This window comes from Hermetia illucens, chromosome 3, assembly GCF_905115235.1.
Source record: "Hermetia illucens chromosome 3, iHerIll2.2.curated.20191125, whole genome shotgun sequence".
NCBI lineage: Eukaryota > Metazoa > Arthropoda > Insecta > Diptera > Stratiomyidae > Hermetia > Hermetia illucens.
This window is the reverse complement of record NC_051851.1, coordinates 107,909,988-108,054,166: the sequence shown is the minus strand read 5'-3', so window position 1 is coordinate 108,054,166 and position 144,179 is coordinate 107,909,988. Positions and strand designations below refer to the sequence as shown.

At 44.1% G+C, this 144,179-nt stretch overlaps 1 protein-coding gene across 4 annotated transcripts; it reads right to left on the bottom strand.

Annotated features, from left to right (window-relative positions):
• Positions 1 to 28,478: 28,478 nt before the first annotated feature.
• LOC119651388 (aminopeptidase N-like) lies at positions 28,479 to 129,422 on the bottom strand. Of its 4 annotated transcripts, none has more exons than XM_038054970.1 (7): positions 129,382 to 129,422; positions 128,772 to 128,845; positions 39,592 to 40,051; positions 31,104 to 31,259; positions 29,566 to 30,976; positions 28,881 to 29,401; positions 28,479 to 28,822 (listed from the first exon to the last, which is right to left on the bottom strand). In XM_038054970.1, the coding sequence occupies exons 3-7, from the start codon at positions 40,047 to 40,049 to the stop codon at positions 28,594 to 28,596; spliced, it is 2,775 nt and encodes a 924-aa protein (XP_037910898.1). In that variant the 5' UTR covers positions 40,050 to 40,051; positions 128,772 to 128,845; positions 129,382 to 129,422; the 3' UTR covers positions 28,479 to 28,593. The 4 variants fall into 4 exon arrangements, with proteins under 4 accessions (XP_037910898.1, XP_037910897.1, XP_037910894.1 ...); XM_038054969.1 differs by having other exon boundaries at positions 129,280 to 129,402; XM_038054966.1 differs by lacking the exon at positions 129,382 to 129,422 and adding an exon at positions 129,194 to 129,304.
• Positions 129,423 to 144,179: the final 14,757 nt, after the last annotated feature.

The following is a 144,179-nucleotide window of genomic DNA, read 5'->3' as shown; positions in this document are numbered from 1 at the left end:
GAACTATTGACTAGATAAGAAAAATGAAACGCTTATTAGAGTTATCTGAAATACATTATCGCGTCGACACATTAAAATGCATCTTTCTGCTCATACGCATTTTAAACCTAATCAGAAAATTGATTCTCGCGTCTCAAATTTATCTCTATTTGTCGTTGTCGTTTCATTTTTCTTATCTGAAGTGGTCTGGTTTATGACTTTAGGGAGTAGCAATGATTGCGAGCAACTGGATTTAAACCCAAATGATGATTTTTATGTCCAGTTTGAAAGCCATTAATTGACTACTTATTTTAAATTCCAACGAAAAAGGCGCAAGTTTAATGTGAGAGATTTAGATAGTCTAAGCTAATCTTATGTAAATCTTACCAACAAGGATCCTTGTTTGGCATTAGTTTATTGGAACTGATATCTTACATTATTTGTGCATTCCAACATTTTATTTACTCTCCTAAATCTTATTAAGTGTTTGTGTTGGATTGCATAGTCCGATGTAACACGTGATAACACGCGTCGTGAGCATGTAAATGCATGTTTTTCAAATATACTTAAGATTATATATTTTCTATTTGGAAGTTACTTACCAATTAATTACAAATTTCACTTTTCAATATCTTGCGTTAGGCTACACTTTCACAAATTACCGCACTTAATTCATTTTCTAGCTTAAGTGCATGCGTCGCCTACTTGCTATTAAACAACGTAATAAAAGGATTAAGGTAGATCAGAGGGATCAAGGTTCTTTCAAGTAAAATTCCTTGATAATTAAGGAAGCATTAACGTAAACGCTAAACCCGGCTAGTTCAGTCATGTCCTCCGGCCTACTATACCCAGTCCACATAGTAATGTAGATTTGGTTAATGCACTCCAGGGAAGAAAATATCTTGAGAAACTGCCCATGCCCTGGCTCTGGAATCCTATCATCCCAATTAAGTCCCTCCTGCTCCGTACAGCAAATCGTCCATATAAAATGCGTTCTTAATCACCCACTTAGTCTCGTCGTTGGGCCCATTATCCTCGACAACTTGATGAAGGACACTTCCAGGGTGCACAATCCATTCCGTAAGTGACGGTTTTTAGAAAGTATTCTGTAGTGCGTTGCGTGGGAGCACTCCTCCACAGAATCCTTAATTTAATTTGGTCCTCGGCCCTAAGCCGAATTTGGCGATACATTTTAGTGATATCGCTAAAAAAACATACTGAAACTTGCGCCTGCGTGTGGTAGTGTCAAAAATCTGATTCTGAAGCCTTGGACCTGGAAGAATCTTCTGATTCAGGCTGACTCCGTTAGACGTAGGACTTGAAGCATTAAATACGTTTCTGAGTTTAGTGGTTATTGTATCCTTACGAAGATAGGGCGTGTAATATACTTCCCCACTGGTATAATCCCGGAGCTCCTGAGGAGTTTCTCATCCACCTCTTCTTCTGCCCGAGGAAAAGCTGGACTGTTTTACTAAAGGAATCTCCTAGCTTAATATCTTCAGGTCGCCAAGGGATGGGTACCACATATCTCCCATCGGCCTCCCGGTAGTGCTCAGTTTTCCTTCGCCAGGTTGTTCTCTTCACCCTTATCTAAGGGCATGTCCCAAAAATTTCTTAGACTTTGCTCAAACTCCTCTATAGACACATGAGTAGTGGTGACCTTCGAACCACAAATCTCTTCCCAACCGGAAATCACCCAACCGAGACGCGTGTTTTGAGCTAGAAACCAGTTAGCGACTTCCATTCCCTTCAAGAACAACTGTGGGAGGATGTTTGGTCCCAGAAGCACCGGAACATGCGCGGCATGATCCGTTCGCCCGTCAGACAACCTCTTACCGGCGAACAAACTATTAATTTTTCGAGGAGGAGACCCCCTTTGGTCACTCGTCTCACAACCAGTGCCTTTGTTTCTACTTTCGACCCGTACTCCAAATGCAGAGTCAGAATTACAACGGAAGAAACTGACCAGCAGAAATTCCCCCTACGCCTGGAACTTCAACACTCATTTTCTTTTTGGGTAACCTTAATTTCTGAACTAAATCCTCAGTTATATAACTGCTCTGGCTTCCCTGGTCTACCAAGCGGCGAACTGAGGTTGACCGTCCATCTTTTCCTCCTAACCTGATCACCGCTGTAGGCAGGATGGTACTGGAATGAGTCGCTAGTGCGGAATTTTCGATGAGACGAACTACCTGGCTGAGTAGCACAGCGCGTTTGAGGATTGCAGGGGTGCAGAATCGTAATGTGTTGCCCATGGCAAATATTACTTTTCATCGTTTTGCGCTTATGGCACTCTACCTCTTGCCCATATTTATGGGACGCACAGTACATACACAGCTTGTAATGCCGCAATAGTTCTACTTTATTATCGCCGTTCTACTTTGTTATCACCGTAAATCCTTGTGATCCTCCATGCATATGTAGCAAGGAAAACGTTTTTTATTGTCTCCGTCAGTCTTTGCGGCGAGAGCCACTTCCCTATATGGCTTTTTTCCCCTGGGTTATCTTTCCTCCGATTAGCGCTCCTCTCTGAAGTAGTGAGCATCGGAGACCCACCCGTCCCCTCCCAGACCGGGACCACTATGATGTAGTGATTCTCCAAAAACTGGTCTACATCGTCCATAGTCACGGGTGGCTTGGGGTTCTTTAAGGATGAATCGAATTCTCTGCGAGTAGGGGTGTCCATCTTCCGGGAGACAATAAATGGTATGTACAGGACTCCTTCCTCGCACTTAAACCCAGCTTTCCTTAGGTTCTGGGTCACCGATCTCATGGTGACGGCTGCCTTTCCGGTGGTACTTGGATCTTTTTGGGTGACCATAGGAAGCTCAAAGAGGGCCTGAATCTCCTTTTCTATCAGCGCCCGGCGGTTGCTGTAGCGCCGATTGAGGAGTTCCCAAGCCTTCTCGTAATTTTCCCCATACACCCCCAAGTGCTTCACATCGCCCTTTACTTTACTCTGGAGCATCATCAGCCTTTCTGCCCGGCCGATATCCGAGCCGTCGTAGACAGAATTAAAAATGCTTCGGAAAGATTCGAATCGACCGGGATCTCCAGAGAATGAAGGGATCTCAGGAACCGACGGACACGGGCTGGGGCGGTAGCCTCGATTCCAGGAGGGTTACCTATCGGCAACATTCTTCCCTATGCCATAGTCAGCACCAATTGGAAGGAAATTACTAAACGGAGCACTAGGTCCACTTTGGGACCACCTGGACCAATCCCGAACTCTTTCGCTTTTGCGTTGGCTTCGATCATCACCGATGACTTATGTTGCTGTAAGTAAACCAAGACTTGAGATGGGTTTAGGTGCAGGAGACGATGGTGATCCGCGAAGAGTTCCTTATAAAGCTCATGGATTTCGTGCCACACTAATTCGAAACGTTCCCTCGTTCGCTTTTCCTGCCTTAGTTTAACTAGAGCCGCTCTCAGATTCTCAACCTGGTGGAGCCTTTCTTGTTGGGTATCGATAATTTTTTGCACCGGCATGATACTTGATAAAAACTGGATAGGGGTCTCTACCCTTATTGGCTCTACCGAACTCATTTCGGATTTCGGGTTATGGAAAGCTTAAAGCGTTGGAATATTGGAGCCTTCTTATTTGAGCCCCTACCTACGAGCGCAATCACAAACAAACCGAAAATTGAGCAGACCACGAGCCCGATAAAGCCAAGTACTATATCATAGTAAGTTAAGGGTTTGCATTTTGGCACTCAAACGCAATGGCTTGCACGATCTCGCACCTAACAATATGATAAACCTAGTTTAGCTATAGTGTGACCTCGGCACTATCCGCGGCAGATTATAAAAGTAGTGCAAACTTTCGTACCCAAAACCACCAATAGCGTGTGCTCTTGTTTGAACACAGGAGTTAAGATGCACGAATAAGTATCCTCGTACTAATCGAACTTAACCGCCTATGCAACGCAAACTACAGTTTTCCCCTCGGACAGAAAACTGCAGCACTATTAAAGCACGACACGCACTATTCGCACTATTCGACTTAGTTCTGCTAAGTGCAAACTTTTGCACCCAAAAATACCAATAGTTTTCCCTTCGGATGGAAAACTGGAACACCATTAGAGTACGACACGCACTAGTCCTTTAACAAATGCAAAATGTTTGCACTTTGCAGCGGATTCCACTTTTTACGAAATCTCACATAAATTATTTCTGTGCGGCACACGAACACCAAGAAGAACTGGAAGCCAACGATGACGCTAATAAAACCCATTAACTTTTGCAATTTATCTTAATGGATTGCACACCACACAATTAATTTCACTTAATTTGATATCACGGCACAAATATTTTATAATTTTGTCACTAACACAAAATATATTCCTAGTTAGCTTTGTTCAACTAGACCCACCCGTTTATCCATAGGACGCAATCCGGCCCGAAGGACCAAATGTTTGTGAGAAGTAGTGAATGCTGATCGGGCCCGTGAAACTCCTGATTTGCGTCAGCAAATTTCGCTTAGCTTCACGCCCTGAAATTGTGGATCCGCGTTCGATTGTTTTCCTGAGCTTCTCTTATGAAGCTCTTGAACCTCCCTGGACGCCGCTGCTGAAAGGGAATACGTTAGAATAAGTTCCTTACCAATTGTAACCAACTTCCCTAGCTGCACTTTCCAAAAAACAACTCAGTAGATTAACACTTCACACTACTTTATTTACCAAAATGCTAACTTAATTTACTCGGTTGTTGGTACTCGCTGTATAGATGTCTGACTCGTTCCCGGTTTAAGCGGCGACGACCGAGTTCATTATGCAGTATGAACTCTTATAACTTCTGCTGGTATAAAAATGTCAGGCGGCTTTACGGTTTTTTACCAGGGTAGAGGCAAATCGTCAGACGATGCCTCACCTCTGCCCTGGGAGCAGCGTGGCCGAAGCGGCTCGCAGATGTTGAGTGCTCCTTTATATAATTCGCTGAACACGACATGACTACGAATTGTATTGAGCACGAATCCGCCTTATTGACTGAAAATATTTTTTTTTGTGAATTGTGAGGTCCTAAGTCCACATCAACTCAATGATGGACCGGACCAAATGGGGAGCAACTTACTCCCTCTTTTTTTGGTCCAGCTACTAAACGAGGGGCCCGTGGAACTCCAAGATATAAATATGTGCAAACATAGATATTAAAGATATAAATATTGGACTCATCCTAAACAAAAAACGTTGTCTATTATCATCTACTGATACATACATATATATGTACGCATCTGTATTAATCTAATGTTTCTCCACATATTTCCAATTTACCCCCTGCTTAAAAGCACATGTTGCACATATGCATGTATATTAAATACCGCTGGTATTTATGCTACGTACACACATGTCCAACTTTTGTACACTATCCGCAAACTCAAGGGAGAGGAGCCAAGGGAGGTGGTTGCTCGCGAAGAACGGCAACGCGTGGCTGAATTGGAAGCATGGGGAGACTGATTATTTCCTTACCGAAGTTTTAAGTGGACATGAAAGTTTTCAGTCTTACCTGCACAAGATTCGAAAGGCGCGATCTCCGGATTGTGTGTTTTGCAATGGAGTTGTGGACGACGCCACCCCATTTTTTTTTTGTGGACGGTGGGATGGGGATCATTAGCAGCTCTATTTAAATACAGGGGATCTCTCTCCAGACAACATTGTCGAAGAGATGCTGAGGAGTGCTGACAGGTGGAACTGTGTTGCCCTTTACGTTTGGGTCCTTCTCGTTGCTAAGAAGATAGAGCTCGACCGGTGGAGGAGCCGGATGGCAAGGGGTTCCTTGAACTGACATTTCCTTTCCTCCTCTCCTCCTTGATTTGAAGGCTCCGCAAGGCGGGAGAGTTCAGGGACTAGCCCGAAGTAATGTGACAAACAGTTCCAGGCTAGCTCTCTGACGATGGGGCGGTGTTTAGCTGGTAGTCCGACGACGTACCGAACCGGGACTCCAACACTGTATGCGTAAATGCATTCACCTACTACTCGACCGGTAGAGGAGCGGGATGGCAAGGGGTTCCTTGAACTGACATTTCCCTTCCTCCTCTCCTCTCCCGTTGATGAAAGGAATTCCTTTATTTGAAGGCTCCGCAAGGCGGGAGAGTTCATGGACTAGCCCGAAGTAATGTGACAAACGGTTCCAGCCTAGCTCTCTGACGATGGGGCGGTATTTAGCTGGTAGTCCGACGAGGTACCGAACCGGGAGTCCAACACTGTATGCGTAAATGCATTCACCAACCATACCCTCCCCCCCCCCAAAAAAAAAAAAATATGGTGAAATTTAGAATTTAGAAAGCAATAAATTTACATGAAACGCAAAAGGGTCACCTTCTTTAACTTTGTTGGCGTTTAAACTTATTAATTATGTCGTATATTATCGCCTATACCGCTACCTGCTGCTGCTAGAGGACGAACTTAAGGTGTGTTTCCGAGTAATAATAATAATAATCGTTGGCGCAGCAAACTAATTGGATCAGGGCCTTGAAGTGTGTTAGAGCACTTCATTGAAGACCGTAACGGTACACTACAGGATATTACAGTACCCCTGTAGGAGACAATGTGGTCAGCATTGCGCTCGCCCGAGATTATTACCCTGATTTGACTCAGGTACTCCTTCACAGCTGAGTCGATTGGTAGCCGACGTCAAATCACGATACAAACTCCACTACCACCAATGAGATTTGAACCGCGACCTTCCGTACGATAGCCTTGTTTCCGAGTAAATTCTTAAAATGTGGTGAGGTACTATTATTAACTTTATTTGTACAGATATCGTAATGGGAAGTATTTTGAGGCCTAGATTTCACATAAATGCATCACTGTGATATTTTTCAGATTTTTCGGTTGGATAAGTTCTGAAAGCAAGACCTGTTTCACCTTTTTGGGCATACATTTTGAGTCGATCATTTGATACTTCACATGACCATATTATGTAAAAAAAAAAATATACACCATCCTTTCGCATGTATGCGGAGCCCCGTCAACTCAACCCAAAGCAATGCAAATAAACAGCCAGACGGACAGAAAACATTGAAACGATTTTAATAAGATTTTGCTTCATACAAAACCAGGAAACAAACATTATGCGTCAAAATCCATCTGAGTCACAAGGAGAAGATAATGACAACAGGAGTGCCAAGTTTTTCTGCAATTAGCCTGAGTGAATGAAATTTCTATTTAAAAAACTAAATACAATGCTTTAATTGACACAGGTTCGTCGTTTAGCCTAACAGACGATAAAATCAATTGTTTCAAAAAAATAGAAATCAATGCTTTACACTTTTCGACTACTACTCGTTAAGATTTCATTAATTACAAAGTGCATACTCGACCAGAGGAAATAAATCAACCACCTGAAGCAATGGTGCGTTGGAGGGTTAAAAGTTTACCAAACGGAAAGTGTCAATTCCTCATTGATCTGATGAAAGATTTGGAATCAATAATTGATTTGAAATCTAAAACGATAACTTTTAATGGGAAAACTACTAAATTTTTAAACAATCCATGTACATTTAACGAAATTCAAAGATTGTAGATAGATAAACCCGATAACGACTGTCTTAAAAGGTTAAAATAAGATCATTTGAATCAGGAAGAACACGAAAAAGTGGTAAAAATTATAAAACGCTTTGACAAAATATTTTTCAAGGAAGGAGATAAACAAAGTAGTATTCTCAATATTTATCATGAGATAAAAACAATTACTGACGATCAAATTAATTCTATCTACCATCTCATATCCTCCCAAACAAGAGGAAAAAGTGCAAAAACAAACAGCAGAAATGGAGAGCCAAGGAATTACTCTCAAAAGTTGTTCTGAATACTCTAGTCCCTTGATTGTTGTCTCGAAAAAGTCGAAAAACTCATGTGAAAAAAAAAAACCGAAATGCTATAGATTACAGGAGATTAAATGAAGAACTCCGTCATGGTTTTAAGATAGTATACTGGTTCCAAGCCCAGGTAAAGGAGGAGGATTTGAGGCAAAGTACTTTGTACTATCTTCAGTAAAACAAAAATTAATTGCCGAGATCAGGGAAAGAGATAAATAAAATATAGTTGGAGTTATTCAAGCTCCCGCGACAGGCCGACCAAGAAAGTGCATTCAATGTCATTACAAACAAGATGATCGGATCGAATAACAAGCCTCGGAAAAATGCCGGGGCGTCAGTCGACGTGGCAGCACGGGCCTCAGTCCGAGAAATGGAGAAAAAGGGTTTGGAGCATGCAATGATGGTTGCGAGCGTATAATCGATTTTGCGGGTACTCATGACCTTGTACTTATGAATACATGGTTCATCAAACGATTGCCTCATCTTCCTACATTTTATAGTGGGAATAGTAAAACGCAAATTGACTATATTCTCAGAAGACGACATTTTACCACAGCCGCCCATTTCAAAGCCATTCCCAATGAGACCATTGCACCTCAACATCGGCCCTTGATTGCGACATTTAGAGCAGTTACACCTGAACAACTGAAATCGAGGAAGTAATAAAACGATCTAAACTCTGGAAAGCGAAGAGCTGGGACCCAACACTGTGGCTCAGTGAATTCTTCAATTGGGTTATTCAGGAAGGAAGAACACCATCTGACTGGCAAAAAAGTACCACTGTTCCAATATGGAAAAAGAAAGGTAGTCTAGCAGAATGTTCAAATTATCGTTCGATTCTACTTTCCCATACCATGAAGATTTCTGAAGGCATTCTTGACAACCGTTTCCGCGAAATCCGAAATCGGATTTTTCAAGAACTGTGGAAATACTGACGCAATACACGCTGTGCGGTTACTCATGGAGAAACACCGTGAGAAACATCACCCTCTTTACTCTGGATCTAGAGAAAGCGTTTGATCGTGTACCACACGAACTCATCTAGTAAGCTCTACGGCAATACTTAGTGCCAGAAGAACTCGTGCGCTGGGTTCAATGGCTCTAGCGTGGTCCGCAAAGTAAATTTCCAAGTGTGGCGGGTATATCAAAACCGCTTCGTGTCTCTGTTGGTTTTCATCAAGGAAGCGCCCTCTCACCACTCCTCTTTGTTCTTGTTATGGACACCATCCCACGGGACATATGACGGCCAGCGCCCTATACACTGCTTTATGCAGATGATATATTCCTAGTATCTAATAGTAAAAATGATCTCACGCAACTTGTCCAAAAATGGTCTCAGATTGAATCTGAATAAAATTGAATTTTGGACAACCGTTCCCCACGAAATAGGCGCAATCACTGTCAGCGGCAGTGATCTGCCCAGAATTGAGCGATTTAAATACTTCGGATCAACGCTATCAGCGAATGGAGAACAGCGTTATGAAATTGCTTCACGCATTAACGCAACCTGGATGAAGTAGCGTTCCGCAACTGGTGTTCTTTGTGATCGACTTATCAACGAACGTCTCAAATCTAAAATTACCGTAATGTTGTCCATCCTGTCGCTCTCTATGATTTCGAGTGTTGGCCGACTATGAAAAACAATGAACTTCGTCTTGCGTTAATGAAGACGAAGATGTTGCATTGGACTAGTGGCGTGACACGTTTCGATCACATCCGAATTGAGGATATCCGCGATCGGTATGGGGTTGCACCGATCGTGGACAAACTGCGAGAGAGGCGTCTTTGATGTATTATCTCGAGCAACTTGTCCAAAAATGGAATTATTGCCCCATGCAACACGATCTCAGATTGAATCTGAATAAAACTAAATTTTTGACGACCGATCCCCATGAAACAGGCGCAATCACTATCAATGGCAGTGACCTGCCCATATCTCGGGTCAACACTATCAGCCAATAGAGAACTGTGTTATGAAATTGCTTCAAGTATTTGCGCAACCTGGATGAAGTGGCGTTCAACAACTGGTGTTCTTTGTGATCCATGTATCAACGAACGTCTCAAATCTAAAATTTACCGCATTGTCACCCGCTTTGCCACCCTTTGTGGTTCTGAGTGTTGGCCGACTATAAAAGACAATGAACGGCGTCTTGCGGTAATAGAGACGTTCACATCCAAAATGAGATATCCGCGATCGATATGGGATTGCATCGATCATGGAAGAATTGCGAGAGAGGCGTCTTCCATGGTATGGTCACGCAATTCGTGCTAACGAGAGTTCACTTGCCAGATTGGTCTGAACATCGAAGTCGATGGTAAGCGACCAAACGGACGGCCGATTTGAGAGCCTCGTAATTGCCTTCAGATCAATCTTTTCATAGAATAAATGGTGAAACCTATCATGACGAGCCGGAATTTTCTGAGTTGGGAGGACTTCTAAGTATGGAAGAGGAAAACAGCAGCTGCAATTCGATCCACTGAGGAGGAGCTTCTAGATCACATCTCTATAAAAGAAGATATTGTGCGTGATATTATTATTGTGTGTTAATGAATATAGAACTCAAAAAATTTGCAGCATATCATTTATCAGACAGAAATCACTTTACAATTATAGAGATGAGTTCACGAAAATTGTTAAATTTAAAAAAATAGTTGTAGGGAATGAATTTGACGGCATACAATTGAAAGAATTTCTTTAAACGGAAAATGTTATATTGCATCTCACTAAACGTAACCGTCAAACAGGATTTGTGGATCTCGAAAGTTTGTATGAACAATAGCAGAAATATTTAGGAACCTCATTTACAAAAAATTCAAAATATCAATTAAAAGAATAATGCAAAAAGCAGTAAGAATTTATAATGAAAGATTCCATTCGACAATCAAAAGTGTACCAAAGGAAGTCCAAAACCGTATAATTCATCCAAAGAAGATTTTAAATAATTTAAAGGAAGCAAGAGAGAAATTATTACTTAGTCGTAATTAAGTAGGGGAAGATTACTCAGAGGCTCGAACAACTGGTTTTATAAAAATGTTCAAGCAGTCAGACGAAAACATTTTGCAAAGTACCGGAAATCAGAATTAATCAAGATCCATGCTATAAACATCAAAAGACCACTAAAATATAGATATAGATGGAATATAGATAAAAAAGACAAAGGGTAATAAATACAAGAGGAAGAAGAAAAATTGCTAGAATTGACTGAAAAACAAAAACCATTAGTAAATGAAGCAGTATATGGAGAGCAAAAGAGGGACGAAGACGGCTACGGTTTCGTACCAGGACAGAATGTCTAGCTCTGGCCAAGCTTCTGTCTGAACTGTGGGCGGATTTACGTTGAATATAATTCGTAACCTTATTGTGTTTTGCGAATTATAAAAGGGAGCGTATAATATCTTCGAGCCGCTTCGGTCACGCTACTCCCAGGGCAGAGGCGAGGCATCATCTGATGAGTTGCCTCTGTCCTACTACGAAACCGTAGTTGTCTTCATTCGTCTTTTGCTTTTCGAACTGTGGGTGTTAAACTCAAAAAGGGGAGTCCATTGACCATAAAGAGTGGGAGCAAGTTGCTCTCCATTTGGTCCGCTCCGGCATCAAGTAGATGCGGACTTAGGACTCACAAATTCCTAAAAAAAATATATGGAGAGTTTGAAGACAAAAATTTGGTAACCAAATTTAAAATGGGTATTAGTCGAAGAGATATTAAAACCTTAGACGGAGAGGTGTGGCTCAACGACAAAATAACATGTGGTGTTTTTAGTTACATGATTGCAAGATACTCGTCAGAATACAGAGAAATATCGTTTACACAGAAACATATTCCATATTTTAGAAAACGGATGAATTTAGAATTAATTTCAGGATCGTCAGTATAAAAAACAAGTCGGGAAACCGGAAGCTGGCGCTTCAGGTATGAAAGGTTTTGTTTGCTCCTTGTGTGTGTATATTTGAGTGTAGAACTATCCCATTTGAACGTTGCCCGTTAAGAATATGCATTTAGCATGTCAGATTTAGTACTTCGGGTTGTAAATTTACACGGTAAATTACCAACTTTATTATTAATAGTAATAGTAAAAGTTTGATCAAACTTGGAGGTAATATGCTTCATATTATATTCTATACTACTACCAACTTTCATAACTCTGGGATAAACTTAAGGGGGGTTTTACTCAATTTTCCCAATAATATGGTAATATACTATTGTTAACTTAATTTGAATAGATATCGATATGGAGAGTATTTTGAGACCTGGGCACCATAAAGAGGCAGCTTCATGAGTTTTTCAGAATTTTCGGTTGGGTAGTTTCTGAGAATGGGTCCGTTGAAAAAATCATCACTTTCCACCAATCCCACTCCCCGCTGTTTTAACAAATCTCAAAACTAAATCTCGGCTTCGAAAAGTACTAATCGAGACCTTTCATTTGATATCCCACATGACTATATTTGGTGGAAAAAATGTTTACACCCCCCTTTTACATGTACGGGGACTCCCCCAAAATCTCAACGTAGAAGGATATCTCTTATTGCATGTCTGGGGGTCCACAGGTCGCACCTTCTGACCAAATTTCGTGTCAATCGGTATAGCCGTTTCTGAGAAAAGTGCATGTGACAGACAGACAGACAGAAATAATTGAGCAGACAGGCTTTGTGGAAATTTATTGGAATAATGCAGAAATTGTTAGTAAAATGGATTTAATATTTCATATAATTGATATAACTGATGAGATAGATCTAATCAGGGGATTTTCAACAAATATAGCAACATTTGAAATAAAAAAAATATAAGTTCTTACTTAAAACGAAAATTTGGCATTTAACAAACCAAGCAGCCAATTTAATTCCTAAACAAGTCGGAATACCGGAAGCTCGTGCTTCGGGTATAAAGGTTTTGTGTTCACCTTATATAAGAAACTTCAAAGCCCATTTTTCTATCCGTATATAGCTACAAATCCAACATATTTCTTCATATTTTTCCAAACTACGAGACATACGTACATATTACAGCCATAGATATTACGCTCACCCTAAACAAACAAACTGCATATTTTCGAATACTGTACACATATATAAATCGATCGTATCCATATTTCCGATTTACTTCTTATATCTATCTGAATTAGGCACTACCCGCAAAGTTCATTAGCACGCATATACTATATACCTACATACACACATATCTGGTTGGAGTAATTGATATTCATATACAAATGACTAAAAAACTAAAACAAAATAGTTCTTTGCGACCCCATTCATACGAACTTCCTTCGGTATCGTATAGACGAATTGATATGTGATGATGACGTCATGCAAGTTTTAGGATGCACGAAATTCGCAAAAAATGGTAAAGTTCTACCCCCTATAACTTTGTTAATAACATTTGGATTTTCTTCAAACTTGACCAAATTGTGTACTATGTTCTTCATTACACGCATGCCAAATTTTGTACTTCTGGGATGAACATAAGGGGGGTGCCGGGTAAATTTCTAAGATGTGGAAATATACTATTATTAACTTTATTTGTGTATCGGGACCGGATATATTTTGAGGCCTAGATTTCGTAGAGATGCACCATTGTGATTTTTTTCAGATTTTTCGGTCGTATAGGCTCTGAGAACGAGACCTGTTACATGCTCACCAATTTTCATGACAATCGGTTTAGCCGTTTCCGAATAAATCGGGTGTGACAGACAGACAGACACCGTCCCGATTCTAATCACACAAAACCTTAACAAAACCAATCAATCGTAGAAAAATCAGCTTAAAAAAACTGGCACAAACAATCATAATGTGACTTCTGGTTATTGATTAATTTAACAAAACACTACAAATGCAAACGCATGTAAAAGAAATTTATTTCTATCTCTGGGAATGTGAGAAAATCTATATTTTGACCAACTGTTCAAAATTCAAATTTTAGAAAACCGAATATAGCATATTGAAGTAAATATTGTATCAGCTAAATATGAAATGTTATACACAAATATTTTGATAGATTAAGAAATCCAAAAGTACAATATCGATTTAAACAAATTAGAAAAAATAAAACTTGGAATTACAATATTTAAAGAAAATTTATTAATATTTGTAATCAAAATTTATCAAAATTTAATTAAGAATAATTGTACCAGCTCCATAATGAAAACAAGTCGGGAAACCGGAAGCTTGACGCTTCAGGTATAAAAGGTTTTGTGTTTCCCTATGTGAGGAGCATAACGCAGTTCTCCATTGGCTTATAGCATTGACCCGAGATATTGAAATCGTTCAGTTCTGGGCAGGTTACTGCCATTGCCAGAACTGACCGATTTAAGTAACTCGAAGGGCAGGTTACTGCCATTGCCAGAACTCAGCGATTTAAAAATCTCGAGTCAACTCTATCAGCCAATGGAGAACTGCGTAATGAAATTGTTTCACGCATTAATGCAACCTGGATGAAGTGGCATTCCCCAACTGGTGTTCTTTGTGATCGACGTATCAGCGCACGTCCGAAATCTAAAATTTACTGCAATGTCGTCCGTCTGTCGCTCTCTATAGTTCTGAGTGTTGGCCGACTATAAAGGGTAATGAACGGCGTCTTGCGGTAATGGGGACGAAGGTGTTGCATTGCACTGGTGGCGTGACACGTTTTGATTACGTCTAAAATGAGAATATCCGCGATCGATATGGGTTTGCATCGATCGTGGAAAAACTGCAAGAGAGGCGTTTTCGATGGTGTGGTCACGTAATTCACGCTAATGAGAATTCAACAACCAGTATTGATCAGAACATCGAAAGCAATGGTAAGCAACCAAAAAGCCGGCCAAAAAAATGGTGGCTTGATACGCTGGATGGGGATTTAAAGGTCTCGCGATTACATCCTGATCAGGCATTTGATAAAATAAAATGACGAAACCGATCATCACGAGCCGACCCCGCTTGTGAACTGAAGGCTGAAGAAAAAGAAAAAGATGTGAGGAGCGACGAGTGCACGACAGCTCCGTGTAATATAGCTAAAAATTCCATTGCCCTCTATTTTCTAGAAAGCGATTTAAATAAATCATTTGATGGAAAGCCCTATGTTGATAATGGTCAACCTCACACGCTTCACGCTCTCAGTTTAATATTATTAGCGAATGAAAACTATTTAACCAACATCAAATATAAACAAGTCGGGAAACCGGAAGCTGGACGCTTCAGGTACGAAAGGTTTTGTGTATTTCTTAGTACGTAGCACGTAATATATCCATATATTATGTGAGAGTATCCACTTTCGGGTGATATTGACATTCATAGTCTTCAATTTTCAAGGAAGCAACAAATTTGAGGTATTATAACTTTGTTAGTAATAGTGCGATTTCCACGAAACTCGGGAAGATCATGGTATATATTATAGCATATATCGCTGCAAAATTTCATGGTACTAGGATGAACCTAAGGGGGGTTTCTAACCAATTACAAAAAATTGTAGTAATATACTATTATTAACTTTATTTAAACAGATATCGCCATGGAAGGTATTTCGGAGCCCAGGCACCATATAGTGGCAGCCTCCTGATTTTTTTCAGATTTTCCGGTTTGATAATTTCTGAGAATGGCTCCCTTAAAGAAGTGATCACTTTCAACCCCCCGCGCTCTCCACGCTTCCAACGAATGTCAAAACTAAGATCGGCTTTGAAAAGCACTAATCGAGACCTTTAATTTGATACCCCACATGACTATATTTGATGAAAAAAAAATTTACACCCCCCTTTTGCATGTATGGGGACCCCCCCTTAAATTCGACGTAAAAGGATGTAATTCACTATAACCCTCTCCGAGAAAAATGCGTGTGACGGACAGACAGACAGACAGACAGTAAACCGATTTTAATAAGGTTTTGTGTTTACACAAAACCTTAAAAAGGGCTAGGGTGAATTAGATTCTTCTTGAATGGAATTTTAATATTTCACTCGAATTTCAATTATTCTCGTTAATTATGACGTCAGCATCTTATTTGAATGGCTTAGGATGCTGTTAATTAGCACGAAATTGATAAGTTTGAACTGCTATAACTTTCCCACTAATAGTTGGATTTTCATGAAACCTGGCATGAATGCACGAAGCTGTCCTCTATGTCGGTGCAAAATTGAGTACACTTAGGATGAACTTAAGGGGGGTTTTTTAGTCTATTTCTAAAAGTTGATAATATACTATTAGTAAATTTTTTAAGCAGATACCGGAATGGGACATCTCTTGAAGATTAGATTCCACATAAGTGTTTTACACAAAGCCTTAAAAAGGGCTGCAGATAAACAGATTCTTCATAAATGTGACTTTAATATTCCACGCGAATGTCAATTATTCCGGGTAATTATGACGTCAGCATCTGATTTGCATGGCTTTGGAAGCAGTAAACTCGCGCGAAATTGCTAAGTTTGAACTGCTATAACTTTGGCGTTAATTGGCTGATTTCCATGAAATTTAGCACATATATATCTTGTCCCCTATGCTGATACAAAATTCGGAAGTCCTAAGATGAATTTAAGGGGGGTTTTTCAGTAAATTTCTAAAAAGTAGTAATATACTATTAGTAAGTTTATTTGAGCAGATATCGGAATGGGACATATTTTGAGGCCTAGATTTCATCTGGGCGCACCACCTTGATTTTTTTCGGATTTTTAGGTTGGGTAGTTTCCGAAAATGAGTCCTGTCTCACTTCAAATGCGTACATTTTGACCCATTACTCACGCACTTTGCAATCTATGCCAAAACTAATATCAGTTTCGGGAAGTACAAATCGAGGCCTTTCATTTGATACCCTACACAACTATATCCGGTGAAAAAAATTGTTGAATCCCCCTTTGCATGTATGGGGAGCCCCCCTTTAAACTTCACCTAAATTTATGCCACTCCCTGTATGCGAGGGATTTCATAGTTCCCATCTGTCGACCAAATTTCGTTCGGATCGGTTTAGCCGTTTTGGAGAAAAATGCGTGTGACAGACAGACAGACAGACAGACATTGAATCGATTTTAATAAAGTTTTGTTTTACACAAAACCTTAAAAAGGGCTACGGAGAATTAGATTCTTCTTGAATGGAATTTTAATATTTCACTGGAATTTCAATTATTCTCGTTAATTATGACGTCAGCATCTTATTTGTATGGCTTAAGATGCTGTTAATTAACACGAAATTGATAAGTTTGAACTGCTATAACTTTCCTAATAATAGTTGGATTTTCATGAAACTTGGCATGTGTATGCACGAAGCTGTCCTCTATGTCGGTGCAAAATTTGGTACACTTAGGATGAACTTGAGGGGAGTTTTTTAGTCAATTTCTAAAAGTGGATAATATACTATTAGCAAATTTTTTGAGCAGATACCGGAATAGGACATCTCTCGAAGATTAGATTTCACATAAGTGTTTTACACAAGACCTTAAAAAGGGCTGGAGATAAATAGATTCTTCATAAATGCGACTTTAATATTTCAGGCGAATGTCAATTATTCCGGGTAATTATAACGTCAGCATCTGATTTCCATGGCTTTGGAAGCGGTAAATTCGCGCGAAATTGCTAAGTTTGAACTGCTATAACTTTGGCGTTAATTGGCTGATTTCCATGAAATTTAGCACATATATACGAAATATTGTCCCCTATGTTGGTACAAAATTCGGAAGTCCTAGGGTGAATTTATGGGGGGGTTTTCGGTAAATTTGTAAAAAGTAGTAATATACTATTAGTAAGTTTATTTGAGCAGATCTCGGAATGGGACATATTTTGAGGCCTAGATTTCATCTAGGCGCACCACCCTGATTTTTTTCGGATTTTTAGGTTAGGTAGTTTCCGAAAATGAGTCCTGTCTCACTTCAAATGCGTACATTTTGACCCCTTACTCACGCACTTTGCAATTTATGACAAAACTAATATCAGTTTCGGAAAGTACACATCCAGACGTTTGATTTGATACCCTACACAACTGTGGCGCGGCAGGATCTGCAGCATTCGAAATTTATTTCGGATGTTGCGGATGCGGACGGGTAGATGGCGTGGAACTCTCCACTCACTCATTTTCGGAACTCACCAGGGGAGTGGAGAATTAGCGGTGGAAAAATGCCGTGGGTTGGGACAGTAAGGACCGCATGGAAATAAGCCGGTCTCTTCTGTTTCCAACCGCGGCGGCGTAAACATCACATTAAATTAAGTTAAATTTTTGTGTATTTTTGGAATACAAATATTACCAAATCTTATCTATCACGTTTTCAATATCCAATTTGTTCAGGTGCTGCGTTCTAATGAATCATTACATTACTCTTTTCTGAGAGAATTATAAAAGGCATTTGCTTGTTTTCTCCGGAAGCTGATCCAAAGTGGTGACCCCGACGTGATATATACGAAAGCCCGACACTAGAGCCCGCATAAGCGCCGCCGCCACAGACATCGCCACCGCAGCAACGGCCTCAAGTCTGGTGATTCCGCCATCGTCATTCTCGTGGATATCAAGTTGGAAAATTCTTTGAATACGGAAGCATACAAATTCCCATCGAAGTGCTACGAAAACATCAGCGCTACGAGCTAACGACGTAAACAACGCCGCATCGCAACCCATCAGGACTCTACAACGGGCACAGGCAGGCACTTTGAATAAACTTTCTTTGAAATATTCGCACTAATTGTTAATTATATTATTAAAATTTAAAAATTGTGATAATAATAATTGAAAATCGCTGCAAGAGACGGCGTTAGGTGTTTCACATCGCGGGTTCTCCATTTCCTTGGTGGTGTTTTTGGTCTGCGCTGGAGAGCGTCCGCTTCGGTCGTGATTTTCTCTGTTCGTGCGTGCATTTGTGGGTGCGGCCTGCCGTGTCGGAGTAAAATTCACCGCGTTTCGTTATAAATTCACCGCGTTTCGTTATAAATTCACCGCGTCTGCATTACAACTCGTACTTTTCGTTAAACAAGATGTCGTTTGACAGCAAAGACGCGGCAGGCCCATCGGACCCGCAAGTGACCGCCCTCGCCGTACGCGTTCCTCCGTTTTGGAGGCGGAACCCGGAGCTGTGGTTCGTGCATTTGGAAGCGCAGTTCCAAATGTCCGGCATCACATCGGACGCGACCCGCTTCAACTACGCGGTGGTCGGCCTGGACGAAGAGTCCATTCTTATGGTGTCGGACGTAGTGAAGTCGGCATCATACACTCAGCTCAAGAGTGAGTTGATCAGGCGCCTGTCGGCAAGCGAGTCGGCAAAATTAGACCACTTGCTGGCGAGTTTAACGTTGGGTGATCGAACTCCCAGCCAATTGCTTCGCGAAATGAGGCAATTGGTTCGGAGCAAGATTGGCGACGATCTGATCAAGTCGCTCTGGCTGCGACGGCTTCCGGAGGGCACCCAGGCGGTACTAGCTTGCGTTTCCGGTTCCTTGGAGGAACTGGCAGCGACGGCTGACCAGGTACAGGAGGTGTACGTTCGCCCAACCATAGCGGCCGTTCAACCACAGTCGGATGAGGTGAGCGACTTACGGCGTGAGATAGCGGCTTTAACGGCCAGCGTGGCCGAGATGCGGGCGACGTTGGACGCTCAGCGTTCGAGTGCCAGATCGCGAGCTCGCTCACGGTCTGCCACACGAAAAGGGCGTTCGGGTAGCAGGTCGTCAAGACGGCCTGCGGACAAAGGTATTTGCTGGTACCATCTGAGATTCGGTGATAAAGCGACAAGATGTACGCTACCTTGTAAATTCGCGCCTACCGCAAAAAACTAGGTCCGCCGGGGGTCTTGGCGACGGCCACCCAGAGCGCAGCGCCACGTCGCCTAACTATTTTCGACCCCCTCAGCAGGCGCAACTACCTCGTCGACACGGGTGCGGAGGTTTCGGTTCTTCCCATACCCCGGCATCATCGACTTTATCCACAACCCCTCAAACTGGCGGCAGCAAATTCCTTCCGCATCAATACTTACGGGTACAGGCAAGTGGACGTGGGTCTTGGCTTGCGTAGGACATTTTCGTGGCGTTTCATCCTGGCGGATGTCAGCTTCCCCATATTAGGCGCAGACTTCTTGTGTCACTATGGATTGCTGGTGGACTTGCAAAATAAGTCCCTTATAGACCCCACAACCAACCTTAATTCGTCGGGCCAAATGGTATCTCACGCTAACAATAACCTTTCCGTTCTTTTGGAAGACATCACCGACTCTCGTGTTCGGACACTCCTCCAAAAGTTCAGCCAGATTACAACCGAGTGTAGTCTCTCGAAACCAGTGAAGCACAATGTGCAGCACCACATAAATACTACTGGTTCCTCGATTTTCTCGAAGGTGCGTCCTCTACCACCCCAGAAATTGGCTATCGCGCGGAAAGAATTTGAACAACTTGTTCAACAGGGTATCTGCAGGCCCTCAAACAACTGTTGGTCTTCCCCTTTACATATGGTCCCTAAGCCAAATGGCGAATGGCGTCCCTGTGGGGATTACAGAAGGCTAAACGCACAGACTGTTCCTGACCGATATCCGATTCCACTCATCCACGACTTTGCGCATCACCTCGCGAATTGCCGCATCTTTTCGACCTTGGACTTAGCCAAGGCATACCACCAAATCCCAGGAGCTCCTGAAGACATTCCAAAGACGGCAATATGCACACCCTTTGGACTCTTCGAGTTCACCCGAATGACTTTCGGATTGTGCAATGCGGCGCAAACCTTTCAAAGGTTCATCCACTCAGTCCTGCGAAACCTCGATTTCTGTTTCGTCTATTTGGATGATGTTTTGGTCGCTTCTTCCACTGAGTCTGAGCACTTAGCCCATCTCGAGTGCATTTTTCAACGTCTCCTTGAGGCCGGTTTAGTCCTAAACGTTGAGAAATGCAAATTCCTTCAACAACAGGTGAGATTCCTCGGCCACTCCATTTCCTCTGAAGGAATACAGCCCGACCCAGACAAGGTGCAAGCAATCACAAGCTTCCCGCGTCCAAAAACAGTGAAGGAGTTGAGGAGGTTCTTGGGCATGCTAAACTTTTACCGTCGTTTCCTGCCCAAGGCCGCCCATCACCAGTCCGTTTTGAACGCGTACTTGTCTGGCCCCAAAACAAAAGACACACGAGAGATTGTGTGGTCTGAAGAGGCTGTTCGCGCGTTCGATAAATCCCGACAGCAACTGGCTGATGCTACACTCTTGGCATTTCCTCAGCAAGATGCACCCCTAGCCGTTTTTGTTGATGCCTCTGACATCGCAGTAGGTGCTGCCCTTCACCAAAATGTGGATCAAATTTGGCAGCCGTTGAGCTTCTTCTCGAAACAGTTGAATCCCGCTCAACAGAACTACAGTACCTACGATCGCGAACTGCTCGCCGCGTACTTGTCCATCAAATACTTCCGTTTCTCCCTAGAAGGCAGGCCGTTCACAGTGTTCACGGACCATAAGCCTCTCACATATGTTTTGAAACAAAAGCCCGAGAAAGCGTCCCCTCGTCAGCTTCGACACCTGAGCTTCATAAGCCAGTTTACGTCAGACATCCAGCACGTGTCCGGCAAGGACAACATAGTTGCTGACGCTTTGTCTCGTGTCTCCGAGGTTAACATCCCCGCCTCACTCGATTTCTCGGCTATTGCCAAGGCGCAGGAGGCTGACGCAGCACTTCAGAGCCTCAAGTCCAACCCCAAATACAAATTTCGGGAGTTGCCAATCTTCGGCTCAAACCTCTCGCTCTGCTGCGAAGACTCGGAAAAGGGACCCCGGCCATACATTCCGGCCACATTTCGCAAGGAAGTGTTCCACGCCGTTCACGACTTGGCGCATCCCGGCATCAGGACAACAAACCGGTTAGTCACCGGAAAATACTTCTGGCCCTCCATGAACAAGGATATCAATTCCTGGGCCAGAGAGTGCATCGCATGCTAGAAGTGTAAAGTCTCCAGGCATGTAAGGAAAGAAGTGGGTTCATTCCCCCGCACTACCAAGCGTTTCCACACGATACACCTCGACATAATAGGGCCTTTGCGAGACTCGCACGGCTACAAGTATTGCCTCACAATCATCGACAGATTCACGCGGTGGCCTGAGGCAATACCTCTGAAAGACATTACGGCGCAATCTTGTGCCGAAGCCCTCTGCCGAGAGTGGATACCACGCTTTGGCGTCCCTGCAGTGGTCATCACCAGGGAATGCAATTTGAATCCACCCTTTTCTCGGAGTTAGGCAAACTCCTGGGTTTTAAACGCCAGCGGACTACTGCATACCACCCGCAATCCAATGGGATGCTGAAACGTTGGCACCGGACGCTGAAAGCCGCCATCATGGCACGCGACGACCCGTCCTGGACTCAAGTCTTGCCCCTCGTCCTACTCGGCCTTCGTACAACCCGCCGAGAGGAATTTGCTGCCAGCCCCGCGGAGCTGGTATACGGGGAGAACCCAAGACTCCCAAGCGATCCGGTTTCCGACAAGAGATCGGGTCTCACGGAGTCGGGGTTGGTGCGTCTGCTGAGGGACAATCTCCGACGCATCAAAGCGCCACCACCCACTCGACACTCGTCCATACCTGCTTGTTCGCCCAAGGAACTGGACACATGCACGCACGTGCTGATCAGGACGGATGCCGTCCGGAAGCCGCTGCAGCCTCCATATGAGGGCCCGTACCGCGTTCTCGAGAGGGGAGAACATTTCTTCCAGCTCGAGATTGGTGGTCACAAAAAGGTGGTCTCTTTGTCCAGGCTGAAACCCGTGTGCGCCCCGAAGCAGCGTCGTGTCCGCTTTGTGGATTAACGGCGAACGAAGTTCCGGGATCCGTCGCCGAAACCCCCTAGATTTCGTCTGGGGGTGGAGTGATGTGGCGCGGCAGGATCTGCAGCATTCGAAATTTATTTCGGATGTTGCGGATGCGGACGGGTAGATGGCGCGGAACTCTTTTTTGAATCCCCCTTTTGCATGTATGGGGAGCCCCCTTTAAACTCCACCTAAATTTATGCCACTCACTGTATGCGTGGGATTTCATAGTTCCCATCTGTCTACCAAATTTCGTTTGGATCGGTTTAGCTGTTTTGGAGAAAAATGCGTGTGACAGACAGACAGACAGACAGACATTGAATCGATTTTAATAAGGTTTTGTTTTACACAAAACCTTAATAAAAAGGAAATTAATAGAGAAGTAGTTTCTAAAATCAAAAACCTATCATTATGAACAAAATTGTTTATTTATATTAAATAAATTACTAATTAGTAAATTCAAACACTGAGTTTGTAAAAATAGATGACCAAACAATTTTACAGAAATTGCAAACAACTTAAATATAACACAAAATTGTGCTGAAAGAATCATCACCAACGACCAAACAACCGGTATCCGGTCTAGACCTGCCTAGAAGGAACTCCAGACATCCCGGTTTTCCGCCAATATCCCTGAAGACTGCCTGGCGTCCTGGCCTACGCCATCATTCCATCTCAGGCAGGGTCTGCCTCGTCTTCTTTTTCTACCATAGATATTGCCCTTATAGACTTTTCGGGCTGAATTATCCTCATCCATACAGATTAAGTGACTCGCCCACCTCAACCTATGCTAAGCACAACCTATGCTTAAGCACAACCTTATGGTCATGGTATCGCTCATAAATTTTGCCGTCATTTAGGCTATGGAATCGTTCATTCTCATGTAGGGACCAAAAATTCTTCGGAGGATTCTTCTCTCAAACGCGGCCAAGAGTTCGCAATTTTTCTTGCTAAGACCCCAAGTCTCCGAGGAATACATGAGGGCTGACTTGGACCCTATGGTAAGCTGAAATAGGCTCTGTTGGCTGACAAAAACCGTGCGCGGATTTCATCATCGTAGCTGTTATCGGTTGTGATTTTCGACCCTAGATAGGAGAAATTATTAACGGTCTCAAAGATGCGGTCTCCTATCTTTATTCTTCCGGTTTGACCAGTGCGGTTTGACGTTATTGGTTGGTTGGTTTTTGGGGTTGACATTGCCACCATATACTTTGTCTTGCCTTCATTGATGTGCAACCCAAGATCTCGCGCCACCTGCTCGATCTGGATGAAGGCAGTTTGTACGTCTCGGGTGGTTCTTCCCATGATGTCGATATCGTCAGCATAGGCCAGTAGTTGGGTGGACTTAAAGAGGATCGTGACCCTGGTATTTACCTCACCATCACGGATCACTTTTTCCACGGCCAGATTAAAGAGGACGTATGATAGGGCATGCCCCTTCTCTTAGACCGTTGTTGACGTTGGTCAGGGTCATTGATTTCGTCGGGATTCCGAATTCTCTCATGACCGTGTACAGTTTTCTCTGTCTATGCTACCATAGGCGGCTTTAAAGTCGATGAATAGATGATGCAACTAATTCCCATATTCCAACAGTTTTTCTATCGCTTGCCGCAGAGCGAAAATCTGATCTGTTGCTGATTTGCCTGGAGTGAAGCCTGTTTGGTGTGGGCTAATGATGTTCTGAGCGAATGGGGCTATCCGGCTAGCAAGATAGTGGAGAATATCTTATAGATGATACTCAGCAACGTGATACCATAATTGCTGCACCGTGTGATATCTCCCTTTTTATGTGTGGGACAGACAATGCCTCTTTGCCAGTCGTCAGGCATTGATTCACTGCCCCATACCTTGAGCACAAGTTGATGAACCACTTGGTGTAATTGGTCGCCCCCATATTTAACCAATTCGGCTGTAATTCCATCGGCTACTGGCGACCTATGATTTTTAAACCGATGAATTGCACGGACTGCTTCTTCTATACTTGATAGTGGTAGTATTTGTACGTCGTCTTTAGTTGGCGCAACCTCCAACTCACCGATATTCCCATTCTGTCGGAAATCAGATTTGCCTCTTTGTCTCTTCAGGATGAGCATCGAGGTGTACAAGACTTCATCCTCCTGACTTGTTGGTAAAACTGGCGCGCCTGGTGCGGTTGCTCGCTGTACTTTTCTAGTTCACAGACTTGTTGGTTTTCCTGGGGTTCTTTTTTCCGTCTGTGAAGTCACTTCACCGCTCGTTGGAGCTCGTGATAATTCTCCGCTCGTGACCGCATTCTTTGAGAATGGCCATTACTCGGTATGCAGCATTCTTCCGTTTCGTTGCCAACTCGTTCAACCAGCCGTTCCGACTTCTTTTGCGGCTTGTATGCTTGTGGCCGTATTTATGATAACGTACTTCATGTGAATATGAAGATCATTTGTTGATGTTTCCAGGACTGCGCTTATTGCAGCATCCATTTCCCCTTTATAGGTGTCGCGGAAAGTTTTGCTGTGGACGCTTCAGTGTTAACTCTCACCTGATTTTCAGAGGGGATTCTAGGCGGTGTTGTTATTCAAGGTCGGAGTATCATGCCAACGAGATATTGATCCAAGTCTATATTGGCCTTCCTATATGTTCTGACATTCATTAAGGAGGTGGCGACGTTCGATCAACACGTGGTCAATTTGATTGAAAGTAGTCCCGTTTGGAGCGGGCCACGTACGTTTGTGGACCGCTTCCCCCGTAAACCAGGTATTTCCAACAACCATTTCTTGTGACATTGTTAATTGAATAATCCGCAGTCCGTTAGCATTCGTATTTTGTTGTAAGCTATGGGAGCCAATGTATCGCCTGAATAGGGGCTCTGTCCCTATTTGGCTGTTTAAAGCCCCAAGTATGATTTTGATATCATACCTGGGACTGGCTTCGATGAAAGATTATTAAAACTAAATAAAAATGTATTGATAAATTTTAGCAATTGGAATCTAAAAATATTAGATTTGTATTCCACAAACATAAAAGAAAAAATACGTGAAAGATTGTACTAATAAAATTGCGTGAGATGAAATAGTAATAAAAAATACAAATAACATTAACAGAACTGAACAGTTGAAGTATCACAAAAACATATCATATGGGGTCAATTACTTATTTATAAAATTTGCTATTCTGATTTATATTAGCAAAACGATAAAGTTATATTGGCGTTAGAAAAGCCAAATTCTTTCCTAAATCTTGAAAATAGACCTTTCTGTAAAAAACAGACATAGCGTCAGCAGCTTTTTCATGAGAAACTGAAAATGCAGAATTAAAAATAGAAGAACCTGTATTTAGGTGCCGGTCATACCCATGAATTTCGCAGTAACCGCTAGATTCTTTAGTTATCATTTAATCATAGTTACTGCTAGATTCTTTAGTCGCTACTTATCTTACGAGTAACCAGTCACCATGTATACGAAAATCATTTAGTTTAGTCAATAAATCTGTGTTTTGTATAGTTATGGTATTTTAATTTGGAAAGAGAGAAGTAAGTGTATTTTTTTTTAAATGTTGTTATCACCAACAACATAACGGGCCACGGGTTCTCTTGTCGAAACCCCTCGGTTTTAGTTGGAGGCGAAGTGCTGTGGGGGAGCCATGTTCGAGGTGACATGTACATTTCAAGCATGCTGAACGGATTATTTCAAATAATTAGTCAGATTGAAACAATCAATGAGGGTGGAATATTTTTCCGTTAAAAAAAAAAGAATAAAGTTTGACTTGTCATTGAAAACAGATATAATAATTTTCCAACTTTTCGTTTTTCGTTATCCGTTACTCAATTCGATAGAATTTTAAGTTTTTAGAAAGAATAAAAATGAGAATTTACAAAGTTGTAGAGGTTAATAAAAAGTGGTGGTTAAATAACAGTTCTAAACATCTAGATAACCAATAATATAATGGCCACAAACATACCGCAAAACGGTAAAAAAGGCTCTACCATAATACTCCACAGCCACTGAAACACCACTTAAGAGCCCCGACATGCATCTCATAGCGCATCTATGGCAACATTTTGGCCACCAAATTAGAAAGCACACGTTTTCCACAAAAGCCAACCTAATACTAATATTGAAGAAAGAGTGATGTTCCTAAAATAGAAAGCCAAGCAGCAAAAATCTGGCGTTGTCAATGTGTACTAGGCCAAGGGCAGTTACAAAGTTAAAAGGATAACCCACTAAATACTAGGTACATTTTTTACATATTTACTTTTATGGCATTAAGGTGGTCATCCCGTGTGAAGGCCGTTTTTTTGGCTTTTTCTAGAAATTTTTTTTTGAAGAACTGGATAAAGATACAAATACGAATTTTTCACCATAGATTTACTAATATCTTGAACGCGCATAGTAATTTTTCCAGCCTAGTTCATTATTGAAATACAGAGCAATTTATACACCCATCTACAAAAAAGCCGTTTTTCTGCTTCCACACTAGAGGGCGTTGTGATCATCTTAGAGAAAAAAAGTAAACGGCATTTTAACGTACAGACTTAATTACACTCCGCAAACTAGGATAATTAAAAAATATTAAAAGCTAAATTTTTGGTGCCTTGCTGAACTTTTTTTATGAATTTTGGCGTTTTTTTCACGGCTTCTTCAATGAATAAAAAAAAAACTACTGAATGAATCGCAATTATCCTAATTTGTAGACGGTAGAAATATGTTCTAAATAAGTCGTGAAAATTGCAAAGAATTTCGTTGGATAGATTTTGGGCTATGGTGGCAGCGGATTTCCAACATGCAGTTTCGAGAAAAACGCATTTAAAAAGTAGAATGTGATTTTCAGCCATAAAGCCCTAACTCATCATTAATAATGCTATACCTAGTCCATAAACCTTAGGTTTTTTCAAGAAACACATGTACAACCTGGGCTTCAATTCTTGTCCTTTTAGCGAAGTCATTCGAACCGATAAATACGAGCTTTATTACGACGATTGGCATAAATCTGGCATGTGACTTATCACGTGTTTAACACTATAATTTCCGAACGACACTGAATATCCAAAAATCACTTTGCCCATATATTCTACACTATATCTACATACAATTGATACAAAAAAAATCGATGTCACAGATCCGACACACGGGATGACCCCCTTAAGTCTATACCTTGCCTAATTTTTCTCCAATATTTTCTTTTTTCGACATTACCACTAAATTGTTAATCCCTTATTCAATAAATTAAATTTTTGTTTTGTAGCAAACAATTGATTACTAACATTTTCTTACTTTTGAGAGGAACTGTTTATAGACAATATTTAATATGCAATTGTAGAAGTAGCAATGAAGACGGACACTTGTATTCGAAACACTTTTCAAAATAAAGCAAATCTACAGTATAAAAGACAGTTATCTATAATCTTCGTTATCCAACTGTAGAAATCCATGGTTTTTTTAAAAAAACAACAATCTTGTACTTCTAGTTGTTCACATAAGAAAACCCACAAAACCTTTCACACCTGAAACGTGCAGATTTCGCTTCCACACTTGTTTTAATTTTTTGAATATATCTATTATATGTATGACGGTACGCTGATTTGGGTGGTTGAACGTGAGCCCCTCGATCTCGCTACTCTTTTTTCGAATCCCGGTTCGTCGCCGATGTTAGTGTTCATCTTTGTGCTGTTCAGCTGGTGTAGGCTTACCACCTGTGCAGTATGTTAATGCTAGTGCTAATGACACTTAATCTTACTTACTTGAAAATGACGTAGAGAGAAAGTAATAAAGAAAGAATGAAGAGACTGTGCTGTTGCCCTCTACTCCACAAAGAAGTGAACAGGGGACATACAGGTATATGAATCTAAATTTCTCGCCACATATATCTAACTTTTGCCTTCGCAACAGGTACAAAGTAGGAGACAATAATGTTGAAAAATGTGGGAGGAGGAACAATTTCTGAGAACAACTATTTCACACTCGAATCAACAACATGCGGAACTATAAAATAAATTATTTTATGTTTAATGTTTCATTTTATTAATAGGTTTGCTACCTTTTACATCTATATGTATAAATGAAAATTTATCTCGAATATCAATTTGTTTTGCTTGCATATGCACATATTCTGTTAAAGAAATTTTGCTAATTTTTGTGGAAGAATATTCTTATTGCGAGCCTTCCATTGACTGTTAATTTCAATTGTTTCAAGCGAACGTTTAATACCTTCCGATGCTTTCTCGAACAGTGGCTTATTCTGTTCAATAAATTTTTTCATGTCATCGAAGTCATGCTCTGTATTCATTTGATCAGCCAAGGGGCTGATAATGCGAGAAAGTTTCGAAGTATCTGGTGCCAAGCTGAAATTTGAAATTTTCATTTATATAAAAAAATTAGTAAATATTAAATTGTACTCACTAATCATGGATTGATTGAATGTGTTCATACAGAAAATCACGAGCCAATAGGAATCCACTTTCAGCTCTTGCAACAGATCCGAATGCAATGAATGAATCTTGTTTACGAATCCCATTAGTTTCACTAAAAGACCATTCTAAATATCGTAGGAGGATCCAGATTTCACGAGAGCACCCTAGGGCGGCCAAAATTATTTGCTTTTCACTCGCTACATTAGAGTTTATGTAACGTTGCCATAAAAATTGCCACTCAGAATCAGATCCGTATTTAATGGCTGTACAATAAACGACAGATCTAAGATCCAATGGAACTGGGTTGTTTTTGTCCGGATTGTCTATTTTTTCCCATTCTTTAAAATATTCCTGTGATTTTGGTACACAATCTTCAACATCAAACTGGCAGGCCCAGCTGGCAATTAATAATTTGTGTTTGACAGCGCTCAACCGTTCAGAAGTTTTATCATTTGGACCCAGTCCTCCCAACGCCGAATAAATGGGTGAAAGGATTTTCTTCATATATAACTGAAATGGATATTAATATAGTATACGTACATGCTTAAAATGGAAATAAATAATAAATGATACTTTTCTTTAATGTACAGCGTAGTTCGTAATGAGATTAAACTAGCTAAACTATATTAAAATAAAATAGAATTATAAAATAAATAGAATTAAGATCCACTCACTCTAAAATTCTCATAATCAGGAGTTGTACGTAACATTCTATTGACAGATGCTAAATTTGTCAAAGCGGCCTTCCAGGGAAGGTATTCACGTTCCATTGCCAAATATTCAATAAGCCTCATAGCAATATTGTAATCCTGATCTCCAGTCCATGCCAGGCCTAAAGCGTCATCAATGAGTTGAGCACGGTTCATAGTACTTATTTTCGTAAATTCACGACTCATGAGTGTATCAATTAATAAATCCCAGTTTCGCTCATCATATTTGATTTTATACAATCCAGATAGCTGAATATTGAAAATAACCCACTCGTCTTCCGATGCCAGGGTTTTTATTGTTATTGGGGTAACTTTATTATTTTTGCAAGTTAACCATTCTTTGGCATGTGTATCATTGAAGTTACATTCACTTTGTCTTGTAAAGCTGAGGGGTACCCACCAACAATCCCCATTAGCATTTCTAGAGGCATATGAATCTTGTAAATAGCGAGTTTGAGTTATCGTGGCGTTGCCTGTAGTATATTCACGAGTAATAGTAATAACAGGATAACCAGTTTGGAGTGTCCAAGAATCCATAATTTCTTTGACAGTAAAAGTCTCCGGAATAGTTCGAAGATTATGTGCAACCTCCGTAATACCATCCCAAAGATCGTCTTGCATTGCATTTTTGTAAGTATGTTTCATGAGGTAGTTTGTAATGCCTTTGCGGAAAGTTTCTTCGCCAAGGAATAAGTGCATCATTCGTAAAATGCACGAGCCTTTATCGTAAGAGATGGCATCAAAAATTTGCGAAATCTCGGATGCTTCGCCGATTTCAACAGACACTGGATGACTACTTTTCAGAGCATCAACTTTAAATACACGTAAGATGTTATCTAAAGTTTCCTCTGTATACGAGTCCCATTCAGGATGTAAGTATTCTACTCCCAAGCTGGCCACGTATGTTGCGAATCCTTCATTTAACCACAAATCTGTCCACCATTTCATTGTAACTAAATTTCCAAACCATTGATGAGCTAGCTCGTGGGAAATAACTGATGCCACTCGTTGTTTACTGTGGGCAGTAGACACATTCTTCTCATAAAGAAGTGCAGTTTCTCGGTAAGTTACTAATCCCCAGTTTTCCATAGCGCCTGCCGAAAAATCTGGAATTGCAATTTGATCCATTTTGGGCAAAGGAAAGGGCAGACTAAAGTAGTCTTCGTAAAATTTGAGAACTTTCGGACCAATTTCTTTAGCGTATTCTACTTGTGTAAGAGCATCTCTTCGTGCCCACGTTCTGAACACAACTCCAGTTTTACTAGTCAATTTCGATTCTTTGTATCCAAAATTATTCACAGTATAGGCTACTAGGTAAGTTGACATTGGAACGCTCTCTTCGAACTCATCCCAAACCCAATCATCGAGGCCATCTCTAAAAAATATAAAGGTTGATCTAATGACTGCAGTCAAAATGAGAAATTTAAATCGTTGTGACTTTCAACAAATTGCCTGAATGATTTTTGTAGCTGGGAGAATGCGTAAATATGTATTGCACTTACACGGGAGTTGACGATTTAAGTGGCATATTACTGATTGCCCGATATTTCTTTTCATGTCCAATAATTATCTGAAATGTCGCTTTCAGTTCTGGTTCGTCGAAACAAGGGAACGCCATACGGGCGTGGGTGGGTTCGAATTGAGTAACGGCAAGCCATCTGAAAAAAAAACATAGAAAATTATCTCGATATAGTCCGGGAAATTTCATTTTTATTTAAAGTTGAATTCATTGTCTTGTAATAAATGTAGCCAAGTTCTAATTTGGAGTTATTATTTAGGAGCGAATGCAAGTTATGGATCTTCTCCTCTCAATCGTTAAAATTTTGTTTTAAACATTTCCAACATTCGTGTTTCGGATTTCACTACCCAATTAATATTCTTCTTCTTTTTCTTCAGCCTTTGTCCCGTTCACAAGCGGGGTCGGCTCGTTGTGATTGGTTTGGCTATTTGGCTCTATCGAATGCCTGATCTGAGTGCAATCTCGAGGCTTTCAAATTCGTAACTAGCGTATTAAGCCACCGTTGTTTAGGTATCCCTTTTGGTCGTTTACCATCGACTTCGATGTTCAGATCAACCTTGGCAAGTGAATTCTCGTTTGCACGAATTGTGTGACCATACCATCGAAGACGCCTCTTTCGCAACTTTTCCACGATCGGTGCAACCCCATAACGATCGCGGATATCTCATTTCGGATGTGATCTAAACGTGTGAGGCCACTAGTCCAACGTAACATCTTCGTCTCCATTACCGCAAGACGCCGTTCATTATCTTTTATAGTTGGCCAACATTCAGAACCATAGAGAGCGACAGAACGGACGACATTGCGGTAAATTTTAGATTTGAAACGTTCGTTGATACGTCGATCACAAAGGACACCAGTTATGGAACGCCACTTCATCCAGGTTGCGTTAATGCGTGAAGCATTTTCATAACGCAGTTCTCCATTGGCTGATAGCGTTGACCCGAGGTATTTAAATCGTTCAGTTCTGTGCAGATCACTGCCGCTGAGAGTGATTGCGCCTGTTTCATGTCGATCGGTCGTCAAAAATTCAGTTTTGTTTAAATTCAATCTGAGACCGTGTTGCATGAGGCGATCATTCCATTTTTGAACAAGTTGCTCGAGATCATTTTTGCTATCAGATGCTAGGAAAACATAATCTGCATAAAGCAGTGTGTAGGGCGCTGGACGTTGGATATCCCGTGTGACGGTGTCCATAACAAGAACAAAGACGAGGTCACTAACCAATTACAATTAAAATATCAAAATATATTTGCTTCCAAAGTTTGCTCTTAGAGAAAAAAATTATACAGGCTGTGTATTTTAAGTAATAAAATAAGTCTGCAAAACAAAGTTTATTCGAGATGTGGATACAAAATTTTAGAAGTCTTCAAAGTAGTCTCTCTGAGAATCAACACACTCTGCAGGTATCTTTTCCATGCTCCATATGCTCCCTGGAAGTCAGCAACCGAAGCATCCTTCAGCCGCTATAGCATCGTCTCAGTATCATTTAGTAGAGGTAGGTGTGTATATGCTAATGGAGTTCCGGGTAGTATGTTTAACACCAGTGGATGGGCTATATTTAGTAGTTTAATATGTACATGTGTATATTTCGCAGTTTGAGAATATATGAAGTACTATTTTGAATTTTCAGCAATGTACGAATAAACAAGTCGGGAAACCGGAAGCTGTACGCTTCAGGTACGAAAGGTTTTTGTGTATTTCTTAGTACGTAGCACGTAATATATCCATATATTATGTGAGAGGATCCACTTTCGGGTGATATTGACATTCATAGTCTTCAATTTTCAAAGAAGCAACAAATTTGAGGTATTATAAGGTATTATAGGTATTATAAGGTATTATTTATTTATATTATAAGGTATTATAAGGTATTATAACTTTGTTAATAATAGTGCGATTTCCACCAAACTTGGTAAGATCATGCTCTATATTATAGCCTATATCACTGCAAAATTCCATGGTACTTGGATGGACTTAAGGGGGGTTTCTAACCAATTACAAAAAATTGTAGTAATATTCTATTATTAACTTTATTTAAACAGATATCGCCATGGAAGGTATTTCGGAGCCCAGGCACCATATAGTGGCAGCCTCCTGATTTTTTTCAGATTTTTCGGTTTGGTAGTTTCTGAGAATGGCCCCCTTAAAAAAGTGATCACTTTCAACCCCCCGCACTCCCCACCCGTCCAACGAATGTCAAAACTAAGACCGGCTTTGGAAAGTACTAACCGAGACCTTTAATTTGATACCCCACATGACTATATTTGATGAAAAGAAATTTTACACCCCCCTTTTGCATGTACGGGGATCCCCCCTCAAATTCGACGTAAAAGGAGGTAATTCACTGTATGCGCGAGCGTTCACAGTTCCCACCTTTCTACCAAATTTGGTGTCAATCGCTATAACCGTCTCCGAGAAAAATGCGTGTGATGGACAGACAGACAGACAGACAGACAGACAGACGGACAGACAGACAGACAGACAGACAGACAGACAGACAGACAGACAGACAGACAGACAGACAGACAGACAGACAGTAAACCGATTTTAATAAGGTTTTGTGTTTACACAAAACCTTAAAAACGTAAAGTTTCTCACATAAGATGAACATCAAACCGTTATACCCGAAGCACTGAGTTTCCGCTATTCCGACTTGTTTAAATATGTAAATATTATTGACTTGTTTAAATTTAAAAGATCTAAAAGTACTGTTAAAAATAAAAAAATAAAATAGGCCGCAGCAGCCGGCGTAAAATCTTTTAAAAAACAAAGTTGGGCATGTTGTGGCCTCTGGCGCTTCGTCGGTTCTCCTGGTTCCTTATCCTGCTATTGACTTTAGGGCTCGAGTGGGTCCGCTTCGGTCGTGGTTCTGTCAAATTTTTGGCTTTAGTCCGCTTGTTGTGTCTTGTTGTATAACGTAGAAAATTGCAAATTCCTTCAACAGCAGGTGAAGTTTTTAGGCCACCGATTTTTCTTTAAGGAATTTACCCGGCTCCAGACAAAGTTCAGGTCATCACAGACTTCTCACAACCTAAAACAGTCAAAGATCTGAGAAGGCTTTTGGGCATTTTAAACTTCTATCGTCGTTTCTTGCCCAAAGCCGCACAACATCAAGTGATCCTCAACATTTACTTGTCTGGACCCAAGATCAAAGGCGGTGGTCAAAGGGTAGTATAGGCGGTTAAAGGGTACTATAGGTTCCAGGGCGGAACGTGGATTGGTACCCACGATCGAGCATAAAACATTTCTCAGGTTGAAGAGAAGGATGAAGGCGAGTTACCCGCGCCTAAAACGGGACATATTGTACCAACTGGTCCTCCAGGTTGGGGGTTGGGTAATGCTGACAACCCTACACGGAAAACAACTTGTTACGAAGCCACAACAGGAGCCTCGGACTGGACGGATTACTCAACGACGAACCTGGCAACGACAATGGATTAACGATTTGCGCATTTTTTCATGGAATGTGCGCTCCCCGTACAGAGATGAAGCTGCTGAGCAGCTAGTTGATACCCTGTCCCAATATAGGGCTGATGTAGCAGCGTTACAGGAGATGCGTTGGACAGGGACCGGTTTCCTGGAGAAGAGCCGCTACACCATATATTATAGTGGTCATCCAGTAAACCATGTGTTTGGAGTAGGTTTCTTAGTCAGCCAAAAAATGAAACCTGCTTTTACAGGCTTTGAAAACATAAGTGAACGGGTATGCACTCTGCGCTTGCGAGGCAAGTTTAGAAATATAAGCCTCATTAATGTTCACGCCTCTACAGAGGAGACTGCAGAGTCGGAGAAGGACACCTGCTACGAGGCAGTAGAACGAACCTTCGATGCCTGTCCCAGATATGATGTCAAAATCATACTTGGGGATTTTAACAGCCAAGTATGGAAGGAGCCCCTATTCAGGCGATACGCTGACTCCCATAGCTTACACCAAAATATAAATAATAACGGACTTCGAATTATTCAATTAACAGTGTCACACGAAATGGTTGTTGGAAGTACCTGGTTTGCGCGGAAAGCGGTCCACAAACATACATAGGCCTCTCCAGACGGGACCACTTTCAATCAAATTGACCACGTGTTGATCGAACGCCGCCACTCCTCAGCTTTGATAAACATATAGGGTGGCCAATATAGACTCGGATCACTATTTCGTTGGCATGGTGTTCCGAGCTCGAATAACAACACCACCCCCCTATCTTGTAGTGCCTCTCTTCCGGAAGAAAGCTCAGTTAGAATGGATAGCCCTGAGCAGATGGATTCGGACATAAACCGAGTGGAAGTGCAGCCGATTGTCCTAGCTAGAGCCGAAGAAGAAAGGCTCATAATCAAATGTGCTGAAGTGAAGTGTATGCGGTCGGCAACGTTCCTCCAGAGGAACGTCAGCAAAGGCGTCAAAAACGGGCTGATGGAACTGGAGGAACTATTGGACTGCATCTCCTTCAAGAGGCGACCGTGGAGAGCAGCGGAAGACAATTGGATAGCAGAAACAACCGCACTCCCCGCTGAGAACGCTGCTTGCGTCAGACGGACTGCATATAGTTCACTGCAAAGCGAACTGGGGAAAAAGCGGAAGGAGGACGACGTGCCGGAAGGACACTTTATCGAAGTAGTTTCCAGGGCCCAAAAAAGAAGGCGAAGAAGAAAATGAAAACAATTGACAACTGAAAAGACAAGGAGGCTGCCAACCAAAAGCCAGGAGCAGAAAAGACGAGGAAACGAAGAATGACTAGACCATCGGCTCCGCTCATTAAGCCGACGGAAGACAAGACATTTGCGGAAGTCCTCAGTGAAATCCGCTACAGGATGAACCCCGAAGGTAACGGAGGAGAGGTGCCTTCTATAGGGAAAACGAGGAGTGGCGGAGTTCTCATCGAACTGGGCCCAAAGACGACTAACAAGAGTATGTTCTGCGAAGCGGTTAAGGGGTTATTAGGGGAGAAGGCTCTTGTTTCCAGCCTAGAGCCCATATGCTCTCTAGAAATCCGGGAGCTTGACTGCCTCACAGGAAAGGTCGAAGTAGATGAGGCGATAAAGCGTGAATGTCCAGAGGTAACATATGCCCGGGTAGGTATCACCTCTGTGCTCGAGGCCAAAAGTTCACCGTGGTGGAAGTCCCCGAGCAATATGCGAGGAAACTGCTTAGCAGAGGGAGAATCAAAATCGGATGGGTAGTATGCAGGGTGCGAATGCGGATAGTCCCACCAAATGCTACAGGTGTCTGGACTATGGACACACGTCAGCAGCTTGCAAGGGACTGGACAGGAGGGCAGGACGCCGGAGATGTGGCCAAGTAGGTCATCAAGCGAAGACCTGCAATGAAAGCGAGAGTTGCGGTCTCTGCAGGGATCGTGGCGCGTCTGGTGAGATCGTCGCACACACTGCGGGCTCGGGACGGTGTCCAATCTTCAGGGTGGAATTAGAACGGGCTTGGGTGCGAACGGTATGATCCGCATTTTACAAATTAACATGCACGGGACTGCAACCGCGCACCAGTTGCTAGCACAGTTCGCTGCGGAAGTAAATGCTGATCTAGTGCTAACTAGCGAGTCATACCGAAACAAGGATGCGTCCTCATGGCATCTCGACTTATCGGGCACCGCTGCCATTTGAGTTCGGGACGACATTCGACTTCGTTTTCTTCCCGAAAGCCGGGGGAACGGGGTTTGTCTGGATGCGGTGTTTACGAATAATGTTTTTTAGCGTTTACTTGACGTCGAACAAGACGATGCCGGACTTTCGGCGCCGGTTTGATGCTCTGGAGGTCCGTCATTTCGAGCACGGAGGGACGAATCCTGGTAGGCGGTGATTTTAATGCCAGGGCTCTTGAATGGGGCATGCCTTAGTGAGACTCCAGAGGGAAACGGATTCTGGAAATGGCGGCGAAAACCGGGCTCGTAGTTTTAAACACCGGATACATGCCAACGTTTCGGCGTCCAGGCTGTAAAGGAAGCATTTCTGACATCACTTTTGTCTTGGAACCTCTGGCATCATCGGTGGACGGGTGGTCAGTCCTAGAAGACTTCTTGGCAAGTGATCACCAGTACATCGCCTTCGAAGTGGTTGACGCTGCTTGCCGGCGTGCGCCAACGCGACGCTCCACCTGCCTGTGGGATGTCGCGAGGTTGAACATCAAGAAGTTCGTCGAAGCTCTTGGAGCAGGCAGGGCCGCGCTGGAGGGCGCTCCGGGGGTGGTAGTGTTGCAGCTGATACCATCGTAAATTCAGTGATGAACTTGATAACGACGGCGTATGAGGCTTCCATGCCTCGGACGGGCCCCAGGCGCGACAAACCTTCTATGTAGGCGGCATGTACCATAAAGGCACAGTATAGATTAGCAAAAAGGAGACTCCGCAGCGCTATAAATAAAAGCAAAGCCCGCGGTTGGCAGAACCTTGTTAAAGAGGTGAATGAGGACCCGTGGGGACTTGGCTATAAGCTTATCACCCGGAAAAGCGGGGCTCTGCGGAGACCCTCCATACGGAGATGGGACACTCTGTGCGTAAACGCATTCACCTACCCAACTCCCAAAAAAAAAGGATTAGCACAAGCTTCTGTTTCCTCCACTTTTCTGGGAAAATGCCATCTTTGAGGCAGGTCATAAATGTTTCAGCGAACCACCTTGCAACTGTTATGACGGCCACTGTCAGTGCTTTATTCGGAATGCCGTCTAAACGAGGGCCTTTATTTTCGGCAATCTTCTCCGCGGCTTCCAGGACTTCTTCAGTGGTTACCTCGGGAATTTTATCGGGATCTTTCTAGACAGTGGGTAAGTTCAATTCACTTGAAACTTGTGGGAAGAGGGTATTAATGATATTTCGCAGCAATTCCGGGTTGGCGATCGGTGGCGAGCGTTCACCCTTTATTGATGCCGTGACTGCGTTATATGCACCTCTCCATGGGCCGAAGTCTGCTTCCTTGTATAACCTAATGAAATGGTTAGTTTTACTTCTAGGGATGGCTGCTTGCAGCTCTTTCCTCGCCTTTTTATATGTGCAATTCTTCATACTCAGGCCGGTTTCTGCTGCGTTGACTATGTCTCCTGGCTTTCAGGCAAACTTTGCGAAGTTCATCGATTTCGGCATTCCACCACCAGTTGGCCATTCGTTTCTTGTCCGTCTGTCTGTCTGTTACACCCGATTTATTCCTGTTTCAACATGACAACAGAAGAACGGAGCCTGATAATTTGTAAACATCATATACGAGTATGTAGCAATATGTTAATGCGCGCAAACGCAAGTTAAACCTATTCAATGTCTAAAAATTCCATATTTATTTAGGAACATTTGAGGATGTTTCGCGTTATGATTGCAAGTTAATAAACAGTCATTTCATCCGTCCCCATGCCCGACATCTTGCATTAGTTATCCTCTGTGTACTTGAGACGATGTACAGCTGACATATAGGAATTGAATAATATTATTGCAGAGATATCCAGATTTTTTGCCTTCTAAACAAAAGAAATTCTCAGACGTGAAAATATCTTCTGACTTTATATGTATCTACATATACTTTTTTGTCAACGCTTTCTAATTCTCTTATTGAATATTAAGTCCAACTCCGCCTTACATACGTACATAATGAGATTATTAAGGTGCTAATATTCGCTATCCACATTCCAATACAAAAACAAGTCGGGAAACCGCGGCGTTTCAGGTATGAAAGGTTTTGTTTGCTTCTTCTGTTAGTATATTTGAGTGCAGAACTATTTCATTTGTACGCAGTCCATTATGCATATGTATTTAGCATGTCAGACTACCCACTTTAGTGTGATATTGATATTTAGTTGCAGTAGATTTACATGGTAAGGTCAAATTTGAGCTACTGTAACTTTGTTGGCAATAGTATGATTTTGATCAAACTTGAAGATAATATGCTTCATATTATATTCTATACTACTACAAATTTTTATAACTCTAGGATAAACGTAAGGGGGATTTTACTCAATTTTCCAGAAAAATATATTAATATACTATTATTAACTTCATTTGAGCAGATATCGATACGGAGAATATTTTGGGGCCTGGACACCATATAGAGGCTGCTGCATGTTTTTTTCAGATTTTTCAGTTGGGTAGTTTCTGAGAATGGCTCCGTTAAAGAAATTATCACTTTCCACCCCTCTCACTCCCCACTTTTCTAACAAATGTCAAAACTAAGGCCGGCATCGAAAAGTACTAATCAAGGCCTTTCATTTGATACCCAACGTGACTATATAGGGTCAATAAAAATGTATTCCCCCTTTTTGCATATGTGGGGACCGCCCTTAATCTCAATGTAGAAGGATATCAATCACAGCATCGCTGGGGGTTCACAGTTTCCACCTTCTCACCAAATTTCGTGTCAATCGGTATAGCCGTTTCTGAAAAAATTGTGTGTGACAGGCGGAGAGACAGATATTAAACCGATTTTAATAAGGTTTTGTTTTGCAAATATACATGCATATCTATATATTATCCTTTACTTACTCTTTACGTCCTGTTTTCTTATTGAGGTAGCTGCTTCTATAGTATCCATATAAATTTTTATTTAATTCTCCGGAAAATGGGATCTCCAGTATGTATTCCTGATTTACTTGCAAACTATTAGACAAATGCATAATGTAGTAGTCATGCCTTTCGTTGACTTCTGTCTTGTCAACTTTGAATGGGCCGTCGGATTTTACGTTGTCGATGGTATTGATGATTATGTTTTTGTCGTCAATTTCCAAGTCTTTTGAGTGTAATGTTACATTGCGGCTTTTTTCAATAGCTTTCAGCGTTATGAAGACTTTCCCGCTGAATTCGAAGCCTCGGTCATCATCAATATGCGTTAAAACTTGCAGTTTGTAATGTTTTGGCTGGATGTTCACTGGTAGACGATATTTTGGGGTTCCTTTACTTGAAACCAAAGTAAATAATGCGATGGCGATAGTTAACCTCAACATGACTGCAACAAATGATCAAAAAAAAGATATATTTGAATAAATACGGTAACTCATGATGGTGTATTATTTAATGATGCATATATAAGTATGTATGTATAGTATAGATAAAGGAATTAATATTGACGCTCATTTATATAAAAGAAATGACATTCAATTTTGAAAAAAGAAAAAGTTGACTGATGGTTTCGTTCATGGCAGAGGCAACTCATCAGACGCTGCCTCACGTCTGCCCTGGGAGCAGCGTGACAAAAAGTAGCGACAAATGATAATCGTTCCATTTATATATAATACAGTATAATCGCAAATACGTTATGGATACGATTTATATTCAAGTGAATTTTTTGTTGAGGATGCTCGGAGTTCTGAGTCCGCACCCACTTGATGACGGACTGGACCACTTGGGAAGCAACTAACTTCCTCTTTTGTAATCCACGGACTCCCCTTTTTTTGGGTTTAACTGCCAAGTTTTCCAAAAAAAAGTAAAGTGCTTTCCAAGTGCTACCCCCCATGCACGCAAAGGTGAGTGTAATTTTTTTTCAGCAAATATATATATGTATCAATTGAAAGTTCTTTTCAACGCTGGCGTCAGGTAATGTAATTATTATAATAATGTATGCACATGCCAGTTCCGGTTGGTGGCCGGTGACCATTTAAAAAATAGAGCTTGAATGAATTTTGAACTGTTATGCACTCCGTCTTCATATTGGAAAACACAAAACATCTTATACTCGAACTGTTTCCAACATTTTCTCCAAATTTCAATGTCATACTTCAACAGTTGTGAAAGAAACGCCATATTGAGCATATCTGCTTGTATTTTCCATTGTTAAGGTTTTGTGTAAAAGAAAACCTTATTAAAATCGATTTACTGTCTGTTTGTCTGTCTGTCTATCACACGCACTTTTCCCCAAAGTGACTAAACCGATCCGGACGAAATTGGGTGGATAGATGGGAACTATGAAATTCCACGCATACAACGAGTGACATAAATTTAGATGCAAAGGGATATAGTTGTGTAGGTTATTCAATGAAAGGTCTCAATTAGTACTTTCCGAAACTGACACTAGTTTTGGCGTGAATTGCAAACTGCGTAAGGAGTCAAAATGTACGCACTTAAAGTGAGACAGGACTTATTTTCGGAAACTACCAAACCCAAAAATCCGAAAAATATCAGCCCTTAGATGAAATCTAGGCTTCAAAATATGTCCCATTCCGATATCTGTTTAAATAAACTTACAAATAGTATATTACTAACTTTTAGAAATTTTCTGAAAACCCCGCTTAGATTCACCCTAGGACTATCAAACTTCGCACCAGCATAGAGGACCATATTTCGCATACACAAATCAAATTTTATGAATCTGGCCATTAACGCCAAAGTTATAGGAGTTCAAACAATTTCGCCCAAATTTATTGCTTCTAAAGACATACAAATAAGATGTGGACGTCGTAATTAACGAGAAGAATTGAGAATCGCGTGAAATATTAGATTCGCATTAATGAAGAATATACTTCTACCTAGCTCTTTTTAAGGTTTTGTGCAAAACACTTATGTGAAATTTAAGCTTCGAAATTCCGATATCTGCTCAAATAAACTTAATAATAGTATATTACCAACTTTTAGAAATTGAAAAGCACCCTTTAAGTTCATTCTAGGAAATTTTGCATCAACATGGCATGCACATGCCACATCTTATGGAAATCCGACTATTAGTGTCAAAGTTATAGCGGTTCAAACTTATCAATTTCCTGCGAATTTACCGCATTCTAAGCCATACAAATAAGATGCTGACGTCATAAGAGAATAATTGACATACGACATTAAAATTTCATTCATGAAGAATCTACTTCTCCCTAGCCGTTTTTAAGGTTTTGTGTGAAACAAAACTTAATTAGAATCGATTCGGTGTCTGTATGTGCGTCTGTCTGTCTGTCACACTCGATTTATTCGGAAACGGCTTGACCGATTGTCACGAAAATTGGCAAGAATGTGTGATCTGTTGGTCCCTTTACATACAGCAAGTGGCGCCATTTTGTGTTAAGTTTAAGGGGGGGGGGCGCATACATGTGAATGGATTTTTTTTTCATAAAATGTGGCCATGTGGAGTATCAAATGAAAGGTCTCAATTAGTACTTTTCGAAACAGGTTCCATATTTGATATTGGTTGCAACATAGGGGAGCGAGGGCTCAAAATATGACCCACAAAAAGTGTAACAGGGCTCGTTCTCAGAACCTACCCAACCAAAAAATCTGTAAAAAATCATAGTGGTGCATCTGTACGAAATCTAGGCCGCAAAATACATCCGATTCCGATTCCTGCACAAATAAAGTTAATAATAGTATATTTTCACATTTTAGAAATTTACCCGGCAACCCCCTTACGTTTATCCCAGGCGTACAAAATTTAGCATGGATGTAACGACAACATAGTGCCCAATTTGGTTAAGTTTGAAAAAATCCAACTATTATTAACAAAGGGGATCTGAGCTCTGGAAAGCTAAGAGCTGGGAACCAACACTGTGGCTCAGTGAATTCTTTTCATCTGGTATGCTACCACTTAGTGGCAGAAGAACTCGTGCGGCGGGTTCAATTGCTCTACCACGATCCGAAAAGTAAAGTTCGAAGTATGGCGGGTGTATCAAAACCGCTTCGTGTCTCTGTTGGTGTTCATCAAGGAAGCGCCCTCTCACCACTCCTCTTTGTTCTTGTTATGGACATCGTCACACGGCACATCCAACGTCCAGCGCCCTATACACCGCTTTATGCAGATGATGTTTTCCTAGCATCTAGTAGTAAATGGAATGATCGCCTCATGCAACACGGTCTCAGATTGACTCTAAACAAAACTGAATTTTTGACGACCCATCCCCATGAAACAGGCACAATCACGAGATACGCGTGATCGATACACACGATACACAGTTCCAGTCAATTTACAAAAAAAAATTATGTAGTAGTATTAATTTTATTTAAGCAGAGTATGGAGAGTATTTGGTGGTCAAAGGGTAGTATAGGTCCCGGGGCGAAACGTGGATTGGTACCCACGATGGAGCATAAAACCTGGGAAATGCCTGCTGAACCAACACCAACAGCTCTACTACCAAACCCTATCTCCACCTCCACGTGGTGACCGCTGGGAGCTCTTTCTTGACGAAAAGCTGCAGACGGAGAAGGATGAAGGCGAGTCTCCCGCGCCTAAAAACGGGACAAATTGTACCAACTGGTCCTCCAGGTTGGGGGTTGGGTAGGGCTGACAACCCTACACGGAAAACAACCGTTACGAAGCCACAACAGGAGCCTCGGATAGGACGGATATTAAAACGACGGACCCGGCAACGACAAAGGAACAACGATTTGCGCATTTTCTCATGGAACGTGCGCTCCCTGTACAGAGATGAAGCTGATAAGCAGCTAGCCGATACCCTGTCCCAATATAGGGCTGATGTAACAGCGTTGCAAGAGATGCGATGGACAGGGACCGGTTTCCTGGAGAAGAGCCACTACACCATATATTATAGCGGCCATCCAGTAAACCATGTGCTCGGAGTAGGTTTCTTAGTCAGCCAAAAAATGAAACCTGCTGTTATCGGCTTTGAAAGTATAAGCGAACGGCTATGCACTCTGCGCTTGCGAGGCAAGTTTAGAAATATAAGCCTCATAAACGTTCACGCCCCTACAGAGGAGACTGCAGAGTCGGAGAAGGATACCTTCTACGAGGCAGTAGAAAGAACCCTCGAAGCCTGTCCCAGATATGATATCAAAATCATACTTGGGGATTTTAACAGCCAAGTAGGGAAGGAGCCCGTATTCAGGCGATACGTTGGCTCCCATAGCTTACACGAAAAAACAAATGATAACGGACTGCGGACTATTCAATTAGCAGGGTCACACGAAATGGTTATTGGAAGTACCTGGTTTGCGCGGAAAGCGGTCCACAAACATACGTGGGCCTCTCCAGACGTGACCACTTTCAACCAAATTGACCACGTGTTGATCGAACGCCGCCACCTCTCAGCCTTGATGAATGTCAGAACATATAGGGGGGCCAATATAGACTCGGATCACTATCTCGTTGGCATGGTGCTCCGAGCTCGAATAACAATACCACCTAGAATCCCCTCTGACAATCAGGTGAGAGTGAACACTGAAGCCATCCACAACACAACCCTCCGCGACACCTATAAGAGGGAAATGGATGCCGCAATAACCGCAGTCAACAGAGGACCTGGAGATGAAGTATCAACTAATGATCTTCACAACCACCTGAAGAACGTTATCATGGATACGGTCACAAATATACTTGGCCCCAGCCGCAAAAGGAGTCGGAACGGCTGGTTTGACGATGAATGTAAGCTAGCAACGGAACGGAAGAATGCCGCATACCGAATAATGTTGCATTCTCAAAGAACGCGGGCACGCGCAGAGACTTATCACGAACTCCGTCGAGCGGAGAAGCGACTTCACAGACGGAAAAAGGAAGCCTGGGAGAACCAACAAGTCTGTGAACTAGAAAAGTACAGGGAGCAACCGCACCAGGCGCGGAAGTTTTACCAACAAGTCAGCAGGATGAAGCCTTATACACCTCGATGCTCATCCTGCCGAGACAAAGAGGGAAATCTGATTTCCGACAGAATGGGCATATTAGAGCGATGGGTTGAGTACTTTGATGAGCTACTGAACAACCAGAACATCGGCGAGTTGGAGGTCCCGCCAACTGAAGACGACGGACAAATACTGCCACCACCAAGTTTAGGAGAAACAGTCCGTGCAATTCATCGGCTAAAAAATCATAAGTCGCCAGGAGCCGATGGAATTACAGCCGAATTGGTTAAATATGGAGGCGACCAGTTACACCAAGTGGTTCATCAACTTGTGCTCAAGGTATGGGACAGCGAATCAATGCCTGACGATTGGCAGCGAGGCATAATCTGTCTCATACATAAAAAGGGAGATATCACACAGTGTAGCAATTATAGAGGTATCACGTTGCTGAGTACCATCTATAAGATATTCTCCACTATCTTGCTAGGCCGGATAGCCCCATACGCCCAGAACATCATTGGCCCATACCAAAGAGGCTTCACTCCAGGCAAATCAGCAACAGATCAGATTTTCTCTCTGCGGCAGGCGATGGAAAAACTGTTGGAATATGGACAACAGTTGCACCATCTGTTCATCGACTTTAAAGCCGCCTATGATAGCATAGCCAGGGTAAAACTGTACACGGCCATGAGGGAATTCGGTATCCCGACGAAATTAATAAGACTGACTAGGCTGACCCTGACCAATGTGCGAGGCCAGATAAAAGCAGCAGGATCACTCTCAAGACCATTCGACATCAACAACGGTCTACGACAAGGGGATGCGCTATCATGCGTCCTCTTTAACCTGGCCCTCGAGAAGGTGATCCGGGATGCTGAGGTGAATGCAAGAGGTACGATCCTCTTCAAGTCCACCCAACTACTGGCCTATGCTGACGATATCGACATCATGGGAAGAACCACTCGAGACGTTCAAACTGCCTTCATCCAGATCGAGCAGGCGGCGCGAGATCTTGGGCTGCACATCAATGAAGGCAAGACAAAATACATGGTGGCAACGTCAGCACCGAAGACGAATCAACCAACAACATCAAACCGCACTGGTCAAACACAAACACGAACAAGAATAAGGATAGGGGAATACAACTTTGAGACCGTTGACAATTTCTCCTATCTAGGGTCGAAAATCACAACCGATAACAACTACGATGATGAAATCCGCGCACGGTTGTTGTCAGCCAACAGAGCCTATTTCAGCTTACAAAGACTGTTCCGCTCGAAACGTCTCACCATAGGGTCAAAGCTCTTACTGTACAAGACTATGATCTTGCCAGTCCTCATGTATTCCTCGGAAACTTGGGTTCTTAGCAAGAAAAATTGCGAACTCTTGGCCGCGTTCGAGAGAAGAATCCTCCGAAGAATTTTTGGCCCCCTACATGAGGATGGACGATTCCGTAGCCTACACAATGACGAAATCTATGAGCGATACCATGACCGTCCGGTTGTGGATAAAATCCGGCTCAATAGGTTACGGTGGGCGGGTCACTTAATCCGTATGGATGAAGATGATCCCACCCGGAAAGTCTATAAGGGCAATATCTATGGTAGGAAAAGAAGACGAGGCAGACCCTGCCTAAGATGGAGCGATGGCGTGGGCCAGGACGCCAGACAGCTTTTAGGGATATCGAATCGGTGGACCTCGGCGCAAAACCGGGATGTCTGGAGTTCCTTATTAAGGCAGGCCTAGACCGGATACCGGTTGTTGCGCCGTTGATGATGATGATGATGATGATGGAGAGTATTTCGATACCTAGATATAAATACATATAGGGGCCGATTCGCGATTTTTCTCAAATTTTTCGGTATGATGGTTTCTGAAATCGGATCCGGGAAATAAGTTATCATTTTCTAACAAAGGCTCTCCCTACCTTTACAGCTGATGCTCTCTTGGGAAAGTATTAATCGACACCCTTAGACCTAATATAGAACGATGATATTCACTAGATGTGTGGCGGTCCCGATTTTTCCGCAACTTTTTTTTATTCTACACAAAACCTTAAAAATATTTATTAGGAAACTTCCTTTAACACACAAGATGATCAATTGAAACAAGGTTGGAGATCGTCCCGGGAGGTAAATAAGTTCTTTTTTGAGAAATGTGGGATCCTAAATCCGCATCAACTTAATGCTGGACCGGACCAAATGGGGAGCAACTTACTCCCTCTTTTTTTGGTCCACGGACCCCTCGTTTAGGACTCCGCACCCAAACTTTCAAAAAATGTCAGGTGCTGCCTCACCTCTGCTCCGGGAGCAGCGTGACCCAAGCGGCTCGCAGATGTTGAGTGCTCCTTTATATAATTCGCAGAATACGACATGACTTTTTTTTTGTGGGGTCCTAAGTCCGCATCAACTTAATGCTGGCTGACAACTCTACACTGAAAACCGTTGTGGCGAAGCCACGGAAAGAGCCTCGGACAAGATGGATTTCCAAACGACAACGGATTAACGATTTGCGCATTTTCTCAAGGAACGTGCGCTCCCTGTTCAGACCGAATGCTGCTGAGCAGCTAGCCGATACACTGACCCAATATAAGGCTGATGTAACAACGTTGCAAGAGATGCGATGGACAGGGACCGGTTTCCGCTACACCATATATTATAGCTGCCATCCAGTAAACCATGTGCTCGGAGTAGGTTTTTTAGTCAGCCAAAAAATGAAACCTGCTGTTATCGGCTTTGAAAATATAAGCAAAAGGCTATGCACTGTGCTTTTGCGAGGAGAAATATAAGCCTCATAAACGTTCCGCCCCTACAGAGGAGACTGCAGTGTCGGAGAACGATATCGTCTACCAGGCAATTTAGTGGACCCTTGAAGCCTGTCCCAAGTATGACATCAAAATCATATTTGGAGATTTCAACAGTCAAGTAGGGATGGAGCCCGTATTCAGTTAGCACGAAATGGTTGTTGGAAGTACCTGGTTTGCGCGGAAAGTGGTTCACAAACATAGGTTGGCCTCTCCAGATAGGACCACTTTCAATCAAATTGATCACGTGCTGATTGAACGCCGCCACCTCTCAGCCTTGATGAATGTCAGAACATATAGGGGGGTCAATATAGACTCGGACCACTACCTCGTTGGCATAGTGCTCCGAGCTCGAATTAGGACACCACCTACAATCACCTCTGACAATGAGGTGGGAGTGAATACTGAAGCCATTCACAATACAACCCCCCGCAGCACCTATTAGGGCGAAATCCTGGAGATGAAGCATCAACAAATGATCTTCACAACCACCTGAAGAACGTTATCATTTACACGGCCACAAAGATACTTGGTCCCAGCCGCAAGAAAAGTCGGAACGGGTGGTTTGATGATGAATGTAAGCTTGCTATGGAATGGAAGAATGCCGCATACCGAGTAATGTTGCATTCTCAAAGAACGCGGGCACGCGCAGAGACTTATCACGAACTCCGTCGAGCGGAGAAGCGACTTCACAGACGAAAAAAAGAAGGCTGGGGGAACCAACAAGTCTGTGAACTAGAAAAGTACACAAAGTGTTATACACTTCGATGCTCATCCTGCCGAAACAAAGAAGGAAATCTGATTTTCGACAGAATGAGCATATTGGAGCGATGGATTAAGTATTTTGATGAACTGCTCAACAACTAAAATATCGGCGAGTTGGAGGTCCCGCCAACTGAAGCCGACAGACAAATACTGCCACCACCAAGCATAGAAGAAACAGTCCGTACAAATCATCGGCTTAATCACAAGTCCCCAGCAGCCGATGGAATCACAGTCGAATTGGCTAAATATGGAGGCAACCAATTACATCAAGCGATTCATCAACTGATGCTCAAAATATGGGACAACGAATCACCACCCAGAACATCATTGGCCCATACCAAAGGGTCTTCACTCCAGGCAAATCAGCAACAGATCAGATTTTCTCTCTGTGACAAGCGATGGAAAAACTGTTGGAATGTGGCCATCAGTTAAGAGAATTGGATATCCCGACGAAATTGATAAGATTGACTAGGCTGACCCTAACCAATGTGCGAGGCCAGGTAAAAACAGCAGAATTACTCTCGAGGCCATTCAACATCAACAATGGTCTCAGACAAGGGGATGCCCTATCTTGCGTCCTCTTTAACCTGGCCCTGGAGAAAATGATTAGCGATGCCGATGTAAATGCGACAGGCACCATCCTCTTCAAGTCCACCCAACTACTGGCCTACGTTGATGATATGGACATCATGGGAAGAACAACCCCAGACGTACAAACTGCCTTTTTCCGGCCGGGCAGGCGGCGCGAGATCTTGGGCTGCACATCAATAAAGGCAAGACAAAATATATGGTGAACGTCAAACGTCAGCGCCAAAACCAAAACCAAAAGAAGGAACAACATTGAATCGCGCTGGTCAAACGAAAACAATGAAGATAGGAGATTACAACTTTAAGACCGTTGAAAATTTCACCTATCTAGGGTCAAAAATCATAAGTGATAACAGCTACGACGATGAAATCCGCGCACGGTCGTTGGTTGCCAACAGAGCCAATTTCGGCTTACAGAAACTATTTCGCTCAAAACGTCTCAGGAAAGGGTCAACGCTTTTACTGTACAAGACTATGATCTTGCCAATCCTTAAGTATTCCTCGGAGACTTGAGTCCTTAGCAAAAAAAAAAAAGTACGAACTATTGGCCGCGGTCGAGAGAAGAATCCTCCGAAGAATTTTTGGCTCCCTACATGAGGATGGACGATTCCGTAGCCTACAAAACGACGAAATCTATGAATGATACCATGATCGTCTGGTTGTGGATAAAATCCGACTCAACAGGTTGTGGTGGGCGAGCCACTTGATCGGTATGGATGAGGATTATCCAGCCCGGAAAGTCTATAAGGGCAATATCTATGGTAGGAAAAGAAGACGAGGTAAACCCTGCCTAAGATGGAGCGGTTGCGTAGGTCAGGACGCCAGACAGCTTTTAGGGATATCGAATTGGTGGACTTCGGGGCAAAACCGGGGTGTCTGGAGTTCCTTATTAAGGCAAGCCTAGACCGGATACTGGTTGTTGGGCCATTGAAGATGATGATGAAAATTGTTGAGATTACCTTAGGCACCAGTTCTCCATCTATTCTGGACATTCTTATTAAATCAATCACCTCTGCAACAGAGTTCTAGAGGAATAGCAGAATATTTCGAAATAGTATATTTCCATATTCTTCAAGGCCGAAATGATGAATAAATGATGATGAATAAATATTTCTAACGATAAGAAAAGACAAGTCTTTATAATTTCAAACATATTTCTTTAGTTTTTATCACATTCTACTGCGCCAGCTTAAATTTGGCCACAAATTTTGGCAATTTGCCAAGCTCTCGAGCATAGCGTATCCGCTTTACTGTCGGTCTGTTTGTCACACCTTGTATCTCAGAAACGGCTACTCCCATTGTTAAATCTTTTTTTCACCGACTATAGTCATGTGGGGTGTCAAATGAACGACCACAATGAGTGGTTTCCGAAACCGATATAAGTCAGTTACTTCAAGGAGCGGTTCTGGTATCTGGCTTCAAAATACCCTCCATACCGATACCTGTTTATAAAAGTTTATAGTAGTGTATTGCCGTATTTATTGTAAAAGTATTTTCTAGAAATTGACTGGGAACACCCCTTAGCTTTATCCTAGAATCATCATGCAGTAATAAAGGCTATATTACAGAGCATGACACGACCAAGTTTGGTGGAAATCGCACTACCACTAACTGGCTTCTAATAGGTCAAAGTTTCCACTTTCACTGCAAACTTCTTGCATCCTAAGACAATGAATGTCGATATCATACTAAAGTGAATGGTTTGGCAAACCAAATGCATAAGCATTACAAGCTAATATTACATATCAGCGACATTTTAGCAAGTCGATAACGTAATTACGTCAGATCAATTTTCCGCATGAAGTTGGACTCTCGAATGAACAACGAAATTCACAAAAAATGGCAAAGTTTCGCCCCCCTACAACTTTGTTAATAATAGTTGGATTTTCTTCAAACTTTACCAAATTGTGCATGTTATCCCTTACACCCATGCTAAATTTTGTTGCCGGGTGCCGGGTTATTTGTGTCGGAACCGGATTTTGAGGCCTAGATTTCGTAGAGATGCACCACTGTGATTTTTTTCAGATTTTTCGGTTGGATAGGCTCTGAGAACGAAACCTGTTATAATTTTTGTGGGTCATATTTTGAGCCCTCACTGCCCTATATTTCACCCAATATCAAATATGGAAACAGCTTCGGAAAGTACTAATTGAGGCCTTTCATTTGATACATGGCTACATTTTATGAAAGAAACAACAGATTACACGATCTTCCAATTTTCGTGGCAATCGTTCTAGCCGTTTTCGAATAAATTGCGTGTGGCAGACAACGCGTATACAGCTACAAATCCAACATAATCCTTGATATTTTTCCAAACTACGAGACATACGTACATATTACAGCCATAGATATTACGCTCACCCTAAACAAACAAACTGTCTATTTCCGAATACAGTACACATATATGCACGTATATAAATCGATCGTATCAATATTTTCGATTTACCTGTTATATCTATCTGAATTAGGCACTACCAGTCCATTGGCACGCATATATAATATTATATACCTACATACACACATGTCTGGTTGACCAATAACTAAAAAACTAAAACGAAATTCTCTGCGACCCGATTCATAAGAACTCATTTCGTTGTGGTATTGACGAATCTATATGTGATGATGACGTCATTAAGTTTGTAGAGTGTACGAAATTCACAAAAAATGGCAAAGTTTTACCCCCTATAACTTTGTTAATAATAGTTGTATTTTCTCCAAACTTGACCAAACTGTGTCTGTGTCACCACACGTATGCCAAATTTTGTACTTCTGGGATGAACATAAGGGGGGTGCCGGGTAAATTTTTAAAATGTGGAAATATACTATTATTAACTTTATTTGTGCAGATATCGGAACCGGATATATTTTGAGGCCTAGATTTCGTAGAGATGCATCACTGTGATTTTTTTCAGATTTTTCGGTTGGATAGCTTCTGAGAGCGAGACCTGTTACACTTCTTGTGGGTCATATTTTGAGCTTTGAGAATTTGTTATCGTGACTTGATGCTGATTACCAGTCAACTCAGCTGTGATTGAGTACCTGAGTTAAATCAGGGTAATAATCTCGGGCGAGCACAATGCTGACCGCTTTGCCTTCTACAGTGTACTGTAGTGTACCGGTACGGTCTGAATGAAGTGCTCTAACACACTTCAAGGCCTTGGTCCAATATGGATTGTTGCGCAAATGATTATTATTATAGGCGATAACATAGGGCATAATTCCTGAAAGTTTGAACGCAATCCAACAACTATTAACTAAGTTATAGAGGGTCAAAATTTCGCATTTCAGGTAAATTTGTGGCGGGGTTAGCAACGGAGAACACTGGTGGTAGCACTTGTCAGTCGAATCGAAATACATTTCGAATGTTGTTGATTCTAGTGACAAGCGCCAGCACCGGTGTTCTTCGTGGCGTAGTAGGCCTTCCTAATTTTGAATTGTAAATAAAATAATTGAATATGAAAAAGAAATAATTGAAGATATTAAGTTGCGAACCACCGACCGGGCAGGTCGATTTAATTCCGTATTTTATCCAAAATATTAATTGTAAATATAAATTGTGAAATAAAATGTTTTAATTAAAGTAATTGTAAATACAAGTGGTAAAATAAAATATATTACTAAACCGGTGACCCCGAAGAACTCGCCCGATTGATTGGAATGAGGAAAAATTTGCAAAGTTTTTAATTGTGCGGAAATTTGCAATTGCGACGATTGTACCCAGGTAGAGCGGGGCACCGCAGCCAGGACTTGAACGAAAGCCAACATCGTCGCAGGGCCAGTTTCGGGCTGTTTTTTTGTGTGCCGCTCGTTGCGAAGACGGCGAAAGGTGGTTAAACCGTGCGCCAGAAGGAGCCAGACGCAGCACCGCGAATGCGGCTTCGAATGAACGATCGTAAGGAGTTCATTTCGTCGAACGCCGCCGTCGTAGTCGTGGCCGTCACGTAGTTGAATTCTGCAGAGGACGTCCCGTATCAGCGCCGACTGGAAGACGCGAAAAATTCCGTTGGTTCTTTTGTGCTCCCCCCTTGTCTAGTGATGAAATCATTGATCAGTCCGTTGAGCCACCAGCCTCTAAGAAGCGGAAGCTGACTTCGACGACGTCATCGCAGGGAGCCGGAGCCGCCGACAAGGATCATCCGCACGCTCAGGAGTCCCAACCTCGACAGCGTTTTTTAAGGCAAGCCGCCGCAGATAAAAAGTTTTTTTAGTTGTAAAATTTTGACATAGACCTTCCGTGTCCTGAATTTCTAGTTAAAGCATAAATAAGTGGTCTGCGCGTCAAGCGTCCGCTCCGGGGTGCATCGGTGGTGTTTCTTTGTTTCTGTCGTACGAGCATTTGTATGTGCGGTCAGCTGTAGTCAAAGTAGGGCCTTGTGGAATTCGGTACAGCCACGTTTTCGACAAAACTCGCGTCGTAAACTTAACTGTTATGATGTCGATGGATGACAAATACGTGGCAGGCCCACGTGAGCACTCTCCATTTTGGCGACGGAATCCGAAGCTGTGGTTCGTCCATCTGGAGGCGCAATTCCACATGTCCGGGATCACAGCGGACGAGGACGAAATAAATTTCGAATATTGTAAACCCCGCTGCGCCACATCACTCTGCCCCCAGATGAAACCTAGCGCTTTCAGCGACTGAAGTCGGAGCTGCGTTCCCCATCATTCGCGAAGCGAACGCGACGTTCATTTGGGGCGCAAACGGGCTTCAGCCTGGATAAGGAGACAGCCTTTTTCTGTCCCCCGATCTCGAGCTGGAAGAAATACTCTCGCGACTCGAGAACACGGTACGGACCTTCGTATGGCGGCTGTAGCGGCTTCCGGACGACATCCGTCCTGACTGGGACGTGCGTGTACGTGTCCAGCTCCCTGGGTGCGCAGACAGGAGCGGACGAGTATTGTGTGGGAGGTGTGGCTTTCATGTGGCGAAGGTTGCCTTTCAGCAGGCGCAGCAATCCCGAATCTGTGAGACCCAATCTGTTGTCGAAGACCGGATCACTTGAGAGCCTTGGGTTCTCCCCGTATACCAGCTCCGCGAGGGTGGCAGCAAATTCCTCTCGGCGGGTTGTTCGTGGGCTGGGTAGGACGAGGGGCAAGACTTGAGTCCAGGACGGATCGTCGCGGGCATAATGGCGGCTTTCAGCGCCCGTTCCACCATCCCATTGGTTTGCGAGTGGTATCCCGTAGTTCGCTGACGTTTAAAACCCAGGAGTTTGCCTAACTCCGAGAAAAGGGTGGATTCAAATTGCATTCCCTGGTGATGACCACTGCAGGGACGCCAAAGCGAGGGATCTACTCTCGACAGAGGGATTCGGCACAAGATTGCGCCGTAATGTCCTTCAGAGGTATTGCCTCAGGCCATCGCGTGAACCTGTCGATGATTGTAAGGCAATACTTGTAACCGTGCGAGTCTCGCAAATGTCCTACAATGTCGAGGTGTATGATGTGGAACCGCTTGGTGGTGCGGGAAAATGAGCCCATTTCTTTCCTCACATGCCTGGTGACTTTACACTTTTGGCATTCGATGCACTCTCTGGTCCAGGAATTGACATCCTTGTTCATGGAGGGCCAGAAGTATTTCTCGGTGACTAGTCAATTTGTTGCCCTGATGCCTGGATGCGCTAAGTCGTGAACCGCGTGGAACACTTCCTTGCGAAAGGTGGCCGGAATGTATGGCCGAGGTCCCTTTTCCGAGACTCCGCAGAATAGAAAGAGGTTCAAATTTATATTTGGAGTTGGATTTGAGGCTCTGAAGTACTGCGTCATCCTCCTGCTTCTTGGCAATAGTCGAGAAGTCGAATGCGGCAGGGATGTTAACCTCGGAGACACGTGACAAAGCGTCAGCAACTACGTTGTCCTTGCCGGACACGTGCTGGATGTCTGATGTAAACTGGCATATAAAGCTCAGGTGTCGAAGCTAACGAGGGTAGGCTTTGTCGGGCTTTTGTTTCAAAACATATGTGAGAGGCTTATGGTCCGTGAACACTGTGAACGGCCTGCCTTCTAGGGAGAAGCGGAAGTACTTAATGCTCAAGTACACGGCGAGCAGTTCTCGAACGTAAGTGCTGTAGTTCCGTTGGGCGGGATTTAACTGTCTGGAGAAGAAGCTCAACGGCTGCCAGACGTGATTCACCTTTTGGTGAAGAGCGGCACCTACTGACCTAATGTCAGAGGCATCAACAAAAACGGCTAGGAGTGCATCCTGTCGAGGAATTACCAAGAGTGTACCATCAGCCAGTTGTTGTTGGGATTAATCGAACGCGCGGACAGCCTCTTCCTTTGTTTCGAGGCCAGACAAGTACACGTTCAAAACGGGCTGGTGTTGGGCGGCCTTGGGCAGGAAACGACGATAGAAGTTTAGCATACCCAAGAACCTCCGCAAATCCTTCACGGTTTTCGAACGCGGGAAGCTTGAGATCGCTTACACCTTGTCTGGGTCACCGGTATCTGGAGGAACTTGCATTTCTCAACGTTTAGGACTAAACCGGCCTGAAGGAGACGTTGAACAATGCACTCGAGGTGGGCTAAGTGCTTATACTCTGTGTAAGAAGCGACCAAAACATCATCCAAATATACGAAACAGAAGTCGACCTTTCGTAGGACCGAGTGAATGAACCTTTGAAAGGTTTGTGCCACATTGCACAACCCGAAAGTCATCCGTGTGAACTCGAAGAGTCCAAAGGGTGTGCATATTGCATAATTGCATAATGTCTTCTGGAGCTACAGGGATTTTGTGATATGTCTTGGTTAAATCCAAGATCGAAAAAATGCGGCAGTTTGCGAGATGATGCGCAAAGGCGTGGATGAGAGGAATACGATATCGGTCTCGAACAGTCTGCGCGTTTAGCCTTCTGTTATCCCCACCGGGGCGCCATTCGCCGTTTGGCTTAGGGACTATATGGAGTGGGGAAGACCAAAAACTGTCCGAAGGTCTGCAGATACCCTGTTGCATAAGTTGTTCAAACTCTTTCTGTGCAATAGCCAGCTTCTGGGGTGGTAGGGGACGCACCTTCCAGAAGATAGGGGAACCAGTAGTGTTAATGTGGTGCTGCACATTGTGCTTCACTGGTTTAGAGAGACTACATTCAGTGGTAATCTGACTGAATTATTGGAGGAGTGCCCGAACACGAGAGTCAGTAATGTCCTCCAAAAGGTATTTGGAGGGGAGCCGCTGAAAAACAGTGTAACGTCACTGCAATTCATCCGATAGGTGCGTCGATCCCTTCACCCCGGAGTATGGATTTGTTAAGTGGTTTACTTCCCCTGAACGGGAAGAATCGGTAAGGAAGAACGAACACAATACCTTCCCTACCTTTGGAGGTAACCATGGGACATTGCAACGTTGGGGCTCTATTGCAGGGTTCACTGCCTCCCCAACACTCGTGGGAACAAAATTGGGGAAAATAATTCAAATTCTTTTGATGGGACCCCAGGGACAGGAAGACAGTACCCAACACGGTTATGAGTCGCTCAACAACATCAGAACGGCTTTGCTTTTCGTCATATGGTTTGGACGAACCAACTCAACGAATTTATCGTCTGCGCCTATTACCGTGTCACGGATTTGGAACGGAATCCATCAGGGTACAGACATCGACTAGATGACGCGTTCAGAACCCGATTTCCGGAACTAAGTCATGTTCCGGAACAGAACGTCGTCAACCAGTAACAACTAGCCAACAAATCTTCGAAGAGGTTTCACGTGAGCTCGGGCTGGAGTCATCGAATTACCGGACTAGTCAAATGAGTAACACAAGTACTCCACCTGTAAGGCACTCCATGAATCCAGTAGTCAGGAGAAGCTTCTAACTGGGGATGTCGACCCAATTTATAATGAGGTTTTGATCGCATTCCAGGTCGCATTCACAGAGTATGCTGAGATTCTCCCAGACGCTAGGCCAAAGATCCCAAAACTGAAGTTTACTTCGGCAACTACTAACATCATTGCTGCCGTTGACAGAATTTTGGCTGATCGTTTGGCTAGCGAGATTACTGCTACAGAGGTTCACAGCCTGATCTACGTTGCAGCTGCCACGGTTATTCGTCTCCATAATCAACATCTTAGAGCGAATAACAGAGGTATGCGCAGAAGAACTTTACCGTTCTGAGTGTTTCGACTCATCCCCATCCTGATTTAGTTCGACCATTTTTCACTAAGGGGATAACTTTCCTCATCCCCAAGGAACAGGGTGCCTCTTGCCCTTCGAAATGTCGACCAATTACTTGTCTTCCTACCATCTACAAGGTCTTCACTTCAGTTCTGTGCGCGAACATCTCAAAACATCTTGATGTTCATAAAGTGATAGCTGAGGAGCAAAAAGGATGCGCAAAAGGCTCCCGAGGCCGCAAAGAACAGCTTATAATCGATACGGTAGCTGTAAAGCAGGCTGTCCATCAGAAACGAAATATCTCGACAGCCTACATCGATTATAAATCAGCCTTTGACTCCATATCATATTCGTGGTTACTACAAGTGTTACGCTTGTATAAAATCAACCCGAATGTCGTTCTTCTTCTGAGAACAGTAATGAAGAATTGGAGCACGAAGCTATCGTTATCCTCACAAACATCAGGAGAGATACCAATCAGGCGTGGCATTTTCCAAGGCGACTCTCTAAGCCCACTGTGGTTTTGTTTGGCTTTGAATCCGCTATCCCATCTTTTGCATGAAAGCAAATACGGGTTCCAAGTCAAGCATGGCACATTGTCGAAATGTACATTAAGCCATTTGATGTACATTGACGACATCAAATTGTATGCCAAACACGAGAACCAACTTCGCTCCTTGCTGGACATCACCATCCAGTTCAGCAGGGATATCGGCATGCAGTTGGGTTTGGAAAAATGTCGCATAAAAACAATTGTTCGGGGAAAACACACCGACAACGAAGGATACAGCCAAAATAACATCCGAATTGAGGGTATGGATTCGGACGACGTCTACAAATACCTCGGCATATTGCAAGCAACAACACCTGCTGTGGCAGAAATCAAATCTAAGTTGCTGGGGGAATTTGGACGGCGTCTGGATCTTGTCCTTAAAACTGAGCTGCACGGGAAAAATAAAATCATGGCAATCAACACCTTCGCCATTCCCGTCCTTCTATACACTTTCGGTGTGATACAGTGGAGTAACACTGATTTAGAATCTGTCAATAGACGCTTAAGGGTAGTTCTTGCAAACAAAGACGTGCACAATAGAGCTGCCCAAAAATTGAGGATCACTATCCCACGTCCTCAGGGAGGAAGGGGGGTACTTGATTTAAAAACGTTGCACTACAATCAAGTGCATTCTCTTCGTGAGTTTTTCTATGAGAAACAATCCTCTAGCCAAATACATCAAGCTACCGTCATGGCAGATAATAAATTATCTCCTTTGAACTTGAGAAGCAGAGAATGGGATCCCATGTCGAATGTTACTTCAGTCCAATAGAAGATCGACATGTGGAAAGAGAAACCCATTCACGGAGGTCATATCAAAAATTTGTTGTCAGGCATTGACATCGAAGCCTCCAACAAATGGTTGACAAACGGTGTACTGTTCTATGAGACCGAAGCATTCCTAACTTCAATTCAGGATGCTTCGCTCCCAGCAAAAAATTATAAACGGTACATTCTTCACGACTCCTCAATCACCAACTCCAGTTGTAGGTTATGCAACTGTGAAGAGGAGACCATCCAAGACAACATCTGCGTGCACGATGTTGAGCAGTACCGAGTACACCAATCGTCATAACCCCGTCTGCAAGATTCTCCATCAAAACCTTGCGTTGAAGTATAACTTGGTGGCAACCTACCATCCTTACTATAAGTATACTCCGCAGAGAATCTTGGAAAATGATTAGGTCAAACTACTGTGGGATCACACTATTGCCACTGACCACAGTGTTAATCATAACAGACCCTAGTTCCTAGATCTAGTTCTGCTTCTGAAGGAAGAACGAGCGTGCTTTATAATCGATGTAGCCGTACCGTTGGACCGGAACACTGTTGAAAAACAACACGAAAAAATCCGGAACTACGGTCCCTTGGCAGACGATATGAAGCAGACTTGGAGACTACAAAAGATCGAAGTAGTCCCAGTAGTAATTTCAGCGATGGGATTAGTCCCGCAGAACTTGCATAAAGCGCTGAAAACGCTCGATCTTAGGGCTGGACTATACATGGAGATGCAAAAAGCGGTTATCCTTGCAACCTGTGCTATAGTCCGAAGAGTCCTGTTCGGTAACAATCTGACCTAATGGGTTTCAGTCTTGATCCGCACTGTCTTCGATATAAGATCCATATCTCTGTAGTGTAGAACCTCCGCGTCATTGGCTGAAGTGTTTGCGACAATCGGGATGTAGTAATACATTTTCGCATGGTCGCACACACTTTGCGTTAAAACGCATGATCGCTGTGAAGCGGGCCTTTGGATGTTGCCTTCAGCCCATCCTTAGGTTGGTCGCCTCTCGGTCCGGTTGGGCGGGAAGAGGGTCCGTGGGCTTTTCGAACTATATATATTTTTTGTGTGGAAAATCTTGGAAAGACAAATCCGCCCCAGCTTCGTCGCCCGAACGACGGAGCTACAGCGGGCGCATGTGGGATTCGCAGCCATTAAAAACCGGCCCCGGTATTTCCAGCCCCAGCCCCGCGGGACCACCATTGAGACATTACTTCGCGGGGTAGGTTTGTTCTTAGGCACTCGTCCTTGTTCTATTTGCAGCTTTGCTCCTTCAGCAATTCCTCCTGCATTTGGATGATTGCCGAGCCAATCGTAAGCCACTTCGTCTCGGACTCCAGCATCTCCGCAACCAAGCTCTCCGGGGTCACGCTCCTGCCCAGGACCTGGTTTAAGCTCCTTCTCTCCAGCGCAAATCGTGGGCAGTGAAACATCACATGGTCTGGATCCTCCGGTATGCCATCGCATCTGGGATGATTTGGAGAATCATCCAACCCAAAGCGGTGCAGATACTGCCTGCAGCAACCACCGTGACCCGTGGGAAACGGGCTAATGTGGCGGTTGGTCTCCCCATGTTTTCGCTCAAGCCACACCCTAATGTTGGGAATGAGCCTATGCGTTCACCGACCTTTCGTAGACTCATCCCATCTACGTTGCCAGAGATCATGCGACTCTGACCTTGCCGCATTTCTACGCTGTGCATGCCCCTCCATACGTCTCGCATGGTACAGGACATTCATTTCTTTAGCGCCTTTAGGCCTCATCTGATGTGGTTCTAAAAGCACTGCAAACCCTCAAAGCCATCAGCCAATAAACCGAGTTTATCTGCATTCGTCTCTGAGAGTATGCGAGCGCCTCTGCCCACACAGGTGACGAGTAGAGCAGGGTGGAGTGCACCACTCCGGCTAGCACCAACCTCCGGCAATGTTTCGGCCGACCAATATTTGGCAACATTTTTGCAACTGCCGTGGTGGCACTGGCTGCCTTTTGGCATGCATACTCTAGGTGTTCCCTAAAACTCGATTTGGTGTCAATTATTACCCCCAGGTATTTAATAGCCGGCTTTGATACGGCCGTATGTCCACCGACTTCCACTTTTACAGTGTTATTTTTCCTGCGGTTCGTTATTAAGACCATTTCCGTTTTCGCGTTCGCCAAGGTCAGCCCGGCCTTTTTTAGTCAGGATTTTACCGCTCTCACTGTTTCCGTTGCGTAAACCTCCACATCTTCTGGGTGTTTTGCTGCAACAACCACAGCTAGGTCATCACCAAAGCCGACAATCGTAGTCCCCTCTGGGACGGGAAGAGCAAGCACCTCATTATATATGATATTCCACAACAGGGGACCAAGTACCGATCACTGTGGTATCCCGGCTGCTTCGACGATGGGCAGGAGTCTGTTGTAGATGACTCTCTCCATCATCTTTCCTATTGTATCCAACAGGCAGATAGGACGATACGACGCTGGGTTTCCAGGTGGCTTGCCAGGCTTCGGAAGCAACACCAACTTGTACTTTTTCCACTGGGCAGGGAATATCCCTTCTTTTAGGCACGCCTCGAAGGTGTTGGCGAAAAAGTCGGGCCTAGTCTTCACTGCCGGTTTCAAAGATCGGTTGCCATCCAAACCTGGGGCCTTGTTGTCACCGAACCTACCACATATTTCCCGCAACTCCTTCATAGTTACTGGACGTGCTGTGCCGTCATTTAGTTGAACAACCATTTGCCTTCGCCTATTTTCGTGGTGAGGGAACAGAGTGGTAACAATCTGTTTCAGGAGGCGCGGACAGGTCACCTGGAGTGATTTCCGTAGCCTTTTCATTACCACTCTGTAAGCCTCGCCCCAAGGGTTTATGTTGGCATGGTCACACAGCTGTTTGAAGCAGTTTTTTTTTGCTCCTCCGAATGGCTTCCTTTAGGCAACCACTCAATTGCCTTTGTACCAGTACCACGTCGAGCTCCGCGAATGCTTCGAGGAGAACACCTCCCCTCATATTAGTTACCCGGCTGCCCTATTCAAGAGCCCACGCATTGAAATCGCCTGCTATTATGGTAGGCCAACGTCCTCTTGCATCCAAAACAAGAGCGGCAAGCATCTGCTCATACTCGACGAGTGTAGCGCTGGATGGAGTATAGCAGCTATAGATAGCGCTGCTTGGCCCGTTTGGTCTTTGACCCAAACGCTACCATCGTGGTTTCGATATGGTTCACTAATTATGGCCACATCGATGTTTTTCTCGCGGATGGTTTGCGAGAGTAGATCCTGCGCCACCTCGCAGTGGTTGAGGCTGATTTGTATCAACCTCATTTGCGATTTGTGCCAAGGGCTCTCCTGTATTCCGGGCACCTGCTGCTGCCCGCAATGTGCCGATGGTCCACACCCTCCTTTCCTTTAAACAGTAGGCAATTTGGGTCAACTACGCAGTCCTTGCTGGTATGGCCTCCCACTCCGCATCTCCCGAATTGCTTTAACCTGTCATTTGGACTAGTGCATGCCTTCGCAATGTGACCAAAGCCAAGGCATCTAAAGCACCGTTTTAGCGCCACCTGTTCCCTAAGGCGACACATAACCCAGCCTATTCTCACCCTCCCTGCTGCTAACAGTTTGAGTGCGTTCTCTACTGGTAGGCTGATGATGGCGGTTTGTGTTTCCCCATAGGCTTTCCTTAGCGTTTTCACCGCTGACTCTTGTAGTCCGGCAAGATCGAACTGCTTCTCCAACGCTTCGCGAACCTCCTTCGTCGTGATTTCATCTATATCTTTGCAGATTATAGTGATCTCCGGTTTGTTAGCTCTTATGTCGGCTTCCTTTCCTAAAGTCTTTCCGATTTGGCTCAAGAATTTGTACGCGGTTACATCCTTGGATTTCTTAAGCTCCAACATAATATCTCCCTTCTGGGACCATCTAATGCGGCTGACATTGTCTCCCAAATTGGTGAGTTCGGGGTCTGCTTCACTTTCCTGAGAATGTCGGCGTATGACCCTTCGCCCCGTTTGGAAATGATAATCACCTCCGATCTTATCTTCCTCCGATCATTTCTCTTCCGCGGTTCTACTTTCCTCCAAGCTTCCACATCCGCCTTTGAAGGTCCGATCCTTTTTCTCGAGGTAGCCGCTGCAAAATTTTCACTGGCAGCTTCAGTTGTAATTTTCATTAACTCCACCTTTTTGGGAGTTGAGTCCTTTTTCCTTTTCGGGGTTTGCCGGCCTGTTGAGTCATTCAGCTTTTCGCGCAGCCTCTTCCCCGGTTTCTCCCCTTTTGTGTTTTGAACCGGCGTTACTTGAGTTGCCTGGTTCAATTTTCCAATCGACGACTTCCCTACTCGTTCGTCCTTGGCCTTGCCGTACGACAAACGGATGCCTCTTATCATCGCCCTTATATTTTGATGAATGTTCCGACGCTCCATGATCTTTTTACCGAGGGCAGTAAAGGCAGCTCCAGACTGATCATTGCCTAAAACATCGCTCGGGTGATTTGAGTGAGCGATTCTTCCTCATTGAAGACTCCCGCTATGCGCTTCCCACTGGGGGTAGCGGTCGCGGGGGCTTGTGTCCGTGTGGGAGGGGATCTACGAAGAATCTTCTGCACGGGTCCGTCAATGGAGCTAGTTCCAGTCCCTCCTGTACGCTTGTAACATTAGATGCCACAGTAGCCAAGGTTCTCATTACTGAGGCACTGCGGTCGTTGGATATCGACGGCCGGGAGCCCGCTTGCCCACTCCCAAAAGCCGCCGGTACTGGGTTTCCGAAGCCTTGCACCGTAACTTCATTCTCCTTCTGCTCCTCCATGTTTGGTTTTATTTCTGGGTATCATTCCCATGGCCAATTTTTATCCACGCGTGGACGTTTACTTCCCACCTACTCGGCCTGCGCATAAGCATGCCCATACACGCACATCTCCGGATGCATGCATGTGCATGCCCATGACACATTCGCTGAGCATTCTCTTATCCGCACTAAGGAACGCGCCTGATGGGAGATTTGGCAACTCCACACAGGATATATATATATATATATAAAAATGAAGTAAAGATAATAAATAATAGTATAAAAACAATTCATTTCTTTTTATTTGTCATTTTTATCATGGTTAACAACATTCGAAATGAATTTCGAAATGAATTTCGAATGTTGTTAACCCCGTTTTTTCCTTTCGATGGTTCCTTGCGGCGACGTCCTCGAAGACAGTTGATTGTTGAGTTTGTCTCGCCGAACTGGCTGCAGTCGATTTGCTGTAAACTTATATGATGTCGACAACCGGACAATCGCTCCTAGTTCGTGTTCTAAACGCCGCTGACGTCACACAAGGTTTAAAGCACAAATTGGGTGAAAATATCCAAATATCACCGGTAAGTTAGTAAACTTTCCACTCGGACGAGTTTCTCGGGGTCACAACGTTTATATAAAATTTCTTTTCCTGAGAAAATCCTGAGTATAATGCTGGCTCTTTCTGGGAAAATCTTGAGTTCTTTCGTTGAGTGTAATTTATTTTTATTTAAATACCACTCGCTTCGTTTCTGAGAAAATACGGAGTTCTTTGGGTTTCATGTAATTTTATTTTCATTTAAATACAACTTATTTCCATGAACAAAACTTTTTTTCACTATATTACTTAAAAACTGACATTCCACAAAAAAACAATTCATTTTTAAGGTTTTGTGTAAACAAACAACATCAAATATGGTCATGTGGGGTATGAAATTAAAGGTCTCGATTGGTACTTTTCAAAGCCGATCTTAGTTTTGACATTCGTTGGAAGGGTGGGGACTGCGGAGGGTTGAAAGTGATCACTTCTTTAAGGGGGCCATTCTCAGAAACAACCAAACCGAAAAATCTAAAAAAAATCAGGAGGCTGCCACTATATGGTGCCTGGGCTTCGAAATACCTTCCATGCCGATATCTGTTTAAATAAAGTAAATAATAGTATATTACTACAATTTTTTGTAATTGGTTAGAAACCCCCCTTAAGTTCATCCTAGTACCATGAAATTTTGCAGTGAGAGCAGACCAGAGCATGAGTTTGGTGGAAATTGCACTATTACTAACAAAGTTATAATACCTCAAATCTGTTGCTTCTTTGAAAATTGAAGACTATGAATGTCAATATCACCCGAAAGTGGATACTCTCACATAATATATGGATATATTACGTGCTACATACTAAGAAATACACAAAACCTTTCGTACCTGAAGCGTCCAGCTTCCGGTTTCCCGACTTGTTTTTTCAAAATTTGTCATTTCTATCATGGCCTGCTCCGCCACGGAGAACCGCGATGGTGGTCACTGTCAATCGAATTAACAACATTCAATATAAATTTGCACACGCCACAGGTTTATTAACTCGGTCCTGCGAAACGTCGACTTTTGTTTCGTATATTTGGATGATGTTTTGGTCACTTCTTCGTTAGAGTCTGATCACTTAGCCCATCTCATCGACTCCTTGAGGCCGGTTTAGTCCTAAACGTTGATAAATGCAAGTTTCTCCAAACACAGGTGAGATTCCTCGGCCACTTCATGTGCCCTGACGGAATACAGCCCGACCCGGACACGGTGCAAGCAATTACAAGCTTCCCGCGTCCGAAGACAGTGAAGGAGTTGAAGTGGTTCTTGGACAGGCTAAACTTCTATCGTCGTTTCCTGCCCAAGGTCGCCCAACACCAGCCCGTTTTGAACGTGTACCTGTCTGGCCCCAAAAAAAAGGACGCACGAGAGATTGTGTGGTCTGAAGAGGCTGTCCGCGCGTTCGATAAATCCCGACAACAACTGGCTGATGGTACACTCTTGGCAATTCCTCGACAGGATGCACTCCTAGCCGTTTTGCTTGATGCCTCTGACATCGCAGTAGCTGCCGCTCTTCACCAAAAGGTGAATCACGTCTGGCAACCGTTGAGCTTCTTCTCCAGACAGTTAAATCCCGCTCAACGGAACTACAGCACTGACGTTCGAGAGCTGCTCGCCGTGTACTTGAGCATTAAGTACTTCCGCTTCTCCCTAGTAGGCAGGCCGTTCACAGTGTTCACGGACCATAAGCCTCTCACATATGTTTTGAAACAAAAGCCCGACAAAGCCTACCCTCGTTAGCTTCGACACCTGAGCTTTATAAGCCAGTTTACGTCAGACATCCAGCACGTGTCCGGCAAGGACAACGTAGTTGCTGACGCTTTGTCACTTCTCCGCTATTGCCAAGTGGCAGCAGGATGACCCAGTACTTCAGACCCTCAAATCCAACTTCAAATATAAATTTCGGGAGTTGGCCATCTTCGGCTCGAACCTCCCTCTCTGCTGCGTATACTCTGAAAAGGGACCTCCGCCATGCATTCCGGCCACCTTTCGCAAGGAAGTGTTCCACGTGGTTTATGACTTAGCGCATCCAGGCATTAGGACAACAAATCGGTTAGTCACCGAGAAATACTTCTGGCCCTCCATGAACAAGGATGTCAATTCCTGGACCAGAGAGTGCATCGAATGCCAAAAGTGTATAATCACCAGGCATGTAAGGAAAGAAGTGGGCTCATTTCCCCGCATTACCAAGCGGTTCCACACTATACACCTCGACATTGTAGGACCTTTGCAAGACTCGTACGGTTACAGGTATTGCCTTACAATCATCGACAAGTTTACGCGATGGCCTGAGGCAATACCTCTGAAGGATATTATGGCGCAATCTTATGCCGAATCCCTCTATCGAGAGTGGATCCCTCGCTTTGGCGTCCCTGCAGTGGTCATCACTGACCAGGGAATGCAATTTGAGTCCATCCTTTTCTCGGAGTTAGGCAAGCTCCTGGGTTTCAAACGTCAGCGAACCACGGCATACCACCCGCAATCCGAAGGGATGCTAGAGCGTTGGCACCGGACGCTGAAACCCGCCATTATGACTCGAGACGATCCGTCCTGGACTCAAGTCTTGCCCCTCGTCCTACTTGGCCTCCGAACAACCCACCGAGAGGAATTTGCTGCCACCCCCGCGGAGCTGGTATACGGGGAGAACCCAAGGCTCCCAAGTGATCCGGTCTTCGACAACAGATTGGGTCTCACAGACTCAGGATTGCTGCGCCTGCTGAAAGATTATCTCCGCCGCATTAAAGCTACACCTCCCACCCGACACTCGTCCGCACCTGCCTGCGCGCCCAAGGAGTTGCACGCGTGCACGTCCTGGTCAGAACGGATGCTGTCCGGAAGCCGCTACAGCCGCCATACAAAGGCCCGTACCGTGTTCTCGAGCGGGGAGAGCATTTCTTCCAGATCGAGATCGGGGACATAAAGAGGCTGTCTCCTCATCCAGGCGTGTGCGACCCAAATCAACGTCGCGTTCGCTTCGTCGAATGATGGGGAACGTAGTTCCGACTTGAATCGCTGAAAGCGCTAGGTTTCATCTGGGGGCAGAGCGATGTGTCGCAGCAGGGTTAGAGACTTCGAAATTTATTTCGATTGTTGTTGATTAGACTGACAAGTGCCACCATCGGTGATCTCCGTGGCGTAGTAGCCCTTGCTAATTTTGAATTGTAAATAAAATAGTTGAATATGAAAAAGAAATAATTGAGGATATTAAGTTGCGAACCACCGACGGGCAGGTCGTTTTAATTTCGTATTTAATCCAAAGCGCAATGCTGACCACATTACCTCCTACAGTATACTGTAGTGTACCGTTTCGGTCTTGAATGAAGTGCTCTAACACACTTCAAGGCCCTGATCCAATATGGATTGTTGCGCCAACAATTCAAAATATTAATTGTAAATACAAATTGTAAAATAAAATGTTTTAATTAAAGTAATTGTAAATACAAATTTTAAAATAAAATGTTTTAATTAAAGTAATTGTAAACACAAGCGGTAAAATATAATGTATTACTAAAAATTTATTGCACCCTAAGGCACCCTTTATACCCCAAGCGCCATGCTTCCAGTATTCCGATTTGTTTTTATTTTGCTGACGATAGAAGCGAATATACTGCACAAAACCTTCCTCCCGCTTTAAGCTTGGGACCGGCGCGTTATGTAGATAACATGGTGCAATAAATACTTCGTTTGCAAGTCTTATTAAATTCTAACCATTGTAAATACCCAAAAAAGTGAAAAAATAAAGTATATTCGAATATTTTATTTGACGTCTCCTTTTTTGCTTTGATAGAAAGGTCGCGAACTAGCAGGGTATTCCAATAACAATAATACAAGCAATGAAAGCACTTTTTCTCTACCGGTAATGAAATTTGAAGGCATCTGCAAAACTTAACCCATCAGTTATATATATTGTTTTATATACTTGTAATTAGATTACTTAAGTCGCTCTTTTATACCTCACTGAATGTTCTAGAAAGGCACGCAAACATTTTGCTAGAAAACGCCTTACTAATGTTATGCGGAATTTTTTTCGACATCTTCTTCTTCAGTTTTCCTCCCGTTCTGAAGCTGGGTCAGATCATCTTTATCGGTTGCTCCACTTTGTTCTGTGAAAGGCCTGATCTGGATGTAGTCGCAAGGCCTTCATGTGACCATACAGGTATCAAGCCAGGTCGTGCCCTATCCACTTCGATGTTCAGAGTCTGAACTTCAGACCAATCTTGGTAAGTAAATTCTCATTAGCGCGTATTACGTGACCAATGTATCGCAGACTCCTGTTTCGCAATTTCTCTACGCTCGTGGACATCCTCATTTCTGATATGGCTATGGAGTGTTACGCTACTGGTCCAACACAATTTCTTTGCCTGTATTACAACAAGGCTCCTCTATAGTCGCCCAACACTCAGGACTATAGGACGCGACATGGCGAACGACAATGCGGTAAATTTTGGACATGAGGCGTTCGTTGATGCGTCGAAGAAAAAGAGCGCCAGTTGTGCACGAAAGATTTCCATAACATAGTTCCCCATTGGCTGATAGGATTTATCTTCTTCCTATTTTTCTTCAGCCTTTGTCCCGTTCACAAGCGGGGTCGGCTCGTCGTGATCGGCTTCGCCATTTGGCTCTATTGAATGCCTGATCTGGGTGGAATTTCAAGGCTTTCAAATCCCCATCTAGCGTATCAAGCCGTTGTTTAGGTCTGCCTTTTGGTCGTTTACCATCGACTTCGATATTCAGACCAATTTTGGCAAGTGAATTCTCGTTTGCACGAATTGTGTGACCATCGAAGACGCCTTTCTCACAATTTTTCCACGATCGGTGCAACCCCATAACTATCGCGGATATCCTCATTTCGGATGTGATCTAAACGTGTGACGCCACTAGTCCAACGTAGCATCTTCGTCTCCATTACCGCATGACGCCGCTTTTATAGTCGGCCAACACTCAGAACCATAGAGAGCGACTGGACGGACGACATTGCGGTAAATTTTAGATTTGAGACGTTCGTTGATACGTCGATCACAAAGAACACCAGTTGTGGAACGCTACTTCATCTAGGTTGCGTTAATGCGTGAAGTAACTTCATAACGCAGTTCTCCATCGGCTGATAGCGTTGAGCCGAGGTATTTAAATCGCTCAGTTCTGGGCAGATTAGTGCCGCTGACAGCGATTGTGCCTGCTCCATGGGGATCGGTCGTCGAAAATTCAGTTTTGTTTAAATTCAATCTGAGACCGTGTTGCATGAGGCGATTATTCCATTTTTGAACAAGGCGGGGGGATGGACTGAAGCAACAGCCCGGGGATCGTGCTCCCTGCACCGGAGAAGGTGCTAATAGGACCCCAAGCCAAGGTGGAACAGCATACGCCGAGGGCTGTGTGGCGAATGGGGAGCTTGGTCTTTAGTATGCGAACTCTGAATACCTTGGGCACCTTCAGTTTCAAATAAGACCCTAACCTTGGTGGCCGGGCCAGCCAGGGTGGACATTCTTCCCGGACTACTCGTGGGACCAAGACATGGACTCAATTAACAAAAAAACTAAAACGACGATACAAGAGGAGGCGATGATGCCAGGTGCATCATCGGAGGACGAGCTGCTGGCCTCCAGCCAGGAGACAATGGCCGTCGAGAGCAGTACATTCGGTGTCAGCCGTAGCACCGTTGTGCTGAAGCCAACCGCAGGGACCTCCCGGAGCGAGGCGTCAGACGGACTAGTGGCTTCTAGCCTGGAACCCACTGCAGTTAAGCTGGGTGTAGCAAGTACCAGACATAGTACTCCTGACCCGAAGCCCTCAGCGTCGGGGGATCCCTCGAAAGCGAAAACCGACAAGAATGTCGGTCCCCGGAAACCGGCTAAGAAGCGAAGGTCCACGGGTGTCCTCCTCAAGGCCATGCATATTCTCGGCAAGATTGCCAAGAATAAGGAGGCCGGTACTGTCGACGAGCGGGATGAAAAAGACCTCGCTAAATACCAGGCGATTGTTGATGAATACAACAGCAAACGCCTGGCTGACAAGCAGAAGGCGAAGCCCATCGCTCTAAAACGCAACCAATCTCAAGACGAGGTCGAACAAGATGAGAAGCGGAGCAGAGTGGGCAAGAGCGCAGACGCCAAGCAACATCCGAAGGAAATTGTGCAGCAATCGTCAGCCGGCGGGCCACGTACTGCGAAGCCCTTCAGCGACGTGGCCAAGAGTCACTTACGTGTGGCGCTGGCGGATGGTAATTCTGCTAGCGGCAAACTAACGCTGGAAGTGTGGACCAGTGTTGAGGCTAGCCTGTCGGGCATGGTCTATGAACATCTCCTGGAGACCGGAGGCAAACACCCGGGGCTCACTCTCCACTTTGATTCATCTCAGATGGTCCGTGAGTTCCACGTAATAGTTTGCATGGACCAGTTCTCTAAGGACTTTCTCGGTTCGTGTGTCGCTAAGATCAGCGATGCCTGGGAGGGCGTCAAGCTCAAGATTATCCCTTACGACGAGATTCCCAGGAGACCGGTCGCTCGCATCTGGTTGCCGAAGATCCGTATGGAAAAGGACAAGCTCGTCCATTTCCTCCACCTTCACAACCCTGGGATTCCCATGGACGACCGGGTTGTTATCAAGGAGGAGGAACCTCAGATAAACAGCCAGCCCGTACTACTCCGCATAAACGAGAAGTGCCTGGAGGCACTGAAAAAGGCCGATTATAAAGTGTGGTTCGGAGTCAGGAATGCCAAAGTAAAAGTGTTCCGCTCTGCAAAATCGGATGACGACCTTGACCCAATCGACGCCGCCAACGAGCTGTGGGAGGAGATGACGATCGACGGTCCGACGGGGGCTGACAAACCCCCCAGCAGATCATGCTGAGGGTAACGCAGATAAATCTGCAGCACTCGAAGTGCGCGTAATCTGCTCGTCTTCCACTTAGAGGAAAACATCGACATTGCATTGATACAGGAGCCCTGGGTCGGAAGCGACCGAACCATCAAAGGGCTCCAAAGCAAATATTTTAATTTATTCCACAGCACAGGAGACGCTGATCAGGCTAAACCTAGAGCATGTATTCTTGCGAGGAAGAGTCTGCACGCTTTCCTGTGCCCGGACCTGAGTTCCAGTGACCTAGTTGTGGTCAAGCTGGAGCAGGTGGGGGCAGAGAACGTGTATATTTCCTCGGCGTGCATGGCTCACGACCGATCAGCTCCGCCAGAAGAGCTACGACATCTGACGAACACCATAACAGCAAAGAAAGCCAACCTGCTGATAGGCTGTGACGCAAATGCAAGGCATACGCTTTGGAGCAGCTCCGAAAGAGGTGAGTCATTCTTTGATTTTATTATTACTTCAAATCTATCGGTGTGTAACAGGGGCAGTACACTAACCTTTCATTTCCTCTGCTCGGAGAACTGTGACGGTTGGGAGGAGGTCCTAGATATCATTCTAATAACCGACAGCGGGAGATCCTTCTCTGACCACAGTTGGATACTCTTCAGTCTAGATCTCGCCGCAGAGGTCGCCAAGCCCTTTAGAGACCCCAGGAGGATCGACTGGAGAAAGTTTGGTCAGGTAATTAAGAACAAACTCTCCGGTGCGCAAATTGGTAGGATTGGCACGACAGACGAATTGGAGTCAAAGGTCGGGGCTCTGGAGAAGGCATTTGATACCGTCTTGAAAGTCTCGTGCCCTGCTAAATACAGCAAAAAGACCCTGCCACCGTGGTGGAACGAAGATCTCTCTAGTCTCAGGAAGCTGACCAGGGAAATCTTCAACATCTGCAACAGGCAAAAATACTGGCAGCCATACAAGGACTGCCTAAAGAAGTACAAGTCGGCCATCAGGACCGCCAAGAGGCGGTCTTGGCTAGACTATTGTCAGAACATTGAAAGCACTAGTGAATCCGCGAGGCTCAGTAAGATTCTGTCCAAGGAACATAAGAGTCCATCCTTCCTTAAAAAGTCGGAAGGCTCCTGGACGGAATCTTCTAGCAAAACCTTGGAGCTGCTGGTGTAAACACACTTTCCCTCCAGCGAGGAGGACTGTGAGTCAGAACCTCGCTTGGAGGGTTTGCGGCAACCCCAGCTGTGCGAGACTATCAAATCGGTAATTACCGGGGATAGGATCGACTGGGCTATAAACAGCTTCTCCGCATACAAATCTCCAGGCCCAGATGGCATAATGCCAGTCATGCTACAGAAGCAGCAGGAAAGGGTTGTGCCGTGGCTTGTTGAGATTTACCGGAGCTGCATTACTTTAGGATACGTACCGCAGTCCTGGAGGCGCGCACGGGTGGTTTTCATACCGAAAGCGAGCAAGCGCGGTCATGAGTCCGCGAAGGACCCTAGAACGCGTCCTGGACGTTCACTTAAGGACGATTATGGAGAGAACGCCTTTCTCTAAGTCCCAGCATGCCTACCTCAAAGGAAGATCTACAGAAACCGCCCTCCACGAGGTAATTGGCACGGTTGAGTGGTCGCTGCAGTACAAGCAGTATACCCTTGCTGCCTTCTTGGATATAGAAGGAGCTTTCAACAACGTCAGTACCAACGCCATCAAGGAAGCCTTGACCGGTATTGGATTGGAGGCGTATCTCAGGCACTGGATTATATCCATGCTGAGTACCAGGATAATCCAGTCCGATCTGGGAGGCAACCACTTGACCAGAGCTCTGAACAGAGGCACGCCCCAGGGTGGTGCTATCTCACCGGTGCTCTGGTTAATAGTAATGGACAAAATTTTACGTACATTGGACAGCAGCGGAGTGAAGGTGGTGGCGTATGCCGAAGACTTGGTGATATTAGTATCAGGGATGTTTCTGTCCATTATGAACGACATCATGGAAGGAGCGTTGCGAAAGGTGTGTCTGTGGGCCGCAAGATGAAGACTCAGCATAAACCCAACCAAAACGCAACTGATGTTATTCACCACCAAAACAAGGATACCTGAATTCCATCTACAACGGCTGAATGAACAAAGATTGGTTCTTTCCTCTAATGTAAAGTATCTGGGTGTAATCCTGGATCCTAAGCTAAATTGGAGGTTGAACATAGAACTGAGGGTTAAGAAGACCTGAATAGCCTTCTATGCCTGTAAGAGAACCTTTGCAAAGAAATGAGGTCTCCGGCCGAGGATGGTTCTCTGGATGTACACCGCTGTAGATCGTCCGATCCTGACGTACGGCTCTATTGTATGGTGGCAGGCTTTGAGGAAGAAATACAATAGAACGGAGCTTAATAGGATTCAAAGAACCGCGTGTGCAGGTGCTACGGGGGCTCTGCAGTCCTGCCCGGCGAATGCTCTCAATGTACTCCTGCATCTCCTCCCCCTAGACCTCCACATCAAATATGTTGCAGCGTGCAGTGCCGTCAGACTACGTGAGTCCGGATGCTGGGCAGCGAAGTCCTACGGCCACAGCAACATCCTAGATGAAATACCTCGAGAAATCTGGGCATCCCCCACGGACTATGTCACATGCAAGCTGAACTTCACGAGAAACTTTGCTGCGGACCTTCCAACCAGGGCAAAGAGGAAGATCGGCGCCGTGTTGCAAGACTATGACACGATATTCTTTACGGACGGATCAAAGATGGCCTATGGAGTCGGCACGGGGGTTTTCTCGGATACACACGGTGAATCCAAGTCGTATGGTCTCCCAGGTTTCACCAGTGTATTCCAGGCGGAAGTACTGGCGATATTGGAAGTCTGTCGATGGCTGGAGCGCGATTCGAACCTCAAGCGTAACATAGCCATTCTGGCCGACAGCCAAGCGGCCATCAAGGCCTTGTACTCAACGACGACATCTTCCCGGCTGGTGGGGAAGTGCAGAGACGCGCTCAACCATCTGGGCGGCACGCTCAAGGTCACTCTCCTTTGGGTTCCCGGGCATAGGAACATAGAGGGGAATGAGCGGGCTGACGGATTGGCCAGGCAAGGCTCTGCTCTTGGTAGTCCCTCGGCGAATGCAGTCGGTGTTCCGCTGGCGGCTGTCGGTGGCCGAGTCTACTCGCACTACCTAGCAGCCGCGGGCCTGAGATGACGAGGGCTTACAAGCTGTGCCAAGTCAAGGAGAATTTGGCCTGCTTATAACATAGCCCGATCACGAGAGCTCCTGTGCTAGACGCGTGCAAATGCATTCAAGATTACGGCGGTCTACACGGGGCACTGGCCCATAGGGGACCATGCCGCTAGGCTCGGCTTACCCTACAACTCGCATTGCCGAAGCGACTGCCCAGCTCTGGCTCGAGTCAGGCTGCGGACACTGGGTAAACCATTCTTTGGGGACCTCAGCGAGATTTCTAGCTGCAGGGTCGGAGAGCTGCTTTCCTTCGTGAATGCTACGGGCTGGCTCTGAAGATCCGAGCCGGTTGGACTCTGCTTCCCTCTTCCAATAACAACAGTCACGGTCTTAGGAGTTTGTGGCATCAAAACGGCGCACCAAAGTGCTAATTGGGCTCCTCGGAGCGGCCACTGATACCTACCTACCTACCTACGGTTGTCAAGAATGCGTTCAAAAATGGTATGGGAAAGTAACCGGATCGGACGATAATTTCCATTTAGCTGGAAACCTAAGTTCATGCTAGAAGTACAAAATTTGGAACTTGCATAACGAGTGATATAACGCATAATTTCAGGGAGTTCAAAGGGAAACCAACTATTATTATTATTAAGTTATAGAAGGTGAACCTTGTGTGAATTTCTCCAATAAATTTAGCTGACAGTGGCTCATCCCCATGCTTTACTTATCGGCACTCAAATATACCTTATACTTACTTATATATACGTGTACGCTTTTATTCCGTCTTCTAATGTTAGAATATAGGGAACAATTTAATATTGACGTTACACAGGCGAGATAATAGTAATTAAATTTGTACAATAGATAAATGGTATTCTTAACCATAACAATATTTTCTTTTCGTCGGTCTATATAAAAGAAATAATTTTTTTTTGGTTTATTATCTTTTACTCCAAGTCCACATCCATATCTATGTGGTGTGTGAATATACATTAAAAATACCCCGAGCCCAATGCTGGTGAAAAACTATGCGTTATCAAAACAGTATGAACTCACATAACAGATAAGTTGAAAAATTTCTCAGCAAAAAATTACTATCTAGCGTCAAAACATTATTTACGCTTCTGAGAACGGGTCCGTCAAAGATATTATCATTTTTCAGCCCTCGCTTTACCCCTTCTCACATAAAATGTCAAAAACGAGCTTTAGAAAGTACTAATCCAGACTTTTCATTTGATGCCCCAAATGACTATTCGGTGAAAGAAATTTACAACCATGTACTCTTTAAATGAATTTAAGGGGGGTCTTTTTCAAGAATTTATAAAATATAGTAATTAGCATTATTCACTTTATCTGAACAGATACCGGAAAGAAATCTATTTTGACGTCTAGATTTTATACAGATGAATCTTTATGATCATTTTCAGATCTTTATTGGGCAGTTTTTGAGAGCGTCTCGCTCTTTTTAAGGAACCTACATTTTTGGCCTTAATTCCTTTATATTCGAGCTGATATGGAAAGCTTGGCTACTTCTGAAATACCAAATGGGGCCCTTTCATTGAATACTCCTCACGACCATATTCTGATAAAAAAAAAATTTATACTCCTCTATCACAGATATGGGGAGCTCCTCCTTAAATTCACCATAAAATCATTCCATTCATTATATGTACAGGAACTCACAGATCATCAGATCATCATCTAGGCAGACTGTTTTCATAAAACCTTTACAACCGTTTTTTGTCAGTGTAATACAGATTCGCATCGTGGAAATCTAAATAAAATACATCAACATCAATGCAATGATTTATTAAATTTATTGTTTCTATATTCTAGTCACATGAAGGTTTACAATAGCAGACCTTACTCTGCACCCAATTCAGACTAGTTCATTTGATCACGTCCGTTAGTTAACGTAGGTAGATTGATTGCTAGTACATTGACTAGGGGAAGGTCGATATTGGATGAAATACATGGGGATTAAATTATTATGCATATAATCTATAAGTTTTTAGTCATGTGGCATCGCATTACTAAGTATATTATATATACATATTTATATAATATTAAAATAAAAAAAAATATTTATATAATATTAAAAGTAGTCTAAAGCAGGTACATGAAATTGACCATGAATAAACATAAATATATATGAATAATGTTGTTTCAGGGAACAGAATTTTTGTTCGATTCTCAATAGTTATTGGTATTATTTGGTTATTTGGTAGAGATGCACGAAATATCACCTTAGTAGATAATGTGATATTATATCAGCTTCTGGAAAAAGTAATATTACCAAGTATATAATATAAATATATATATAAGGTATATAATTACATAACATCATCAACATCAAATATTAACACTCGGTAGTCGATTTTATTCTTTTCCTTTAGCATTTGTCGCGTTCACTACCGGGGTCGCCTCGTTGTGATTGGTTGCGTAATTTTGTTCTATCAAAGGTCTGATATGGATACAGTCGCAACACTTTTAAATCCCCATCCAGTGCATTAAGCCACTGTTGTTTCGGCTGGGCTTTGGTCGCTTACCATCGACTCCGATGTTCAGATCAACCTTGCCAAGTGAATTCTCGTTAGTGCGAATTACATGACCATACCATCGAAAACCTCTCTCCTGCGATTTTTTCACGTTCGATGCAACCCCATATCGATCGCGGATATCCTCATTTCGGATGTTATCATGTCGTGTTACGCCACTAGTCCAACGCAAGATCTTCGTCTCCATTACCGCGAAATGCCGTAAATTGTCTTTTATATTCGATAAACATTCAGAACCATAGAAGACAATAGGGCAGGCGACACTGCGGTAAATTTTGGATTTGAGACGTTCGTTGATAAGTCGATCACAAAAACACCAGTTGTGGGACGCCACTCTATCCAGGCTGCGCAAATGCGTGAAGCAATTTGAATATTACTTATAACTAGAGTTATTTGCCCTGCATTTATTACATTTATTACGTAAAGTAGACGGCAGCGCCATATAGGTATCAATGAATAATTAATGAACGATTAATATAAGAGGAGAGAAAAACAAAAGGTCCCATATAAGATATTACATAGTACAGTATTTTCATTTCCAAAGAACAGCAAGTCGGGAAACCGGAAGCTTGGCGCTTCAGGTATGAAAGGTTTTGTTTGCTTCTTCTGTGAGTATATTTGAATGTAGAACTATCCCATTTGTACGTAGCCCGTTATGTATATGCATTTAGCATGTCTGACTACCCACTTTAGTGTGATATTGATTTAAGTTGCAGTAAATTTATACAGTAAAGTCACTTTGAGCTACTGTAACTTTGTTACTAATAGCATGATTTTGATCAAAATTGGGGATAATGTGTTTCATATTATATTTTATACTACTACCAACTTTTATAACTCTAGGATAAACTTAAGGGGGTTTTACTCAATTCCCCCAAGAATATGGTAATATACTATTATTAACTTAATCTGAACGGATATCGATATGGAGAGTATTTTGAGGCCTGGGTACCATATAGAAGCAGGTTCGTGATTTTTTCAGATTTTTGGGTTGGGTAGTTTCCGAGAATAGGTCCGTTAAAGAAATCATCACTTTCTACCACTCCCATTCGCCGCCTTTCTGATAAATCTCAAAACTAAGACCGGCTTTGTACTAATCGAGCCCTTTCGTTTGATGCCCCACATGACTATATTCGGTAAAAAAATTTACATGTATGGGTGACCCCCCCTAAATCTCAACGTAGAAGCATATCAGTCACTGCATGTCTGGGCGTCCATAGTTCCCACCTTCTCACCAAATTTTGTGTGAATCGGTATAGCCGTTTCTGAGAAAAGTGCTCGTGATAGACAGACAGACAGATAGACGGACAGACAGACATTGAACCGATTTAAATTAAAAAAATTAATTTAAAAAATCATGATTATCGTCTGCAAGCATTACTTCACTTAGAAGTTGTCTTTGCTACGCATAATCCACCAAAGCCAGCCGAGAGAAGATTCGCAACCGATAGTCGACATCGGCACTCGACAGTCGCCTAGGCTAAATGTGGTAGAAATTATTACGCAGCACAACGTCATATCCAGCCGTCGACATTCATTACTAAGCTTTAACACGACAATTAATTACTCAAACCAAGAAGTCCGGTTGGTTCAAATGGTTAAAGCGTTGGGCTGTCGTAGCGAAAAATTTCGCTGGTGACAGAAGGATTTGTTCTCGGATGAACCTAAGGGCAAATTTCCAAAATATGGTACCATACCATCATTAACTTTATTTAAGTAGTTATAAGAATGGAATGTATTTTGCAACTATATGTATTATAATCTGAGTCTAGCCTTTTTAAAGGAATATAAAAGGTCATCAATCAAGCAAGGATCTCTACTCAAAAAGATTCGTTGAAGGTTAAAAAACTTATTATACCATCTACACTTAACCCGAAACCAGGCATAATCCTTACATTCGAGGATTTTCTCTAACCATGCAAGTGTTACATTTGTCCGAATCTATGTTTCCAAACCTTTTAAGAAAAACTTGGTTATATGTCTGATTGTTTGAAGACGATTTAGTAGTTTTTCTTTGGAAGCTGTAAGATTACACATAACCTCCGGTTGTATTATGGGTAAAGCAGCGTGAGTGCTAGAGAAAAATGTTTCTTTGGCACATGATATTGCCAAAAAGTCATCCTCCCACTCTTTATAGGAGTGTTCCTGAATTGCTTTCAGAACATCTACAGGGGAGGGTACGACCAAACTTGTGAGACTAAAGCCCAGAGCGTCACGGGCCTCTACATGGGCGAGTTCATTTAAAGGGTGTCCCGCCTGTGTCGGGTACCTCAGAACTTTTAAAAACTTAAAAAGAGGGTCGGAAGCAAGGGCATGTCTGTATTTTGCCAATAAGGTGATGCGATGGCGTAGTTTGTTTGAGTAATTTACAAGTATGGAGAGAGTCTGTGATGATAGCAACCTTCTAATCACCCATCCTGAAAGCCACCTTAATGGCCTGAAGCATCGCAAAAGTTCAGCCGGCGAAAGCGAACTGACATCCAAGGGAAAAAGTAAGACTCACGTCCCATCCGGACCAACACACTATGCATGAACGTAGCATTAGATGCCAGGACCAAAAAAACCCCTGATTTGAGACCCTCCACCGCCACACGCAGCCGCCACCAGAGCTTTGCCACAGGTAGCCTCCAAATCATACGACAGGATAACCAGAATCTTATTAGAGGTTGCGAGAATAACAGTGGGAATTACAGTGTCAAACAAGCTGCGGAATGACTTATAGATAGAGGAGAGGCCATTTTCAGCACCCGGGATCTCAATCATCAAATGATATATTTGGACATTTTTTTCCTTTAATTCAAGAAGTCCTTTGGCTGCTAAGAGGGTCTTCTGAAACGGAGAGTCGACTCTTCGACCAAATCAAAAATCTGGTGCAATGGGGTGGTTCTGGTCAGCCCCAAACAACTTCTCAGGATACAAGCAGATATTGAGTTGAGCTTGTTTTCAAAATATTTTGGGGGATTCATAGTGGACATAGCGACATACTCTATAATGGGCCTTACCAAAGATCTACAGAGATTGATGGCCTTACGGGGTGACACCCCAAGAAAAATCAGTTGAAAAATTAATCAACCTGACTGCTACGGTTTTACGAATAATGGAATTTGAGTGGTCTCTGACCGAACTCGTCCTCGTTTCCCTCTAAATAGGTGATGGATTTGACATGCAGAATATAGATTGGGATTTGGTTATGTTGATTGGTTGGCCCAATCTTTGGGATTTATTAACAAATGCATTTTCCTGACTTTGCAAACATTTGGAAGTCGACAACCAATCATGTCCAGGGCCCCAAAAAGGATAAGTCGTCCGCATATTGGAAGATTTCAATGCAAATGGGAGTGTGGTGACTATTAGATATTTTACCCATAATCGGATTCCAATGCTAACATTGACTAGCAGGATTAGTAGCCTAATTGATTAGGCATAAACGGTACATTGAAAACAGTGGGCATCCCGATATTAAGAAAATTAAATGGGGAGCTGAGCAACAGCCTCGAATCTCATCCCTTTGCCATTACTGAGGTAGTCCTCGAGATTTTTCGAGCTAGCATTAAGATCCAAAGTCCTCATTCGCGGCAATTTGTGATGCAGCAAGATAGCATGTAATCGAACCGCAGCTAATCAGTTGGATCCTTTACATGCTATAGTGGAGAAAAATCCACATATCGGTCGGCTAGAAGTCTATTGAAGCGGGATGTCTCAGGGGCTGCCCACAGGGAGGGGTTCTCTCTCCACTGTTATGGCTCTTGGTAATGGATATCCTGCTGTGGATCCTGGAGGACAAAAAAGTCTTCGCGCAAGCATTTGCGGACGACCTAGCCGTAATAATTACCGGCAAATTTGTGGACACAGTATGTGACCACTTGAATGCAACTCTGCATGTAATCCACACCTCGTGCCTACGCAATGGACTCACGGTGAACGCTAGGAAGACTGGACTAGTTATGTTCACTAGGAGCGTCAGGTGGGGCAGCTATACGCTACCCACCTTAGCAGGGGCGGAAATTCAGCTGGCACAAACAGTCAAGTACTTAGGAGTACATTTCGACTTCAAGTTAACGTGGAAGCATCATATCTAGGAACAATATAAGAAATCCTGCAGATTGCTCTGATGCTGTAGGAATGCGATAGGTAAGACCTGGGGACTTTCACCTAAACGGATATACTGGATGTATACATCCATAATAAAACCCATTTTGATGTATGCATGCATCGTCTGGTGGCCAAGACTGAACTTTGCTAACAGCAGGAAGCTGCTAACGCAGATTCAGAGACTTGATTGCCTAAGTATTACTGGAGCAATGAGTACTACGCCGACTGCGGCACTTGAAGCTATCCTAAATTTACCCCCTATTCACTTGGAGGTGAAACGGAAAGCGGCCAACGACGCATATAGGCTCGATACCATTGGGGCGTGGAAAGGCGGCCAATCAAACGGCCATCTGATAGCCCTGATGCCGACCGATCATATGGTTTCCAGATTCGTCTTTGAAAAGACATACACTGTCGTAATCACCGAAAGAGAAGAATGGTCGACAAGTGGCCATGAGTCTTTTCAGATTACAAAGCTAATAATCTTCACCGACGGGTCAGTCATGGAGGATGGATCGGGCGCAAGGGTGTTTTCGGAGAATCCGATTATAGAACTGGCCCGACCCCCCGGAAAAATGACGACCATATTCCAGGCGGAGATATATGCCATTTCATTGGCAGCAGAAGAATGTCTGCGGCAAAAATGGAGGGGTCGCACCATTCGAATATGTTCCGACAGTCGGGCGACATTATCAGCACTAAATAGCAACAACATATCAAGCCAGTTGGTGTGGAGTTGTCATTAGATGCTGCTGAAACTTGGCCGACTGAACGAAACATTCCTTATGTGGGTGCTGGGGCACTCTAACATCGCCGGTAATGAGGAGGTTGACAGACTGTCTCGCCGAGGGTTTGGATCCACAATGGTGGGGCCAGAACCAGCTCTTGGAATGCGACCATCTACTGTCACTTTGAAGGGTGAAATTGCAAGGATTCACCCAACCGAGTGGAGAAATTTGGGCACTTGCCGGCAAGCGAAAATCCTTCTGAAGGAGGCTAGGGCCACTAGAGCGGCATTTTTGTTGTCCCTTAAGAAGTGGGACATGAAAACCCTACGGGACGGCAACACACTCTAGATGAGTGGCAGCTCTCTTGGCAAAATGAAACTAGAGGCAGATGGACTGCGCGGCTCATCGGCAACTTAGGTGCGTGGCTGAATCGGAAGCATGATGAGACTGACTATTTCCTTACCCAATTTTTAAGTGGGCATGGACGTTTTCAGTCTTACCTGCATAAGATTGGAAAGGCGCGTTCTCCGGATTGTGTGTTTTGCAATGGAGTTGTGGACGATGTCCACCACACTTTTTTTTCTTGTGGAAGGTGGGATGGCGTTCGTCAGCAGCTCTATTTAAACACAGGGGATCTCACTCCAGACAAAATTGTGGAAGAGATGCTGAGGACTGCTGACAGGTGGAACCGTGTTGCCCATTACGTTCGGGCCCTTCTCGTTGCTATGAAGATTGAACTCGACCGATGGAGGAGCCGGATGGCAGGGGGCTCCTTGAACTGACAGTTCCCTTTCTTCTCTCCCCTCCCGTTGGTGAAAGGAATTCCCTGATTTGAAGGCTCCGCAAGGCGGGAGAGTTCGGGGGCTGGCCCGAAGTAATGTGACAAACGGTTCCAGGCTAACTCTCTGATGATGGGGAGGTGTTTAGTTGGCAGTCCGACGGCGTACCGAATCGGGAGTCCAACACTGTGTGCGTAAATGCATTCACCTACCCTACCCCCCCAAAAAAAAAAAAAAAAATGAAAACCCTAGTAGTTGAATAGGCAACTTACGGGGATAGTACAATGGACCTACAATGGCCTCAGTGCTCGGAGCTGCGGCTCCCCCCAGTTAACTAAACCAACTAAAGATCCAAAGTGATGGGTACATTGTTATATTGGGTTAGGGAAAAAGAAATGTCGTATTTGTGATCGAAATTTGACGCTTTATTTAACATACTTAGAATTATCCGATTTAAGTAAAATATGCGTAGTTTTGTTCCCAAAGTTGTTGTCATTTAGAAAGCAACTTCATTATCCCGCCCTTGTAAACCCCCACCCCGCCCTTATTTGCAAAAGCGGCCAGTTTTCGCAAGCCTCTTTTGAGGCCAACTTAGTAGTACCAAGAGCGTTTTGCATGGACCGGAAGAGATGGTAATCACTTGGCACCAGGTCGAGACTATAAGGTGGGTGCAATAGGACATCCCATCCGAACTCCCGTAGCTTCTGGCGGGTCATCAAAAATGTGTGGGGCCGAACGTTGTCCTGGTGGAATACAATACCATTTCTACTGACCAATTCTGGCCGCTTCTGGTCAATCGCTGCATGCTCACAGTAGAAGGTCAAATTGAGGGTCTGGCCATAGTTGAGCAGCTCATAGTGGATGATTCCCTTCCAATCCCACCAAACACAGAGCAAGACCTTCTTGGCTGTCAGTCCGGGCTTGGCAATGGCCCGGCTCACCGCGCTTCGATCACGGTCTTTTTCGCTTGAGGTTATCGTACGTGATCCACTATTCATCACCAGTCACCATGCGATTCAAAAATGGGTCGAATTCCTTTCATTTCAGTAGTGCTTCGGAGGCGTTCATCCGGTCCAAGCGATTTTTTGCGTCAACTCGTGTGGCACCCAAACATCCAGCTTTTTTTGCAATCCAATCTTTTGCAAATGGTTCCAAACGGTTTTTTGGTCTGCTACCAAGGGAAATTAGGTGATCACATTCCAATTCAGTTTGATTAAATGCTCTCACGATGTCAGAGACCTTACTTTTAAGTTCCTGATCATCTCATCTTATAACAGCTTCATTGGGCATTAGCAATATTTTGTTAATTTCTCGCTGGTACTTCGTTACTACAACGTACAAAGAATTCTCGTTGGTTTGAAAACATTGGGAAGTGTTGTTGCTGGGGCCTCCTGTTGGGTCACGCCCGGACTACTCGTCTTTACAACATTATTAAACTTAGCTGAGCCTCTCTCTCCCCTGGGGCCCCCTTTACTGTGAAGAGAGGAAAAAAACTATCATAGCAGCTTCTGTAACAGTTATGTTTCTAATCGAAGCATTAAGGGCATCTCCTATCCCTAGCGTTGGGGGAAACCTCCCCACACAATAGAAATTTTTTGACCTCTCCTGAGCAATTTTATGGAATGAAGACATCCGAAGGTTCGGGCCTTGCAAAACTTGTTTATGTGGCCCGGTCCGCCACACTTAAAACATCGCGACGCCCTTGGTTTGAAGTGGGAGACCTCGACTCACGTGTAGACGAAAAAGATATGATCAGATAAGTTGTTCCCCAGGAAGGTTACTCTCACAGTGGTCGAAGGCACTCTATCACCACCCGGGTCATGACTTTTACGAGTTAGTCTCTCAGCATTCAATATTTTTAGCCGAACATTTAGTATTTACAATCGTATGCATGTCATAACAAGTATAAAGGGTCTAAAGCCCAGGGAGGTCAAACGTTCATCCCGGACCAGCCTATTAGCACTAACAGGATCCTTGAAGAGGACTTTCACACTCCTCCAACTCGCATGTAGAGAGTGGAACACGTTCTGTATATTAAGAAGTTTGATTTCATGATGTAACTGCAGTGAGTTTAAGAGAAGTCTTTTCTGCAGTCTTAATTCTTTAAACTAAGATCGGATAACTTTTTTTCTGGGTTACGAAATCATACAAGAAAAACTAGATATCAATATCACATAAAAGTGAGTAGTTTGACATGCTAAATATATAATATTATACATATACATCACGGGCTTCCTACAAATCAAATGCACAAATGCACTCAAATATAATAATATAATAATCGTTGGCGCAACAATCCATATTGGATCAGGGCCTTGAAGTGTGTTAGAGCACTTCATTCAAGACCGTAACGGTACACTAGTAGGCAATGTGGTCAGCATTGCGCTCGCCCGAGATTATTACCCTGATTTGACTCAGGTACGCATTCACAGCTGAGTCGACTGGTATCCGACGTCAAATCACGATACAAATTCCGCTGCCACCAGTGAGATTTGAACCGCGATCTTCCGTATGACAGCCTAGTGCTCTAACCACTGAGCTATCCGGACACCGAAAAAGGATAGAATAAAACCCTTGCCGAGGGCAAAAAACAAAAGCAATTCTATTTTCCCAGACGAAATTGAAATCCGCACCTCAGGGTGGAGGCGCGAAGCAGCATCTGATGAGATCGCTTCTACCTGGGATCGAAACCGGCCAGCCACACAAATTTTTTGCGGGTGGTGTTCTATTCAGATATTTAGTATCAGCAGTATTCAACTTTTGTATTATACTTATACATGTACATATGTATGTTTTGGTGCATGCAGTAAAGTGGAAATATTCAGATGGGTGCTATCAATTTAGACAGATATGTGCATAAATATATATGTACACATTAGTATGCAGTAATAGACAATGTTATATATATCTGAAAGTTTTGAAATATATGAAGGAATATTTTAAAATTGTAGCTATCTTCATCCGTAGAAAGCTCTTCACATGGGACAAATAAAAAACGCCCAGCTTCAGATATTCCGACTTGGATTCGGTGTGTTCCGTGGTAATCGCACACGCACGCAATGCTCCTTTAGCAACAACAAAATGCTGAAATTAGACTTCTGGTTAGATGTAAATTTTAAAATAACTACCGTTTCTGATGCTTGTAGTTATCTCCAACGAAGTGGTCGGTTCCAGCAAAGACAACCCGGTACGAAAACGGCTAGGTGGTGAAAAGGACTCACTAAAGGGAGACGAAACAAGTCGGGAAACCGGAAGCTAAACACTTGAAGTATGAAAGGTTTTGTGGATTGTTTGTATAAGCACTTTTGAATGGACATTTGCTCCATTTGTACCTAGTTCGTAATGTTTATGAATTTAGTTTGTGAGATAATTAGCTTTAGTATGATGCTGATATCATTAAAAGTTAGAATGCAATAAATTTGCACACAAGTGACAAGTTTGACATATTATAACTCTGTTAGTAATAGTGCGATTTCGTGATTTTGGTGGTCCCAGAGCGAAATGTGGATTGGTACCCACAATGGAGCATAAAACCTGGGAAACGCCTGCTGAACCCACACCAATAGCTCTACTGCCAAACCCTATCTCCACCTCCACGTAGTGATCGCTGGTAGCACTTTCTTAACGAAAAGCTGCAGACGGAGAAGGATGAAGGCGAGTCTCCCGCGCCTAAAAACAGGATAAATTGTACCAGCTGGTCCTCCAGGTTGGGACAACAGGAGCCTCAGACTGGACGGATAATACAACGGTGAATCCTACAACAACAAAGGAATAACGATTTGCGCATTTGCTCATGAAGTGTGCGCTTCCTGTACAGAGATGGAGCTGCCAAGCAGCTAGCCGATGCCCTGTTCCAATATAGAGCTCATGTAACAGCGTTACAAGAGATGCGATGGACAGGGAGCGGTTTCCTGGAGAAGAGCCACTACACCATATATTATAGCAGCCATCCAGTAAACCATGTGCTCGGAGTAGGTTTCTTAATCAGCCAAAAAATGAAACCTGCTGTTATCGGCTTTGAAGACAGAAGCGAAACATAAGGCGCTTGCGAGGCAAATTTAGAAATATAAGCCTCATTAACGTTCACGCCCCTTGGGGATTTTAACAGCCAAGTGGAGACGGAGCCCGTATTCAGGCGATACGTTGGCTCCCATAGCTTACATAAAAATACAAATGATAACGGACTGCGGATTATTTAATTACCAGTGTCATGTGAAATGTTTGTTTTCCAGTTTGCGCGGAAAGCGGTCCACAAACATACGTGGGCCTCTCCAGATGGGACCACTTTCAATCAAATTGACCACGTGTTGATTCAACGCCACCACCTCTCAGCCTTGATGAATGTCGGAACATATAGGGGGGGCAATATAAACTTGGAACACTATCACGTTGGCATGGTGCTCCGAGCTCGAATAACAACACCACCAGAATCTCATCTGACAACCAGGTAAGAGTTAACACTAAAGCCATCCACAACGCAGCCCTCCGCAACACCTATAAGAGGGAAATGGATGCCGCAATAACCGCAGTCAACAGAGATCCTGGAGATGAAGCGTCAGCAAATGATCTTCACAACCATCTGAAGAACGTTATCATAAATACGGCCACAAACATACTTGGTCACAGCTGCAAAAAAAGTCGGAACGGCTGGTTTCACGACGAATGTAAGCTCGCTGCGGAACGGAAAAGTGTTGCATACCAAGTAATGTTGCATTCTCAAAGAACGCGGGCATGCGCAGAGACTTATCACGAACTCCGTCGAGCGGAGACGCGATTTCACAAACGGAGAAGGAAGTCTGGGAGAACCAAGAAGTCTGTGAACTCGAAAAGTACAGGAAGCAACCGCGGAAGTTTTAGCAACAAGTCAGCAGAATGAAGCCTTTTACACTTCAATGCTCATCCTGCCGAGACAAAGAGGGGAATCTGATTTCCGACAGAATGGGCACATTGGAGCGATGGGTTGAGTACTTTGATGAGCTGCTGAACAACCAGAACATCGGCGAGTTTGAGGTCCCGCCAACTGAAGACGACGGACAAATACTGCCACCATCAAGTATAGAAGAAATAGTCCGTGCAATTCATCGGTTTAAAAATCATAAGTGACCAGGAGCCGATGGAATTACAGCCGAATTAGTTAAATATGGAGGCAACCAGTTACACCAAGTAGTTCATCAACTTGTGCTCAAGGTATGGGACAGCGAATCAATGCCTGACGATTGGTAAAGAGGAATTATTTGTCTGATACATAGAAAGGGAGATATCAGGCAGAGCAGCAATTACGGTATCATGTTGGTGAGTATCATCTATAAGATCAGAATATCATTGGCCCCTACCAAAGAGGCTTCACTCCAGGCAAATCAGCAACAGATCAGATTTTCTCTGTGCGGGAAGCAATGGAAAAGCTTTCGGAATATGGACACCAGTTGCACCATCTATTCATCGACTTTAAAGCCGCCTATGATAGTATAGCCAGGGTAAAACTGTACACAGGCATGTGAGAATTCGGTATCCCGACGAAATTGATAAGACTGACTAGGCCGACCCTGACCAATGTGCGAGGCCTGATAAAAGCAGTAGGATCACTATCAAGACCATTCGACATCAACAACGGTCTCAGACAAAGGGATGCCCTATTATGCGTCTTCTTTAGCCTGGTCGTCAAAAAAGTGATCCGTAATGCTGAGGTAAATGCGAGATGGTCCGATCCTTTTTAAGTCCACCCAACTGCTGACCTATGCTGACGATATCGACATCATGGGAAGAACGAAACTGTCTTCATGCAAATCGAGCAGGCGGAGCGAGATCTTGGGCTGCACATCAATGAAGGTAAAAAAAATACATGGTGGCAACGTCAGCATGAAAAACCAACCAAACAACAACATCAAACCACACTGGTCAAACGGGAAGAATAAAGATAGGAGAATAAAACTTTGAGACCGTTGATAATTTCTCCTATCCAGAGTCGAAAATCACAACCGATGTTGGCAGCCAACGGAGTCTATTTCAGCTTACAAAAACTGTTTCACTCGAAACGTCTGACCATAGGATCAAAGCTCTTACTGTACAAGACGACTATACCCTTGCCACCCTCATTGCTCCAAACCCCTTTTCCTCATGGTACCTGTTACCGTCCGCCTTTTCACCTACATCACCATTAAGGACACCTGCAATGATGATATGGTTATCAGCAGGCACGTTGTAGGTCTTTGTATCGAGAAAGTTGGCAGAAGGCATCTTCCTAGATATCAGGTCGACGTGTCTGTAGTGCATATGCGATGAAGAAGTGAATAGTCCAACCAACTGATATAATGGTGAGCTTCATCTGCCGGTCATCAAATCGTTCCACTTTTTTAATGGCGAGTGTGTGTACCACCAAAATAGGGGAGTTCATAGCCATTCTCATTCTATGTCACAGTTTTTGGCACCACACTATCGGGTTTCTTGTAGACTGCAGACATCAAGGCGCCTTTTCCCAAAGGCTTTTGTTAGTTTCTCGGCCTTCCAATGAGCGTGCTAATATTTAGCATGCAAACACGTATTTAATTTGCTCGGAATAATTTATAATTGTTACGACCTGACGCCGTCCATGCGGCGCACTGCCGTGTCGATTGACATGAACGCCATAGTATTTCTTAGAATCCTTCAACAAGATCGCTTGCCTTTAATAACATTGGATGCATTTGCTTGGTCGGCCTGTCGTAGAACCTGTCACCGAGAGAGATCAGGTATGATTTAGCTCAAATAATCGGATCTACAAACTGATTGAAATATCGGAAATAAATATATATGTAAGTTCTCACTTATCTAATAGAACACCGCTGAATACAATGAGAAAGATTCACCTAGCCTTTACAATTTTCGCTAGCCCTCTGCTCCTAGATTTAAGAATATCCGAAAAACCAAATTAAAGGTTAGTCAATCAATACAAGCCCTCGTTCTTCAGGGTCAAAAGTCGAATTAACAAAAGCAACACAAAGCCTACGAAGAACTCTGACCATTAAGACTCAGCAGAATATGCAAAACTGCCTTAGAGGATTAACTTCGACAGCGGATACAGATATTCTCTCTGGAAAACTTGTAGAAATCTGAAAAGTTCGACAAACCGTTCTCAAAGGTAACTCGGGCCAAAATGATGTTGACAAAGTGGGTGCACTGATAACTCATTTGAAAAATGTTTTTACACCCCATCCACTGAAAAAAGTTCAACTTCTGGGATGCTCATCCTCATCTGCTTAAAAAAAACTCCACTTCAAAGTTAAAAATCAGAGAACTTCTAAGGAAGCAGAATTAGAAGCAAAATAGTCAAATAATTCCCTTTCCATGCTATCAAGCATCTGAGTAAAATCTTCAATGCAATGACACGTGCTGGTCACCTCCTGAATGTATGAAGAACATCTGTTATAATTACGGTCAGAAAACCGGAAAAAATCCGACGCAAGTGGCATGAAAAGTGTTTAAAAAATTGCTGGCTTCACGTGAAAGAAACATTGTCCCATTTTCTCTATTGACGCTGCCCAACATCTATGACATTTAGAAATGATTCCGATTGAAACACAAACACTTCACATTCAACCATCCTATCGAAGCAGATCTCTTCCAAGGAAGCATACTAGGGCTATTATAGTACCCATATGATATATGTTTTCCATTTTCCAGCTGTCGATAATCTGTTTATATCTACATTCCTCGGTGGACATGTTTCTTGGAGAAGATGCATCGTGCTAAACGAACGCAAATGAAACTTAAAGTAAAAAGTATCTACTGGCTAATCATCCGGAACCGCAGTTTATAACAAGACAACAATTCCGCCATGTTATGTAAATACAGTATCATGTTGGTCACAAGCCCCGGTAAAGGAAGAGGGATTGAAGCAACGTATTTAGTACAAACCTCAGTAAATGCACCAATAATCGGAGTCAGTGAGAAAAAAGTAAAGATGGACGTTCAGCTTAGTTAGAATAACCAAGGGGGTCTTATTCAATTGACTTGATCCTCCAGATTAACGGTTCAGAGCAATGGGCCTAAAAAAAACAAACATAATGTACAGAGTTGGCAGGGTTGATACCACGGAAACTACCACGCGAAAGAATAAATGACATCGATCCTGAAACGTTGGATCACTAAACAAATTTGGTGCTGCCAAGAAGCACTTCAATAGGCCAGCAAGTAAAACGTCAGGGTTCCAACGGTTCAGGAAACGACGCGAGATAACCGACAAGAGCTCGCACAAAATCTTCAAAAGTGATAGGTCATCAGAGTAACGTAAGTTCGAAGTCGCTTTTTAAGTGTTCGCAAAAGGTGCAAAGATTTTAGGGCGGAAGAATAAAAGAATTCGACCAAGAAAACTGACACCACATCGTGCTAAACCATAACTCAAGTGTATTTTAAACGAAAGATAAGTTCAAATCGTTGACAAGAGTAACAAATGATAAGTGCACGGTGATTTAAAGCAAAGAGGAGAGGCCTAAGACCAGGAAGGCTGTTTTTTTGTGAACCGTTGGCGGGAACGTGAACGGCACGAACCCTTTGTCGTCTCTGTTCTGGACAAAGGAAGCCTTCGAGACTGCATCAGAAAACAGCAGAAAACAAGTCGGGAAACCGGAAGCTGGACGCTTCAGGTACGAAAGATTATGTGTATTTCTTAGTCCGTAGCACGTAATATATCCATATATTATGTGAGAGTATCCACTTTCGGGTGATATTGACATTCATAGTCTTCAATTTTCAAAGAAGCAACAAATTTGAGGTATTATAACTTTGTTAGTAATAGTGCGATTTCCACGAAACTTGGTAAGATCGTGGTATATATTATAGCATATATCGCTGCAAAATTTCATGGTACTAGGATGAACTTAAGGGGGGTTTCTAACCAATTACAAAAAATTGTAGTAATATACTATTATTAACTTTATTTAAACAGATATTGGCATGGTATTTCGGAGCCCAGGCACCATATAGTGGCAGCCTCCTGATTTTTTTCAGACTCTCCAGTTTGATAGTTTCTGAGAATGGCCCCTTAAAGAAGTGATCACTTTCAACCCCCCGCGCTCTCCACCCTTCCAAAGAATGTCAAAACTAAGATCGGCTTTGAAAAGCACTAATCGAGACCTTTAATTTGATATCCCACATGATGAAAAAAAATTTACACCCCCTTTTGCATGAATGGGGACCCCCCTTAAATTCGACGTAAAAGGATGTAATTCACTGTATGCGTGAGCGTTTACAGTTCCCACCTCTGTACCAAATTTGGTAACAATCACTATAACCCTCTCCGAAAAAAATGCGTGTGACGGACAGACAGACAGACAGACAGCAAACCGATTTTAATAAGGTTTTGTGTTTACACAAAACCTTAAAAAGGGCTAGGGTGAATTAAATTCTTCTTGAATGGAATTTTAATATTTCACTCGAATTTCAATTATTCTCGTTAATTATGACGTCAGCATCTTATTTGAATGGCTTAGGATGCTGTTAATTAGCACGAAATTGATAAGTTTGAACTGCTATAACTTTCCCACTAATAGTTGGATTTTCATGAAACCTGGCATGTGAATGCACGAGGCTGTCCTCTATGTCGGTGCAATTTAGTACACTTAGGATGAACTTAAGGGGAGTTTTTTAGTCTATTTCTAAAAGTTGATAATATACTATTAGTAAATTTTTTGAGCAGATACCGGAATGGGACATCTCTCGAAGATTAGATTTCACATAAGTGTTTTACACAAAGCCTTAAAAAGGACTGCAGATAAACAGATTCTTCATAAATGTGACTTTAATATTCCACGCGAATGTCAATTATTCCGGGTAATTATGACGTCAGCATCTGATTTGCATGGCTTTGGAAGCAGTAAACTCGCGCGAAATTGCTAAGTTTGAACTGCTATAACTTTGGCGTTAATTGGCTGATTTCCATGAAATTTAGGACATATATACGAAATATTGTCCCCTATGCTGGTACAAAATTCGGAAGTCCTAGGATGAATTTAAGGGGGGTTTTTCAGTAAATTTCTAAAAAGTAGTAATATACTATTAGTAAGTTTATTTGAGCAGATATCGGAATGGGACATATTTTGAGGCCTAGATTTCATCTGGGCGCACCACCTTGATTTTTTTCGGATTTTTAGGTTGGGTAGTTTCCGAAAATGAGTCCTGTCTCACTTCAAGTGCGTACATTTTGACTCCTTACTCACGCACTTTGCAATTCATGTCAAAACTAATATCAGTTTCGGGAAGTACAAATCGAGGCCTTTCATTTGATACCCTACACAATAGTATCCGGTGAAAAAAATTGTTGAATCCCCCTTTGCATGTATGGGGAGCCCCCCTTTAAACTCCACCTAAATTTATGCCACTCACTGTATGCGAGGGATTGCATAGTTCCCATCTGTCCACCAAATTTCGTTTGGATCGGTTTAGCCGTTTTGGAGAAAAATGCGTGTGACAGACGGACAGATAGACAGACAGACAGACAGACATTGAATCGATTTTAATAAGGTTTTGTGTTACACAAAACCTTAAAAAGAGAAGAGGTGGCTCCAGTGGAGGTGAAATTTTCGTGGAGGTTTTGCCGCAATAACTCTTCACCTAGCGGATTGGGAAGGAAAATACGGGGAAAGTGGGAACAAAAGGAAAGAGACACAATCCAACTACTAAATTAAAATTTATATTTTTAGGATTTTCAGATTATAGCAAATCATACTGTAATGAAGTTCGTATTAACACCGAAGCATCTTTCGAGCTCGGAGTGACGCCAAAGTAAATTTTTTTAAAAATTTTCTTTGTTTTTTTCCTTTCAGTTTTTTTAATCTTTTTTCTTACATTTCTTTAATTTAAGTTAATTTTTTTCCTATTTTGTTTTCATTATATATTTATATATTTGTTTTTTTTTTATCTTTAATACATTATGAATTGCAAATCAATCTGACGTATTTTGAGGACTTCCTCCCTCTCTTTTCCTCCTTGCTCCCGCAGAACCTGTATTCAAGGGACATCCTCAAAAATGACAAACTGGCCTGAGGATGTCAAGGAAGGGTGGGAGCCTCAGGGGCCGCGCCTCATTCAAGATCTGAGGCGGAAGAGGCAATAATTGGGACTGTGATCCGTCGTGGATCTTCCCCTTCTTGATAGCGGCATTCGGGTCCGAAGACTTCCGGCTTCCACGCGCGCGGTCGAGCCGTTTTTTTTATTTACTTTCCAATTTTAGTTCGCGTTCTGGTTATTATTCGATAGGCCGTCGCGAATTTCCTAGTATTGTCTATTTTGGAATCCGGTGCGGACCCACGCATCGGAATAGACACGTTCATTTGATAGTAATGAAGCTTGAAGGATCAAAGCGCTCAAAGGACCACCCCCCCCCCCCCCCTCCCCGACATTCCCGAGCCTGGCTAGCACAGAGGCGTGCAAGAACGTGTCGAGCGAGCACTTTGATGGAGCTTCAATCTTTGCGGGCGGACCTTCACGGTAAACTTAGCCAATTTTTTTTTTAGGTTTCTGGGATAGCTCTGCCCTCTAGGTCGTTTTCGGCCACTTAGGATGATCGCTCTAATCATTCTACCCACTCATATTCATTACAAATGGCGCCCAACGTGGGGCCCAACATTTCCTGGATTCAGGCCTAATTTCTTATTTGCAGGTTTTCTGACTCAAGTGGAAGATAGCCTATTCCGGCTCACAACTTGGTTTGGTGGTGTCGGATAGAGAATCAATAGATTCTCAACATTATTCCCTGCTAGGCTCCACGTACACTTGCCTTCAGATTTCTAGTTTTAAGTTTCACACCTTTTTCCCCCGGAAGCAAGTGTTCCTAAGCCTCAATTTCCTTTCCCACCTTGTAACGTAGAGTTTCCTACCCTATCCTTGGTAGAATACCATAACAGCTAGTCGTTTGTTGTGTTTGTCTTGAGATTTAACGTCTCGTAGGTGATTGGCTTCCAGAAGCCTCTGGATCTACGGGCCTTTGTGGCTATAAGCTGAAAGGTATTGCCGTCCGAGTTTCTGAGGAGTGTCCTTCCCTATCTTTATGTGAAACGGTTATCTCTTCGTTTCAGCATTTGAAAAAAATTAAATATTCTTTCCGACCTCAATGATTCATCTTCACTTTGCTCTCTAACTCCAGATCAAGAACATTGAATTCTCGCGATACCTTTTTGTTTGTTTTTTTATTTAATATTCTGCGACGGGGAGCAACTCGATTCTTGTTTCTTCATGAGAAAAAACACTGTGTGTGGAAGTTTTCTGCACACAGATGAAAAAATGTATGAGGTTGGGATGGCTTTTTGGTCATCCGACAGTTTTGTGGGAGTTAATTACAGGAGTTGAACATTTAGAGAGAGAGGAGTCGTCAGGGTACATTTTTACTTGACTTTTGGTTTTGGTTGGTTATTATTTTTTTTTTCTCTCTTTCTCTTTTTCTCCTTTTCTCTCGTTTCTCTTTTCTTATTTTTTTCCGCTTTTCTTTTTTCGGTGTAATTTATCTTTTTTTCTAGTGGATAAATTTGGTTTTTTTATTATTACTATTTTTCATCTCTCGGCGTAATCAATAATTTCATTACAAATGTCCGAGAACGAAAATTACTCCGTGTTGAATGGAGACGAACGAGAGGCAGGGGCCTGGGCGTCGACCCATAATCGGGAGGCGCGAACAAAGCAGCGTTGGACTTCGGGAACCTGCGTAGACTCCGCCTGACAGGCAACACCCAACAGGGAACTTCTAGCACGGCGATTCAAACTAGAGGACCATACGATATGACACCGGAATCGCCGTCGATATCATATCTAGACGGCCGATTGATGTCTAGGCTAAGTATGTTCGTAGAGGAGGTGTTGGACGAGGAGCAGCGTTCTTCCATGCTTAAGAATCCTCCAAGAGTGGATCGATCTCCAGCACCTGTTTCTTTTTCATCGTCATTAGCCCCGTTAACTCTCCCATCCAATTCATCGGGACGGCTACGAAGCGTAATGTCCCCGGTCAAAATAGCGCACATCGTGAACTCTTGGGGCTTAAAATATGACGGTCCGAGGCATCGCTGCCAATAGAAAAGCTCCGAGTCGAATCCTTAGCTCATTCGACTCTGCAAGGGAATTTTTCCATTCTCTTGGAATTCGCCTACACTTTGTTCACTGCGAGCGCAATACTGACCACATTGCCTCCTAGTGTACCGTTACGGTCTTGAATGAAGTGCTCTAACACACTTCAAGGCCCTGATCCAATATGGATTGTTGCGCCAACGATTATTATTATTATTATTTGTTCACTGGAGAAGTGGCAGACTGGTACTGAGAGTATCGGCAACGCAACCCCCGACGCTCAATGGCCGGATCTGCGGGACGCTCTCCGAGATCAATTCCGAGATCGTTTGCCGGACATTGATCCTTGGGAGCGGATTCGGAGCCGGACTCGAAAAGATCGTGAACCCTTCGCGGAATTTTATAAAGACATCCGGGCAATTTTCCCTATTCACATAGCTACAACTCGTGAGTTGCGTGAATGGGTCGAAAAATTTGAAAACCAGCAATACCGCTTGGCCGTACGTTAGTTGGCTAAATTTTCGGGTCCAAAGCATCAATTGTCGGAAGTGGACGCTACCGACCTTCTGGTGTATGCGGCAGCCCGAGTTGCCATGACATGCCCGAAGCAGAGGTCGAAGCTGTACAGCCCAGGGGTTGTTGGAACTGTGGGGATCTAAGACACCAATGGGAAGATTGTATGGGGGAGTTACGTCGGTTTTGTTATGGTTGCGGAACTCCTAATATCATGAAGCCACAATGCCCCCGTTGCTCATTGCAGAAAAACTGGACAAATCGTTCCCTCGGGGAAGGGAGCCGCAAACCTCATTTGCCACATCAACACTAGTCTCCTCGACTCTCGGTCCGCCTTTCGTGTTGAAGCGGTCCGACAACTTAGCTGTGACCTACCCGGATTTGACCCCACCACCAATTATTTCGAGAAAACCGATGCTTTCGGTTCTTAGGCCGTTGCACTGAGACTGCAACAATGTCAAGCGGCCAGAGAACGGATCTTCGGAGTAGCAGAGATGGCAACGAAAAAACCTAAGCGCTCAACTCTTCGCTTACGCCAATATTGGATGCGAATAATGCGCAACCGTCGTCTTTACTACTCTGCCATTCTCACGAGTCGGCCCAATAATGATATTCGCCCGTATGCGGATGTCACAGTCTTGGGTGAGCGTGTTTCAGGACTGATTGATACCGGAGCCACTGTAAGTTGCTTAGCTTCGGATTTCGCTCGGAAAATTATTAAAGACGGTCGGTACAAGTGGGAGAGATTACGCATCGATCTCAGGACAGCCGACGGGACTAGCCACTCGACAGTAGGCAGAGTGTCGGCTGACATCACGTTTCGTGATCGGACGGAATCGATGTCGTTCCTCCTTATCCCGCAAAATCTTTACCTTGGAGCTGATTTTGTGCGCAAGTTCGGTCTCGCACAGGACTTATTTGTACCTTCCATTTGTTCAATCGAAAATGTCGAGAACGTCCAACAACACTAGTTGACGACACACCAGCGAGCAAGGCTCGAGGCTGTCATTGGCAGTTTTCCATCCATCGAGTCGGAGGGCTTAGGAGGTACAAGTCTAACGACACACGTCATCGATGTCGGAAGTAATAAACCGATTAAACAGAGACACTTCTCAGTCTCTCCCGCCATCGAAAAGCTCCTCTACGAAGAGATTGATAGGATGCTGGCTTTGGGAGTCATCGAAGAATCGTAAAGCGCCAGTTACCCTTGTGGTGAAATTTGGTAAAGTGCGACTTTGCCTTGATGCACGTAAAGTGAATAGTGTAACAGTGAAGGACGCTTATCCTTTATCTCTCATCAAGGGGATCTTTAGTCGTCTCCCGAAGGCTAGAATCATTACGAGTCTCGATCTGAAGGATGCGTTCTGGCAAATTCCTCTGGATGTGGCGTCCAAGGATATAAGTTTGTGACCATGCCGTTTGGGCTCTGCAATGCACCTCAAACCATGCAGCGACTGATGGACAAGGTCATCGCTGCCCACTTACGTCATCAAGTCTTTGTATATTTAGATGACTTGCTGCTTATTACAGAGACCTTCGACCAGCACCTGTTGCTCCTAAGCGAAGTGGCTCTCTGTATGAGACGCTTTGGCTTGACGTTGAACATCCGGAGGAGCAGGTTTGTTATGAAGGAAGTTCGATACTTGGGGCACATCATCGGTAACGGGATAATTAGCACCGATCCCGACAAGGTACACGCCATCAAAGATTTTCCGCGGCCGAAAACCGTCAAGCAACTACGGCGGTTTCTTGGGATGTGTGGGTGGTATCAGCGATTTGTGCCAAATTACGCTTCGCTGACTGCACCGTTGACAGACATACTTCAGAAGAAGCGTCAGTTTTGCTGGTCTGAGGAAGCCATTTCGGCCTTCGACGCTCTGAAAACGGGTCTCTCCTCGGCTCCAGTTGTGCATAGCCCCGACTTCTCCAAGCCTTTCGCCATACACTGTGACGCAAGTCAACATGGTATTGGAGCGGTGCTGATGCAGAAGACAGAGGAGGGACATGAAGTTCCTATAGCGTATATGTCGAAGAAGCTTACTCAGCCTCAGCGAAATTACACTGTCACTGAGCAGGAATGTCTGGCAACGGTGGAGGCAGTGCGCAAATTCCGAGCGTATATTGAAGGCACCACATTCGAAGTGGTAACTGACCACGATTCGCTCAAATGGCTGATGAACCAGTCCGACCTTCACGGCAGACTGGCCAGATGGGCGTTGAAGCTTCAAGGATTCTCATTCATCATTAAACACAGAAAGGGATCATAACATCTGGTTCCGGATTCTTTATCTCGAATGTATTCACCAGCGGAGGTGGATGCTTTAGAGAGAAGTGGGAACAACGCAGACGTGGATTTTGATTCACCACATTTTCGGTCTGCGGACTATTTGCAATTGATAGAGCGTATTAGGGAGAATTCCAACAAACTCCCTGATCCGCAGGTGTGCGATCGATTGGTATACAAGCGAACCAATCATGCTTCAGGAGATGAACTGCAGGAACAACAGGCTTGGAAGCTTTGGATTCCGGAGGAGCTGACGATGGAGGTGATCACCTGTGCCCATGATCATTCTTTGAGTGCACATGGGGGGGTTGATAAAACCTTGGGTAGACTGCGGTTGTGGTTTAATTGGCCTAAAATGGTTTCCCAGGTCAAGGATTATATCCGCAATTGTGAAACGTGCAAGACGTCAAAAGCTCCCAACCAAACGCTCCGACCTCTAATGGGAAAAGCGCTCATCTCAAATCGGGTATTTCAACGCATGTATATCGATTTTATCGGCCATAGTCATTCTCGATTCACTGTGGCTCAGTGAATTCTTTAACCGGGTTATTCAGGAAAGAAGAACACCATCTGACTGGCAAGAAAGTACCACTGTTCCAATATGGAAAAAGAAAGGTAGCCCAGTAGAATGTTCAAATTACCGTCCGATCCGGTTACTTTCACATACCATGAAGATTTTTGAGCGCATTCTTGACAACCGTATTCGCGAAATCGTTGAAATAACCATGAATCAAGCCGGATTTGTCAAGAACTGCGGAACTACTGATGCAATACACGCTACGCGGTTACTCATGGAGAAACAACGTGAGATGTATCGCCCTCTATACATTGCCTTTCTGGATCTAGAGAAAGCGTTTGACCGTGTACCACACGAACTCATCTGGTATGCTTTACGACAACACTTCGTGCCAGAAGAACTCGTGCGCTGGGTTCAATTGCTCTACTACGATCCGAAAAGTAAAGTTCGAAATATAGCTGGTGTATCAAAACCGCTTCGTGTCTCTGTTGGTGTTTATCAAGGAAGCGCCCTCTCACAACTCCTCTTTGTCCTTGCTATGGACACCGTCACACGGGATATCCAACGTCCAGCGCCCTACACACTGCTTTATGCAGATGATGTTTTCCTAGCATCTGATAGCAAAAATGATCTCGAGCAACTTGTTCAAAAATGGAATGATCGCCTCATGCAACACGGTCTCAGATTGAATTTAAACAAAACTGAATTTTTGACGACCGATCTCCATGAAACAGGCACAATCACTGTCAGCGGCAGTGATCTGCCCAGAACTGAGCGATTTAAATACCTCGGGTCAAATCTATCAGCGAATGGAGAACTGCGTTATGAAATTGCTTCACGCATTAACGCAACCTGGATGAAGTGGCGTTACACAACTGGTGTCCTTTGTGATCGACGTATCAACGAACGTCTCAAATCTAAAATTTACCGCAATGTCGTCCGTCCAGTCCCTCTCTATGGTTCTGAGTGTTGGCCAACTATAAAAGACAATGAACGGCGTCTTGCGGTAATGGAGATGAAGATGTTACGTTGGACTAGTAGCGTCACACGTTTAGATCACATCCGAAATGAGGATATCCGCAATCGTTATGGGGTTGCACCGATCGTGGAAAAGTTGCGAGAGAGGCGTCTTCGATGGTATGGTCACGCAATTCGTGCAAACGAGAATTCACTCCAAGATTGGTCTGAACATCGAAGTCGATGGTAAACGACCAAAAGGCAGACCTAAGCAACGGTGGCTTAATACGCTGGATGAGGATTTGAAAGCCTCGAGATTGCACCCAGATCTGGCATTCGATAGAGCCAAATGGCGAAGCCGATCACGACGAGCCGACCCCGCTTGTGAACGGGATAAAGGCTGAAGAAAAACGAAGTTGTTCTCGATTCTCCCCCGAAGTTTTCATTTGTGGAGCCGATTAAACGGTTTACCGCGAACGTGCTGATTGAATACTTGGAGAAGAGAATCTTCCATGTGTTTGGAATCCCTAAGTCGATCACGTCTGATAATGGGGTACAGTTCAAATCCGTATGGCATTTAACACATTTACACTGCTTTATACTCCCCGCAGGCAAACGCCTCGGAACGAGTAAATCGCTCACTATTGGCTGCTATACGCGCTTACGTCGGCACTGATCAAAGAGATTGGGATGACAAGCTGTCATACATCAACTGTGCCTTTCGTTCAGCGAAACACGTCTCGATAGGGTCTTCACACTATCACGTCGCTTTTGGGCAAAGCATGGTCACCCATGGGAGTACCTACGCCCTTTTACGATGCCTGAACGCCTTGCCTGATGCGACCTTGGAGGTCTGTTCTCAGGATAAACTTGCTATTCTGAGAGCAGAGGTACAAGGGCGCATCCTCCAGGCAAGAGAGACACAGGAAAGGGGTTACAACTTGCGATCCCGAGCTCGTGAATTTCAGGTCGGAGACGTCGTGTATAAGCGGCTCTTCAACTTAAGCAGTGCAGTAAAGCGGTACAATACCAAATTGGATCAGAAGTTCGTGAAGGCGAAGGTCATCGATCGAGTAGGAACGGTTCAATACGAGCTGGAGGACATGGAGGGTTGTAACCTGGGCTTCGCTCACGCGAAGGTCCTTAAGGCCTAACTTAGGTTTGGATCTTTGGCTGCCTTTTCTCGTAAGCACGCCAATACTCAGCCGCTATCAGCAGTGATGCCCTCACTGGTCTTCGGCTGTCTTTCCTCGAGCCGATCTCGAAAACCCAGCTGCCCTGTAGTGACCGCGAATGCGCGACGGGAGCGGAATCTCATTCGGCTCTTTCTTAATTGATTTGCTTAAATAATTCATTTAATAATATGTAATTACCCTAATGTTCGCCGCAGATTGCACATTATTGAATGCATTCGAGGGAATTAATCTTGACAGAGGCGAATGATTTGCCGCATCCGCAGCGGCATGCGCATGTTGCCGCAACATTGACTAGACAGAGTTGAAGGCAATGTAGCGGCAAGCGAAGCGGTGCTGGAAAAAAAAAGGTGGGAGGACCGTTTTTTTTTGTTTTGGAAAGGAGGAAGGGACAGTTGGGTGGAAGTCGGAATCGTTTGAAAAAGGTGCAAAGATTTTCGGGAGGAAGAATAAAAGAATTCGACCAAGAAAACTGACACCACACCGTGCTAAACCTTAACTCAAGTGTATTTTAAACGAAAGATTCCGAGAATAAGTTCAAATCGTTGACAAGAGTAACAAATGATAAATGCACGGTGATTTAAAACAAAAAGGAGAGGCCTAAGACCAGGAAGGCTGTTTTTTAAGGTTTTGTGTGAAACAAAACCTTATTAGAATCGATTCGATGTCTGTCTGTCCGTCTGTCTGTCTGTCACAGCCGATTTATTCGGAAACGGCTGGACCGATTGTCACGAAAATTGGTAAGAGTATGTGATCCGCCGTTCCCTTTACATGGCGCCATTTGGTGTTAAGTTTAAGGGGGGCTCCCCATACATGTATCAAATGAAAGGTCTCAATTAGTACTTTCCGAATCTGGTTCAATATTTGATATTAGATGAAACATAGGGGAGTGAGGGTTCAAAATATGACCGACAAAAAGTGTAACAGGTCTCGTTCTCAGAACCTATCCAACCGAAAAATCTGAAAAAAATCACAGTGGTGCATCTCTACGAAATCTAGGCCTCAAAATATATCCGGTTCCGATATCTGCACAAATAAAGTTAATAATAGTATATTTCCACATTTTAGAAATTTACTCGGCACCCCCCTTATGTTCATCCCAGAAGTACATAAATAGCATAGGTGTAACGAAGAACATGGTGCACAATTCGATCAAGTTTGAAGGAAATCCAACTATTGTTAACATAGTTATAGGGGGTAAAACTTTACATTTTTTTGTGAGTTTCGTGTATTCTACAACCCGCATGACGTCATCATCACATATCAATTCGTCAATACCACAACGAAGTAAGTTCGTATGAATTGGGTGGAAAAGGTTTATTTTATGTTAGTTTTTTATTCATTTGTATGTGAATACCAATTATTCCAACGAGACATGTGACATGGACTTTGCGGGTAGTGCCTAATTCAGATAGATATAAGAAGTAAATCGAAAATTTGGGTACGATCAATTTACGTGCCAATATGTGTATAGTATTCGGAAATAGGCAGTTTGTTTGTTTAGCGTGAGCGTAATACCTACGGCTGTAATATGAACGTATGTCTCGTAGTTTGGAAAAATATGAAGGAGTATGTTGGATGTGTAGCTATATACGGATAGAAAAATGTGCGTTGAAATTTCTTAGATAAGATGAACACAAAACCTTTATACCCGAGCGTAGTATAGGTCCCGGGGCGAAACGTGGATTGGTACCCACGATGGAGCATAAAACCTGGGAAATGCCTGCTGAACCAACACCAACAGCTCTACTACCAAACCCTATCTCCACCTCCACGTGGTGACCGCTGGGAGCTCTTTCTTGACGAAAAGCTGCAGACGGAGAAGGATGAAGGCGAGTCTCCCGCGCCTAAAAACGGGACAAATTGTACCAACTGGTCCTCCAGGTTGGGGGTTGGGTAGGGCTGACAACCCTACACGGAAAACAACTTGTTACGAAGCCACAACAGCAGCCTCGGATAGGACGGATTTTAAAACGACGGATCCGGCAACGAAAAAGGAACAACGATTTGCGCATTTTCTCATGGAACGTGCGCTCCCTGTACAGAGATGAAGCTGATAAGCAGCTAGCCGATACCCTGTGCCAATATAGGGCTGATGTAACAGCGTTGCAAGAGATGCGATGGACAGGGACCGGTTTCCTGGAGAAGAGCCACTACACCATATATTATAGCGATCATCCAGTAAACCATGTGCTCGGAGTAGGTTTCTTAGTCAGCCAAAAAATGAAACCTGCTGTTATCGGCTTAGAAAGCATAAGCGAACGGCTATGCACTCTGCGCTTGCGAGGCAAGTTTAGAAATATAAACCTCATAAACGTTCACGCCCCTACAGAGGAGACTGCAGAGTCGGAGAAGGATACCTTCTACGAGGCAGTAGAACGAACCCTCGAAGCCTGTCCCAGATATGATATCAAAATCATACTTGGGGATTTTAACAGCCAAGTAGGGAAGAAGCCCGTATTCAGGCGATACGTTGGCTCCCATAGCTTACACGAAAAACAAATGATAACGGACTGCGAACTGTTCAATTAGCAGGGTCACACGAAATGGTTGTTGGAAGTACCTGGTTTGCGCGGAAAGCGGTCCACAAACATACGTGGGCCTCTCCAGACGGGACCACTTTCAACCAAATTGACCACGTGTTGATCGAACGCCGCCACCTCTCAGCCTTGATGAATGTCAGAACATATAGGCGGGCCAATATAGACTCGTTGGCATGGTGCTCCGAGCTCGAATAACAATACCACCTAGAATCCCCTCTGACAATCAGGTGAGAGTGAACACTGAAGCCATCCACAACACAACCCTCCGCGACACCTATAAGAGGGAAATGGATGCCGGAATAACCGCAGTCAACAGAGGACCTGGAGATGAAGCATCAACAAATGATCTTCACAATCACCTGAAGGACGTTATCATGGATACGGCCACAAACATACTTGGCCCCAGCCGCAAAAGGAGTCGGAACGGCTGGTTTAACGATGAATCTAAGCTAGCAACGGAACGGAAGAATGCCGCATACCGAGTAATGTTGCATTCTCAAAGAATGCGGGCACGCGCTGAGACTTATCACGAACTCTGTCGAGCGGAGAAGCGACTTCACAGACGGAAAAAGGAAGCCTGGGAGAACCAACAAGTCTGTGAACTAGAAAAGTACAGGGAGCAACCGCATCAGGCGCGGAAGTTTTACCAACAAGTCAGCAGGATGAAGCCTTATACACCTCGATGCTCATCCTGCCGAGACAAAGGAGGAAATCTGATTTCCGACAGAATGGGAATATTAGAGCGATGGGTTGAGGACTTTGATGAGCTACTGAACAACCAGAACATCGGCGAGTTGGAGGTCCCGCCAACTGAAGACGACGGACAAATACTGCCACCACCAAGTTTAGGAGAAACAGTCCATGCAATTCATCGACTAAAAAATCATAAGTCGCCAGGAGCCGATGGAACTACAGCCGAATTGGTTAAATATGGAGGCGACCAGTTACACCAAGTGGTTCATCAACTTGTGCTCAAGGTATGGGACAGCGAATCAATGCCTGACGATTGGCAACGAGGCATAATCTGTCTCATGCATAAAAAGGGAGATATCACACAGTGCAGCAATTATAGAGGTATCACGTTGCTGAGTCCCATCTATAAGATATTCTCCACTATCTTGCTAGGCCGGATAGCCCCATACGCCCAGAACATCATTGGCCCATACCAAAGAGGCTTCACTCCGGGCAAATCAGCAACAGATCAGATTTTCTCTCTGCGGCAGGCGATGGAAAAACTGTTGGAATATGGACAACAGTTGCACCATCTGTTCATCGACTTTAAAGCCGCCTATGATAGCATAGCCAGGGTAAAACTGTACACGGTCATGAGAGAATTCGGTATCCCGACGAAATTAATAAGACTGACTAGGCTGACCCTGACCAATGTGCGAGGCCAGATAAAAGCAGCAGGATCACTCTCAAGACCATTCGGCATCAACAACGGTCTACGACAAGGGGATGCGCTATCATGCGTCCTCTTTAACCTGGCCCTCGAGAAACTGATCCGTGATGCTGAGGTGAATGCAAGAGGTACGATCGTCTTCAAGTCCACCCAACTAATGGCCTATGCTGACGATATCGACATCATGGGAAGAACCACCCGAGACGTTCAAACTGCTTTCATCCAGATCGAGCAGGCGGCGCGAGATCTTGGGCTCCACATCAATGAAGGCAAGACAAAATATATGGTGGCAACGTCAGCACCGAAGACGAATCAACCAACAACATCAAACCGCACTGGTCAAACACAAACACGAAGAAGAATAAGGATAGGAGAATACAACTTTGAGACCGTTGACAATTTCTCCTATCTAGGGTCGAAAATCACAACCGATAACAACTACGATGATGAAATCCGCGCACGGTTGTTGTCAGCCAACAGAGCCTATTTCAGCTTACAAAGACTGTTCCGCTCGAAACGTCTCACCATTGGGTCAAAGCTCTTACTGTACAAGACTATGATCTGGCCAGTCCTCATGTATTCCTCGGAAACTTGGGTTCTTAGCAAGAAAAATTGCGAACTCTTGGCCGCGTTCGGGAGAAGAATCCTTCGAAGAATTTTTGGCCCCCTACATGAGGATGGACGATTCCGTAGCCTACACAATGACGAAATCTATGAGCGATACCATGACCGTCCGGTTGTGGATAAAATCCGGCTCAATAGGTTACGGTGGGCGGGTCACTTAATCCGTATGGATGAAGATGATCCCACCCGGAAAGTCTATAAGGGCAATATCTATGGTAGGAAAAGAAGACGAGGCAGACCCTGCCTAAGATGGAGCGATGGCGTGGGCCAGGACGCCAGACAGCTTTTAGGGATATCGAATTGGTGGACCTCGGCGCAAAACCGGGATGTCTGGAGTTCCTTATTAAGGCAGGCCTAGACCGGATACCGGTTGTTGCGCCGTTGATGATGATGATGATACTGTAATGAAGTTCGTATTAACACCGAAGCATCCTTCGAGCTCGGAGTGACGCCGAAGTATGTTTTTTTAAAAATTTTCTTTGCTTTTTTCCTTTTAGTTTTTTTTTACTCTTTTTTCTTTACATTTCTTTAATTTAAGTTAATTTTTTTTCCTATTTTGATTTGATTAGATATTTATATATTTGTTTTTTTTATCTTTAATACACTATAAATTGCAAATAAGTCTGACGTAATTTGAGGACTTCCTCCCTCTCTTTTCCTCCTTGCTCCGCCGCGAGCAATAGACACGTTGATTTGATAGTAATGAAGCTTGAGGGATCAAAGCGCTCAAAGGACCCCGCCCCCCCACATTCCCGAGCTTGGCCCTGTCCGCGAAGCAGTTGGACGCCATAGTTTTCGTTTAATTTAGCCGCGACGTTCATCTGCGCCTGCAACAGAGTGGCAATCGCATTCACTTTCGCTGTGAAAGCAGAATAAGCTGTCGCTACATGTACTCGTAATACATCAGGAAGTCCTTGGCGGGGGCAGTTATTTGTTCATTCCGGTCTCTGCCAAACCGTTTTACGCGTGGCTGCAGAGTTTTTTGCGTCGACAGGGCTCAAATTCGTGGGGGGTCTTTCCTTTTGCTTGTCCGCTCTGGTGTTCCGCCTCAGCTCCGCCCTCCCTTATCAAACGATCATGTCGCGGAAGGCACGATCCCCCCGCTGGTAGCTGTTGCGGTTAGGGTGCCTCCCTCTTGGCGACGCAATTCGGCGGCCTGGTTCCGTCAATTGAAGGCGCAATTTGAATTGGTGGGCGTCACAGCGGATGCCATGCGTTTTAACCATGTTCTCGTCGGTCTCGACTAGGAGACCATCGGATTAGTTTCGGATGTGCTGGGGGATTGCCCCTACGGTCGTCTAAAGGAGCAGCTGATACGGCGACTTTCAGTAAGTGAGGAAGCGAAGCTTAATCACTTCTAAGTGAGCTACGCGATCGCACCTCCAGCCAGTTGCTTTGAGAAATGAGGCAGCTGGGTGGGGATAAGGTCGGCCCCGAGTTGCGGAAGCCCCTCTGGCTGCGGCGGCTCCCGAAAATCATCCGCGCCACCTTGGCCTGCACGAACTCGGGGTCGCTGGAAGTGTTGACCGCCATGGATGACAAGGTACACGAAGTGCACGCACGCCCCTTGGTTGCGGAGATTTCCCGAGACGCTGTTCGGGAGTTCGGCAAACGCAAAGCAATGGTGCCAACACTTCCGGACGCGGTCACCAAGCTTACAGCGACAGTAACAACTTTGCGTTGGGGAAGTAGATCCCGACCGCAATCATGGTCGAGGTCTGCTTCCCGAAAATAGCTTTCGAGTCGCACGCCGGGTCTCTCACCGGTCCCAACGACTTGCTGGTATTACCGTACATATGGAGCTCAAGCGACCAAATGTGTTTCGGATTGCAATTGCAACGCGACAACTTGCCTCGCTGGGTGCCTCGGCGACGGTTACCCGAAGCGGAGTATCACGTCATCTTATAATTTTCGACCTACTGAGCAGACGTTGCTGCCTGGCCGACACACCCGTACCCCGTCCGAGCACATTATTAATACCCCAAAACTTTCCCCTGCCAACCAAGGTGAAGGATCTGCGAAGGTTCTTGGGCATTTTAAACTTCTATCGTCGTTTCTTGCCCAAGGCCGCTTATCACAAGGCGATCCTTACCTGGGCTCGAAACCAAAGACTCCTGCAAAGTTGTGTGTTCTACTGAGCCCATTCCTGCATTTGAAACGGTCAAACAACAGTTTGTTGATGCAACACTGTTGGCATTTCCTCGGCCAGATGCATTTCTCGATGTTTTCGTTGAGTCCTCATACACAGCGGTAGGCGCTGCTCTTCACCTACGGGTGAATCAAACTTGCTAATCGTTGAGCTTCTTTTCGAAACAACTAAACTCAGCTCAATGCACCTATAGCGCCTAGGATCATGAAATATTCGCCGCGTACCTCTCCATCAAATATTTCCATTTTTCCGTTGAGGGCAAACGTTCACCGTGTTCAGAAAACACGAGCCCCTAACTTTCACGCTCAAATAAAAGCCCGACAAAGCGTCCGCTCGTCAACTTCGGCACTTGAGTTTCATTAGCCAGTTCAATTCTGATATCCAGACGCTTTGTTTCAAATCTCTCTCGTCACAGTCCCAGGCGCGGCCGATTATACGGTAATTGCTGAGACACAGAAAGACGACGCAAAGCTTCAGAGCCTGCAGGCCAATTCCAAACATAAATTCAAGGAGTTTCCTATCTTCGGCTCAAACACCTATTTACTCTGCGAGACTTCCGGCCGATTTTCGCAGGGAATTATTTAACGCAATACACGATCTTGCGCACCCAGGCATCAGGATGAGGAACTGGTTAATAATAATAATAATCGTTGGCGCAACAATCCATATTGGATCAGGGCCTTGAAGTGTGTTAGAGCACTTCATTCAAGACCGTAACGGTACACTAGGAGACAATGTAGTCAGCATTGCGCTCGCCCGAGATTATTACCCTGATTTGACTCAGGTACTCATTCACAGCTGAATCGACTGGTATCCGACGTCAAATCACGATGTAAATTCCACTGCCACTAGTGAGATTTGAACCGCGACCTTCCGTATGACAGCCTAGTGCTCTAACCACTGAGCTATCCGGACACAGGAACTGGTTAGTCACTGTAAAATACTTCTCGCCGCCCGTGAACAAGGACGTATACTCTTGGCCCAGACAGTGCATCGATAAGAAAGGAAGTGGGAGGTATTAGCTAGGTCAACCAAGCGCTTCCACACTATTCATTTAGACATCATTGGTCCCTTGTGGAACTTGTATGGATACAAGTATTGCCTGACAATCATCGATAGGGTGGTGCGACAATACCTCTGGCTGACATTACGGCACAATCATGTGCCGAGGCCCTCTGTCGAAAGCGGATCCCGTGCTTTGGAGTACCAGCCGTAATCATCACGGACTATGGAATGTAATTTGATTATATTCTTTTTCAGGTTTTGTGTAAAGCAAAACCTTATTAAAATCGATTCACTGTCTGTTCTTTTTTTGCAGAGGTGGAAATCGTCAAAAGACACTGGCCTGGAAATGCCAGCGTGTGGGATTCTTACCCACTAAAGCCACCCCCGACCCGTAAGAAACTGGGTAAGATTATAATTAATCTCACAGTGCTGTCTCTCCAACCAATCCTTGATGGCAGGGACGAGCCTGTGTGTCCACCGACCTTTTCCCGAGCGTTCCCAACACTCTTGCTATCTATATAGAGATCTCTCCATTTCTGCTTTCTTCGTCTGCGATAAAGAAGAGGTACACTTCGCATTGTATATATTCGTTATCTCATCTGCCACGATGTCAATGGTATCATTCCCGAGATGACCAATGCTGCATCATCTGAGACAGTCCTAAATAGCGAGCACACCGTTAGGGCTGTTCTTCTGTAGACTGCACTTAGTTTGTTAGCGTTAAATGTAACCTGCAATGCCTTTTCCCAAACTGGAGCTGCATAGAGCAGCATCGAACTTCCGTTTTTTCCTCCGCAAGTGTCAGACCAGAACTCTCTAGCCAACCCTTAACAGCACTGATCGCTCCCCATGAGTATAACCCAGCATCTTCGAGGTGCTTTGCGACCACAACCAGCGCTATAACGTCAGTGTAGCCCACCATAGTGGCTTCCTTCGAAAGGGGAAGATTAAGTACATCTTTGTACATGTGTTCCGCAGCAGTGGGCCCCGCACGGAGCCCTGCGGGACACCCGCGGAAATAACGAACTCCGGGGGTTCGTCATCAGTGTCATACCAAAGCCTCCGTTCTTGTAAATAGCTGTTGACACAGCTGCAAGTTAAGCGGAAATATCAATCTACGCCAGAGATTCCCGTATTAGGTTCCAATTGGCCGAATTGAATGCATTTCTCACATCCAGGGTTACTACCACGTAATATTTGCTAGTACTGAATTTACCGTGGATTGCATCTTCGGCCAAGCCAGTAACCATTTTGATGCCATCAATGGTTGATCTGGTTTTACGGAACCCATACTGTCGATCTGAGAGACCTACCTGGCTCTCAACAATCTATTATATATCCAAAAGACAAATAGTTCTGTAGGAGGTTGGCTCACCTGGAGTTTTACCAGGCTTAGGCAGTAGCACCAACTTCTGCCATTTCTATGCTGCAGGAAATATACCCTCGGACATGCATGCTTCAAACAACTCAGCGAACATGTCCGGTCTGGATTTCACGGCAAGCTTAAGGGCCCTATTTGGAACGCCATCCAGACCCGGAACTTTGTTATCTCCTATCCTAGCGCAGATATCCAGCAGCTCGTCACTTGTGACTGGCGGTATTACCGTGTTGTTCAGAGGTCGCTGAAGCTGTCTATGCCCTCTTCTTGCTGGGGAAATAACCGCTGGATAATTTTTAACAAGAGTGAAGGGCACGTGATCTGCGGAGATGATCGGCCTCTGAATCGCCCCATCACGATTCTATAGGCGCTCCCCCACGGGTTTACGTCCGCTTCCGAACAGAGCTCCTTAAAGCTTTCCCTCTTTCTCCGTTGGATGGCGAGCTTGAGGGTTTTGCGGGTTTCCTTATAGACGCGCTCTTTTTGTCCTTGGTCGATTCTGCCTGGTGATCGCTGTGGCTGTAGCGCTTGTTGACGCACCAGGACATACCACGTGCCAGTGTAGGGCTGACAAAAGTTAGGTCTACGATTGAGGCAGACCCCTCTTTCTGAAAGATGTTTACATATCCTTCGTTGGCCAGAATGATATCCACTCACGGGCCCAAGCATTGAAGCCACCAGCAATCATCCTTGGACTACGACCCCTTGCGTCGAGAACAAGACTGTCATTTCCTCGAATTCGGGCAGTGTCAGGCTTGGTGGGGCGTAATAGCTATACACATATACCCCGTTTATTTTCCCCCACACAAACCGCTGTATGTCTGACCCCTAGTACATTGTATGGCTTGTCGACCACATGCCTATGTCGCCGCTAAAGCTGCGCCGACTCTGTAACCCATATGCCACGGTGACAGTTTGGGCGAATTCGCACTTTTGCCTTTTTCTTCGCTTTTTTCTTAACTACTTTGATCCATCCACCATTTCCATTCCCCTTGGATTTTGTCGAGTCGATTGCTGGAGCTCGCACCCCCTTTCCCGCTTTCTCTCTTGGGTGCTTTTAGTTTCGTTTTTCGGAACTATTTGTATGGCCTTTTTCCTTTTAGGTGCCTGCTGATTTCCCAGAGGATCCACATCTCCTTCCCGCACTCTCTTGTTTGGTGGCAGGTTGATTGCAATACGATTAGGTGCCACTTGGGTCGCCTATGACACCATTGGGGCAACAGATTTCCATTTGCCTTTGGAATTTCGTTCCTCCTGCTACGATTTGTTGTAGAGCACTCTAATAGCTCTCACCATATTATCTATGGCTTGTCGCTGTTTTTGTCGTCATCCACTGTCTGTTTGTCTGTCAAAACGGCAAAACCGATCCGAACGAAATTTGGATAGATGGGAACAGCGATTGACATTTATTTAGGTGGAGTTTAAAGAGGATCTCCATACATGCAAAGGAGGAATTTAAAAAAAATCACTGGGTATAGTTGGGTAGGGTATCAAATGAAAGATATTGATCAGTACTTTCCGAAACTGACTGAGTTTTGGCGTGAATTGCAAAGTGTGCGAGTAAGGAGTACAGGACTCATTTTCGGAAACTACCCAACCCAAAAATCGGAAAAAATCAGGGTAGTGCGCTTAGATGAAATCTAGGACTCAAAATATGTCCCATTCCGATATCTGCTCAACTAAACTTACTAATAGTATATTTTAGAAACTGACTAAAAACTACACTTGCCAAATTTGGCAATCTGGCCATTAACGCCAGAGTTACAATTCAAACTTATCAATTCCGCACGAATTTACTGCTTCCAAAGCCATGCAAATTAGATGCCGACGTTATAATTAGCGAGAATAATTGACATTGGCGTGAAATATTAAAGCCGTATTTATGAAGAATCTACTTCTCCCCAGCTCCTTTTAAGGTTTCGTGCAAAGCACTTATGTGAAATCTAAGCCTCGAGAAATGTCCCATTCCGATATTTGCTCAAATAAACTTACTAATAGGATATTACCAACTTTTAGAAATTGACTGAAAAACTCCCCTTAAGTTCTTCCTAGAGTATTCATGAAAATCCAATTATTAGTGTCAATGTTATAGCAGTTAAAACTTATCAATTTCTTAGGAATTAATAGTATCCTAAGCCATACAAATAAGATGCTGATGTCATAATTAATGAGAATAATTGACATTCGGGTGAAATATTAAAATTCCATTCATGACGAATCAACTTCACCCCAGCCCTTTTTAAGGTTTTGTGTAAACGCAAAACCTTGTTAAAATTGGCTTACTGTCTGTCTGCTTGTCTGTCCGTCACACGTATTTTTCTCGGAGATGGCTGTAGCGATTGACACCAAATCTGATAGAAAGGTGGGAACTCTGAACGCTCACGCATACAGTGAATTATATCCTTTTACGTCGCATCTAAGGGGGGTCCCCATACAGGCAAGAGGTGGGTGTAAACTTTTTTTTTCATTGAATATAGTCATGTCGGATAACAAATTAAAGGTCTCGGTTAGTACTTTTCGAAGCCGGTTTTAGTTTTGACATTTGTTGGAAAGGTAGGCAATGCGGGGGGTTGAAAGTGGTCATTTCTTTAACGAACCCATTCTCAGAAACTACACAACCGAAAAATCTGAAAAAAATCAGGGGGCTGCCACTATATGGTGTCTAGGCTCCGAAATAGCCTCCATACCGATACCTGTTCGAATAAAGTTAATAATAGTACATTACTATAATTTTTAGTAATTGACTGAAAAACCCCCTTAAATCCACCCAAGAATCAATTACGTGCTACACAGTAATGGGACAAATGCACACTCAAATCTCTTTATAAAAGAAATACACAAAACCTTTCATACCCAAAGCGTCTAGCTTCCAGTTTCCCGACTTGTTTATATGTGATGTAGGTTAAATTCTTCACATTTGCTAATAATATTAAACTGAGAGTCTGAAGCGTATGAGGTTGACTATTATCAATACAGGTCTTTCCATCAATTTATTTATTTGAATTGCTTGGATGGAATTTTTAGCTATGTGACACGGAGCTGTCGTGCACTAGTCGCTCCATCTTCTTTTCCTTCAGCCTTTGTCCCGTCCACAAGCGGGATCGCCACCGTTGTTTCGGCCGGCCTTTTCGTCACTTACCATTGACTTCGATATTCAGATCTATTGGTATTGGTTTGGTAAGTGAATTCTCGTTAGCGCGAATAATGTGACTACACCATCCAAAACGCTTCACTCGAGATATTCAAATCGCTCAGATCTGGGCAGGTGGCTGCCATTGACAGAACTGTGGGATTTAAATTTAAATGTTATCAGCTAATGGAGAACTGCATTATGCTCCTCATATAGGGAAACACAAAACCTTTTATATTTGAAGCGTCAAGCTTCCGGTTTCCTGACTTGTTTCGGAGTTAGTTAATACCATCGTGCTCGTGATACTTGCCTTTTGTTTTCCTCGGCCTTCGCTCACCCCACCGAAAGGAGTTCAGGGCCAGCCCCACGGAAATGGTATATGGTGAGAATCTGCGCTTCCCTACCGACCCTGTGCTGGATATCAGAGCACGGTTAAGTGACTCCGGCATGCTGCGTCTGTTCAGAGACGAGGTTTCAATGCTGCGGCTGACTCCACCTTCCCGACACACGACAACGAAGGTTCTCATTCAGGGCGGACGCTCCTCGCTGCAGCCATCTTACGAGGACCCCTTTGGAGTTTTGGAGCGAGGTGAGCACTCTTCTACGTTCGAGGTGAGCCCAAGTGGGTCTAATTGTCGAGATTGATGAACCAAAGAGCCGACGAATGCTTTAAAAATGCACCTGTGAAGCCTGCGCCTGCGAACGTTCACAGTTCCCACATTCACTTTACATGATCATGACGTTATACACTACTTAGAGTCTAAAGTAAAATATTGATCCTCCGTAACATTGCTAGTAATAGTTGGATTTCATTCAACCTCCCGAAGTTTTGCCTTATATATTATCTCTTATACCAATGCCAATTTTCGTACCTCTAGGATGACATTAAGAGGGGTTTTCAGGTAAATTCCTAAAACATGGCAATGCACTATTATTAACTTTATTTGAGTAGATGTCGGAACGGGATGTATTTTGAGGCCTAGATTTAGTCGATATGCCTGTTATTTTTTCGAGATTTTTGGATTGGATAGATTCTGAGAACGAGGTAGGTAGGTAGGTATCAGTGGCCGCTCCGAGGAGCCCAATTAGCGCTTTGGTGCGCCGTTTTGATGCCACAAACTCCCAAGACCGTGACTGTTGTTATAGGAACAGGGAAGCGGAGTCCAGCTGGCTCGGATCCTCAGAGCCAGCCCGTAGCATTCACGAAGGAAAGCAGCTCTCCGACCCTGTAACTAGAAATCTCACCGAGGTCCCCAAAGAATGGTTTACCCAGTGTCCGCAGCCTGACTCGAGCTAGAGCCGGGCAATCGCAGAGAAAGTGCATGAGGGTTTCCCTTCCTTCTCCGCAGCTTCGGCAATGCGAGTTGTAGGGTAAGCCGAGCCTAGCGGCATGGTCCCCTATGGGCCAGTGCCCCGTGCAGACCGCCGTAATCTTGAATGCATTTGCACGCGTCTGGCACAGGAGCTCTCGTGATCGGGCTATGTTATAAGCGGGCCAAATTCTCCTTGATTTGGCACAGCTTGTAAGCCTTCGCCATCTCAGGCCCGCGGCTGCTAGGTAGTGCGAGTAGACTCGGCCACCGACAGCCGCCAGCGGAACACCGACTGTGTTCCCCGAGGGGCTGCCAAGAGCAGAGCCTTGCCTGGCCAATCCGTCAGCCCGCTCATTCCCTTCTATGTTCCTATGCCCGGGAACCCAGAGGAGAGTGATCTTGAGCGTGCCGCCCAGATGGTTGAGCGTGTCTCTGCACTGCCCCACCAACCGGGAAGATGTCGTAGTTGAGTACAAGGCCTTGATGGCCGCTTGGCTGTCGGTCAGAATGGCTATGTTACGCTTGGGACTCGAATCACGCTCCAGCCATCGACAGACTTCCAATATCGCCAGTACTTCCGCCTGGAATACACTGGTGAAACCTGGGAGACCATACGACTTGGATACACCGTGTGTATTCGAGAAAACCCCCGCGCCGACTCCACAGGCCATCTTTGATCCGTCCGTAAAGAATACCGTGTCATAGTCTTGCAACACGCCGCCGGTCTTCCACTTTGCCCTGGTTGGAAGGTCCACAGCAAAGTTTCTCGTGAAGTTCAGCTTGCGTGTGACATAGTCCGTGGGGGATGCCCAGATTTCTCGAGGTATTTCATCTAGAATGTTGCTGTGGCCATAGGACTTCGCTGCCCAGCATCCGGACTCACGCAGTCTTACGGCACTGCACGCTGCAACATATTTGATGTGGAGGTCAAGGGGGAGGAGATGCAGGAGTACATTGAGAGCATCTGCCGGGCAAGACTTCAGAGCCCCCGTAGCACCTGCACACGCGGTTCTTTGAATCCTATTAAGCTTCGTTCTATTGTATTTCTTCTTCAAAGCCTGCCACCATACAATAGATCCGTACGTCAGGATCGGACGCACTACAGCGGTGTACATCCAGAGAACCATCCTCGGCTGGAGACCCCATTTCCTGGCAAAGGTTCTCTTACAGGCATAGAAGGCTATACAGGCCTTCTTAACCCTCAGTTCTATGTTCAACCTCCAATTTAGCTTAGGATCCAGGATTACACCCAAATACTTCACATTAGAGGAAAGAACCAATCTTTGTTCATTCAGCCGTGGTAGATGGAATTCAGGTATCCTTGTCTTGGTGGTGAATAGCATCAGTTGCGTTTTGGTTGGGTTTATGCTGAGTCCGCATCTTGCGGCCCACAGGCACACCTTTCGCAACGCTCCTTCCATAATGTCGCTCATAATGGACAGAAACATCCCAGATACTAGTATCACCAAGTCGTCGGCATACGCCACCACCTTCACCCCGCTGCTGTCTAATGTACGTAAAATTTTGTCCATTACTATTAACCAGAGCACCGGTGAGATAGCACCACCCTGGGGCGTGCCTCTGTTCACAGCTCTGGTCAAGTGGTTGCCTCCCAGATCGGATTGGATTATCCTGGTACTCAGCATGGATATAATCCAATGCGTGAGATACCCCTCCAATCCAATACCGGTCAAGGCTTCCTTGATGGCGTTGGTACTGACGTTGTTGAAGGCTCCTTCTATATCCAAGAAGGCAGCAAGGGTATACTGCTTGTACTGCAGCGACCGCTCAACCGTGCCAATTACCTCGTGGAGGGCGGTTTCTGTGGATTTTCCTTTGAGGTAGGCATGCTGGGACTTGGAGAAAGGCGTTCTCTCCATAATCGTCCTTAAGTGAATGTCCAGGACGCGTTCTAGGGTCTTCAGCACGAAAGAGGTCAGGCTGATTGGTCGAAAGTCCTTCGCGGACTCATGACCGCGCCTGCCCGCTTTCGGTATGAAAACCACCCGTGCGCGCCTCCAGGACTGCGGTACGTATCCTAAAGTGATGCAGCTCCGGTAAATCTCAACAAGCCACGGCACAACCCTTTCCTGCTGCTTCTGTAGCATGACTGGCATTATGCCATCTGGGCCCGGAGATTTGTATGCGGAGAAGCTGTTTATAGCCCAGCCGATCCTATCCCCGGTAATTACCGATTTGATAGTCTCGCACAGCTGGGGTTGCCGCAAACCCTCCAAGCGAGGTTCTGACTCACAGTCCTCCTCGCTGGAGGGAAAGTGCGTTTGCACCAGCAGCTCCAAGGTTTCACTAGAAGATTCCGTCCAGGAGCCTTCCGACTTTTTAAGGAAGGATGGACTCTTATGTTCCTTGGACAGAATCTTATTGAGCCTCGCGGATTCACTAGTGCTTTCAATGTTCTGACAATAGTCTAGCCAAGACCGCCTCTTGGCGGTCCTGATGGCCGACTTGTACTTCTTTAGGCAGTCCTTGTATGGCTGCCAGTATTTTTGCCTGTAGCAGATGTTGAAGATTTCTCTGGTCAACTTCCTGAGACTAGAGAGATCTTCGTTCCACCACGGTGGCAGGGTCTTTTTGCTGTACTTAGCAGGGCACGAGACTTTGAAGGCGGTATCAAAAGCCTTCTCCAGAGCCCCGACCTTTGACTCCAGTTCGTCTGTCGTGCCAATCCTACCAATTTGCGCACCGGAGAGTTTGTTCTTAATTACCTGACCAAACTTTCTCCAGTCGATCCTCCTGGGGTCTCTAAAGGGCTTGGGGACCTCTGCGGCGAGATCTAGACTGAAGAGTATCCAACTGTGGTCAGAGAAGGATCTCTGGTCAGACACTCTCCAGTCCTCCACCCTAAGAATCCCGTTGTCGGTTATTAGGGTGATATCAAGGACCTCTTCCCAACCGTCACAGTTCTCCGAGCAGGGGAAATGAAAGGTTGGTGTACTGCCCCTGTTACACACCGATAAATTTGAAGTAATAATAAAATCAAAGAATGACTCACCCCTTTCGTTGATTTCAGAGCTGCCCCAAAGCGTATGCCTTGCATTTGCGTCGCAGCCTATCAGCAGGTTGGCTTTCTTTGGTGTTATGGTGTTCATCAGATGTTGTAGTTCTTGTGGCGGAGCTGATCGGTCGTGAGCCATGTACGCCGAGGAAATATACACGTTCTCTGCCCCCACCTGCTCCAGCTTGACCACAACTAGGTCACTGGAACTCAGGTCCGGGCACAGAAAAGCGTGCAGACTCTTCCTCGCAAGAATACATGCTCTAGGTTTAGCCTGATCAGCGTCTCCTGTGCTGTGGAATAGATTAAAATATTTGTTTTGGAGCCCTTTGATGGTTCGGTCGCTTCCGACCCAGGGCTCCTGTATTAATGCGATGTCGATGTCTTCCTCTAAGAGGAAGACGAGCAGATTAGCCGAGGCACACTTCGAGTGCTGCAGATTTATCTGCGTTACCCTCAGCATGATCTGCTTTCGTGGGGGGTTCGACAGCCCCCGTCGGACCGTCGATCGTCATCTCCTCCAACAGCTCGTTGGCGGCGTCGATTGGGTCAAGGTCGTCGTCCGGTTTTGCGGAGCGGAACACTTTTACTTTGGCATACCTGACTCCGAACCACACTTTGTAATCGGCCTTTTTCAGTGCCTCCAGGCACTCCTCGTTTATGCGGAGTAGTACGGGCTGGCTGTTTATCTGAGGTTCCTCCTCCTTTATAACAACCCAGTCGTCCATGGGAATCCCGTGGTTGTGAAGGCGCAGGAAATGGACCAGCTTGTCCTTCTCCATGCGGATCTTCGGCAACCAAATGCGAGCGACCGGTCTCCTGGGAATCTCGTCGTAAGGGATAGTCTTGAGCTTAACGCCCTCCCAAGAAGAGAAGAGACCTGTTTTCCTTTTTGGTGCACAAATTTTGAGCCCTAACTCCCCTATGTCCCCCAATGTCAAAACCATCATTTGAAAAAAGTCCTAATTGAACCCTTTCATTTGATACTCCACATGACCATATTCAGTGGAAAAAAAATGTACACTCTCTTTTCGCAAATCTCCCCTCAAATCCAAGCGATTCAGATACCATACCAAATTTCGTGACAATTGGTTCAACCGTTTCCAAGTAAATCGGGTGTGACAAATAGACAGACACTGAATTAATTTTAGTAAGGTTTTCTTTCACACAAAATCTTAAAAAGGGCTGGAGAGAAGTAGTTCTTCATATATAGTATTTTAGTATTTCACTCGAATGTCAATTATTTTCGTTACTTACGATGTCAGCATTTTATTTAGATGGCTTAAGATGGACTAAATTCTTGCGAAACTAATAAGTCTGAATCCTACAAGTTTGATGCTAACAGCCGGATTTCCATGAAACTCGGTAACTTTATGCACGATACTGTCCTCTATGCTGATACTCCTAGGATGAACTTGAGAGGGGCTTTACAGTCAATTGCAAAAAGCTAGTAATATACTATTGGTAAATTTATTTGTGCAGATATGACAATGGGACATATTGATGATGATGATACCATATGAGTGCATCACCCTGATTTTTGGGTTTGGTAGTTTCTGAAAAGGGGTCCTGCGTACATTTTGACTCTTTACTGACGCATTTTGCAAATGACGTCAAAAGTAATATTACTTTCAGAAAGTGCTAATCGATACCTTTCATTTAATAACTCACACAGGTAGATTTGATTTTACATCCTCTCCTTTAAACTCCATCCAAATTTATGCGTCTGATAGACAGACAGACAGTGAATCGATTTTAATAGGAATACAATATTTTTTCATCTTCGTCGGGATGAAGTGACGAGTGGATGGATCTTTGATGGAATGCGGAGGCAGTTGGCTTAATGCTATGCGGTGACGTCCTTAACGATTCACTTCGTACTCCGATTTCAAAAGAAGAAGATTCAATTTTAGGAATCCCTTTTGTTTGATTTGGTTACCTAATACTCTGCGACTGGGGACAACTCGATGGATGTCTCTCCCTTTATAATTCCCTGTGTTTCGGAATTTGCTGTACATAGTTCAAAAACAAGTTGTGAGCTTAGGATGACAATTGCGGGAATTGTATGAGAGTTGAAAATTTGGGGTGAGAGGAGTCCTCAGGGTTCGTTTTTTTTCAAATAGGTTATTTTCTTCATTTACTTCAATCTTTGATAGGTTTTAGTAAGACGCTACTTCTACTACTTCTTATGGTTACTCTTTTCTTGCCCAGTGTTAGGAATCTTGTTTGTTTTTCTCAAGTGAAATATTCTTACGCCTTTTTTCACTATAGGCGGTTGTTCATTATTGTTTCTTCAGCCTTTGTTGTGTTACATTAGCTTTTTTTCCCCTTCTTATTATATACTGATTTAGTTTTGTAGTTGAGAGATCTAAGGGCAGTCGCGATGGTGACCCGAACCCAGACGAATGAGAAGCAGTGGGTTAGGCGCCGACTCATCATCATGGGGCGCGTGCAAAACAGCGCTGGACTCCGGCCGCCCTCAGCAAAGTAACCCATGCTAGAAGACTGTGTGATCCCGGAATCGCTGTCGGTGTCATATCAAGAGGGTGGGTTGATGTTAAGGCTGAGCTTATTGGTGGAAGAGCTTCTAGATGAGGAACGGCGCTCCGCCACACACAAAGCACCCACCCAGGGTGTAGCGGTCCGCAGCTACTTTGTTGCTAACGTCGCCGCTGCCTTCCTTCACACTTCGAATCATAGTGGGAATTCTCACTGGTCACTGTTGGCTAAACTGTCACCTAAGGAAGCTAGAGATATGTACGGGCACTGCCTGCAGGTTCTGTGCGGAGTGTCACGAAACCTCTATACACGTTCTGGGACAGTGTCCGGCACTTGTGCAAAGTAGGTGGAGGCATCTGGGAGAACACTTAATATCAGACGCAAAGTTGAAAGATTTTGAAATAATAAACATACTAAAAATTCTAATGGTTATAGGTTTGCTTGATATACTATGATTAATAGGTACAGTATAACCAGTAAAAGGGCACAATAGTTATTTAAGGATGCGGTGCGACTTCCCCTTAACAGAATAATAATAAGTTATCAATTTCACATAAATTTACTGCAGCTTACGCCATACAAATAACATGCTGACGTCATAATTAGCGAGAATAATTGACATTCGCATGAAATATTAAAGTCCCGTTTATGAAAAATTTACTTAGTTTTAGTAAACACTTGTATGAAATCTAGGCCTCAAAATATGTCCCGCTCCGATATCTGCACAAATAAACTTACTAATAGTATATTACCAACTTTTACAAATTGACTGAAAAAAACTCCTTGATTTCATCCTAACAGTAATAAATTTAGCAGATAGGCATAGAGGATAGTATCGTATATACGCATATACCTAGTTTCATAGAATTGCGGCTATTAGTGTCAAAGTTGTAGCAGTTCAAACTTAACAATTTCGTGCGAATTATGCTGACACCATAAATAACGAAAATAATTGACTTTCGAGTGAAATATTAAAATTCCATTCACGAAGACTCCACTTCTACCCAGCCGTTTGTAAGTTTTTGTGTGCATGTCACAGGCACTTTTCTCGAAAACGGTTAAATCGATCCGCAAGAAACTTGGTGGAAAGATGGGAACTATGAAATCCCACGCATTCAGTTAGTGACATAAATTAACGTGGAGTTTAAAGGGCGGCATTTTACTCGAAACCACGTTTTCCAAGTTTTGGGGGAGTACTCATAAAAGACTACTTAGCCGATCTATTTGAAATTTAAATCCTTTCTTCTACATTACCATGCCGATATGCGGAACCTCAAAAATACTTAATTTTCTATTAATACATATTCTTTTAACAATATAAACTAAAAAAATGCACCGATTTTGAATTTTTTTTCACAAATTCGTTACTTTGTTATTTGTAAAAAGTATTTACATATTTGAGGTTCCGCTAATTCCGAAAAATCTATACAATAGAAAGAAATTAATTTTTTTTAAGGTCGACCACCATAGAAGATTACGTACTTCCTCGAGTAAAACCATTGTTTTTTCGAGGAGTCAATCTTGGTCATATAATACACATATTGATTAATGCAAAATTAGGTAAAAATAGATTTTGTTGTACAGTTTAAGGCTCCATCAAAATCACATTAAAATTTCGGAACAATTGTGCAATATTTTTTGAAGTGTGATCGTATTTACGTTTAGCGGATGTGAACAAGTCGGGAGACTGAAAGCTGGACGCTTCAAGTATGAAAGGTATTGTGTATTTCTTTTATAGAGATATTTGAGTGTGCATTTGTCTCATTAGTACGTAGCACGTAATATATGCATATATTATGTGAGAATATCCATATTTAGGTGATATTGACATTTAAAGTCTTGAATTTGCAAAGAAGCGACTACTTTGACCTATTATAGTAATAGTGCGATTTTGAACAAACTTGGTAGAATCATGCTGTATATTATAGCCTACATCATTGCATTTCGTGGTGCTAGGATGAACTTAAGGGGGGTTTTGCAGCCAATAACCAAAAGTTATAGTAATATACAATTATTAACTTTATTTGAAGAGATATCGGTGTGAAAGGTATTTTGGAGCCTTGGTACCATATAGTGGCAGTCCCTAGATTTTTTTTCACATATTTCGGTTAGGTTGTCTCTGAAAATGGGTCCGTTAAAGAAATGATCACTTTCGACTCCCCGCACTCCCCACCTTTCCAACAAATCTAAAAACAAACACTGACTTCGGAAAGTACATCTGACTTTACTTCCCACTTTTGCATATATGGGAATGCTCCTCTTAAATTTGATGTAGAGATATGTAGCTTACTGTTTACATGAAGGTCCACCGTCCCCAGCTTTCCATCAAATTTGGTGCGAATCGCTAGAATTGTTTCCGAGGAAAATGCTTGTGATGGACAGACAGACAGACAGTAAACTTGCCGGTCCCAATACTTGATGTAAGCAGAACTGTCATATCGGTAAACCGGACATGTTCGAGTGATCATCCCATGCTTGTATGTGCCATTACACTGCAGCCAGAAAAGAGATGGCCCGACATATCTAACGTCGAATCATACATTCTGCACTAATTGCTCACTATCCGCTCTTTCATTATGAGCTTTTTATAAGCTCGCGTGCCGACCAAGCCGTCTTCAATGCATACATAAATCCCTCCGTCCCCAGCACGCAGCAACAAATGCGAGTCAAAGACTAGTCAAGTGTTTGCCTTGACTTCAAACCACTTAGAGGATTGAAAGATGGATCCTTCGAATTAAGTGAAATCAGCTCGCAATCTACCTTAGAAACATTTGCATGCAAGGGACTCGCCTGCTTTTTGCTGTAAAAATAAGCACGTAGCGAGTTAATTTGGTGTAATGTTGTGCCGCCGCGTCAACCACGCCCCTACCTCTGACGAGGCAGGTTCATCCGCTTCACGGTAGAGTTTGGATGATCCATTCGGCATTTGGACATAGTAGTGCAAATCCGTCGCTGGACGTTTCCGAGATCGGTTTTCGTCCACCGGCAATATTTCGAATGCATAAGCCAGTGAAGGGATAACAAATGCATTCAATGCGCTTATTTTATTCTTTCCTGAGAGCTGCGATTTCAGTACCAGCTTCACCCGTCGCAGGAATCCGGACAGCAGAACATCCTTGACATCGCCAACTCTAGCATAGGTTCCTTGCAGAATTCCTAGATATTTGTAGAAATCTGGCTCGGTAGTAGCTTGGATGTGTGGATCATCAATGCTATATTCGGCATGCGGTAGCCTTTGGGGATGGCTTGGATTCGACACTTATCTAATCCAGTTGCCATCTGAATATCACGGCTGAACATTTGCAACCGACTTCTAAGGTGATTTGCAATGCCAAAATATAGCTTACTGTCATCATAAGTGTGTCAGTTTGCACTTTCCACTTAGGCCATATTTGATTGTAAAACCATGCCCTCTAGCGTCATTCAATCGCTATGAAAAGGGGTTTAGTACCACGCAAAAAAAGAGGATTCGGTAAATTCCCTGAAAGGTGCTTCTTCGTATATGGATGGGCTCTGAAGTATTGGTACCCTCAGATGAATGCACTGATAAGGTGGTATGCCATCCTCCCATGACTCTCACCAAAAACTTTTTTAGTTTCGGATCAATGCGATACGGATGTAGGTCATTGAATAGCCAGGTGTGCAGGACGCTGTCAAGAGCGTAATTTAGCAAGCGATATGGCAACAAAGTAGATTTTTTTGGCCTACAAATACAGAGTCGATAATAAGTTGTTCTTTGCAACCCCTTGACCCAACTTGGCACCCCTTCTGCTTCTCGGATAGTATGTTGTTGATCTGGAGGTACGCATTGACTCTTCCACTAATAATGGACGTTATGAATTTGTAGAGAGTTAATAAGCAAGTAATCAGTCTTGTGTCTGCAGGGTTTTGCACCGTGTCCGGGACAAGGTAGGTAATTCCCGCAGTGAGGAAGGATAGAAATTCCATCGGCCTACTAATGACCTGATTTATGCTTTATGCTTGTATATACTGGTAAATTTTGTATACCAGAAATTCTGTACCTGATTTATCATAGATTAGACTCTCGGTCACCAGTGACCGCGATGAACGCAAGTCGAACACGCTCCCTGTTTGTTGTCGCGGCGAGTTATAAAGCGATACTGGTCTGGGACTCGCTGCAGTCACATGCGTGGGAAACGCTCGACGAATCTCAGGTGCAACAAAGGGCGGTCAGATATTGTTACTTCCCCCGCCGTTTTTTAAGGTTTTGTGTGAAACAAAAGCTTATTAGAATCGAGACGAGGTCTGTCTCTCTGTCTGTCTGTCACACCCGATTTATTCGGAAACGGCTAGACCGATTGTCACGAAAATTGGTGAAAGTATGTAATTTGATGTTCCCTTTACATGCAGTAAGTGGCGCCATCTTGTGTTAAGTTTAAGGGAGGGCTCCCCATGGAATGGAATGGAATTTTTTTCACAGAATGTATCAAATGAAAGGTCTTAATTAGTACTTTTCGAAACTGGTCCAATATTTGATATTGAGTGAAACATAGGGGAGTGAGGGCTTAAAATATGATCCACAAAAAATGTAACAGGTCTCGTTCTCAGAACCTATCCAATCGAAAAATCTGAAAAAAATCACAATGGTGCATCTCTACGAAATCTAGACCTCAAAATATCCGATATCTGTACAAATAAAGAAAATAATAGTATATTTCCGCATTTTAGAAATTTACCCGGTACCCCGCCTTATATTCATCTCAGAAGTGCAAAATTTGGCATGCGTGTAACGAAGATGCACAGTTTGGTCAAGTTTGAAGAAAATACAACTATTATTAACAAAGTTATAGGGGTTGAAAGTTTACAATTTTTTCTGAATTTCATGTACTCTGCAACCTGCATGACGTCATCATCACATATAAATTCGTTAATACGACAACGAAATGAGTTCTTATGAATTGGGTCGCAAAGAATTATTTTGTTTTAGTTTTTTACTTATTTGTCAACCAGACATGTGTGTATGCAGGTATATAATATATGCGTGCTAATGAACTTTGCGGGTAATGCCTAATTCAAATAGATATAAGAAGTAAATTGGAAATATGGGCACGATCAATTTATATACGTGCATATATGTGTACAGTATTCGGAAATAGACAGTTTGTTTGTTTAGGGTGAGCGTAATATCTATGGCTGTAATATGTACGTATGTCTCGTAGTTTGAAAAAATATCAAGTATTATGTTGGATTTGTAGCTATATACGGATAGAAAAATGTGCGATTAAATTTCTTACATAAGATGAACACAAAACCTTTATACTCGAAGCACGAGATTTCGGTATTCCGACTTATTTCGTAGTTGGGGTTGGATGATAGAGAGGTTCATTCCACTTCATCCGCTGCCCACGCGAACCTGCTGTGGCGAAACAGCTGCAGCAGGCGGAGCAATGATTCTGGCCATCGTAGTGACTAAACGTTTAACGGCCCCAAGGTAAGCGGTTTCGACGCCGTGCTGTCCATTACGGGGGCCCGACCCAGTCGCCAAGTCAGACGACTCCCGCCATTTATCCGTACCGAACCTCAAATTTCTCCCTTTTCTCATTTTTGAGTTTGCATTTTATACCTAACCGTCAGGCATGGTGATAGCTTCCTCAGTGAGTAATCTGCAAGACTGCAAAGTTCCTGCACTTTCATCATCATCTATTTACCAATTTTCCTTTCATTTTTAAGGTTTTGTGTAAAACAAAACCTTGCTAAAATTGATTCACTGTCTAGGTGTCTGTCTGTCAGACGCACTTTCTCAAAAATGGCCAATCCGAACGGAATTTGGTGGACAGATGGGTACTATAAAATCCCATGCATACAGTGAGTGGCACAAATCTACGTGGGGTTTAAAGGGGGCTTCCCAGACATGCCAAAGGCGATGTAAAAATTTTCACCAGATATAGTCATGTGGGGCATCAAATGAAAGACCTCGATTCGTACTTTCTGAAACTAATTAATACTAGTTTTGACGTGGATTGTAAAATCCGCGAGTAACCAGTCAAAATCTGCACACTTAAAATGGGACAGAACTCATTGCCCAATCCAAAAACCCGAAAAAAATCAGAATGTTGTGCTTATATGAAATCTAGGCCTCAAAATATGTCCCATTCCGATATCTGCTCAAATAAACTTGTTAATAATATACTACTAACTTTTAGAAATTGACTAAAAAACCCCCTTAAGTTCATCCTAGGAGTACTCAATTGTGCATAGAGGATGGTATCGCGAATATGCATGCACAATTACATGGAAATTTGGCTATTAGTGTCAAAGTTGTAGCAGTTGAAACTTATCAATTTCGTGGGAATTTACTGCATTTTCAGTCATGTAGGCAAGATGCTGACGTCATAATTAACGAAAATAATTACCAGTCATTTTTAAGCTTTTTTATAAACACAAAGCATTATCAAAATCGATTCAATGTCTCTCTGTCTGTCTGTCGGTCACACCCGATTTATTCGAAAGCAGCTACCAAATATGATCATGTGGGGTATCAAATGAAAGGGCTCGATTAGTACTTTTTCGATCTTGTTTCTGATATCGGGTGAAGTATAGGGGAATGAGGGCTCAAAATGTGTGCGCCAAAAAGTGAAGCAGGTGTCGTTATTAGGACCTATCCAACCAAAAAAAACTGAAAAAAATTACAGTAGTGGATTTCCTCTAAATCTAGGTCTCAAAATTCATCCGGTGTCGATATCAGCACAAATAAAGTTAATATGTAAGAGTATAGTTCCGCATTTTACAAATTTTCTCCGTTCATTCTAGAAGTACAAAGTTTGGCATTGGTGTAAGGGACAACCTAGGGCACAATTTGGGCATTATCACCACGAAGTTAGCTCATATGATTGGAGGGGTCGCAAGGAATTATTTTGTATCAGTTTTTTAGTCATTTGTATATCAATATCAATTACTCCACTACTATGTGTATATAGGTATACATATAACGATCTAATGAAATTTCCGGGTAGTCTCTAATTCAGGTAGATATATTTGTACATTAAACCAGCGGTATTTCATGTACCTTCTATATGCGTACATATATATGCTTTTGTTGGAAGTAAATCGGAAATATGGACACGATCAATTTATATACGTCCATGTATATGTACATTATTCGGTAATAGGCAGTTTGTTTCTATAAGGTGAGGATAATATCTATGTCTGGAAAAATATGAAGGAATATGTTGGACTTTTAGCTATATACGGATGGAAAAATGTGTGTAAAAGTTTCTCACATAAGATGCTCACAAAACCTTTATATCCGAAGCGCGAAATTTCGATATTCCGACTTGTGTGTATCTGTTTTAGGTTATTTTCTTCACATTTGTTCATAATATTGAATTCCTAGTGTGAAGCATATGAGGTTGACTATTATCAATACAGTGCTCTCCATATCAAATTATTTGTGGAAATGGCTTTTTAAAAAATTCGGGGCAGTTGAGTTTTTTACTATGTATGTACAAATGAAACATGGTTCGTCACATAGGGAACCACAAAACCTGCTGAAACTGACGCGTTCAACTTCCGGTTTTCCGACTTAATATTACTTTGATATACTTTACTTTTTTGTTATTTTCGTTTGAATATACCAACATGAATTTCAGCTAATTTCTTATTAATTTGAGGGCGTTTCCCTCCAATTTTCTAAATCGCAAAACACACTTTAAGAAAGGGGAATCCTCCAACATAATGGCCTGAAGAATTCAAGGCTGGGTGGGAACCACAAAGGTAGCAATGCACTGCCCATTAGAGGCAGGAGTAGCATTGAGGATGCAATCCGCCATGGATTTTCGCTCTCGACCGTGGCACTCGAGTTCGGAGTATTAAGGTTTTACCCGCGCGGTCAAGCCATTATTTTTTTGTGTTTCATTTCCAGGGTTAGCTCGCATGTTTATTTTCCAATAGGTTGCTGCGATATTCCGATGGTTGTTTGTTTTTCAGCTTGCAGTGTGGACCCACGCATCGGTATAAATCTCGAGTTGTGTGAAGGATCGAAGTGTTCAAAGGAGCTCCCACCACACCGAGCCTGGCTAGCATTGAGACAAGCAAGCGCATGTCAATGGAACACTTCGGTGGTATTTTCGGGGGAATTTCACAGTGACTAGATGGTCCCGCAGTGGTCAAAATAAGCTACGATTCAGTGGTGACCGAGTGCAAGGGCCTGGATGATTTCACCATAAAGTTCTCATTTCTCAACGAATATTTGGATAGCATAATATGTATAGGAAGCAAAAACCGCCAGGCAACCATATGGAGCTTCGGAAATCTAGCTACCAAATACCTGAAAAAAAACAGCAACAACAGCGTTTAATCCAATATCATAAAAAAGATCATTTTTGAAAAGTACTAATTGGCCCGATGGCGCAAGTGGTTAGAGCGTCGTAGCGGAAGGTCCCGGTTCAAATCTCACTGGTGGCAGAGGGATTTGCTATCGTGACTGGATGTCGGACACTAGTTGACTCAGCTGTCAATGAGTGCCTGAGTCAAATAAGTGTAATAATCTCGGGCGTGCGTAATGCTGACCACATTGCCACCTATAATGTGCTGTAGGGCACTGTTGCTGTCTTGAATGATGTGCTCTAACACGCTTCAAGGCCCTGATCTAATTGGATTGTTGCGCCAACGATTATTATTATTTTTATTACTAATTGATACCCCGCATGATCATATTCTGTGAGAAAAATTTGCTCCCCCCTTTCGCATGTACGGGGAGTCCCTCTTAAAGCTAACACAAAGTGATACAACTCGTAGCGGTTCACATCATTAAATCATCAAATTTCATCACGATAGCTACAGCCGCTTCGGAGTAAATCTTGTGTGGCAGTCAGACGGACAGGCAAACATTGATGGAATTTTATTAAGGTTTTGTTTCACACTTGTGTTTTTCATTTTTCTTCAAATTCGCCGTTTTCTTATTTTTAAAAGAATATTTGCATATTTGAGGTTCCACCTATTTCGACAAGTCTACCGAATGGACACAAATTTTTTTTTCTTAATTCGGACTACCACAAAAATCTGCAGCTCGCCCAAGAGCGACATCTTTTTTTCAGGGAGTTTACTTTGATCAGAGAAGCCCATACATTGATGAATGCAAAATTAAGTAAAAAAGAGAAATTGGTTATAAATTTTAAGCTTGCCTAAAAAAAGAATGAAATACCGTTGAAATTCAGAGCATTACACTGCATTATTACTTTAAGAGGAACTTTTCCAAGTTTTTACTTAGTGGAAAGCTGGAAATCCCTACAATTCGTTACCTAATATATATATACACGTCCATGCATGTTAGATTATAACTGCAAAAAGTATCTCCGCTTCTTAAAAGATTTTGCCGTGCTGTACTTAGCTAGTTTACCAATTGTTGATCGCTGACAATAATTAGAGAGGGAACTGGAAATCATTTGAAAATATGAAACATGGATATTCGTATTATTAGTAAAAGCTCTTCCTTTTTGCTACTCTCTGGATTCTTTTATAAAGTCTTGGAAAACTCAAATTTTACCGAAATGTAAGAAAGTATATTTTCATTTTATGTTGAGGGAACTCACCTGTTATGCGACTTGACACGGAAGAAACTCGATTGTATCTCAATGTTTTGCGAAGAAAGGTATTATGCCATCAACTAAAAAATAAGATTAATTACTTTTCACAAGACTCAAATAAATATTATTGAAACAAACGACTGGACCACACTAGCTTATATTTAAGATTTCATTATTTGAATGGTTTCGACTTTATTGAATGTTAGCTTAGAATCGTTCATTTTCATTTGGAGCGGATATGGAGATTTGTCAATGTCCCGGTTAAAAATTGGAAGGGAACAGGATTTCATTCACTAGCCCGCACAAAGCAAATATTGCAACAACTGCTCTAATAACTGCGATGGAGGTATTTTTCATAAGTACGTGCACTTGCTCTTTATATTATAACGGCGCACATTTGCGATTAATTAGTAATTCATAATTCCCACCTAAAACACAAAGTTAGGGGAGAGAGCTAGACCGGTTTTTCACAGCAACCAGCTCAACTCAACACTGAGGACCGAATGATATTTACCACTATTTTCCGAACGATTTATACTAATGCTGCTGTTTTGAGTTCAAGCACGAACACGATACACATTAGTCCTCGGTGAGTTGAATGTCTTAAAGCACCTACATAATCTATTTCTCGAAGGTATCAACGCTTTCTATTTATTATTCACAGTATGTTGCTCCACTTGGCTCCCGTTGGTATCTATCCCCCTGAGGCGCTTGTGAACACTATAATGGGGCAAGTCGTTTTAAGCTTATGTAGGTAAAGTTCTGTAAACCAGTTTGCTGTGTAGGTAGAGAAGACATATATACAGCGCTTTGCTTGCTGTTCTAGCGATATATGATGAGGGCGACGAATAGCTTATCTAGGATTAAATAAAATGTAACGAAGTACAAAAAATGCTGAAGAATAAACTCTAAAATAGACGGCACGACGAAAAGCAGTTAATCGTAAGTTTCTGGTAGCTCCCACATGTCCAATGGTGGATAATTTGTTAAGGTTTTGTATTAGACGAAACATCAAAGTCTGTATGCTGTTTGTCGGCTGCACACAATTTATTCGAAACCCATTTTATGTTTATTTTAATGAGGAGGAGGTAAATATTTACTTCACAAATGTAATCATGTACGACATCAATTAATACAGGCGTTACTTTCGACGATTGTTTCAAAGAATGTGGTTAGGGGGTTAAAAAGTGCACATTTAAAGCAAGGACTGGTTACGAATCTGAAGGTCGGAAAACCGGCATCTGGACATTTCATGTATCAAACGCTTTAGATCTTGAAAGTATTGTACCGTTGATAGTTAATTTGACCCACTTCAAACTTGGAGTTCGACATTATTTAGCAATTGCAAAAGTTCACTTGCAACCGATACAAAAAAGGAATGCACACAACATGTGGGAAGGTTTCATCACTCTCCTCACAAAATCTTCAAACAGTGTTCGTAGATATTCCCAGCTTCCCCAGGTGATAACACCTCGCCTTGTGGACATCCTTGAGTAGTACTGTCGGTAGCTCTATTAGCCTACTCTCTAACATTCTGCCCATCCAGAAGGCCAGGGTTTTTCTACTTCCTAGGGCATTAGGGCATCTAATATCTCTGTGTGCGATGCGTTATCGAACACTCTTTCGATGCCTACAAACGCAACAGTTTTATTTCTTTTGTTTCTATGGCATCCCGTACTACATCCGTCAGCTGATACAGGGCAGTTTCGGTTGACCATACTGCCCGGTAAGCGAACGTTAGTTTCAATATAATTTGTTTAGGAGCTTCTCCACCGTCTTAAATACGAACGATGTCAGGCAGATTGGTCTGAAAGTTTCAGTAGTAAAAGGATCATTTTAACCTCGTTTCGGAATAAAGGCAATTTTTGAACGCTTCCATGTCCTTGATATATATCTCAAGGATATGCTGCCTATTACCGCTTTTAGAAGGGATTCTAAGATGTTTTTTTTTAGCCTCTCTGGAGTAGTGCTGGGAAAATGCTATTTAGTCCGGGCATACCTCTTTCGCAAGTTCCCAATTCCCTTTTTTCCCCTTCTGTCCGTTATTGGAGGTCAAGTCGAAAGCTATTATCCTCCTCTTTCTTGGTAAATGTACCATTTTCCTTTTTCAGACCGACCAAAGATATTGCTTTGCCTTGGTTATAGCTTTGTATAGCCTGGTTGCGGCTTATTCCACCCTTCACAAACCGTGTGGGGAGATCCGTTTTTAAGGTTTTGTGTGAAACAAAACCTTACTAAAATTGGTTTAATGTCTATCTCTCCGTGTGTCACACACGATTTGCTCCGAAACGGCTGGAGCTATCGTCATGAAATTTGGTGAGAATAAGTGCTCTGTGAAACCGAGATAAGAGATGTCTGCTCTTTTCTGATTTAATGAAACAAAACGAGAAGTTTCAACGAAATTCATCATCATCATCAACGGCGTGACAACCGGTATCCGGCCTAGGCCCGCCTTAATAAGGAACTCCAGGCATCCCGGTTTTGCGCCGAGGTCACGGCATCACGGATTACTTTGTCGAAGGCCAGGTTAAAGAGGCCGCATGATAGGGCATCCCCTTGTCTTAGACCGATGTTGATGTCGGATGGTCTTAAGAGTGAACCCGCTGCCGCTTTTTCTGGCCTCGCACATTAGTCACGGTCAGCCTAGTCTTATTGATTTCGTCGGGATACAGAATTCTCTCATGGCCGTGTACAGTTTTGCCCTGGCTATGCTATCAAGGACGGCTTTAAAGTCGATGAGTAGATGGTGCATTTTTCAACAGTTTTTTCATCGCCTGCCGCAGAGAGAAAATCTGATCTGTTGCGGATTTACCTAGAGTGAAGCCTCTTTGGTATGGGCCAATGATGATCTGAGCGTATGGGGCTATCCGGCCTAGCAAGATAGTGGAGAATATCTTATAGATGGTACTCAGCAACATGATACCTCTACAATTGCTGCAGTGTGTGGTATCTCCCTTTTTATGTATGATACAAATAATGCCTCTTTGCCAATCGTCAGGCGTTGATTCGCCGTCCCATACCTTGAGCACAAGTTGATGAACCACTTGGTGTAACTGGTCGCCTCCATATTTAACTAAATCGGCTGTAATTCCATCGGCTCCTGGTCACTTATGATTTCTAAACCGATGAATTGCACGGACTATTTCTTCTATACTTGATGGTGGCAGTATTTGTCCGTCGTCTTCAGTTGGCGGGACCTCAAACTCGCCGATGTTCTGGTTGTTCAGCAGCTCATCAAAGTACTCAATCCATCGCTCCAATATGCCCATTCTGTCGGAAATCAGATTCCCCTCTTTGTCTCGGCAGGATGAGCATTGAAGTGTAAAAGGCTTCATTCTGCTGACTTGTTGCTAAAACTTCCGCGGTTGCTTTCTATACTTTTCGAGTTCACAGACTTGTTGGTTCCCGCAGGTTTCCTTTTTCCGTCTGTGAAGTCGCCTCTCCGCTCGACGCAGTTCGTGATAAGTCTCTGCGCATGCCCGCGTTCTTTGAGAATGCAACATTGCTCAGTACGGGGCATTTTTCCTTTCCGTAGCTTACATTCATCGTCAAACCATCCGTTCCGACTTTTTGCAGCTGGGGCCTAGTATGTTTGTGGGCGTATCCATGAAAGCGTTCTTCAGGTGGTTGTGAAGATCATTTGTTGTTATTGCGGCATCCATTTCCGTCTTATAGGTGTCGTGGAGACCTGTGTTGTAGATGGCTTTAGTATTCACTCTCACCTAATTGTCAGAGGTGTAGGTGGTGTCGTAATTCGAGCTTGTAGCACCATGCCAATGATATAGTGGTCCGAGTCTATATTGGCCCCCCTATATGTTCTGACATTCATCAAGGCTGAGAGTGGTCCCGTCTGGAGAGGCCCACCTATGTTTGTGAACCGCTTTCCGCGCAAACCAGGTACTTCCAACAACCATTTCGTGCGATACTGTTAACTGACTAATGCGTAGTCCGTTATCATTGGTATCCCTATGTAAGCTATGGGAGCCAACGTATTGCCTGAATACGGGTTCCTTCCCTACTTGACTGTTAAGTATGATTTTGATATCAGACTTGGGACAGGCGGACCCTCGGCTCAACTGCCTCGTAGAAGGTATCCTTCTCCGACTCTGCAGTCTCTTGTGTAGGTGCGTGAACGTTGATGAGGCTTTCTAAGCTTGCCCCGCAAACGCAGATTGCATAGCCTTTCGCTTATATTTTCAAAGCCGGTTTAATTTTTTGGCTGACTAAAAAACCTACTCCGAGCACATGGTTTACTGGATGGCTGCTATAATATATGGTGTAGTGGCTCTTCTCCAGGAAACCGATCCCTGTTCATAGCATCTCTTGCAACGCTGTTATATCAGCCTTATACTGGGACAGGGTGTCGGCTAGCTGCTCAGCAGCATTCGGTCTACACAGGGAGTGCACGTTCCTTGAGAAAATGCGCAAATCGTTAATCCGTTGCCGTTTTCGGGTTCGTCGTTGTAAGATCCATCCTGTCCGAGGCTCCTTTCGGGCTTCACATCGGTTTTCCGTGTAGGGTTGTCAGCCCTACCCAACCCCCAACCTGGAGGACCAGTTGGTACATTTTGTCCTGCTTTTAGGCGCGGGAGGCTTGCCTTCATCTTTCTCCGTCTGCAGTTTTCCATAAAGAAAAAAATTCCAGCGATCATCACGTGGAGGTGGAGATAGGGTTTAGTAGTAGAACTGTTGGTGTTGATTCAGCAGACTTGAACTTGTACATGTGTATATTTTGCAATTTAAAAATATATGGAGGACTATTTGGATTTCCAGCTATGTACGAGTAGAAAATCGTGCACAGAAAGTTTCTCACATAAGATGAGCACAAAACCTTTATACGTGAAGCGTCTAGCTTTGGGTATCCCGACTTTTTTTCAGATATTTCAGCCAAATAGTTTCTGAGAACGGGAGGTGTTTCACTTTTTGGGGCACATATTTTATGCCCTATCTTCTCCATGTTTTATCCAATATCGGAAAATCTATTAGGAGGACCGTTTTGAATATTCCGTCAACTATCCGTACGTTGTACTGTATTCCCGACCGTTTTTAATGAGACCTTCTGTTAACGGAGCTGACATGACTACTCATTGTCATTTCTAAAACGTGTCTGATAAAGCGACAGCTGCCGCAAAAAAATCCAATTTCCAGAAATTGTTAACTCGCTTATATTTACCGGGGATGCCTGTTTAGTGTTTACATTAACCGGGAAACTCTCACTTCGTAACATAACGATTGTTTCAATATATCGTTTTTGAATCATAATTATAGGTTTTACTGTTCCCACTATAAAATGTAGGAAGATGAGACAACCGTTTGATGAACCATGTATTCAAAATGAGTGGGAAAAAGTATGTATCAACAATGCGTGAAAAGGTGGAGATAATTAAAGTGAGTGAACGGGAGTGAACGGGGGGGCTCCGGCTTCAAAATTCAACGGCTGTAAGACCCAAATCGGGCACATTTTAAAAAGTGATTTTAAATAAAATCCCAAACGGCCATTTTTAAATTCACAGGGACTGACAATAGACACTGCAACATATGAATGGTTTTACAGGGCACGGACAGCCGTTGGTAAAAAAGAAAACTCTAGAAATTGCTCAAGCATTGGGAAAAACAGATTTTAAAGCACCTACTGGTTGGTTTAACAAATTTAAGTTGAGACACTCTATAGGGTAGGTGGGTGTCAGTGGTCGCTGCGGGGGGCCCAATTAGCGCTGTAGTGTGCCGTTTTGGTGCCTCAAACTCCTAATACCGTGACTGATGTTATGAGAGCAAGGAGGCGGAGTCCTGCCGGCTCAAGTCTTCAGAGAATGCCCGTAGCGTTCACAAAGGAAAGCTAGAACTAGACAATCGCAAAGGGTGTGTATGTTTGTTTCCCCCTCTTCTCAGCAGTTTCGGCAATGCTAATTGAAGGGTATGCAAAACCCGTGTGGCGTAGTACCTATGGGCCAGTGTCCTGTCAGACTGCCGTAATTTGGTACGCATTTGCACGCACCTGGCACAGGAGCTCTCGCGATCGGGTTTTGTTACAAGCAGGTAAATCCTCCTTTACTTGGCACAGGTGGTGAGCCTTTGCCATCCGAGGATCGCGGCTGTTAAGTAATGCGAATAGATTCCGCCCTTGACAATCACTAACGGAACATAGACTGTACCCGCTGCAGGACTGCCAAGAGCAGAGCCCCGCCTGGCCAATCAGTCAGCCCGCTTAATTCCTTGTATGTTTCTATTACTGGGACGCCAGAATAGGGTGACCTAGGGCATGCTGCCTAGAGTGGTCAGTGTGTTTCTCTACGGTCCCACTAGCCTGGAGGATGATGACGCTGAGTACCAGGCCTTAATGGCCGCTGGTCAGAATGGCTATGTTACGCTTGGGGCTCGGATCATGCAACCACTATCGACAGGCCCCAGTATCACCAGCATTTCCGCTTGGAATACACTCGTGAAACATCCGACCATACGACTCGAATGGACTGCATGTTTTCGAGAAAACCCCCGCACAGACCATCTGCAACACGCTGCGGGTCTTCCACTCTATCCTGGTTGGAAAGTCCACAGTAAAGCATCTCTTGAAGTTCTGTTTTCGTGTGGCATAGTTCATGAGGAATGCCCAGATTTCCCGAGGTATTTCGTCTAGGATGTCACTATGGCCGTAGGGAGTCGCTGTCCAGCATTCGGACTGACAAAGTCTCACGACACTGAACGCTACAACGCATTTAATAGGAAGGTTTAGGGGGAGGAAATGCAGGAGCACATTGGGAGCATCTGCAGGGTAGGACTGCAAAGTCCCGGTAGCATCGGCACACGCGGTTTTTTGAATCCTATTAAGCTACGTTCTATTGTGTCTCAATGCTTGCCACCACACAATATAGCCGTACGTTAGAACTTCCAGAAAGACTCGGCCGGAGACCCGATTTCTTCACAGTTAGTAGTTCTATGATCAATCTCCAATTCTTTATATTGGAGAAAAGAAGCGATCTTTCTTTTTTTTTTAGGGTAGATGGATGCAGTTAAGCAAACAGTGTTGGACTCCCGATTCGGTACGTCGTCGGACTACCAACTAAACACCTCTCCATCGTCAGAGAGCTGGCCTGGAACCGTTTGTTACTTCGGGCCAGCCCCCGAACTCTCCCGCCTTGCGGAGCCTTCAAATCAGGGAATTCCTTTCACCAACGGGAGGGAAGAGGAGGAAGGGAACTGTCAGTTCAAGGAGCCCCCTGCCATCCGGCTCCTCCATCGGTCGAGTTCTATCTTCTTAGCAACGAGAAGGGCCCGAACGTAATGGGCAACACGGTTCCACCTGTCAGCAGTCCTCAGCATCTCTTCCACAATGTTGTCTGGAGAGCGATCCCCTGTGTTTAAATAGAGCTGCTGACGAACCCCATCCCACCTTCCACAAGAAAAAAAAGTGTGGGCATCGTCCACAACTCCATTGCAAAACACGCAATCCGGAGAACGTGCCTTTCCAATCTTGTGCAGGTAAGACTGAAAACTTCCATGCCCACTTAAAAACTGGGTAAGGAAATAATCAGTCTCACCATGCTTCCGATTCAGCCACGCACCTAAGTTGCCGATGAGCCGCGCAGTCCATCTGCCTCTAGTTTCATTTTGCCAAAAGAGCTGCCACTCGTCTAGAGTGTGTTGCCATTCTTCGCGAGCAACCACCTCCCTTGGTTCATCTTCCTTGAGCTTGTATATGGCCTGACGCTCCCTAGCAAGAAGGGCAACGGGGATAACTCCCGCGATCACCATCACGCCGATTCAGAGACTGTGCGGTACGCAGACGCCACCCGTAAAGCTCCCCGTCTCTGTACTTGCGCGAGGCGTCTACGATATACCTCCTTGTTAAGAGCGCCAGCTCATACCTCTGCGCCGTAGAGCAGGACAGACTGCGTTGAGCTCATCAGGAGACGTCGCCTACTAGACGTAGGACCCCCAATGTTTGCCATTAGCCTACTTAACGCCGAAACTCCAGCCGCAGCCTTGTTCGCTGCAGCTTGGATTTGCTCAGAAAAGCTCATCTTTGAGTCAAGAGTCAACCCGAGGTACTTTACCGCTGATTTTGACTCGATTATCGACTCGCCGAACAATATGGGACGCAGGGTCGGAATTCTCTTTCTAGTCAGGATGACTACTTCGGTTTTTTCCAGTGCAAGGTTGAAACCATGAGTAGTCATCCATCCGCTTACCCGTCGCATCAATATGCCGAGTCTGCTTTGCGCCTGTTCGATAGTGCGTCCAGCAACAAGCGCTGCGACATCATCTGCGTAGCCGACCAGGCGCGACTCTTCTGGCATGTCGAGTTTAAACAGACTGTCATAGGTAGCGTTCCAGAGGTCCGGCCCTAGGATGGATCCCTGTGCTACCCCCTTTGACCCTCTAGTGTTTCATAGAGCAGGGAGCGGTTCCTCAGATAGTCTCTCAAAATCCGTAAGAGATAGTTCGGCACGTTGAGCGTATTGTCTAGTGTGCCTAGAATGTCTTTCCATCTTACGGAATTGAAGGCGTTTCTGACGTCAAGCGCTACGAGGAGCACCACCCGTCGAGTTCGGCGTTACGTGCCTCTGCTCGTCGAACGGCGTCCACGACCTGCATGACAGCATCAATTGTCGATCTCCCTGCCCAAAAGCCAAACCGCCGGGGAGATAAATCTCCGGCAGCGCGTATCGCTTCAGCGAGTCTATTTCTGATGAGCTTTTCGAGCACTTTCCCAGCAGTATCAAGCATACATAGCGGGCGGTATGAAGACGGCAATTCGGGATCGCCTTTCCCTTTAGGGATCAGCGCATGCTTCGGAACTTTCCAACGAGCGCCGAGCAGTAGGTCTGGCCGGTGTTGGAATACCAGTTTGTATACCTCTGCTGGAATACCATCGGGTCCTGGCCCCTTCTTGTTTTTCATAGAGAGGAATGCTTGTTCCAACTCTTTTATAGAGAAAAGTGGACAGTCCTCTGCGCTCTCCACGCCGACGTCACCATCCCATACGGGGTGTGCAGGGAAGAGTGCCCTCACAATGCGGTCCATCTGCTCGGCCTTAAGTGAACAGGGTTTCCGCAGAGCCCCGATTTGTCTGGTTACAAGTTTGTAACCGAGTCCCCACGGATCCCCATTCACCTCGTCGATCAGATCTTGCCAGCAGCGAGCTTTGCTCTTGTTTATTGCCCTGCGGAGTCTCCTATTGGCTGATTTGTACTCCATCATATGGTACATACTTCCTCCCGGTCGCTTAGATGTTGTGTTAAGCGGCGCAGCCTGTGACACTCTTTCCGGAGCCCTGCGATTTCCACTGTCAACCAATACATGGACGGTTTGCCACGTCTTGATGACCTCCTGGGCATGGAGGCTCCGCACGCCGTCGTTATCAGGTCCATAACTAAATTTACGACAGTGTCTGCTGCGGCGCCACCGCCCCAGGAGTATCGTCCAGCGCGGCCCCACCTGTTCCAAGAGTTTCAACAAACTTCCCGGTGTTCCCTTTCGCGACGTTCCATGCACAGAAAGATCGCCGGGGTGGCGCACACCGAGAGTTTGTGTCCTCCACTTCGAAGGCAATGTATTGGTGGTCGCTTGCCGAGAAGTCTTCCAGAAGTCGCCATCCGTCCACCAGTCACACCAGTGATTCCGACGTGAAGGTTACGTCTGGAATGCTCCCTCGCAGCCCGGGCGCCGGAACGTTGGGGTGGATCCGGTGTTTAGAACTACCAGTCCTGTTCTCGCCGCCATTTCCAGAATTCGTTTCCCTCTGGAATCTGTGTGAGGCATGCCCCATTCAAGTGCCCTAGCATTGAAGTCACCCCCGACCAGGATCCGCCCATCCGCGCTTAAGATAGCGTCCTCCAAAGCATCAAGCCTGCGACGAAAGTCCGGCATCGTCTCATTCGGCGTAAGATAGACACTAAAAAACGTTATCCCTGAACACCGAATCCAGACAAAGCCGTCTCCTCGGCCTTGGGCAAGATCCCCTAGGAGGGTGCGGTCCTAAACCCAGATGGCAGTGGTACCTGATATGTCTGGGTGCCATGAAACTGGGCCCTTGTTTCGGTATTGCTCACTGATGAGTACTAAATCAGCTTTGGTCTCCGCAGCGAACTGCGCTAGCAACTCGTGAGTGGTTGCACTCCGGTGCATATTGATTTGTAGGATGCGAATCATTTTGACCGTATCCTAGCTCCTTCCAGTTCTGCTCTGAAGTTTTCAGAACTGAAAACTGGACACCGCCTCGATCCCGCAGTGTGCGCAATGCTCTCATCAGTCGCGCCACGGTCCCTGCATAGGACGCAGCTTTCCTTTTCATTGCAGCTGTTCGCTTTATGGCCTGCCTGACCGCATTTACGGCATGTTGCCCTTCTGTTAGGTCCCCGACAGTTTGCAGATCCAAACATCTGTAACATTTGGTTGGGGCGGCCCGAATTCGTATCCTACACACTACCCAACCAATTCTTATTTTCCCGCTGTTTAGAAGCTTCCTCGCGTATTGCTCGGCAACTTCCACCACAGTGAGTTTTAGCCTCAGGAGTTTGCGGAGGTGATACCAATCCGGATATTGGTTACCCCCGAGCATTCGCGTTTGATGGCCTCTTCTACCTCCTTCTTTTCCGTGAGACAGTCAAGGTCTCGGATTTCTAAAGCACACGTGGGTTCCAGGCTAGAAACCAAAGCTTTTTCTCCTTGAAGCCCCTTGACTGCTTCTCAGAACGTGACTTTATTTATAGTCTTCGGGCCTAGTTCGACTAAAACTCCACCACCCTTCGTTTTACGTATGGAAGACACCTCCGCTCCGTTGTCTTCGGTTTTGATTTTGTAATGGATTTCGCTGAGGACTTCCGCAAAAGTCTTGCCTTCTATCGGCTTAATAAGCAAAGCTGGCGGTCTAGTCCTCCTTCGTCTCCCCACCTTTTCTTTTGGCACTCCGTCCTTCGTGTCCGCCTTAGTTTTAGGCAGAGGTTTTTCTGATGGCGCGACGTGTTGTTGTCTTTTGATCCTCTTCGCCTTCTTTTTTCAGCCGTGGAGAGTACCTGAGTGAAGTCTCCTTCAGATGTCCCTTCCTCCTTTCGTTTTTTACCGAGTTCGCTCTGCAATGGGCTGTCAGCGATCCGTTTGGCACTCGTGGTGTTCTCCTCGGGAAGCGCGGTTGTTTCTGCTTCCTGCGGATTTTGTCTTACTTTCCATGTTCGCCTATAGTATGAAATCCAGTCCAGAAGCTCTTCCAGTTCCATTAGCCCGTTTTTCACCCCCTCACCGAAGTTTTTCTGGAGGAACGTCGAAGATCGCATGTGCTTGACAACTGCCGTGCATTTTTTAATAAGTCTTTCCTCTTCCCTCAGGGATCGTCAACGATCCTTCATGGGTCGTTTACAATACGGGGAGTGGCGTCCCCGAGGTGCCCAAGCAAGTAGTTCTGACCTCCTAGCTGGCATAATACTTGCGTCCTAGGTAGTAGCCTCGAGAAAGTTTCTCGGTGAAGAGCGAACTGCTAATGACCGATACACGCCAGGACACACTGAGAGTACTTGCAGCCGTCGACAACTCCTTGTCGACGTCGATGAGGTGATGTGAGCCTAGCTCTGCCAAGGTGGTAGTTGTGGCGTGTATCAGGAGCCAGTCCCTTCGGGACCCTGGTCGGGTAGTGTGCATTGAACCGGTGTTAGTAGACCGCGTTGCCACGAGCGAGCGTTGATCCGTCCGTGAATTCCGAGATCAGCTAAGCGTAGGTCAGGCCTCAGGGAACTGGGGTAGGGGCTGTGTCCCCGAGGGTACCCGTTCCTGACTATTGCGGCCCGCTCCCTTGCACACGATGTGCTGGTAAACAACTCAAATGGAGAATAAAAACGAACGAAACGAGGAGATAGTGGAAATGAAGAGTGAGCTGCAGCGCCCAGCGAAGGACGCAACAAGGGCTGAAATACGTGACGAGACATCGGGACACGCAGACGGAGAGAAAGACTGGGAAACACAACACAACACAGATAGGAACCCAGACCATACCGCACAGTGCTGTAATTGGGGAAAGAGGCACAGTGGAAACTGCCGAAACTAATAAAATGGTTTCGAATATAAGCCGAGTGGGAGGACTGTCGATTACTCTGGCGCAAGCGGAAGAGTCGGCTACCCTTGCCTTGGTGGTGAGTAGCATCAGTTCCGTTTTCGTCAGATTTATGCCGAGTCCGCATCTTGCGACCCACAGGCACGCCTTTCCCAATACTCCTTCCATAATGTCAATAGAGGAAAACATCCCTGACACTAATATCACCAAGTCAGACGCAGACGCTTCCACCTTTATCCCTCTCCTGTCCAATATTCGCAAAATTTTATCCATTACTATTAACTAGGGTACCGGAGAGATATCACCACCTTGGGGCATGCGCCTGCTCGCAGCTCTGGTGAAGTGGTTGCCTTCCAGACCCGACTGGATTATCCTGGTTCTTACCATGAATATTATCCAATGCGCCTTCTTGCTGTATTTAGTAGGGCCCGAGACTTCGATCTGCGAAATATCTCTGATTACACATTTTCTAATTCTCTACCCTAAGAATCCCATTGTCGGTTACTAGGGTGATATCGAGGACCTTTTCCCAACCGTCACAGTTCTCTAAGCTGGGAAAATGAAAGATTGGTGGCTTACCTCCTTCTTTGATTTCCGAGCTGCCCAGCGTATGCCTTGCATTGGCGTCGCAGCCTATCAACAGGTTGGCCTTTTTTGTTGCTATGGTGACATTCGCTGCCCCCGCCTCCTCTAGTTCGTGCACTGCTAGGTCGCTGGAACTGAGGTCCGAACACAAAAAAAACGTACAATCTCTTCATCGTGAGGATACAAGCTTTATGTCTGCCCAGATTAGCGCCTCCTGTACGGTGGAATAAATTACAATATGTGCTGTGGGGCCCTTTGATGGTTCGGGCACCTCCAATTCACAGCTCCTATACAGCAGATTAGCCGAGGCACAATTCGAGTGCTGCATATTTATCTGGGTAACCATCAGCATGATCTGCTTGCGTGGAGGGTTCCTCAGTCCCCGTCGGACCATCGATCCTCATCTCTTCTAACAGCTCGTTGGCGGCGTCGATTTGATCCAGGTCGTCGTCTGTTTTTGCAGAGCGAAACACTTTCACTTTACGTTCCTGACTCCGAACCGTAATTTATGGCCTACCTTTTCCAGTGCCCGGATAGCTGAGTGGTTAGAGCACGAAGCTATCAGACGGAAGGTCGCGGTTCAAATCTCCCTTGTGACAGTGGGATTTGTATCATGATTTGACGTCGGGTACCAGTTGATTTAGCTGTGTCAAATCAGGGTAATAATCTCGGGTGAGCGCGATGCTGACCACATTGCCTCCTATACTGTACCGTTACGGTCTTGAATGAAGTGTTCTAACACACTTCAAGGCCCTGATCTAATTCGATTGTTGTGCCAACGATTATTATTATTACTATTTGCTAGTGCATCCATTTATACGGAGCTTGGGCTGTTCGTCTGGGATTCTTCCGCCTTGATGACTACACTCCATGGGAATCCTGGAGTTTTTTTAAGGCGTAGGAATTGGACGGATCTTTGGCAACCAGATGCGAGCGACCGGTGCCCTGAGAATCGCGTCGTAGGGAATAACTTTTAGCTTTACACCCTCCTAGGTATCCCAGATCTTAGCGACGCAAGAACCGAAAAATTCCCTGGAGAATTGGTTCTCTCATGCTATAACGTGGAATCCACGGACCACCTGAGAGGAATCAAAGCAGGGGATGGATCCCGTGCTTTTTAGCAGGTTTCCGGTGACCGACATTCTTGCCGGTCTTTGTGGATTCCAAGCTGAAAACCAGTAGTCCATTTGCCGTCTAGCTCCGGGAGATCGCTGCGGTTGGTTTCAGCACAGCGGTGCAACGGCTGACATCTTGGTCCTATTAGTACCTTCTCCACGGGAGGAGAGAAGACGATCCCCGGGATGTTGCTTCGGTTCATTCACTCGCCAGATTCACTTGCTCCAAACACATGGCCAGCAGGCAAACAGATCCTCGTGAGTTAGATGAGCCTAGTTCTAGCCCGGTCCTAAACATTCTGGGCCGGTCTAAAGATGGCTTCCAGCTGCCACCGCGAGGAGCTCGTGTGAGGTTTAGCCGCATTATAAAAATTTAACCTGATGCATATTCCGATCCGGCTACTTGAGACACTTCATAAAATGCAGAAGTATTGGCGGAGTAGGAGGATCGGTGGACATAAACTTTATCTCTGCCTAGACACTGAAAATCGAGGTCTAGTGTGCCGGGTATTCTACAAGTGGCATTATAAATTCCGATGAAATGGGTTTAATTTTACGAGCGTTGCCAGATAGACCAATATCGTTGAAAGGAGAAACTTGTGAAGAAGGAAAAATACCAAAAGAACGTGTTACCATCTTGCTGTGTGTGAATATCAACAAAAAAGCTTGGCTAATTGGAACAATTATGTCCTCCTGGCTACTGGGTCGAAGTCGAAATACCGGAAGTTCGGTGCTTCTGCTAAAAAGTTTTGTGTTCATCTTATGTGAGCAAGTCTCTGCGCACATTTTTCCGATCGTACATAGCTAAGATTGCAAAATATTCCGTCATATATTGGCAAACAAAATATACGTATGTACATACAAATTAAGTTCATAAATATTCTACGGAAAATTAATCTGACGCATATTCACGCATTCCCATTTTACTTTGTGCACGAAAGCATACTTACGTACACGTCCATCTTATTGAACACTACTCGCAAATTTCATTCGCAGATATGTATACACACACATGCCTCTCTCCAGTAATTAATATTGATATTCAAATAAGTAAAAACATTTAAAAAAGAAAAGCCTTCATATAAGTTCACTTTATACATATGACGATGACGTCATACACGTCCCATAATGCAATAAGTTTACGTGAAATGTAATACTTTGACTTTCAATAACTTTGTTAATAATAGTTAGATTGTGTTCAAGCTTCCCAGAGTTATATTATCGCCTATGCTGGCACCGTTTGGCGTTTTGTACTTCCACGGACAACTTAAGGGTGGTTTCCGAGTAAATTAATAATATACTATTATTAATTATTACTTTACTTGTGGAGATATTGGAACAGGATGTGTTTTCACGCCTAGATTTTGTAGCGATGCCTCACTATAATTTTTTTCAGATTGTATAGGTTTTGAGAATGAGACATGTTTCACTTTTTAGGACACACATTTTGAGACTTCACTCGCCTATGTTTCACCTAATGTCAGAAATAAAATCAGTTTCGAGAAGTACTGCACCCCCTTTCGCATGTATGGGCTGTAGCTTCAAACTCAACTCAAAATGGCGCCACTCGCTGCACGTAAAGGCACATAAGACTAAATGTTCTTATCAAATTTCGTGACAATCGATTCAGCACTTCAGGGTAAAGGGTGTGACAGACAGATAGACATTCAATCG

Coding starts and splice junctions, on each gene's coding strand:
- LOC119651388 (XM_038054970.1), bottom strand. CDS start 40,049: ATGTTGAGGTTAACTATCGCCATCGCATTATTTACTTTGGTTTCAAGT. Junction 29,402..29,565: donor CTGATTATGAGAATTTTAGA/GTGAGTGGATCT, acceptor TATCCATTTCAG/TTATATATGAAGAAAATCCT. Junction 28,823..28,880: donor ATTCAATCAATCCATGATTA/GTGAGTACAATT, acceptor TTCAAATTTCAG/CTTGGCACCAGATACTTCGA.